We start from the raw sequence: 141,036 nt of genomic DNA on the forward strand, positions 1-141,036 counted from the left end.
CAGGGGTATGGATGGATGAAAGGATGGACGGTTGAGTGGGTGGAAGGGTGGATGGATGAGTGGGTGGATTGAGGCATGGATGGATAGATGGGCCCGTGGATGGGTGGGTGGATGGATAGGTGGGTGGGTAAATGGAAGCATGGATGAGGGATGGAGGAGTGGATAGGCAGTTAGATGGATGGGTGAGGGAATAGCTGGCTGAGTGGGTGGGTGAATTGAGGCATAGATGGATGGATGGGTGGATTGAGAGATGGATGGATGGATGGATGGATGGATGGATGGATGGATGGATGGATGGATGGATGGGCTGATGAACAGAGGGAAGGGACAGGTGGGTGATGGCTGGTGCCTGAGCATGAGTGTCTGCACAGGGACAACTGGACAGACAGACACAGATGGCTGCTGCTGGTCTGTGCACAGAAGAGTGGCTGTTGGGATCTAGCACAGCCCTAGGACACCCATCACAGCCCTGGACACCCACTCATGGCTCATGTCACGCCCAATGTCCCGTGCCACCCCTCATGTGCCGTGTCACCCACCTATGGCCCATGTCACCCCCAATGTTCCATGTCATCCCCTATGTCCTGTGTCACCCTCCATGGCCCATGTCACCCCCAATGTCCCGTGTCACCCCCATGTCCCGTGTTACCCCCATGTCCAGTGTCACCCCCAATGTCCCGGCTCACCCCGTGTCCTGTCTCATCCCCATGTCCCGTGTCACCCCCATGTCCCGTGTTACCCCCAATGTCCCGTGTTACCCCCATGTCCCGTCTCACCCCCCATGTCCCGTCTCACCCCGTGTCCTTTCTCACCCTCAATGTCCCGTCTCACCCCCACTCTCCCGTGTCACCCCCATGTCCCGTGTCACCCCCAATGTCCCGTCTCACCCCCACTCTCCCGTGTCACCCCCATGTCCCGTGTCACCCCCATGTCCTGTCTCACCCCCACTCTCCCGTCTCACCCCATGTCCCGTGTCACCCCCATGTCCCGTGTCACCCCCCGGCCGGTGGTCGCGGGTCCCACCACGCCCCCCACTCGGGGCGCTGTCGCTCCCGACCGCCAGGGGGCGCCAACGGCGGGAGAGGGCGGGGCTACCGCGGGCCCCGCGCGCCCCGGCAACAAGTGCCGAGCGCTGATTGGCCGAGGCCCCACTGAAGGCCGTCGCGATTGGTCGCTATGTCCCGACTCGGACCTCCCCCCGCCGGGGCTGCCCGGAGGGCGCCGCGCGCACGGCGGCCAATCAGAGAGGCGTGCGCCACGGCAACAGTAGGTGAGAGCCAATCAGCGCGCTCCGCGCCGGGCCAGGCCCCGCCCTCCTCGCGGAAACCGCGAAAACGCTCTGGGAGGCGGGAACGCGGCGGGGTGGGCGGGGCCTGGGGGCGCCCAGCCAATAGGGAGCGAGGGCGCGCGGCACGTTCGGTTCCGGTGCCGTCCCGGTCTGGTCCCGGTGCGATCCCGGTTCGATCCTGGTCTGATCCCGGTTCGATCCTGGTCTGATCCCGGTTCTAACCCACCCGCCCGGCTCCCCCGCCCCCGCCGCCATGGAGCCGGCCGAGGTGGAGTTCCTGGCCGAAAAGGAGCTGGTGACGATCGTGCCCAACTTCAGCCTCGACCGGATTCACCTCATCGGGGTCGGCGGGGACCGGGTGGGGGGCTCGGGGACACAGCCTGGGGGTCGGGGGTGGGAGGCTGGGGGACAGAGCCTGGGCAGGCAGAGCAGGGGCTGGAGGGCTTGGGGGACAAGGACTGGAGGGAGGGGCTGGGAGTGTTTGGGGAACAGCCTGGGGACACTGGGAGCAGGTCTGGGGGGGCTTGGGGTCAGGCCCTGGGGAACTGAGGGGGTTGTGGGTCATGGTTTGGAGATCAGGGTATAGGAGGGACAGGGGGAGGGAGTTTGGGGACAGGGCCAGGGGACATTGAGTGCAGGGTCTGGGTGGGTCTTGGAGGCAGGGATGGAGGGATTAGGTCTGGGGGAATTGGGTTTAGAGGACTGGGATTGGAAGGCAGGAGCTGGGGGGATTGGGATGGGGATGATTTGTGGTGTTAGGGAACTGGAGAAGGGGATGGGGAAGGATCTGGATGGATTGGAGGTGGTGGTTTGTTTTCCAGGGAGATCTGGGTCCTTTCAATCCTGGTTTGCCGGTGGAAGTGCCTGTCTGGTTGGCCATTAATCTGAAGCAGAGGCAGAAGTGTCGGCTGATTCCTCCAGAATGGATGGATGTTGGTAGGGATGGCAGCTCTGGCCTTCAGTGGGTGCAGTCGAAACATGAAATTAAGAGAAAAGTGTCTTTTTCATCATTAGTGGGGGACATAATTCAAAAATGCAAAGCAACTGAGGGAGAAGGATCTAATGTTCCAGCCCTGGAACTCTTTGTACTTACTGGGAGGGTGGGCAGGCCCTGGCACAGGTGCCCAGAGAAGCTGTGGCTGCTCCATCCCTGGAAGTGTCCAAGGCCAGGTTGGACAGGACTTGGAGCAACCTGGGATAGTGGAAGGTGTCCCTTCCTATCGCAGGGGTTGGGATGAGATGAGCTTTAAGGTCCCTTCACACCCAAACTAGTCCATGATTCCATGGTACGGGAGATGTCATCTTCCCTGTTAAGCCAGGTATTTAAATCCTGCTCCTCTGGAGAGGAGGAATAACAGGGCTTAGACTTGATCCCCACTCCTGACACCTTCAGCAGTGGTCGCTGGTCTTGCTTGGATCTTCCACAAGGCTTGTTCAGAAGGGGACCTTGGACCACAGAATTCCAGAACCATTTAGGCTGGAAAAGACCTCCAGATCATGAAGTCCACCCTGTGCCAGATCTCCACCTTGTCACCCAGCCCAGAGCACTGAGTGCCACATCCAGTCGTTCCTTAGACACCTCCTGGGATGGGAACTCCACCACCTCCCTGGGCAGCCCCTTCCAATATTTAACAGCCCTTTCTGTAAAGAAATTTCTCCTGATGTGCAGCCTGAACATCCCCTGGTGCAGCTTGAGGCCATTTCCTCTCATCCTGTCCCTTTTTCCCTTGGAGAAACTGGATGACACTCTATGAGGAGGGAGATCTTGGAGGCCTCAGAGTCCCTGTCAGCATCCTTGTGTGATTCCTCCCTGACAGGAGCCTTTTCCTGTCCTCACATCTGAATATTGGACACAGGGTTGATCCTACAGAAATAACACCTGTATTTCCTTGGGTGGTTAAAGATTTGCCTGGAGCACTGAAGGCCTGACCATCCCTGCTTGTATTTTAGGAAAACTGGAGGAAATCCGCGACCAGGAGCGGAAAGAGGACACGTTCACTCCCATGCCCAGTCCCTACTACATGGAACTCACCAAGCTGCTGTTGAACTAGTGAGTAGGAGCTGTGCTGTGGCATTTGCCACCCAGTACGTGCTCACATGGCCGATTTGTCAAGCCTGGGCTGGCACAGCCCCGAGGGCGGTGGGAGAGCGGGAGTTAACGGAGGGTTGTTCCACAGCGTGCCAAGATTTCACAGCAGCACTTTCCTCTTGGTAACTTTGCGTTTCAGTAACTTGGGGATTGCTTGTTCTGTGGCCTCGTAATTGGGGCTCTGCCGCTTTATTGAGCAGCAGCTCAGCGTGGAGGCCTGGAGGATCTGCAACACGTTCCACGGCTGCAATCTGTTCAGCAGCCTAAACCCTCCAGGCTTCTTCCTTGGCTCTCCTTCAGGAGGAAAGCTCCTCTTTCCTCAGCCTGAGAAGCAGGAGACCGGGGATATTCCGAGCCTAAGCTCCTGCCTGCTGAGGCATTTCACTTGTAAAATGTGCTGGCTGGTATTTTGCTCAGCACAGGCTCTGGTGACTTTAAGCCCTCGATTAAGCAGGGTGGTCATTCCAGCTCTGGCTTTTCCTCTGGAGATGAGGCTCTTGGCGTGCAGCTCCTTCCCTCCCACTACAACAGCCCTGACAGCTCTGTCCTTGCGAATCGATCGGATCTCTCAAGGTCCTTATGGCAGCGCTGAACAGCCTTAATGGGACGATGTGGCACATCTCACACAGCCCTTTCAGCTTAATTCTCCCTGATGGAGCCCCAGGAGCCCCGAGCCGGGGCATTAATCGTGGCCGAGCCCTTTGATTCCCCTGCTGCCCATGACTTTGGCCGGGTTATTGGCCCTCCGTGCACCTTGTACCAGCTGGGCAATTACAGAGCAGAAGGATTCTAGCGAGAACCAGATGCTGCATCAGAGCTGAGCATTCCGTGGTAAATAAACCATCCCAGAAATCCCAGCAGCACAAGTACCAGACTGGATTTTAATGTGGAGTTGCAGGTTTTTTCCCTCCGTAGCAAACTGTTCCACGAGTCCCTCAGAGGGATGAGGCGCTGCCAACGTGACTTACACCATTGACACAACACAACACGTCCCTTGCAGCCTGCTCTGATCCTCTCTTTCCTTTCCTTTCCTAGTGCCTCAGACAACATTCCCAAAGCTGACGAGATCCGGACGCTGGTGAAGGATACGTGGGACACACGGATGGCCAAGCTCCGGCTGTCCGCGGACAGCTTTGTGCGGCAGCAGGAGGCTCATGCCAAGGTGTGCTGGGGATGTGCTGGGATGGCCCTGGCACAGCCAGCCTGGGAGGGCTCCAGCTGCTGTGTGGGATGGTGATGGATAGGGAATGGGCTGCTGGGAAAAGGCTGGTTGAGGCATGTTTTTCCTGGGTTGTCAGTGTGTAAGTTGGGAGGTAAAGCCATATGTTGAACCCTCACTTTAGAGGGGCTGGTGGCAGCTCCCTGTGCCTTATGGAAACCAGAGGATCATGGAATGGCTGGGTTGGAAGGCATATTAAAGGTGTGGTTCCAGCCTCCTGCCATGGGGAGGGACACCTTCCACTCGACCAGGTTGCTCCAAGCCCCATCTAGACTGGCTCTGAACACTTCCAGGGAGGTGGAATGCCCTTGAAATGGTGCTCTGGGTGCTTGGGTGCATCTCTTAACCAAGGGTGGCAGCTGGGTGGGTCTGCTGAGGTATCACTGAAAGGAACTGTGGGCTCTGAGCTGCTTCCCATGTGCCTTGTCCTCCCCTGCTTCCCAAGATTCTGTTATTTCCCCTTTTAGCTGGATAACTTAACCTTGATGGAGATCAACACGACCGGGACTTTCCTTACTCAAGCCTTGGATCACATGTACAAGCTCCGGACTAACCTCCAGCCTGGCGAGAGTGCCCACTCCCAGGATTTCTGAGAGGAAACTGAAAGGAGCAGAGCTCTGCTCCTCACCCCTGGACCTTCATCTGTCCCCCAACCCTCACCAGCGACTGCACAGCCTCATGGCTGGATGGGAATGGCTCCAATGGCACTGGAGCATCCCCGGGAGCCTCTCTGGGGCTCGGTGCAGGAGGTGCCTTGCAGAGCTCTCATGAGACTGGGCGGGATCTCTCTCCTGTGGTTGTACTTCAGCGAGGGAACTTCTGAGGGCAGCACAGGCCACACACTGCCTTGAAAGCCATAAATTTCGAGGCGGTGCTTCGCCATGGATTTTCTCAGAGCCTTGGGAAAAAAAAAAAAAGGGGAAGATGTGCCGGCAATGAGGTGTCTGCTGGGGAGATCAGCTGGGAAGCAGATCCATCTGCTCTTTGGAGGACAAAAGAAAATGGTTTTCCCTCTCCAGTGCCAGGCTGTCGGGAAATATCATATATCTCTTTTTTTAAAAAATATTTCGGGTTTTAATGTGAAATACTAATAAAAAATAATAAAAATAAATGGAGCTGGGTGAACGGCATCAAATTAATCCCTGTTTGGTGTCACACACACGGGTTACACAATGCTTGGAAAAACCTGCAGCTTTCCTTTGGCTCCAGCCCCAATCCCCTGCAGCAGAGAGACAGGCAAGGGCAGGAGCCAGGGCAGGAGCCAGGCAGGATCCTGGCCGGAGCCAGGCTGTGCTGATGGCAGATGTAATTATTCCTCGAGCCCGAGGGTGCCAGGCTGCGAGTGCTGCCCTTCCCTGAGCATCTGGGCCAGGCTCCTGCTGCCATCTGTGCCCTGCCTGCCTCTGCTGCATCCCCAGAGGGCTGGGACAACGGGAATGATGGCAGGAGCTGCTGGGAATGCTCGGAGCAGGGCTGGGAATGCTCGGAGCAGGGCTGTGTTCCCATCGCCGGCGGCGGAGAAAGAATCCGTTGCCGTCATTGTGGAAGAGTTTATTTTGGTTTTTGGATGTTTTCAGAAATTACAGCAATATATTCATAAATACCTAATTACTACATTCAACAAATAATATATTACATTACAATTAATTCCAACAAGTACACTTTGAACATGTTTAGGGTCGGGTTTTCTCCTTTTTTGGGTTTTTTTGTTGTTTTCTTTCACGGCATCTAACCTGCCCCCAGCGAGCTCTGCCTTCCTCTCCCTCCTCCCAGCCATCCCAGGCTCTGGCACAGCTGCTCCAGCAATTCTGCACGGGGTGTGTATGGACATGACTGCTCACCATGGCCCCAAGGTGGGGAAAAATGCTGAGAAATTGGTCCAAAAACCCGGATTCTGGGCTGGTGAGGAGGGAAAGCCAGGACAGGAGGTGCTACAAAGCAAGGCTACATCCCAGCCAGGCTCCTCATTGTGGTGAGGGATAAACTGCCAATGATTTTCCATGCCTGGCTCCTTCCCCCCCTTCACCACAGCACATAGGAAGGGAAAAGAGTGGAGCAATGAGCGCATTTTGCTGTGTTAAAATTCCCTGTGAAGCCCAGAGTTGGCAGCGGGGAGGCCAGAGGCTGGCGAGGCAATTGGGGATTTAAAAAAGATTAAACTAATTTCTGTCACAAGGGCATTTTGCTTTTTAATCTTGCACAGCTTTTTTATTTGGTGAAGCCAATGGGAGAGCGAGGAGCAGAGGGGGACTCGGGGGGTTAATGCTTTCTTTGCAAGTGCAACAAGGGAATTTAAAGCAGGAAGCAGAGGTCACCTTTTCCTGGAGATGTGAGCTGGTCTCGTGGCGAATTAAAAACAATTTATAATAAATAATTTTAAAATAATAATAAAAACGGCTCCCCCAGGGGAGTTGGGGCACACAATGGTTAGAGAGGCTAAAACTGGCACCAAGCCTGACCCTGTCACCCCATCCTGGTGGCACCAGGACATCCCTGCCCGCCAGCAGGCACAGCTCAACCTGGAATGTCCCCATGGTACCACCAACACAACCCCAGGGACCCTCTTTCCCCCTGCCCAAACTGCCTTGGCACCACTCTGATTGTCTTGGTATTTTGGGAAGAGGGACAAGGACACCCCAGTGCCACCCACCCTCAAACCATCCAGCCCTCTTGGCGCAATTCCTTTGGATTTTTAATTTGGCAGATGGAGCCTGTGCAAGGCTGAGACACCACTCAGCACCGTGACACCCACAACGACCCAGCTGGAGCAGAAAACGCCCCAGAAAGCAAAGAAAAAGGGTAAAAATAAAAAAATAAATGAACAGGAAAGTGGAAAGGCTCAGCTTCCCAAAGGACTGGGGAGGTGGGACATCACCTGCCCCATGGAAAAGGGGATTTATTTTTCCTGGGTTTAAATTCTTTTTAAAACACTTCAATATCTTTTCTGGCCTGACCAGCAGCAGCACAAACACTAAAAGCGAGTTAATCCTTTAGCCAAAAAAAAAAACACCAAACCCAAAACATAAAGAAAATAAAATGGGGGGAAGGGGAAACAAAAAATGGGAAAAAAAAAGCAGAAACATATTAAAAAAAGGCAAGCTTTTTATAACAATAATTAAAGGAATAAAAACATACAAAACTTTGTTGTTTTTTAATATATATACACAGTACAAGGCTGAAGCACCTTTTTTTTTTTGACTTCTCAATCCCAAAGCCAGGGTGACAAGGTGACCCCACCCATGTCCCTGCCCCTTTCCCGCCAACCAGGAACAAAAAGGGACCTTCAACCAGTTTATTGACTTTATTTTTTGATAGCGAAGTGCATTTCCAGTGGAAACCCCGGGCTGGGGGTGCCGTGCCAGGAGCTGGGGGGGCTCGGCGGCACCCGGCCCCGGGGGGCTCCGCTGGCTTTAGTGTTGTTGGTGGAGACTTTTATTGTCTTTTTTTCTTTTTTTTAGAAAAAAACCAAAAGAACCAACAAAAAATGAGCGTTATAAAGTGTGGGTGGGTGGAGGGGGGGGCTGCAGCGCTGTGGCCCCCCTGGAGGAGGGGACAGGAGGGGACAGACCGGGGGCTGCTGGCCGTGGGATGCACTCCCGGCTCCCGTGCTCCTTTGCTTCATGCATGGCACATTCTCCGTTTTATTTATTTCTCTCTTTTTTTTTTCTTCTTTTTTATTAATTTTTTTTAATTTTATTTTTTTAGCTTCAAACCTCCCAGTGAAAAATATTAAATATTCAAGGTAATAAAATAGATTATTATTTCTAGACTATATGTTCAGCCTGGCCCAAGGAGCGTCACCTGGGATACCCCTTGAAATAACCCCTAGACCACTGCATTGCAGGCAAGGCAAGGCACTTCCGCAGGTGATCCAGCTCGGCTTGCAGGCGTTCCCGCTCCGACACCATCTTCTGCTTCTGGGTCCTCAGCTCCTGTGGGCAGCCAGGGACAGGGAATGGTCAGCGGGCAGCAGGGAGGGAGTGCTCATGGAGCAGGGAATGTGAGGTGCCTGGGGGATAGGGGTGGAGTACAGTGGGAGGCACTGCAGGGAATGGGAGTGTGGGGTTTGGGATATAGCAGGGAATGGGCACTGCAGGGAATGGGCACTGAAGGAGATGGGTACAAAAGGGGATGGGGCACTGCAGGGAATGGGATCCTTCATGGGGTGCTGAGCTTACCTGGATGCACCACAGGAAATGAGGGGGTGCCTGTGGCAAAGGTGGGGGAAGCTGCAGGGATGGGCACTACAGGGTTTGGACACTGCAGGAATGGGCACTGGAGGAGATGGGGGCACTGCAGGGAATGGGCACTACAGGGTTTGGACACTGCAGGAATGGGCAGTACAGGAATGGGCACCGCAGAGAATGGGCCCCACAGGGAATGGGGGAACTGCAGGGAATGGGAACTGCAGGGTATAGGGCAGTGCAGGGAATGAGTGTGCTTGAGAAGGACTGGGTGCCCTTCAGGTGACCAGGAGGATTTGGTGCCCCACAGATGCCCAGGAGAATTGGGTGCCCTTCAGGTGCCCAGGAGGATTTGGTGCCCCATAGGTGCCCAGCAGAACTGGGTGCCCCTCAGTGCTCAGGACTGGGTGCCCCACAGGTGCCCAGGGGGACTGGGTGCCCCACAGACACCGAGTTCCCCAGGACAGGGTGCCCTGTGCCCACTCACCGCCATGCTGTGCGACAGCTGCTCCGCTGTCAGGCTCAGGCTGTAGTGCTGGGCCTCCAGCCGCCGGCACTGCGTCTGCAGCACTTGGCGCTCCAGGTTTTGTTCTGCAGGATCCAAAGAAGGGTGGGGTGAGCACTGGCTCCTCTGGCTCCATGCATGGCACAGAGGGTGCCAGTCCCACTCGAGGCTCTGTCCAGCCAGTCATGATTGCCCCCAGCATCCCAGAGCATCCCCAGCCCCATCACTGCCCACAGGGAACAACCTCCAGGTCCCACTGGGAAGACACTAAGCAGCTGTGAATACACTATTTTTTCATGTATATAACAATTTTCACCAGTGCCTGTTGCTTTCATGCTGCTCCTGCAATGTTGGAGATCCACCAGTGCTTTTCCAGCCCATCACAGTGGGAAACAGAGATCCCTCCCAGGTGAGGCACAAAGTGGGGGGGGTTACCATCCCCTACCTTCTATATGTTCCTGGTAAGCTTCGAAAATTGCCTCGATCCCTTGCCACTTGGGCCTGGGGTAGTCTTCCTCCTCTTCCTCCTCCTCCTCCTCCTCGTCCTCTTCCTCGGAGGCCGAGTCTCGGGGCAGCGGGGGCAGTGGTCGGTGGGGCAGAGGCCCCTCAGCTGTGCCGTTGTGGGGGGGCCCAGCCAGGCGGGTGGACGCCTGGAGCTCCGGGATGTTGTAGTGGATGGAGGCGTCAAGCTTGTGGTTCTGTTCCGCCGTCAGTGCCGCCGTTCCCCCTGTGGGCACCCAGAGTCAGCCCCCTGCCCACTCCCTGCATCCCCCCAGCGCTGCCCCCCGCATGGGAGGATCCCCCCAGGGCATTAGTTCCACACTCCTGGGACTTTTTTGGGGGGCTACAGCATTTTTTGTAGGTTTTCATCACTCCCCATGCACTGGAGTTGATTTATTTATCTCACTCATTGAATTGGATGAGTTTGGGGGGGTTGGAGCTGTTTTATCCCTGTACCTTATTTTTAGCTTCATAAATGAGCTCCTGGAATGCTCCAGCCATAAAGTTGCTGGTGACAAACTCCAGCAAAGGGACAAGGGAGTGCTATCCCAGTGGTACCCAGCCAGCTTCCCATATCCCTATTTTCTGGACACAGGAGGAATTTCTTCACTGAAAGGGTTGTGAAATATTGGAAGGGGCTGCCCGGGATGATGGTGGAGTCCCCATGCCAGGAGGCGTGCAAGGAACAACTGGATGAGGTATTCTTTACTCTGGGCTGGTTGACAAGGTGAAGATCAGGTTGGACTCAACAATCTTGGAGGTCTTTTCCAACATCAGTGATTCTGGGATTTTGGGATTTGTGCTTCCCTTTACCTTTGTGCTTCTGCAGCGCCTTCTGCGTGGACTGCAGCACCGACTCGTGGAATTGATGGGCAAACTCCTCGGCAATGAAGGGCTCCCAGGGCTTGCTCTTGCCATTCATGCTGTGGGACAGTGGCACCGGGATGTCCTTGGGCAGGGGGCCCCTGACGTAGCTGAGGATGCTCAGTGCCTTCTTCCCAGGGTGCCCATCGCTCAGCCGGGGTTTCTCCGCCGGCACGGTGCCCGATTCCTTGGCTCTCGGCAGCTCCTGAGGTCTCAGCTGGTCTAACCTGCTGGGTTCTGCCGTCTTTGGCACCTCTGGCACAGAAACGGCGATGCCCACGGGTTTATCTGGATCCAGCAGGAGCGGTGGCATCGGTGGCTCTTTGGGAAGAGGAGCAGCAACAGCTGCAGTCAGGGCTCTGTCTGCCCATCCAGGCAAAGCCGTGCCCCTCATCCCACCGGGCAGGGAATGCTCCCAGCCAGCCGAGAGCCAGGGAAGGACCTGGGGTGCTTACCAGAGGTGGGGGCACTGGGGCTGTCCCGTGGGGAGCTCTTCACCACCACGGCGGCCGGCGTAGTCTTCTGCTTCATGGCCTGGAGCATCTCCACCAGCTTTTCCTTGTCTGTGGCATGGGAAGCTGAGGTTTAGTGTAGCCTCTGCTCAGCGAGCAAGCTCATGGGCCCAGGCAGGGCCCCTCCATGGCACCCCCAAACCAGGGAGCAGGGCCCGGCCCCGGGCGTACACGGGGCATGGCTGTTACCTTTCCTCTTCTCAGCGCTGATGTGCGTGAGGTTGAAGATGGTGAGGAAGCGCTTCTTCTCCTCGAAGTTGGGGCTGTTGTTCATCTCGTCGGGGCTGTAGCGGGTGGAGAGCGGGAGGCGCGGGGAGGGTGTGCGGCGCTTGTTCTGCACCGTGGGCGGTGACGGGCTCCGCTCCCGCAGCATCCGCCGGCGTTTGCGCCGCTTCTGGCTCAACAGTTCCTCCTTCTGCTGCTGCGTGGTGAGGCCAAAGAGCTGCAAGAACTCCAGCTTCTGGGGTGATGAGGGGGAGAGCAGAGCAGGGTCATACCCGGAACAGTCCCCATCCTCCTCTCCATCCTCATCGACATTTCCATCCTCATTGTCATTCCTGTTCCCATCCCCATCCTCATTCCCACCCTCATCCCCATTCCCATTCTCATCCCTGTTCCAATCCCCATCCTCACCTCCATTCCCCACCTCCATCATCTCCATACCCATCCTCATGTCTTCATTCCTGCCTGTCTCCATCCTCATCCCCATCTCCATCCCCCATCTCCATTCCCATCCCCATCCTCATCCCATGCCCATCCCCACCCTCATCATCCCCAACCCCATTCCCATTCCCATCTCCATCCCCATCTCCCCAGTGCCTCTGCAGCCAGCTGGAGATGGTGGCTGAAGCACAGCACAGGGAGCTGGTGCTGAGAAGGGGCTGCTCCTCCAGAGAACAGGGAGGGGTGGCAGGGACAGGGTGGGGACAGGGGACAGCAAGTGCCATCAGTACCTCAGACGACGTGTCCAGCTTCAGTGGGGGTTGCTCGGCCACGCAGCGGAGATGGGCCCGCACCTCCTCCTCGTCACTGTCGTCGCAGGAGTCGTCCAGGTCATAATAGTACCCTGGGGATGGGGAGAGGCTACTGTGAGACTGAGGACACCATAGGGACCTGCTGGGATCCCGGAAAATCTTCTGGAACCCAGGGGAAACCACTGGCACTCCACTAGGGATGGGGGTGGTGCAGGGTACTGGTGCAGTGGGGTGAGATGCCAAGGGAAAGCAAAGGAGGTCCAGTGTGGGGCCCAGCAGGGCAGGGGGTGCAACCCTATGGAGCTCTGTCCCACCTCCACAAGCTGTGGGACCCTGGAAAGCATTGCCTGCCCCTCTGTCCCCACTTGGCATCGCTATGGGATGGGTGGTGGGGGGTCAATGGGGCAGGACTGGGGTGAGGCTGCGGCTGAGCCCTCATCCCACTGGAGGAGGGACAGCAACACCAGCTCCTCCCAAGCGCTCCATCTCCTCCTCACCACCGTTCTCCTTGCTTGCATAGTCCCATTAATATTTAAAACCTGCTTATTAGCCTCAGTTCATCATTTATTAATTGGGCATGTCTGGAGCAGAGAGTTTACCAAGCCACTCAGATGTGGGAGCGGTGGCATCCCTGGGAGACCCCCAGCTGCTCCCCCACCACCAGATCCTGGTGCCAGTGCAGGGGTCCTGATCCCTCACCTTTCTCACGAGCCTCCCGCCGCCGGCGCTCCTCCAGGTCCAGTTTGCTGACCAGCCTGCGGTGCTGCTGCACGAACTCGTCGTAGATGTACATGGGGTCCTGGGTGCGGGGCTGGGGGGGCCGGTAGGGTGAGCTGGGCTTGGTGGCCTCAGGGAAAGGGGGGGCTGGGGGTCTCTGCTGGCTCAGGATGCTCTGAGTGGACTTTTCCAGCTCAGCTAGGAAAGGGGTATGAGTGAAGCCCCCATGCTCTGGGGCGCCAGGCTCCCGTCCCGGGGGGTATTTCTCCAGAGCATCCCTCTTTCTTGCCCCCTCCTCCAGCTTCTCGGGGCAGAAGACCCTCTCCACCTTCACCAGTGGGATGCCCTGACGGCTGGGCTCGAAGGGGGCCGGGTGGCTGTGGAGGGCATGGGGCTCAGGGAGGCGCCGGGGGGGATCAGGGGGGTTCTCCATCAACGACACAGGGTTCCAGAGGGATGTGGTAACAGGGTGGTGCTGGGGTTTGGGGGAGATGAGCGGTGGGGGCCCACCAAAGTGCTGCCCTGGCTCGCGGCTACTTGGCTCGTGGCGGCTTGATCCTGACCTGCAGGGAGAGGAAAGGACCAGAGAGGTGAGGAGCCAGCGCCACCAAGCTGGCAGCATGCCAGCACCAAGGGATTTTTGGGGGAGAAATGGCTAGGGCCACCCAGAAGGGTTTGTGCTGGGGGTGTGCCACACTTGTCCCCTCCTGTGCTACCAGCCTGAGGGATGGGGGCAGCATTAAGGCTGTGCCTGGGAGTGGGTTGGGCAGGGATGCAGATGCATCCCCAGGGCGCCAGGCAGGAGATCCCAAGCTTGACCCCCACACGGGGACAAGGGAGCCAGTAGTCCTGGTACAGCCCCGGCAGGCAGGGCAGTGCCCTGGTGCAGCCCATCTCTGACAGCCGGAGCTGGAGCCAACCCGTTAGAGGGATAAATATTTTATGTGCCCAAGCTGTGCATTTAACGCTTTTCCGCTCCAGTGCCCTGGAGCTCCGCACACGGAGCAGCGGGTTCAGCTCAGCCACCATCGTGTCACCACCGCCATCGTGTCACCGCTGCCATCGTGCCACTGCCTGCCCTCTGGGATCCATCCCCCCTTCCTCCACACTGGATGTGACATAAGGATGAGGATGGAGCCTTCCCGGCTGCAGGTGTTTCGTGGTGACCTTGCTGCCCTTGCTGCCTCCTCTCTGCTTTGGGGTGGGAGGAGCGGGTGGGGAAGGGAGCCTGTGGCGGGCACTCGCCTTTGTGCCGCCCCGTGATCCACTCCTTATTATCCTCGATGAGCCGCGTTAATCCCCTGGATACCCAAAAATAACAAAGGGAGCAGGCGGCAGAGCTGGCTGGATGCGCCTGCACCGCTTAAGTGCTCAGCAACGGAGGCGAGCCAGTCCCTGTCAATCAATCGGGGTGCAGGCATGCTCTGCTGCCCCCCCAAACCGCCGGGGCTCGGCACAGTGCCCCCCAAAATGAGGCATCCCAGTGTCTGGCTCTGCTTCATGGGAAGGGGAGAGCTGCAATTAGTGGTGCTGGTGGCTGGGCAGCACCTGGCCACTCGCCGCTGGCCCCCAGCCACCTCCCGGGCTTGTTGCCTGCCGCCACACAGATGTCGGGCACCGGGAACGCCGGGCACTGCCAGCACAGCCGGCCTGGCTGGCACTGCCTGGCAGGGACCTGCTGGTGCCAGCCAGGCACTGTGGCTTTGGCTCACAGGGATATGTGAGGAGTGAGGGGCACAGCCGTGGGGTGATGAATAGATGGATACCTGGGAAGGGGGTAGAGCTACCTACAACTCTGTGGGCACAGTCATGGCTTGGAGGGCAAAAACCTAGAGATCATCATATCATTGCATCATGGAATGGTTTGGTGGTTTGGCACGAAGAGACTTCCAATCTCATCTTGTTCCAATTCCCTGCCATGGGCAGGGACACCATACACTAGACCAGGTTGCTCCAGTCTGGCCATGAACACTTGCAGGGTTGAGGCAGCCACATTTCTCTGGCCAACCTGTGTCAGGGCCTCACCACTCTCAGAAGGAAAAATTTTTCCCAGTATCTAATCTAAACCTGACCTTTTTCCACTTAAAGCCATTCCCCCTTGTCCTATCATTCTATGCCCTTGTTCAAAGTCCCTCCCCGGTTTAAGATATGGATATTACAGCAAGGAAAGCTGCAACATGGGAAAACACAGCTCAGTTTTAGGGGGAATGTCCATCCCTAATGGCATCATCCCTACCTGGGATGCTCAGGCCGGTGTTCAGGCTCAGGTTGGCTTGGGGCACGCCCCATGTCCAGGTGCTGCTCCAGCACTTGCTGCCGAAACTCCGAGACCTGGGACTGCCGATCCTCCTTCTCCTGGCGCAGCCGGCGCTGCCGGGCCAGCCACTTCTCCTCCTCATTGGTGCGGTGGATGAGCAGCGCTGTGGCCGCGCTGCTCCCCGGCAGCGGGAACACACTGTGATTGGGGATGAGGCTGGGAACGGGGTGGTGGGAGCCAGGTGGTGGATGCAGCGGGTGTTGGATGGGCTTTGGCGTTGGCAGCACCGAGTCCTTGAGTTTGTCTGGGTTGGAGAAGAGGTGGTGGAGAGTCAGGGCATGGAAAGAGGAGGGTATCCATGGTTGGCTATCAGGGTATCTTGGGGCGACTATCCCGGCAGGTGGGAGGGACCCGGAGCTGTGGGGCTGGAACAGCTCAGCATGGGGGGCTGCCCTCTCACTGCCAGCCCAGCTGCCCAGCATGCATGGCACTGGGCATGGTGCCGTCCCGGACCGAATCAGATGGCACAGGCACCGCGCTGCTGCTCTGAGACACTGCAGCTGGGCTCTTGGCAAAGCAAGCTGGCAGCCAGGAGAGCCCAGCTCCATCCCCAGCCACCTCCCAAGGCCACTGACCCCCATGGCTTTGCCATCTGGAAGGAAGAGGGGACTTAAGGCAAACTGTGCCCAAGGCAGCAACCACTCTAGTGCCACCCACAGGGAGATTACCTGGTCTGCCAGGTGCCAGCGGCTCCACCGGCTTGCCCCGCTCCTCGGCCGGGAGCGCCCGCAGCCCGTGCAGCTCCGCCACAGGGAGGAAGGGCCCCTCCATGGCTTTCACCATGCTCAGCTCCTTCTCCCGGGCACGCTCCCGTTGCCTCTCCAGCTCCCGCTCCCGCTCCTTTTCCCGCTCGCGTTCCAGCTCCTTCTCGCGTTCCCGCTCCCGTTCCCGCTCCTTCTCCCGCTCCCGGTCGGCTTCTCGCTCCCGCTCCTTCTCCCGCTCCCGTTCCCTCTCCCGCTCCCGTTGCCGCAGCTCTTCATCCATTTGCAGCCTGCAAAGAAAAGCCAAAAAGAAAAGCACCAACCCTAAACATCCCCTGGAGTGCCCAACAACCACCCCCAGATGCCTGTTGTGATCCCCCAGAACACCCTCAAAACCCTGGATGTCTGTCAACATCCCCTGGAGCACTCCCAAACACACACACACACCCAGAGCACTCCCAAAAAACCCTCAGGTGCCTGTCAGCATCCCTTGGAGCACCCCAAAACCACCTGTAAGCATCCCCTGGACACCCCAACCATATCAGCCACGATCCGCTGGCCCCTCCGTACCTCTCGGCAGCGAGGCTGGAGATGCGCTCGGACTGGAGGGCGGAGAGGGAGGAGTGGGAGAGCTCGGGGGGGTACCGTACCCCCGAGAGGTGCAGGTGCATTGCTGAGGGGTGCAGGGGTGGCAGCGAGCCCGGTGCTGGCAACGGGTAGAAGGGGGACCGCAGTGCCGACAGGCAGTACGACTCGTCCATCCTGGGAACACAAGGATGCTCAGGGGGACAAAGAAACCCCCAATTCCCCACCTGGGAGCTGGATGGGGGCTGCCTTCCACTGGGAGGGGGTGTTGAAGACCCCCAAAATACCCTCAGCGCAGCCCAACCATCCTCCCCGGATCACGCTCCCACCTTCCCAGCCCACAGGGTTCACCCTCTGGCATCTCCTGAGGATCCCAAGGTTCAGAGGTGCCCACCTGAAGGCAGGATGTGGGAAGGGGTGATGTGTCAGGTAGCTGGGGTGGTAGTAGGCAGCGGCGGTGGCCGGGTCAAGGCCGAGGGGCGGCAGGGAGGACATGCGGAGGTCCTCGGCCGTGTGGTAGGGACGGAAGCTCCGCAGGTAATCCTCGGTGACCGCGCTGGGAGGCACCACGTGGTGGACTGGCCGCTGCAGGCTGGGAGGGCAGGGAGATGGTCACCATCCCACCCTGTCCCCCTGGGGAGATCTGACCCCCCCAGGATGGGACCAGAGCTTGCAGGAGACACTCACATCCTGCAACTCCCCCCATCCATTCTGACCAGACTTACTTGAGTGGCGGGAAGCGGGAGTCCTGGACCACGGAGCTGGGGGGCAGCCCGAAGGAGTAGGGTGTCCCCAGGAGGTGGGAAGGGACAGTGGGACCCCCTGCTTTCTCCTGTGTGAGGGGGGGCTCCGAGATGAGGCGCTCGCGGCCGGCGCTGCTGCTGCTGCCTCGTGACCCTGCTTCCTGCTGGAAGGCAAAGGGGCAGGAATGCCAAGATGGGCATTAGAGGATGGCAGAGACCCACAAATGATGGGGTGTACCTCCTGTGTCCCTACCCAGGGACCCCCAGTGAGGCCACAGTGTGCCCACAGGGATCCCTGGCTGGCACCACTGCCCAGGGGAGTATGTATCTGCCAGAGCATTCTCCTGCATCCAGGTTTTGGAATTGCAGTTGGAGGGGTGTGAGGGTCTGGGGATCTACACTGAGGGAGCACCAGTGGGAAAGGGGGTGCTGAAGCCCAGGAGGAGCTGAGGGCAGGACACCCATTACCTGCCTGAAGATTTTTGGGCCTCTTTGTTCTCCAGAGCTATTAATCATCTGGGGAGGACACAGGTGGTGGAAATCCAGAGGGGCTTTGATAACAGCCATAACCCAGGGGTCAGCCTGGAATCCTCCCAGCTCCCCTCTGGCATCAGCACTCCCACACTGCCACAGGGCCTCAGCTGTCTTCCATCAGCTCCCATCCCTAGTGCTGGGATGGCCTCTCCCTCCAGCTAGGGAGGGATCCCCCAGCAACAGGGATCACTTGGGGTGACAAGAGACCCCGCAGGGTCTGACAATTACAGGGGTGAGCCCCCCAGCAAGGCAAGCTTGGGTTTAAAATTGATCATTTTTCATTGCACCTTCTCTGTTTAGCAGCTCAGCAGGAATATGGCAACACCCACAGCATCTCCCACCTCATCCATCCCTCTCCATCCCAACCCGCTGCCCAGACCCTCCAAGGCAAGTCGCAGGTCCCCAGCCATTAGGGACAGTCCCAAGGTCACCATGGCCAGCACAAAGGGCGCCGTGTGCCCCCCTCCCCTCTGCCTCTGCCGCCGGCACGGAGGAGGCTCATTGTGCGTGCCAGGCTCTGCTCTAATTACCTCCCATCTCGGGGCGTCACGCTGCGAGCGCAGCTCTGCCACACAATAACCACGCTCGGTTAACCCCCGTGCCAGGGAGAGGCGGCACAGGGGGCACACGGGGGTGGGGAGCACCCGGACACCCCACACACCCCTCCGAGCACCCAGGGATCGGGTTCCATGTGTTTTCCTCCCCCGCCCTCAGCGTTTCTCATCCCGTACCCTTGCCTCTCCGCTTTGTGGTTTAATTAGTCTTTCCAAGTGGCATAATCCCCCCGGGAATCTGCTTGTAGCATGCGGAGGAGAGGAGAACCACTAACGATGCTTCTTAATTAGCCGCTCTCCCCCCCCTCCTTCTTCTTCCCCCCCTCCTTCTTCCTCAAGCTCCCCTCCGGATGGCAGCCCAGGGATGATGGCAGCCCAGGGATGATGGCAGCCCAGGGATGATGGCAGTCCCGGTGACAACGGCAGCTCAGGGACACCAAGGGCAGGAGAAGGGACATAGTGGGGGGCAGCCTTGGGAGCAGTGTGGCAGTGCAGACCACAATCACACCCTTCATACTTTGGAGGGGCTGGGCACCCCCCAAACACAGCCATACCTGTCTGCCCTCGCTCCTCCAGACCCCGTTGACCGTCTTGGTGGGGGCGATGGTGACGACAGGCGGCGTGCTGGGCACGCTGTGCCCCCCTGGGGGCACAATGATGGGGCCCATGGGGCCACGTTTGGGGGTGCTGGCAGGGGAGCTGTGGTTGGTGGCTGGAGAGGAGACGGGGGATGACTCACTGCTTAGTGAGGACCCTGAAAATAAATCAAAAATAAAAATGAATTGGGAAGACATAGCAGTTAGCAAGATGAAACTGCCCTCCAAACAAGCTGGAGCCAATCCCGACAGGATGCTCCACTGCAGGGACCAGGGATGGAGCACAGGGATGCTCACAGGGTGGTTATCATCCCACCAGCCCCACCAAGCTGAACTCTCATGCTCCCATCCCAGGGGTTTCAGGGAGCCTTATCCCAGGGCAGCTTCCCTCTGGTGCTAAAGAGCTTCACCCCACACAGTGTGATGGGCACCCTTTTTCTCCCTGATAGGGACTCTCAGTTCCCCTACTCCCATAAAGCCCCTTGGCACAGGTGACACCAATGTGATGCCAGCCCTGGATGGCCATATGTTTCCAAGCTGAACCCTGAGGCTACTTAATCCAGCTTCAAAAGTTGCCATGCACAAGCCAGGGTACTCAGAGACACTGGGATGGAGGGACTCCCCAAAACCCTTGAGCAAAGCTTTTGCCTTATTTGCATAATAGATCTGCACTTTATATTATCCTCACCCCAGGGATGCTGGCCATATTTTCAAATGCTGGCCATATTTCCAAAGGAAAAATAAAAATGGAGTTAAAGCAGAAAGTGGGAAAAGCAGAGCTGGAGCTGAAATACAAATTCTACATTAACCAGGGCACACACTGCCTGGCACCTGCTTCATGGAATGCTGCCCATTCCTCAAACCCAACCAGGCAGCCTGGTGGGCTCTGATCCCCCAAACTCTGCTTCCTCCAGCCCACAGTCTGGGTCAGGGGGAGGGTTCTGACATGACAGCGGGGATCAGCTATTGGAGACTGAGGGGTGGCCCATAGTCACCACAGGATGCCAATGGAGAGGTGACGACCATGCTCCCTGTTCTGGCACTGAGCCTGGCACCGAGAGGGGTCTTGGCTCCCCTAAGTATGCAAAGTGTCTCTTCACTTTCAAAGTGTGTAATCCCACTGCTCTGAGTGTGCAAACCCATTTCCTTGAGTGGGCAAGCCACCTCCTTGCCCTGTGAGCACACCAGCCAGTTTCTCTGAGACTGCCAGCAGCTCCTCACCCTGCAACCCACCTCCATCCCCTCGCAATGCTTGTGCCAGCAAAACACCAGGAGAGAGGGGAGTCAGGAATGCCACGGGGAGGCATAAACATTCCCAGGCAGCTGGAAGGATGCTGGGTGGGAAGGATGCTCCAGAAGGATGGTCGGCGGAGCAGAGGCCAGGTGGAGCATCTCGCTGCCGGTTGCCCTCCCGTATTAATTATTCCCGAGTCGCTCCGAATCACTTTCATTTGAAGAGCAGCAAGGCTGGGGGAAGGAGAAAGGCTGTCCCCGACAAAGGAGGCCGCTGCACAGATTTGACACCCACTGAAGTCTATCTTGTCAGCGCAAGGCCAACAACAATTAGCAGCCTAATCCCCTCTGAGCTGGGAAGCCATTACTCACCACGCGATAGCGTTAACAATCAATACCATCACAATGAGCCCGGCAATTAATGAAGCTAAAGTCTTACTTCAGAACCTTAATTCTCGCTGTGTGGCTTTAAACGGGAGGGTTTGTGATCGTTATAATTAACTGGTGGTATTCAGCCAGGAGTTAGTCAATGAAACTAATCTGGATTGGAGATGACAAGAGGCACAGTGTGATGGTGTCACCTTTGTTTTCTGACCTCCCGCTTCCCGCTCGGCGATAGCAGATTAGCAGCCTGGGCTGACAGGCAAATGTAATTAACAGCTGAGACCCTGACGGAGAACAGGGGGGAAAGAAAAGGAAGGGAGGGTGGAATAAAACCCACCCTGCGGACAGCCTGGGGCAGGACAAGAGGCTGGAGCCCCCGGGCAGGCAGTGGCTTCCTAGGGCTTTGCTGGAAGGAGCCCCTGGGCAGGTGGTGACTTCGTGGGGCTTTGCTGGGATGGGGTCAGCTAGGATGAGCCCTATCAATTTCAGACAGTGGGACATCCCTACAGAAGCCCCAGCACAACTGTGAGTCTATAAAGATGGAAAAAAGATGTTGATCTTGGGTGGATCCAGTTGGCATCACCCCATAGCTGGCAACTGCCACAGCAAAGCATCTCCCATGGTGGGAGGGAAAGAGGGGGAAGAATCTCCTGTTCTGGGAAGAGGGTAAGGATTTGGGGGCAAAGCAATTCATTTCCTGGCGCTAAAAGTCATGGCATGGGAAAAAACCTCCTTCCCAACACACACAAACACACAACAATTAAGAATCTCCAGGATGAGCCACTTGGGACACCCAGATGGGCGAGGGCAGGATCTTTTGCAAACAAACTGTGCAGGTGTTAAGAGGAAATCCAAAGGGAATGTGGCTGCTTCTCCCCAGTGAAATCCATGCCTAAACCTGATGATGTGCCTTGGGATGGGCTGAGCAGCATTGGAAGGGCATAAACTGCAGGTTGTGGGACGAAGAATAGGGAAAATAATCCCCCAAATCCAAGTGATTGCCCCAAAAGAAGCAGATGGATTCCAGAGGAGGCAGCTGGGGAGAACCAGGAGCTCCTAGTGAGGATGAAACATCACCAAGACCTGGTCCCCTCGGTGTCACAGGGACCTGGTGCCCCCACACGCTTCCTTGGGAGTAGCTGATGTTTCAAGTCACAGCTGGGATGGGGCCCTTGTGGGCTGGTGGGAGGCTGTGAGGAGGGTCTTGTAGATGGTGCTTTTAAAGAAGTGTTTCCCAAATAAAGCTCTGCAAAAGCGGTCTTGGAAAAAAGGATTGTCCCAAAAGGGCCTTGTTAAATGGCTCTTTTAAAGGAGGTCTTCCAAAAAATAGCTTCCAAAGGGGTCAGGTGTCTTCTCCAGATAGCAAAGTGCCCAGGTGGTGGGCAGTGACCCAAAGGGAGCACCCACCAATCCAAATACCAGGGATAAATGCTACTCCATCCCAAACTGATGATGCCAGCAGTCTCCTGTTGAAACACTTCACAGCCTGGGGATTGGCTGCCTCCCCATCTGCACATGGCACAGCACCCCTGGTGATCCCCATGGGACACACTCCCTGTGGCAGTGGGGACCTCGGGGTGCTCCAGAAGCAGCTCACACCCCATCACCCCACAACTGAGCAGAGAGGGGGTGTGAGAGAATGTGGGTGACAAGGCACAGGGACCTCCAGGGGAGCCCAAATTTGCTATTTAGTCAGGGAATTTATCTGAGGAAGGGGCAAATTTCAGGAACCTCTGAAAAAATCCCAGCATTTGGATAAAGCATGGTGGGAGGGAGCAGGGCTGGTCCCCCACACACCACACTGTCCCAGACTTTCTCCCAGGATATTGTGAGTGATACAACATTGGGATTACTCCAGCTGAATTGAATTTCTAAACTACCCCCTCGAGACACAACGCCAGGGAAAGACATTAGTTGGGAAATGGTGAGAAAACACCAGCTCTGGCTCCTGGGCGGCAGCAGGGGGGAAAGGCACTGGTGTTTGTCACCCCCTGTCCCCGTCCCTACCTCGGGGCTCCTCGGCTTGCTTGGCGAGCTTGCGGAGAGCGGCGGCGAAGCTGGAGGAAGGTGCTGCCTGGACGGACAAAGTGCTGCTGGCTGCAGGGCTGCCATTGGGGACGATGGAGCCATTGAGGGGGGACGGGGTGAGGGGGCTGACGGTGGCAGTGGTGCGGGTGGCAGTGGAGAGCATTCCTAGGGACGGCGACTTCGGCTCATGGCTCATGCCTGTGAATGAGAGCCCAGGTTAGACAGGGACGCATGGAGAGTGGAGCCTCAAATCCCCTCCAGGAGCTGGAACAACCAGTGGGACAAGCAAGACTTTCCCACTGGTTCACTACCCCACCCCAAAATGTACCCCTTGAGTTCAGGCAATAGGGGAGAACATGCCTGACATGCTGTCATCCCAAGGCCACACTGAAACCCTGGGTAATCGAGCAGGTGGGCTCAGTGGGACTCCATGGAAAAGGAGAGGGTGTTTTGGGGGACACAAGGACTTCAGAATCCTGGTGAAGGTGATGGGAGAGAGGCAGTCCCCTGACTCGTATGGTGCTGCCAAAACCCAAAGCACCACTGCTGCACCCCTAATTGCCACCACTGCACCTTCAAATACCAGCCACTGCACCCCCCAATTCCCACCACTGCATGCCTGGACCCACAATATTGCATTTCTGTGTCTACAGCACTGCTCCCCCCAAATCCCCACAACTGCATCCCTGGATCCCCAGCACAGAATCCCCAAATCCCCAGTACTGCATCCCTGGATCCCCAATATTGCACCTCAAAAATTCCCATCACTGCATCCCTGCATTACCAATATTTCATCCTTGGGACTTCAGCATTGCACCCCCAAATCCTCAGTATTTAATCTCTGGATCCCCAGCACTGTACCCCAGAACTCCAGCACTGCACCCCACAAATGCCCACCACAGCACCCCCAGGTCCCCACAAAGCACCTTCAAATCCTCACCACAGCCCCCCAAAATCCATATCATTGCACCCCAAAGCACCAAGGTGCTACAGGGCACAGTGACCCCCAAAATTGGGGATTCAGGAGCTGAGCAGGAGGGTGCAGCCCACCTCGTGTCTCCCCAGCTGTCACACCAGTTGCTGCAGGACTCTCCACCTCCCAAAACAGCAACTGCTGATGTCAGGGCCCTTAAAATAGACTTCACCGAGCAGCTTCATTAACACCAGCCTAAAATTAGCCCTGCTCCCAGGTGGGCAGGCGGATGAGCTGGGTCGTGGGGCAGCCCCCCAACTCCCAGGGGGACTGGAGGCAGCTGGAGGCATCGACAACGCCAGAACACCTGGAGCATCTCACGGCAGAGAGTGGGTGGGTGAAGCATCACCCACGGAGATCCCGGAGCATCCCATGGCAGTGGCTGGCTGGGTAGAGCGCCAGGCGCTGCGGGAGCCGGCGGGGGGGCACGAGTGGCACTCAGCGTTGATTAATCTTTGCCCCCCGGCCCCAGGAGAGGCGGCCGGCGCGGCGGCGCGTTCCCCTCTGCCCTCATTATACAAGCATTTATTAACTCCGGTGCTCTCAGCCATTGACTGCCGCCTTGTCGACACGCTCGGCTCATGTAAATTCATTACCAGAACAGCTGGGAAGCCAACCCGCCACGCCAGCCTGGCCCCGGCACCCCCGGGCTCTGCACCGGCACCCCCAGGCTCTGCTCCAGCCTGTGGACCCCCGGATGAGGCCTTGGTGCCCCCACAAGAGCAGGGCACCAAGACCTGCCTGCAGCACCAGGCAACCATGCACCATCCAAAGAGGATGCAGCACCCCCAGGCACAGCCTGGAACTCCCTGGGCACTGTCCTGCACCCCCTGTGCACAGCCCTACATCCCCCAGGCACAATCCTGCATCATTCAGGCACTGCTTGGCATCCCCTTGGCACAGCCCTGCACTTCCTGGGCACTGCCCCACATCCCTCAGGCACAATCCTGCACTCCCCACCAGGCACAGCCTTGCACCTCCAGAGACTGCCTGGCATTCTCTTGGCGTAGTCCTGAATACCCCAGTCGCTGTCCCACATCTCCCAGGCATTGCCCCACACCCTTGGGCACAGCCCTGCACCCCTGGGCACTGCCTCACATTCCATGGGCACTGCCTCACATCCCCCAGGCACAGTCCTGCATCCTCCAGGCACTGCCTGGCATTCCCCAGGCACATTCCTGCATTCTCCCAGCGCTGCCCAAAGCCTCTGGGCACAGCCCTGCAATCCCCAAGGACTTTCATGTGCCCTCCAGTTTCTCCCCACCTATTAACCCCGGCATAATCCCCCTATTCCAGCCCCAGTCCATGTTTGGAGACACTCTGCCAACCATCCGGTGGGATCAGCTCGCTGGCACACTCTCGCCGGGCACGGGGCTGGTGGTAGGGCATCACCCGTGTGATGCTCAGCTGATCTCCGCGGCCCCAAACGCCTCCCGGCAAACTCATGATCCCACTGGGATTTGCCAGGCGAGCGCAGGGCTGCTGGGAGCGGGCAGCTCGCCGGGAAGCGTGCGGGGAGCTGGCGTGCCCCCCGGGCTGAGCTGTTCCGCTGCCCCAGCCGGGCTCCAAACCAGTTCTGCCGCTCCCTCCCGGTGATAAAATCGGCGCCTCCGCCCCGGCTGGGGCCCGAGCAGCGCCGCTCACCCGCCGTGCCCCGACGGTGCTGGCGTCCGTCTGTCCAGGCGTCCCTGGGCTGCTCCATGGGACTGCTGCCAGCTGGGGAAACTGAGGCATGAGGAGCTGGCTGGGCGGGGGCATCTATGTGGGGATAGGATGTGGGGCCACGCTCTATCCCCTCCATCCCTCCAGTATTGCGGTTGGGTGTTTGTGCCACTCAGCCCTGCGGTTGGCTGGGGATGCCGTGATGCCCCATGGTGGGGTGGGAGTGGGTCCCCCCTCCAGCTCAGCTCTTCCGCATCTGCTTTTCTCAGCAGGCAGATCCACGCGAAAAACCAGGTCAAGTTCTGCGTCTGGAGCAACCAGGGTCAAGCCAGCAGTTGCCTCACCAGAGTGGGGAGATGAACCACAAAACGGGACAAGCTTTCCCTTCACTGCCCCCAGCCCTGTGGGGTTCAGGGCTGGCACCTCCATATACCTGCCCCAGGGGCAGTTGCTGCCTGTGACCCCCCCAAAAATGCTAAGGCAGAGGGGCTGCGGGGCCGCAGGATGTCTGGGTCCCTGCTGAGGCCATGGGGGAGGTTAGGGACTGGGAAGCAGGTGATGTGTCACCCTGTCCCCATCCCTCCCACAGCATGTGCCCAGGCACAGCAGCATAGGGAGTGTCTGGCATTCCCGGTGCCCGCTGGCTGCCTGCCACGGGAACAGGCAGCTCCCTGCCCGGCAGGAGGAGGAGAGAGGATGGCAGGGTCACTGCCGTGTTCCCCTCATCCTTCCCTGTGCCACTCCTTCCCACAGTGCCACACATGGCACCCGCCATGGGGTTGGCATCTCTGGCAGTGCAGGACCCCAAGCCCCTGGCTCCTGGAGTGGTGTCCCTGCCCCCCCGCATCCCTGGCACAGGGCTGAGAGCCGGGAGCTGGGAGCATGCCATGTTCTCTCCATCTGCTCCTGATGATGCTGGCGGGTTTTTTGGCAGCGGGAGCCTCCTCCGGCAGCGAGAGCAGAACCAGTCTGGCTGCCTGGTGGGGCTGGAGACAAATAAAACCCGCCGGCAGCCACTGCGGGCAGGCAGGAGCGGGCAGCAAGGGGCAGGGATGGGCTCCCAGAACCCCCAAATCCCTGGGAAGGGGATACTGCTGTCAGGAAACGGGAAGTGGGCAGGTTTAGCACCTTGGCCCCAGATTGCCCCCTTCCCAGCACCTTGAAAGGCCCCTGATGAGCATGGAGTGCCCTTGGGAGCAGATTGCCATTGAACTCGACCTGCACCAGCCGCCCGCTCTTACAGCAGCTATTTTGAGCTCCCGGGCTCCCGAGTGCTGGAACTAATAATTTATTACCAAATACGATCAGGCAGCAGCTTCAGCCCCTGGCAAATGGAGCGGAAAAAAACCCAGCGCGGCGGGAGGCCGAGGGAGCGGGGAGAGAAGAGCATCCTGCATCCTCCTCCCTCGGGATGGATCCGCACCCACCCCACAACACTGTGGCTGGAATGGAGCCCACTTGGCCCAGCCCTCTGGAAGGCTCCTCCAGGCTCACTCTGGATGGTTCCCCAAGGGATTTGAGGTGATGAGGTGCCCCCACAGCCTTTTCCCCCTTTCTCAGCGCCTCGGCTCCCACTCCAGAGCCGCATCCAGCTGCACGCTCCGAGCGGGAACAGCTGCTCTGCATGGATTTTCAATGCTAATGGCCTCGCATTGTCAGCCCCCCTCCCTGCTGTCTGAATGCAGCAGGCAGAGCCCCAGGATAGAGGGCAGGCAGCCAGGGCCAGCGTGTGCCCATCGTCCCTGCCCATCATTCCCCTGCCACACACCCTGTCGCCCCTGTGGGAGCCCACAGGCAGGGGACAAGCAGCAGGGGCCACCTCTTCTCCCAGTGATGTCCTGCCAAGCTGACACACATTTTCCACTCCTCATTAAAGTAGCTCTGCTGCTGCACCTCCAACATGCTCCATTAATTAATTAATTGATCAATCAGAGCCCACGTTCCTGCTCTCCCTCCTCACCTCCCAGAATGCAGCCAAAATGAAGGAAGGTGGCCAGGCTTGCTGTCCCCAGGTGTCCCCAGGTGCAGCCTCTGTCCAATTTCAGCAGCTCAGGGCAGAGCCCAGGACCCATCCCAGGAGCACCCTCCCTCCCCTTGAAGGGGTCTGGATGGGTCCCCTGTTGCAAGGAGCACCTTGCTGGCCAGGGATGGGATTCAGGGCTCCCTGTGGAGCCCAGCCCAGCTCCAAGCATCCGGGCACACGGTGCTATTATCCAGCTGGGACTCCATCGATCACTCCTCCATGGACCATTGATCTGGCAAACGACAACAAGCAAACTAATAAGAGCTCGTTTGGAGGGCGTAGCATTGGGAGAGGCCAGGGATGGAGCGATGCCGGATGGTTTCTCTCCCTTTCTGGCCTTTGCCAGCCCAGGCCAACCAGCCTTGGGAGCCTTTCCAGCCCACAGGAAATCCAGACAGTGAAAGATTTACTTCAAAGCAACTTTCTGCTCCATTTTTGCCCCACTTTGAAGCTGGGGGCTTCCAAAATCGCGTGCCTGTGCTCCAAGGATGCTACTGGTCCCTGAGCTTCACTGCAGCTCCCAGGCTGGATTGGCAGCTCCACTTGGCTCCTGATACCTGGATCCAGGTGCCAGCCATCTCCCAAGGTTCCCTCTGAAGTGGGGTACAGCCCTCACCCCTTTGCATTAGCTGCTGCTGGGGCTGAATGGGTTCATGGGTTGCTGGGTGCTCCATGGGACTGCTGGGCATCACGTGGGAGAGAGCTGGGCACTGAATTGGGATGCTGGGCATCATGTGGGGGGGAGCTGGGCACTGCACAGGGCTGTGAGGCACTTTATGGTGCTGCCAGGCATCAATGCTGTCACTGGACAGTCGGTGGTGCCATTAGGCATTCCATGGTGCCACTGAGCATTACAAGGTGCTTTGGGGCATTCCATGGTGCTGCAGGGCGTTTCCTAGTGCCACTGAGTATTGCACAGTGCTGTTGGGCCTTCCACGGTGGCACTGGGGATTCCAAGATGCTGTAGGGCACTGCACAGTGGCACTGGACATTCCACAGTGCTGTTGGGCAACACATGGGTCGCAGCCAGGCACCTCACAGTGCTGCCAAACCTTGCAGAGAGCTACTGGGCATGGCACAGTCTGAAAGTGGGCAATGCCCAGCACAGCCAGGCTGCCCTCCCATCCCCAAATTCCCATGTCCCCACATCCCCAGCCCAGCACAGGCGTGTGGCAGCAGTGCATTGTTTTGGGCGCAGGAGCCCTTGCCCAGCAGATGGCAGGTATAACAAAGCAGCTTGCTGCGGCCAAGCCAATTATTTATCTAATTATGATTTACCACTTAACCACATGATCTTTCTGCAGAGTTGTAGGCAATTAAAACCAGGGTGATTATGTGGATTATGCAAATCGGCTGGAGCCGAGCGAATAAAATTGGAGATTAGAGTTTCACGCAGGCTGGATCTTGCACAGGGCAGGTCCTGGCAGGGCAGGAGGAGGCAGGGGCAGGGCAGGGGGCTGCAGAGAGAGACAGGGGGCTGCAGGCAGGGCTACAGGCAGGGAGAGGCAGGGGCAGGAGGCTACAGGCAGGAGTAGGGGGCTGCAGGCAGAGTGAGGGGCCAGGACTCAGCCAAGGGAAGGGGCTGCAGGGCAGAGTCAGAAAGTGCTAGGACAAGGTGAGAGGATTCTCCCTGCCACCCCTCTGCCTTCCAGGTGCTGCAATCCCTCTCCATCAGAGCCAAGGAGGTCCATAGCCAAAAACTGCCCCCATTATGGAGGTGAGTGCCCGTAAGGAACCCCCACTGCTGGTGGGTGACTCTGCTGGCACCAAGGATTTCCCAGCACCCACCCTGGCTGCACCCCAAAAAGGCAGAGAGGGGCTACACGACACAGCCCCAACCCCTCATCCCATCCATGGGTGGCTCCAGGGGCAACGAGTATTAATAATGAGTACTAATAACAAGTATTAATAACAAGTATTAATAACAGGCATTAATAACAGGTATTAATAACATCTCCTAGCAGATTACACCGCCCGCCTGACTTGATATGAGATTTATGGATGGCATGAACTCCGGAAATACAGAAGTATTAATGGTAATACCTCATGTCCCAGCAAAGGTCACGGGCAATCTCCATCAATCCCACTGCGCCACCAGCAAAGCTGCAGGTCCAGGTGGGACGGGTGGATCCCCCACACTCCTGGGATCCCCCCACATGCACCACGGTTTATGACAGTGCAGATGGCCCAGCACAGGCCAGAGGGAAGGTTTTACCTTGGGATAAGGAATTAACGCTGGCAAACAGCAAATTTACTGTGTGTATTTTCATTTTCCCAATACCAGCGCCATCTGCTACCAATCAGTGCCCCACGTCCCTGGCTCTGAGCTACAAGATGCCATGGAGTCTTGGAAAGGCCTTGACCTTCTCCAAACCCAGGAGCCCTGGGATCTCTGGCAGTGTCCCACTGGGGTGCCCTGGGCTACCTCGATGGGTCTCTCACTTTACATGAAGCCCCCCAAGAACGGGCACCAGTGAGGAGGGTGTGAAGCAGCAGAGATGTCCATGGAGCCAGACGGTGCTGGGGATGGAGACAACGCTGCCAGCACTGGTGGGACAGATCCAGCATGTTCCTTTTCGCAGGGGAAGACCAACAAAAAGCCCAGCAAGGGGAGTAGACCCATCTTCTCTTCCCACGCTGGGATTTAGGGTGATTAGCGCCGGCGATCCCACGTGCCGGGGCTGGGAAGGCCGGCTGGTGCCCCCGTGTGCACAGCATCCTCCCTTTTCGCCTACAGTAATCCTCAGCCTTTCGAGCAAATTATTAAAATTCACTTATATTTAATCTGCCTGCTGGAATCAATTGAATTTTTACGCTTGGCAAATGTCAGTGGGTGCACGCTGCCTCCCAACGGGGCCCTGGCTGCAGGTGCAGTGGGCACAGCTCCCAGTTTTCACCCATTTCCCAGGATAAAACCCACCCTGGAGCGTGGGATAGGGTGCCTACAGCACCCTCAGCCCCTATCAGCAATGGGTGGTAGGATGCATGGATGCCAGCACCCTCCTAGCCCTGCAGTGACACCGGGAGCACTTCCAAACCTGCCTCCCTCCACAGGGAGACCCCCCCAGATCCCATGGTATTCCCACTGTGGTACCTCAATGGCTTTGGAGGGGACATGAGGAGCCCCTTGCTTCCCTCCCAAAACCTGTGCTGGACAGTGCCAGCACCCTGCCTGGCACTGGGGCTGTGTGCTGGGTGATGGGAGCCCTCCTCCCCTCCCCATCATCCTTCTCCAAAATTGCCAAAGCGTCTAATTTGCCCGCTGGGAAGGCCGAGGGAAAAGAGCCTCTATTTTGCCGGTAATAAGCCCTCCAGACAAAGGCGGGATGAGCCATTCAGTGGTGGGAAGGGGGAAGGGTTCAGCCCCATGCAGGAGCAGTGCCAGACAATTGGGAAGGGAGAGATTCCCTCCCTCCTGGGGGAGCCAGTACCCAGACACACACAGCATCCATCCTGGCATCACCCTGGGATGTCCTCAAGCCCACACATCCATGGGATCCTGAGCTCCTGGATGGGTGATGGGATGGGCAACACCAGCAACCCTGCTGGAGACACTCAGTGAGACCAATTTCCAACCCCACGTGGCCCCACTACCTGCTCAGGGACTTTCTCCCCACCCACCAGGATGGAGAAGTTCATGGTCGACAGAGGAGTTCACGGTCAGCGTGAGCCACGGGGGACCCCAGGCCCCGGCGGGCAACTTCCAAACTTGACTGGCGCTTGCCCCCCTCCACTGCCTGCCCAGGATTATCATAAATTAAGACGTAATTACTCCATGGAAATTTACAGCACAAAGCTGCGGCGCTAACAAGTGTGTTTGGCGGCACTGGAGGGAGATACAAAGCGCTATTGTCTAGCGGGCGCCAAAAAAGCTGCTCTGGCCCCAAACCCACACATCCTGGGGATAGGGATAAGGATGGGGTGGAGTGACCCATCGCAGCTGTCTGAGCAGTGCAGGGAGCCACGTGCGTGTCCCGTGTGAGAGGGGATGGAGAGGGACACGGTGCCTCAAAAGGAGGGTCCCAGCATGGAGGGGTGGGTGAGGGTGGGTAAGGGATTCCCAGAGCGATGGGTGCCCTCCAAGCAGGTGTCACTGCTCTGCTCCTCAACAAAGACACCTCCTTTATTCCCTCAGCTCCCACCCATGGGAGCTCCCACCCACCCATGGGTGCTGCACCCAGCAATCCCCTCTCTGAGCCCCCTTTCCCTGATTCCAGCACGCAGGGGGTTAAAACTAAACCTCCCCCCCCCACCCCAGTGCTGCCACATTCCCCCAGCTGTCACACGTATTAAAAAATAATAATAATCAACGTTGAAGAAAAAAAAACAAAAACAAAACCAACAACACAGCGCGAAAAAATTCAGGCGGCTAAAACAAATCCAGCAATAAAGGAGCAGGGATCCTCGGAAAGCTGGCTGTGCAATTAAGCAGTTTTCTGCTGTACGCCGATAATCACCTAATTATACTATTAATGACAGTTCAACCTGCTCAGAAATAAAAGGACATTCTTCCATAACAGGATGCCAGCTGTTTGTTACAGATGTCAAACATCTTTAAAGCATTATTATTAAAAGAAGGGGGGAAGGAGGAAGCTTGGAGATGCTGAAGCACTGCTGTTTTTCACCCCCAAAGCATTTTGCAGGGGATGGGGAGGGTTTTGGGGTGTCATCCTCACTCTTTATCCATGTGGAATAATTTGTCAGAGGGGGGTTTCCGTGGGGGTTGATGTTTGGTGTCACAAATACCCCACGTTCGGCTCGCAGCAAGAGGCGGCTGGGTTTAATTAAGTGCAGCATTCAGGAAATAAAGCTAAAAATTAGTAATAAAATTAGAGGGGGGATGCATCCCGCTGCCAGGCTCAGGGCAAGGCTGGCCCTGCTCCCCTCATCCCTCTTGCTGCCACTGGCAGTGCCTCGAGCGTGGCTGCCGCCGGCGGTGCCCGCGCACGTGCCGCGGTGCCGTGCCAAGGAGCATCCTGGCAGGTGCTGACAGCCGGTGCCAAGGAGAGGGAAAAGGGGGGGACATGCTGTAAAGAAAGGAAGCACCTGCTCCCTCTTGAAACTCCAGGGTGGGTTTAGAGGTGAGCGATGCCCGCCTCACCCCAGGGATTGGGGTGCAGTAGCAGCAGGAGGCAGGATGCCAGGGGGACAGTGGCAGGGTGGCAGTGGTACCCCAAACCACCAGCCAAAAATCCCACTAGGGTAATTCCATCTCTCCCCTTGGCAGCGCTGTGGCTCCATGCTGGTGTAGTCATTCCTGGGGGCAGTTGGGTGCCCACCCATCACAGGGTGATGCCAGTGCTGGCTTTATGCACCCACACACACAGACACCCCGTCCTATATAGCTACAGGCACACCTGACTGTAAAGCCATTGGGAACTGGCTTAGCCTGGGAATAAAGAGATTATGGGGGGGTGGGAAGAAAAGAGGAAGGAAAAAAGGGGTGTCTGGGAATAATTCACCCCCTTCCAAGCCATGTGGCTACTGATGCTCTGGGTATCAGCAGGGCCCTGACATGAGCAGGATGGCTGCAGAGAGCATTCGATTTTGGGGGCGCCCACCCACTCAGAGCTGAGGGGGCTGTGATGGAGTCCCCTCCTTAGGCCAGGACCTCCAGTCCTGACCTCTTAGCACGTGCTAAACTGGCACTGACCCCCACTTGCCAGGCAGGACCCAGCTGGAAAAAAACATCTGGGAAGCGTCCCCTTGAGCCCTGAGCGATGCCCCCAGTCCCCTCCTTCCCCTGGCTCCCCTCTTCCCCCCTCCCCTCCTCAAACCATCACGGGGAAGCTGGAAAGTGGTTGACATGGTTGCCATGGTGACCGAATTTAGGACTGGCAAGAGGAGGAGGAGGAGGAGGACGAGGAGGAGGAGGAGGATGGTGGGGTGGGCAAGGAAGGAAGGCAGGAGGGGTTTCCTGCCACCCCAACATATCCAGGACCTCTCTGGCATCACCCAGTTCCCACTTAGCACCCCACAAACACCATCCTCACACACCCCTGACCACACACCTGGCAAGGATGAGGAAGGACAACCCTCAACCCAGCACTGAGACGGGGGGCTGCCAGGAGTGGGGTTCAGCCCTGAGCACCCCAAACCAAGCCCGGGGGTGGCTGTCCCCGCCCGGTGCTGCCGAAAGCCGCTGGTGACTCACACCTCGCGCCAGCGGCACCCGCCGAGCGGGTGTTTACGCGGCATCACCCAGCTCCTTCCATCTGCTTTGATCTAGGGGCTAAATATTCCCGGCCCCAGCATAAAAATAGGAACCATTTGGGAAGGTCCTGAGTCAGCAGCATCCGCTGTCGGCACCCACTGCCATCCTCCCCAGCACGCCAGGCACCCGCTGGGAAGTTCCAGGGCCCCTCCAGCTGGGGGCTGCCAGATTTGGGGACACCCACAGGGAGACGGGGGACCCTAAAAGGCTGCGTGTATTTGGGTGCCACCCCTGTGCCTGCTGGAGCACAGAGTCAGGCCCTCCAGGGATGCTCTGTGTCCCCAAGGGGTGCCACTGTCCCCAGAGGAGGGTGCTGGCCCCAAGGGATGCTGGCACTGGCTGAAAGGTGACAACTGAACCCACGTTATCTCGGGCAAATACAGCCTGAGGCTGCTTCCCATACGGACCAGGAGGGAATAGGGTCCCCTTCCTGTCCCCTCGCTGTCAATGATGCTTTGAAGGCGGGTCCCCATCATCCCTGGTGGCCCCTTGCAGTCGGCTGAGCCCCACTGCTCAATCTCCAGCCCCATGACTAGAGGGACTGAGGGGACAGAAGCACTGGTGACCAGAGGGACACAGGAAGCAGAGGAGCAGTCTGGGTCCCGTGCCAGCCAAGCTGGGAGAACAAGCCACCGAGGAGCGAGGAGTGTGTGACACGGGCCACAGCCAGGCAGTCCCTGAGGCGGTGACAGTGCCCAGCAGGACTCGCGCCGCTGAGTCACCGCCACCAGCCCCGCGCTGATGAAACCCCCGCGAGCCCAGGGCGGGGGAAGGTTCCCATCTCCATCTGCTCCCACCCGACCTGGCCCACCGGCATCCCCCAGCGCCCGGCAGCTGCCGCCGGCGATCCCCCTGCGTGCCAGCGCCTCCAGCATCATTCCCCCTAATTGCCTTAAATCTCACAGCCTGACACTTCCATGTTCCTCTCCGTCTTGCTTTTCTCCTCCGATTTTATTACTCCCCCTCCGAGGCGGTGGGGAAGCGAGGAGCCGGCTGGAGCAGGGTTTTCCAGGGCGCAGGAATTAGTGCATTAGCAACAACGGCAAAGCCAGAAGTTTCACGCAACAGGAGATGCCGCCGGGAACCCCGGCTCGACCGGCGCGTGCTAAATATGGAATTTAAGGGGAAAAAAGCCAACCCCCAACCCGTCTCCCTGCACCTGCAGCCTTTGGAGGGGTGTCTCCACCGTAAGGGATGGCACAGAGGCCAAGCAGGAATCACCCACGGTTGCTGCAGGCAGTGGAGAACAGCAAGGAGCAAGGGGGTGGTGTCTGGGGGCAAGATGGGGAGCGGGACCCCCACAGCCGGCACAGAGGAGTGCGGAGGGTCGGATCATGCTGGCAGTGAGCAGGGTGCCACGGGCAAGCACGTCACCCATGTCCCCAGCGTCGCACAGCGCTGGGAGGGGATGTCACACCGCAACCCGTTCCAAAGCCGGGGACCCCCCAGGTCAACCCAGCGCCCCTCGGCCGCCCTTCCCGGTTCGCCTTCGTGCGTCCCGGCGCAGGCGCCTTGGGCAGAGCCGCTCGCTCCGGTAACAACCACATGCCAAAGCCATTTCCTGAAACAAACAACCATCCGCGGGGGAATGGCCACGCGGGGGCACGGACCCCCGGAGAGGGACCCTTCCACCGCACCCCCGCTCTGAGAGAGCACCTCTGAGCTCGCACTCCGAGCCTGCACCCCAGAAGCACCTCCAGTGCACAAGCCAGAGCTCCCAGCCTGAGGCTGCATCCGGAGGGTGCACCCCAAAAGCACCTCGAGTTCGCACCCTGAGCTCACAGCCTGAGTCTGCTGAGTCTACACCCGCAGTGTGCACCCCAAACACGCGCCCTGAGCCTGCACCTCAAGAGAACCTCCAGCTCCCACCCCGAGTTTACATCCCCACATCGTATCCTCGAACCCCAAACACCCACCCTGAGCACACACCCTTCACCCTCAGAGCGCGTGCCTGATCTCGCCCCCCAGACCCCGCTATGCTCTCAAAACACCCCAGACCGCCCCGGGGGAGTCCCCTCCCTTGCTGGATGCTGCGGTGGCCGGTGCTGCCGGCTAGGGTGGCACAGCAAACTTTGGTGCTCCAAATACCCCACGCCCTCGCAGTGGTGGGGCTGCCAGCAGGGATCCCCACCCCAAAACAGCGCATCCCGCATCTCCCCCCGTCCCGCCTCGGACAGAATCCCCCCGGACCCCTCGGGGAGCGGAGAAATCCCCGGGGTGAGGGAGTGGCAGCAGCAGACGAGAGGGGATCCATGCACCCCAAAACCCTGGAGTGCCGTGCCGAGGCTGTCTGCTTCCCCCTCTCCAATCCCAGAACCTCCATGAGGTGCTGGAAGAAAGTAACTTCACCCCCAAATCGCCCTCGGCTGCTGCTGGACACGGTGGACAAAGGGGTGTCCCCGGGTTGGGGGGGACCCCGCGGGGAGACCCCGGGGTGGGGGGAGAGGGAGTGCGGAGGGCTGGCGGCAGCGTCGCTCGGTGCCTTACCTGGTAAGTAATAGAGAGGTGGTTTCAACCCAAACATGATTTATGTTACAGTTCCATTGCGGCCAGGAAAAAAAATTAAAAATAAAAATAAAAGAGCCAAGGTGAGGAGGATGTGTCAGGAAGCAAGGAAAAAAAAAAAGGAAAAAACCCCAAAAATTAGCACCAAGCCACACGGAGGGGGTTGGAAAAATAAACCAGAGGCGAAAAAATACGGTGGAGCGGGGAGGAGGAGGAGAAGGAGGAGGAGGAGGAGGAGGAGCGGGGGGAATCAAGTGCGTGGGGGGAGGAGGAAAAATAAAAATTGAAATAGCAGCGAGCCCAGGGCGCCGGCGGAGGGTGGCGGTGGCGGCTGTCACCGGCGGGGCCAGGGCAGGAGCCTGGCTGCCACGCGTGACGCCTTCCCGGGGGTTTTCCTGCCGCTGAGCCCCCAGCTGCCAACCGCAGGCACACAAAAAGCCAGCGAGGAGGAGGAGGAGGAGGATGAAGAGGCGGTGGGACCCTCGGCTGGGGGAAAACGCACCCCCTGAGCAGTGCAGTGGGGTCCCCCCAACCCTGGAGAGGGTACTGGTGGCGTGGGGTGGGTGACCCACGCGGGGCTGCGAGCCAGTGTCCGTCCGTCTGTCCGTCCGTCCGTCCGGAAAGCCCCGTCTCCGCGGGCTGCGCCAAGGCGGGCGGGCGAGAGGCGGCAGACTTGCCCCTCGATCAATTTTCATGCAAGAATCATTATCGGTAAATTGGAAATCTGGCTCCTTGACAGCAGATTTGTCTCCCCTAATGACGGGGAGCGGGCAGGAGGGCGGCCGGCAGCTGCTCGCCCCGGCACCCTCCGCCCACCGCCCGCGTCCCCGGGGCTCCAGCCCTTGGCCCCGGCGGTTTCGGGGAGGCGAACCCCCGGGGCGCCCCGGGAGAAGCCGTCTTCCCCCCTTGCACCCCGCTCCTCCTCCTCGCCTACAGACAGAATAATTTTAATTTTTCTTTCTTGCCTTTTTCTGTTTTCAAACAGCTGCCGATGCGGGGTGGGGGGGTGTTGGGGTGGGGTGTGAGGGGGATATATACAAAATAGAAATAGAAACCCAAGCCCCCCAGTCGCTTCAGCAGGAAAATTAGGAAATAAAACAATAAATAACCCAACTTTCCTGCCTGCCGGGAGCTGCCTGCTGCTTCACAAAAGGCAGGCGAGGAAGGCTGCCTGCCCCAACCCCGGCACGGGGGGCTGGGGGTGAGCTCCTGCTGCCCGCCCCAAATCCCCTCTATGCTCCCAAATCCCCTCTGCGCCTCTAAATCCCCCCTTCCCGACCTCGCTGGCCGTCGGGGGCTGTAATCAGCCTCCCGATAGGATCTTCCCCATTCCCTCTCCGCTGATGCATTAGCAGATCCGGGAAGACATGCTTGCAGGCAAATAGGGCTAATAAATGCTATTACGGGAGCGCGAGGGAGGCTGGAGATCCTGGCTGCACCATAGTAACGAGGGCCCGGCTTAATTTGCTTTAAGCAAACGATCAGCCAAGGCGGGGTGGAAAGGGGAGGGGGGGGGGGGGAAGCGTCGCTGGCTCCAGGCACGCATGGACGCGCTTCCACGGGCACGCGCTTCCAGGGGCGCACAATTCCAGGTGCGCGCGCTTCCATGGGGACACGCTCATGAGAACCTGCCCGTGTGTGCGTGTGTGTGTGTGTGTGTGTGTGTGTGTGTGTGTGTTTGCCCCCACCCCCCGCCCAGCTCCGTCCTTCTCTTCCCAAACTGGTTTTAACACCAAAGTTCACAAGGGCGACGTGTGATATCTCGCCCCTGCAAGAGAAGCCACATCCTGTATGATAATGACCAGCCCTTCAAACAGCTTAAAGATACAGAGGCCATTCCCAGGCGCCCGCTGCCTGCCCCTGCCTGCTTTGGAGTGTGGAGCCGGGGGGATGGGGCATGGGGGTCACGGTGTCACCCCAATCCTATCCAGCCATTCCCAGCTGGCCCCTGCCTGTGCCAGAGAGCAAGGACAGGGGAGTGTGGTGGGGCATGGGGGTCACAGTGTCACCCCAAACCCATCCAGCCATTCCCAGGTGGCCCTGCCTGTGCCAGGGCATGGGGATGGGGGCATAGGGGGACATGGGGGTCACAGTGTCACCCCAAACCTATCCAGCCATTCCCAGGTGCCCACTGCCTTACCCTGATTGCTCCAGAGCCCAGGGACATGGGGGCATGGGGGTCCCAGTGTCATCCCAAACCCATCTGGCTCTGTGGCTGGGCATGGATTGTTGGGAGGGTGTTGGTGAAAGGTCCTCTGGCTGTAAATTCTCACATGTCCCCCCCAAAACCCCTTATGGCAAACACGGAACTGGTGAAAACCTGCACTCTCCTCCTCCTCCTCCCCCTCCCAGTTAAACATTGCTTTCCTGATTCCAGGTCGGAGGATTATTATTATGTCTTTTCTTCCTTCCTAACCTACATCTGTCAAGATTGGCGCTGGGAGTATTTCTGGCCCATCCCCTGAGTCATCGTCGCTCTCGTCCCGCTCCCTCCCAGGCAGCTCCCCTTGTGCTGCCATGCTCTGCACCATGGGGTGCTGGGTGCTGCTGCTCCCACCCGTGGGGTGCTGCTCCACCATCTCCCTCCATATCAGCCAGACACCCCCCCCCACCTCACTGGTTGCACTATACAATGTCACCTATGGGGTGAACACAGCTGTGCACGTCCCCCTAGTCCGGGTGAAATTGGGACCCCCCACCCTGTGCTAGAAAAGCTTTGGGGTCACCATGTCACCCATTTCCCTCACTCCCATCTTGCTTTTATAGAGTTGGATTTGCTGGGCTCAGGCAAGCACCGGGGGACCCCTCCTCTGCTCCCCCACCATGGCATGAGCCGTAAAAATTAATTTGCAAACATGTCATTACACAATAGCTGTGCAGGCAATAAACCTGTAATTACAGGCGGCTGGGGGAGTGGGCAGGCAGGGAGAGGAGGCCAAGGAGGGGAGGGAGGGCAGACCTGCCTGCCAGCTTCGGTTTTGGGGTTTTGCCCCCCTCCTTGCTCCCTTTATTCATTATGCAAACGAGAATTGCTTCACTCCTGGAAGTTGGGCTCCACTTCAAAGGGGCGCCCTGCCTGCCCTGCCTGTGCTCCCCACCCTGCCAGCCAAGCCCCAATACCCCAAACCAGGAGCACCCGTTGCTTGGCCGGGATGGAGAAACCAAGGCACAGCGGCTGGGCTGCCCCGTTGGGAAACCCCAGTCCTTTGCAACATCAGCCCAACCGAATTATCCGCCACCCTCCTCCTCCTCCTCCTCCTCCTCGGCTCTCCCTGCTCTGCGGGCGATTGCCCTGCCTCAGTTTACCCACTTACCACCCCGCGGGAGACGGGACGCCGGGCACCGGCGTGAAACACCACCCGGCCACCCAGCAGCCGGCTCTGCTGTGCCGCGCCTCGCCCCTCGTTAGCGGGAGAGCTTGACGAGCCTGACCCAGTTCCCCGAGTGCCGGGAGGATTAATTGGTTCCTTGCTCGCGCGAAGCCGCCGGGAGCTGGGGCAGGTGCCAGGCGGGATTAGCAAAGCATGAGAGCGCAGCTCTCGGGGCCGGCCCTGCCCACACCGTGGCCATGGTGGATGGGCATGCGGCGCTCCCTGGATGGGGCCATGGGAATGGGCATGTGGCACCTCCCAGATGAGGCCCTGGGGATGGCCATGTGGCACTTCCCAGATCAGTGGACCCCCCACCGTGGTGACACCCATCCTTGGGGATGCTCAACCTTCCCATGGGTCTTCCCAAGGAATGGGACGCTGCCATGCTGGGGACATCCACCCTGCATTCCCCAGTGGGATGCCCAACCCAAGGGATGCCCACTCTAGGGAAACTGAGGCACAGGCTCCACCACATTCCCTGCAATCTGGCACCCTGGAAGCATCCACCAGTGGGATACACAATCAAGAGGAGTGAGCGGTTGCCTCCTGCCGTAAATAAGCAGCTCAGCGATGATTTCCTGCTCTTGTTGACCTTTGACTATGCAGAATAAAGACATAAATCCATATTTTAAACCCATCTGAGCGCCAGCCAGGCCCACAAAGCCATTTACAGCCTGCGATTTGGACGGGGCAGTGAGCAGGAAAGCGATGGTTTCTCGAGGTGACATTCCCCAGGAGGGAAATGAAGTGTTTTATTTGCAGATATATAGGGCACGGTCGTTCCTCTGCTTCCCCTTCCCTCCGCCCTCGGCTCATAAATAAAACATACGGCCGTGTAACCGGCTAATTACGGGAGGATGGCAAAACCCCGCCGGTCGCTGGGAAAAGAAATCAGCTTTTTAATCAGCCCACTTTCCTCCCCATCTAAGTTAAGGAGAAACGGGCATTTCGGGTGCCTGGATGGAGCCGAGACTCTCCGGCGGCTCATAGGCTCCCGCTGGGGCTGTGCACCCCAATCCCTCGAGGCAGGTTTGGGTTTGGTTTGGTTGGGGAGGGTTCAAACTGTTTTGTTTTTTTTTTTTTCCCTGGCTGGGAAAAGGATGTCTTTGAAAAGTCTAATTGTTCCTTACACATTAGATACATTAATGAGGTCTCTGATCAAGCGGCTGGCTCTCCGGCAAGGAGGCTTCAAGTAGCAATTTTCCATTTGTGTTTCAAATTTTAATGAATGTTCCTGTCTCCGGCTGCGATGCGCGGTGATAATCCGCACGGCTCGGGTCAGCACCGGAGCAGGGGCTGCCGCACGGGAGGGCTTGTACAAGGGTTTGATTTCTTTGGGGAATAGTTCATACAAAAAATGGTAATGGCAGAAGACAGTCTTCCTTCCCCCTCAGCTGCCAGAGCCTGAGAGCTACAAATCAGAGGGTTATTATTTCTTTCCGATGTCCCTAAAGTATCTTATATCTTTAGCGGAGAGTAAAGTTCAGCCTGATAAGATTGCGGCGCTGGGTGAGAGGCGCTTTCCTTTCCTCCTGCCTTGTTTTTTTTTCTCCCTCCACCTCCACCTCCATCTCCCTCTCCCTCCATCCCTGCAGAGGTCAGAGGGGTGTCCCCAGGGCCACCAGCCCACCCCAGGGCCACCTGAGAACCCCAGTGCCCCACATCCAGGGGCCAGATCCGGAACCCACCCTGCCAGGACAAGATTTGTATAACCTTGTTTTGGCATGCCTGCCATTAACTTAATTTAACATCCATATTGCCGCTACTTAATTAAATAGATGAACTCATTTTACATTTGCAAGTCTTAATTCATCCTGAACAAAATTGGCCGTGTTTCGTTCTTTCTACACTACCAGCTCCCCGGAACAAATGACTGCCTTTTGTAGTTAACTGCTAGTACAGGTTAAAAGCTAATTAGCAGCCCGGGTTGGGTGTTAACTTCCTTATTTATCACTCGGCGCCACTTGTTAAGCGAGGGGGCGAGGGCTGGCACTTCCCGCTCCCTGCGTGGGCCCTGGTTCCGCAGGGCTGGGGCCTGGGCTCCCCGGGCAGCGGTGCTGGATGCGTGCGGGATGTGTGGAGTGTGGGGCTTGGCACACCATGCATGATCCATGGTGCTCAGTGTATGGTGCACAACACATGGCGCTTGGGGCATGAGGTCCCTTTGTGGTGCTTGACACGATGCAGGACTTGGGTTGGTGTATGTCCATCAAAATGGGGTTTGGTGCATGATGTATGATGCAAGGTGCTTGATGCATGGTCCTTGGCACATGATGCAGGACACCTGGAGCTCATTGCATGGTGCTTGTATCATGGTTGGCCCCATTGCATGGGGCTGGGCACATCATGCATGATGTATGATGCACAGTGCTCGGTGCATGGGATGCTCAGAGCATGTTGCATGACACACAGTGCTTGGCACATGGTTCATGAAGTTCTTGGTGCATTGTGCTCAGCACATGGTACATGATGTACAACATGTGGTGCTTGGGCACAATGCATGGTGCTCAGTGCATGGTGCTTGGCACATGATATGTGATGCATGGGACTCGGTTCCTGCTGCTTGGCACACAATACATACATGTGCATGATACATGGTGCCTGGCATGTGATGCATGGGGGTCAGTGCATGGTGCTCAGCACATGATGCACAACACATGGTGCTGGCACACAATGTATGGTACCCAGTGCATGGGGTTCAGCATGTGATGAACACGACACACGACATGGCACATGGCACATGATGCACGACACATAGTGCCCAGCACATGACACTTGGCACATGATGCCCAACACATGATGCTTGGCATGCAATGCATGCCAGTCTCAATGCATGCATGGTGCTCAGTGTATGGTGCTTGGCACCAGATGCAAGAGACATGGCACTTGTCACAGTGTGATGTGTGGTGCTCAGGGCATGATGCATGGTGCTCAGGGCATGGGGCTCAGGGCACCATGCAGCACACAGCAGCACCTCAGGGCAAGCCTGGCAGCACCCAACCATTGCCCAAGCACACCAGGAGAGCACCTCTCCAATTCACCATCTCACCACACCACCATGGGCTCTGCCATGCCCAGCACAACCTCCCTGTAGATACGTGGGGAGAGGCCTCAAAGCAAACACCACCCCGGTTTTCCAAGAACTCTCCCACCCAGGCGGCTCCTGGAGTGCCCACGCCAACTGACGATGCCTGGAAGCTGCTGAGGCTCCCCACATCCCACCCACGCGTGCTCTGGCACAGCACAGCGCAGCGCTGGGGGTACGGCAGAGCCGGGGGACATGGGGCACCCCGCTGGTGGGGCGGCTGGGCAATGCTGAGCCTGGCAGGAAGCCGCTCCGGGAAGGCTCATCTGGTTTGACTAACAAATCGCTAACTGCCTCCCCCGAGGCAGGTGGAAGGAAACAAGCGCTCCCTGGCTGTAAACAACCCCCTCCGGCCCCCTGCTTCCCACCCACGGCCCCCCACAATTCCCCCCCCCCCGAGCACTGGCCAGGGGCAGGTTGAGACAGAAAAGCGCTTGTGCAACACCCCCTTCAAGCTCTGACGCAAGCCCTGATGGAGGGACGGGTCCCCCGCAGCCCCTGCCTGGAGTCCAGGGACGCTGGCACACCGGGCAGGGCATGGGGTGACGCAGAGCTTGCGCCAGCCTCTGCTGGCCCCACGGGACAACACCACGCCAGCACCTGCCACAATGTCCTGGATGCTGATGTGACTCAAGGGCAATGCCTGATAGCAACGAGGGGCAGCAGGGGGCAAAGCCCACCAAGCCAGTGACGCTGCGAGCAAGAGCTGGTGCACCTCAAAGAGCAGTGTGCCTGGCAGACGAGACCTGGTGGCATTTGCCATCACTGGTGATGTCCAGACCCAGTAACAGGGACCTGGCAGAGGTGGCATGGGGACAAAGTGGCAGGAGGGGACTGATAGGCATCTACCTGGCCCAGTAAACCGATCTGCCCCCACCTGCTGAAATAACAGCGAGAGGAGGCAGCTCTGGTTACCAGCAGTGCCAGGGGCCGGCTGGGTGCCAGCGGCCTTGGCTGAGGGCCAGGTGGCTCCACAGGCACCGAGCGGGGACCCCTGTCCTCCTCCCTTCCCACAGGCACCACACGGAGCTGCTCGTCCCGCTCCCCGGCGTCACAACCCCGCTGAGCTCCCTCCCTGCCCGGTATTTCAGGTCTGGCACCCAAGCTGGCGCCTTCGGGAGCCAGCGGTCCTGCAGGGACATCACCCCTGCCCGGGGCCACCACCGTGAGGATGACACAAGGCTGTGCCGCGTAGGAGCAGGAATAATTCCCTGGGTTATCCCGAGCGGTTTTGGCTGCATCCACTTGGCACACAGGGGTCAGAGCCCAGGAGCACCAGGATTAGGAGCCACCATGGCCAAAAGCAAAGCCTGACGGCTGGATCCAACCCCTTGGGGAGGAGGAATAAGCACTTGCTCCCCCCAGACCCCATCAGAACCCCATCCCAAATCCCTGCCATCAGCAGAAGCGAAGGAGCGGGGCCGCACGGAGCAAGGGTGATAGATAACAGCCCTCTGTGCCGGCGAGATAAATAGCCCCAGCAGCGCCAAGCTGTACTCGGCCAGAAGCTAATAGGGGCTGTCAGGGCGGTTTAGAGGAGCAGAGCATCGTTTCGGGGCCCGGCTGGGAGGACGCCGAGGGGAAGTGACAAGGAAGCTGAGCAGAAAGCGACAGGCAGTACACAAAGAGCATGTCCTCTGTAAGTGGCGATAAACCTTGGAAAAAAAAAGAAAAGCTAAATCAGTTGTTTAGCCGATGTACCACATGCTGACAGGGCAAATGTGAAGGCTTTTATGGCCACATGGGTTTTCATTTGCAGTTATTCATAGCGGAGCTGGGCGCTTTATCTCACTTTACATTATGTGCAACCACAATGCAGACACTTGCACCGCAACGCATTGCCTCCCTGGAAAATATTAATATGTAAATGTCAGGCTCGGAGGGCAGCAAGGGAACAGTGAGGGAATGGTGAGGGAATGGCGAGCAGAGAGCAGGCTGGGAGATAAAAAACCTGCCCTGGAAGGAAGGGGGGCAAGCAGGACTCCCTGCCTGCACCCACGGGTGTGCAGGAGAAGGAGAGGCAGGGGCACAGACCTGCACACACACATGTTCACCTGGGATGGAAGCGTGCAGTGGGGAGCTTGGCGTGCACACAGTGTGTGCACAGCGGGTGTGTATGTGTGTGTGCACACATGTGTGCACAGTGCACACCCTCAGCACAATGGGACGTGTGTGTGTATGTGTGCACAAACGTGTGCACCACATACAACCTCTGCAGAGAGGGCTGCATGTGTGCACACAAGTGTGCACAACGTGCATCACCAGCACCTCTGCAGGACAGACAACCTCAGTGCACTGATGTGTGTGTCACACACCCATGTAACACCCCTACAACACATACTTGTGCACCCTCATGCCCACCCAACAGTCTTTGCAGTGTGGGGACCCCCACACTCCATGATGGCCCCAATCCTCACTCCCTGGAGAGCCACGTGTGTTCCAGGAGAGCCATGCCCATTCTGAGAGACACATGGTGAGGCCATGGGCCACGCTGGGTTGGGAGGAAGCCCTGGCCGGGTGAAGCGCGCCGGCGCGGTGTGCCAGTGCCTGCACAGCCCCATTGGGCAGCGCTCCAGCCATGCCTGCTGTTCCCGGGCTCCGTTCCTCTCCGAGAGCCTCCAGCCCCGGGGTAGTGCCAGACTGACAGCCTGGAGGCTATTTATTCGCAGGCAAAGGCAGCGGGAGCTGCTGGCGGATGCAGCCGCCTTTGTCCTACAGGGGAGTTTGCTCCCTGCCTCCTGCCTGCCCCCTACCCCCCCACATTTTTCCACCTCCACACCCCAATGCACCATTCAAACCCAGGGAGGCACTTGGGAGCAGAGGGCGGGTCACAGCCCAGAGCTCACAGCCCTGAATGCCCACTGTGCCACAACAGGACTTGCCACAAGGCCTGGACACACAGGGATGCCACACAGATGCTTACACTCACCCGATCTCCAGCACCCCTTGGCATCACTGACTCAAGCCAAGGGGTTGGAGGTGACACCCCCAATGCTGGTGGGGGCAGGAGGAGGGCGGGCACCCAACCCCAGGCTTTGCTCCCTGGCACTGTGCCAGCCAGGGTGGGGCGCACCTCCGAAATGTGACCCCCCTTGGCCGTTACCAGGAGAAGCACTGGCAGCCAGCGCTGGCACCGGGACAAGCCTGGGAGCGAGGTGGCCCCCCAGCACCTCAGGGAAGGGAACAATCCCTGGGCATTTCTTTTTTGGCAGGCCCCGGGTGCCCCCCTCTGTACCCCCCCCCCCCCCCCCGTCCTCCTCCCGCGCTCGGGCGCGGGGATACAATTAAATCAGTGTTCTGCTAACAATCTGCCAGCTAATAAGACATTTTCCTCCCTCTCCCTCCTCCCCCCCACTCCACCCCAATCCGTGTGTGATGGGAGCGCTTTGATATGAGAGTGGACTCTAATGGGTTCGGTGTAAGGGAGCCTTAATTTATTACGTGCCTGTAATTGATGTTTGTATAAAGTAGCTCTTACAGCTCCTCAGAGCGGGAGATGAAAAGCAATCAGTCAGCCATTTGCCTCGAAAGGAAGGAGAGAGGAGAAGACAGACAGCGAGAAAGAACCAGACATACTCATCAAGCCTGGAGAAAAACCCAGAAAACGAGGGAACAAACAAAATCACCGCTGTGCAGCCTCACCAGCGGCTCTGCCACCACTGGGTATCACCACCAGCATCCCTGGGTATCACTGCCAACATCCCTGGGTACTGCTGTCAGCATCCCTGGATAGTGCTGCCAGCATCCCTGCATAACACTGTCAGCACCCTTGGGTATTACTGCAAGCATCTCTGTGCACCACTATCAGCATCCCTTGGTACCACCACCAGCATCCCTGGTACCACTGACAGCATCCCTGGGTACCACTGACAGCATCCCTGGGTACCACCCTTAGGTACCAATACCCCCACCCCTGGGTACCCCTGCCACCCCCTCATCTCAAGGGCCAGATCCAGCAGGGATCCTGTGGGTGTGCAGCCTTGTGGAGCCGCGCCAGGGCAGGATGTGGCCCCCTCCTGCGCTGGCCACACGCGCAGGGCTGATTAGGCTGCAGCAGCCGGTGCTGAGCTGCTCTAATGACGGCGGGCGCTGGGGAGTCACGTGCCGCCCAGCGCTGGCTGGGGAGCCGTACGTCACCGGCCCCGGCAAAAAATCGGTGCTAAATTGAATCAATCCATCTTGGAAATGGCTCTTGTCAGCCAGTGTCAGGGAGAGCGTCTGCAGGAGAGGGATCAGGCGGGGGCAGGCCGGCAAGGGCCAGGCGGTCGGCACTGCTGCCGCGGCATTGCTGGGTCTCTCCTGACCCCCCTCTGTATGGTGGGTATGGGGGTCTTCCTGCTCTCATGGGGGGCAGAGCATGGCATCCTCATCCATCCAGTGGGAAAAACAGAGCCTGGACTGCATTGCACTGTGCCATGCCTCAGTTTCCCACACAGGGCATGCTGTACTCCCCACCTGGTGAAGGAGGGCAGCTCCACATCAGGAAAAATCTCAGGAGGGCTGAAGATGCCACAGAGCCCATCTGCACCCCAACACCGTGCCCAGGGCAGAGTATGCCAAGCTGGGAAGGATGTTTCTGTGCCAGGGAGACAAAGACACTGGCACTTGACACAAATATAGATGGATCCTCTGTGTAAGGACCCTGCAGCCTGGCAAATTAAAACGTAGCGCAAAAGGGGGCACGGAAACAGCCCCTGTGATTGATTTTCCATCCAGACATTCAAACCAACTGAATATGTCACCCAGACAAGCCCTCAGAAAGCAGCAGCAAGACCAGATTTATCCTCCACTTGGACCGGAGTGCATCAATCCCTACCCATTGCTGGGAAATGGCTTAACGTCCCCATCTTCCCACCATGGTGCCCATCCCAATGCCGGGACAGCGGGTGGGATGGGCACCATGATGGGAAGATGGGGAGCAGGAGCCATCACCATGCCAAGAAAGAGGATCCAGAAGAAGGGACACATACTCAGGCTGCTAACGAAGGCAATTAGAGGGGAAAGCATCCCTCGCGCCGCTTCTCCTAATTAAGAACCATCCAATTCCCCAACCCGCCTGTTCCCCGGCTCCGGTACAGCCTGTTATTTACCTGCAGCTAATAGGTTGGGCGCAGCTAATGATAGTCTTGTATCAAATGGCTGGATCTTGGCTTCTGACAGCTTTAAAGACCCGTCTCGGGGACACGAGGGTTTCTAATTACGGGGTTCGTCACGGGAAGGCTGGGTTCAACGCCAGTCACTCTCCCCGGGTGACATTTCTGCCCGGATTGGAAATCTAAACACAGCCCAGCCAGTTAAGGTTAAAAATACGGTGCTTGACAAGACAAGGGATCATAATTTGGGTCACCGCCGGGTTTAATTAATTGGAATGGAGCAATCAAAGCACGCCGTGCAGTAATTACAGCCTGGGTTGGGGCAGGGCTGGGGGAGGTGGCTGAAGGGATGCGAGGGGATGGTCCCCACTGCGGGGATGGGCAGGGAGGGCATTGCCCTCACCCTGGGGTGCAGGCAGGCATCGCGTGCAAGGAGCTGGCAGGGCAGGGAGGGAGATGCAAAGGAAGTGCGCTGGGAGCTTCCAAGCACGCCATTCCCAGAGGATCACACACTGGCCCCAGATAAATCCTGACCAGGCAAAGGGGGGTCCATCCCCAGTGCTCCCATTCCCACAGTGCCACACGGATGCAAGCCCAGGTTCCCAGCCACCACCGCGGCTCTGCTGGGGCTGCGACAAGTGATTTATTTTCACCAATTACCAGGGCACTTTTCCCTTCGCCAGGACCATGCTTAATTGATTGGAACTTATTGAAAACAAATTAACCAGCACCAGGGCACAGAGACCTGTTTATGGCTCCTCCGTGGGGCAGCAGGGAGGACACATGAGTGGCTGCAGCATGCAGGTGATGAGCAGTGGGATCAGGAGGAGGAAGGTGGGACAACACAAAAATCCCCCAAATATCCCCTTTTGCTGCCCACTGGCTCCTCAGTGATGGTTTTTGCTGATGGAAGGGGAACTGAGGCACAGAGCAGCACGGAGCACAAGTGAAACCACATCTTGGCACTTCTTAGCTGGGAAAACTCTCCATGGCATGGACAGGACAGAAATGTTCATGCCCACACCACCGCCCCGGAGGAGGGATGCTCACGACGGTGACCCCATTAAGCGAACCCAGCTAGCATTAATTTGACCCCATCCGCTGCGCGCTAATCAGCTGTAACCGTGGCACCCAGCTCAATCCAAATTGATTTACCGAGGCTGGAAATGGATACAAATGTGATTAAAGGCTTTTTATTTTCCATAGGTCCTCTCTAAAATGATTTAAATCAATTGCTACGTGCAGGGTCCTCTTCCTCCTCCCTGGCTGACCCCATGGCGCCGTGGAGGAGCAAAGCAAAGCCCCTCTGTGGCGTCGCAGGGGCGGACGTGGAAAAAGCAACACCCCACTTTCCACACCTACCCCACAAAACCCACAAAGAGGGGAGCAGCACCCCAATTCCCCCCACTGACCCACCCACACCCCTGGCTGCACCCCTCACACCCCTCAGCGGCGGGATGCCGGCGCGCCGGGCGGCCCTGGCGAGCGATCAAAGCCCATTAGGCTGAGCGCCGATGCGCGCCCGTTGTTCGTCAATTATTCAAACAATAATTGCACCCTTATTTAAAGTCTAGTCTTGCGTGCGCGGCACTGCAGGCTGCCAAGGCCCACGTTAGATTTACACCCCCGGCGCGCTCCCGTCGCCAATTAATTAAGCAAACACATTCCTCTGCACGCTCTCAGGTGTACAACCTGCCCGGTTCAGGTTCATCCCGGCATCACCTGTGTGGCCCCACCTGGGCGAGGGGTCACAGCCATATTAGGGCTCCCCGTTATTAGGATTTCCCTGGGGAAGAGGATGGCTGCTCTCGCCCTGCTCCAAAGCTGATTAAATATTAAGCAATCCCCTCATCTACACTTCCCTACAAATTTCCCCTTTTGAAAGAAAATGGAAAGATGGGGAGGAGGGGGCTGACACCAGCATGTGTTATTAAGGGCCCCCCTCATCTCCCCCCCAGTACCTAACGAGGGGGGAGGCTGGGAGTGACAGTCACCAAGAGGTCAATTCATTCATCTGGCCATGTTATTACAAGTCCAAATTTATTGTCACCGGGCCACATTAGCACTGGCACGGAGGACGCGAGGTTGCACCCCTACTGAATAAGCAGATAAATGAAAGACATCTGGAGAGCAGAATGAAGGGGCAGATTATTAATGCTGAAATTTAGAAGCCAAGGTCTAAGCCACGAATCCATCAGCGCAACCAGTTATGTCCAATAAATTAGGAGAGATAAGGATTGAAGGATGGTATATTAAAGGCAACATTCATTTCTGAACTGGCACAAGGGCTTGCAGGCGTCAGGGTTAACCCTTGGTGGACAGGGATGCGATGGAGCTGGGGAGGCAGTAGTGGGGGTACGGGGTGCCCTGGTGATGGGTCCCTGTGCAGAGCCCACCCTGCCACAGGCTGCCTAATTCAGGGTTGTGATCAGTGATCACAAGTGAGTGTGAAGAAGGGTGCACAACAATGGAACCTGCAGGATGATGGAGCCTTCAGGATGACAATGGCATGTGCACACATGTGGGAGAGGCTGGCATGGGAGAACACGGCATCCCCTGGCCACTGGACAAGGAGCACAGCAGGTCCCCAGCCCTTCCCACAGCCTGTCCATCCTCCCCAATTAAGGGAGGCCTGGAGGGTCTGCATGGCTCCTTGCAGCATCTGTGACCTCTGTCCCTGGGCTGGGGTTCAGCTGGCCCAGTTGGTTCTTGGGGGACTCATTGCCAAGGGGGACGGGTAAGGATTAAGGGGACAGAGCCTGTCCAGTCACCCTAGCTCCAGGCCGGAGAGATGTTACCAGGAACTGTCCCCTTGTTCCTCCTGCCTTCAGTATCTGTCTGTCTCCAACCAACAGCCCCCACCCCTGCCATCCCACCCCATGCTGAGGTCCCACCACACCTGCACCTCCCAGCTGTATCTGCCTCAGTTTCCCTTAGGTCATCACAATGGGATGGCAGGGTCTGGCTACAGAGGACAATTTGGTCCACATCCTGCTGGCCCTGGGGGTGATGCTGCAGCCTGGCACCCCCATACCTGTGAGCCAACCACATTGGGTATACCCCTGGGGAAAGCAAGGGGACACAGCGAGCCAGGGACTCATGACCTGCTCAGTAACACAGCCCTTAGCATGGCCCTGGAGGCATCTCCAAGGCATGATGCCTAGACGGGGAAAACTCAGGATTGTTTTGCACCCAAGCAAGCAGTTTGTGGGGGTGACTGCACAGCAGTGTGGACACCCACTTGTGTCTCCCACTGGCACCCCACAACTGGCATTTGGGAGGAGAGACGTGGCTAAAATGGGGAAATGATGGTGAAATGGGGGGTTCCCTGATGCTGGTCACTCCTGGCCTAGCAGCAAAGGGGTGTAGGGCAGGAAGGCACACAGGGACCCCAAAAATGACCTGGCCCCCATAACACCAACCAAGCCCATTGTCCAGCCCCAAGGCCACCCAGAACTCACACAGCTCCAGCCTTCCCAGTGCTCTCACCCATTTGGGCCTTCCCAGCGTTCCCACTGGTTTCAGCGTCTCTCCCCTCCCCACGGCGGCTCCCAAGCAAATTTCGAACAGCCTCATCTGGCATCTGAGGGATTTGGGATTTGTTTAAGCTCTTTTCACCCGCCAGACTTTAATCGGCGCATTTGCCTGACCTCCAGCCCTGGTGAAACCACGTCTGTGCCGGCAGTGCCGCCGGAGGGTCCCGGCTCGGGGCGATTCCCAGCGCCAAAGCCCAGGGCTGCCCCCAGGATAGCTGGGATTAGCTATCAAATAACTTTGCATTTAAACCCTTTTTAACAGGGCTCGAGGTCGGGAGGGTAAGGGCAGAGGTTAAGCCTGGCCGTGGCCGGGCACTGACCCCACAGAGGGGGACGCCAGGGAGGGGACAGGGCGGCACGCGGGGTCACGGGGTGCGGGACCCTCACCCCAGCCATGCCACCCACCCGCTTCCCCTTGCATGGTGGGTTCAGGGAGGGGGCGGCTTGCAGGGACCCCATGGTGGGGTGTCCCCACAGGAGGGGGTGTGCCCACAGCCCCCAGCCTTGCCACCCCCATCACTTACTGAGGCTCTGCAGCAAAGATGACCAGCTCTTCATCTCCAGCATGGTGGGGGTCCTGCAGCCCCCTCCCCAGGCTGGCACTCAGGCTGCCAGGGGGGGCGGGCACCAGTCACACAGCCCAGCAGTGGGATGCACAGCCCCGGCGCTGAGCCGCCAGCGGGTGACAGCAACCATTTTATTCCCTTTTAACTCTGCCTGCGTGGCTCCAGCGCGCTCATCCTCCCCCTCCCTGCCGCCCAGGCTGGTCCGGAGTTGGGGAGCTTTGCTTTTCCCTCCCTTCCCTCCTCCTCCCTCCTTGCACTTGATAGCAGCCTTGTCAAGACCGCCGAGCTGTGCTGACCCCTGCCCCGGCGCTGCTAATTAAGGCGGCACAGTGACAGCCCCAGTGCCTGCCGCCGCTCCGTGGCATCGCTGCTCCTAATTGGAGACGCTTTTGAGTTCTCTCTCTATAACCGCCCGGCTGGGGCTGAAGGGTCCGAGGGGGGTCCTGCACCCATCCCAGGAGGTGGTGGTGCAGGGCAATGCAGCACCCAGCCCACATCTGTCATCACCCCAGACATTAAGATCTCAGAAATTATCACATAGGTGATGCAAAATTGTATAAAAAGACCCTGAAGTCTGCAGGAAAGTGAGACGGGAGGACAGAGGTGAACGATTCTCTTAGGAGTGTTCCTTGGCTGGGGGGCACCTCATGCTGGGGTCTCCCAATGTATTTTTGGATAGCAAGGAGTGAGGGCAGTGAGAAAGAGGAGGATGGAGGTGAGCAATTCCCTCAGGAATGTCCCCTGGATGAGGAGCACCTCATGCTGGGGCCTCCCAATATATTTTTGGATGGTGAGGAAGAGTGAGGGCAGCGGGCATGGCAGGGAGCCAAGACATGGGGTTATATCTCCCTGGGGCAGAGCAGGGGCTGGTGTGGGGTATCCACCAGGACACCTGGGTCCTGTGTCTGTCCCCATATCCCTGTAAGATCCTGTGCACACTGGGGAGCCCCAGCATGGCTGGGAGCCCCAGCACCCATCCAGCCCCAGGGCCGTGCCCCCCCAGGCTGTGCCAGCAGCCTGACGGACCTATTGTGTCGTGACAGACGAGCTGTTTTATCATGTCGAGGGAGCCAGCGCCAGCCATCAGCCTGACCCTGCCAGCAGGCTGAAGAGAAACAGAAGAGGGCTTGTATCATCCGGGGGGTCAGAGGGCAGGGAGGCAGCTGGCCCCCCTGCACTCCCAAATTCCTGGGATGCACGCCCGGGCAGGCAGCTGTGCATGGCCCCTGGACCACAGGTGGGGGGCTGGCAGGGTGTGGGGGCAGACACCCCCCAGCACTCAAGAGTCCCTGCACTGCCAACCCAGCCTCCCCTTGTCCCTCCTGCACCATGGGGACTGCACCTTGAAATGGTGTCAACCACCTGTAGCACCTCTGGTGTCCCCAGTCTGTCCTGTCCCACAGCACCTCTGAAAAAATGTCCCCAACCTGCCCTGTCCCACAGCAGAAGCTGCCACTGCAGGAGGACACAGACAGGGACAAGGATGCTCACAATCACACCAGCGTCTCCCAGCCCAAACCAGTGAGCAGCGGGGTCACTGCTTTTCCCATGCCAGCCCGAAATCCAGTGTCACCTCTGTGTCGGGGCTCCAGTGGGGCAGGCAGGGTGGGATGGCAAATGCGGACTTGGCTCACATGGAATTCACTGGAAAACACATCCCCAAGGCTGGAGTGATGTCCCAGCATGGTGAGACAGGGATGCTCAGTATGAGCCTTCCCCTTGCTCCCAGCAGCAGGAGTTTTGGGCAGGCACCAGGCAATGCTGTCCCCCCAAACCTCTCTCCAAAATGCACATCCCTCTGGCACCAATCCCACTGGGCTAACATCCCTGGCATTTGGCATGGCCAAGCTATAGGAGCGTGACGGTGATAACCACATGTGTCAGAGTCCATCTCTGCCACTTCACCCGAACACCAGGGGTCTATGCAGAACAGCGGGGAGCAAATCCCCCCCAGAGCCTTGTTGAGCCCCCCATCCCTTCCTCCCCTCCCCTCCCGGCAGCCTTTGTGCTGCCGCCGAGCCGGCACCTCCGGGGTGGATGCATTAAGGCAACACAAAGCAGCGCCAAGAGGCATTTCAGCTGCAATTTTCTCTGCTCCATTATTGACAAACAAGCTGCTTCACACAGGTGATGGCAAGGCCAGCGTGGCAGCTGGGACACCATGCCATGCCATACTGAGCCATGCCAGCTGGATGGTCCTACTCCTGCCCCCCAGAATGGTGACAGCCACGATGCCCTCTCATCCACCACATTCCCTGTCCCAGGGTTACATGAATCCAGACATGTCACCCCTGAAAAACAAGGGGGAAAGAGGCAGTGGGGAGTGCTCCAGGCTAAGCTGTGGTGCTGGTCCGTGTGCCGGCATCACCGCCGGGCAGCCCCTTTCCCCCGGCCAGGGCGGCCGGGCACAGCGTGCGGCGAGTCTGTCGTTAGCACCGTGCCAAACCCAAAGTGGCTGCTTCGGAACGGCAATCCAATAAAAGTGCTACTTGTCTATTTATCATCCTCAGGGCTTTTTATCACAGTGCAGATGGCTGCTACCTTCGCAAGGCACAGCAGTGTGCTGGCACGCGCCCGCCGCACAGAAGCTCGGGCGCCGCAGAGTCTGTGCGTACACCTGCGAGGAGCCGGCGGCCGCCTGCTCCAGCAAAGCCGGCCGGGAGCCGGGCAGCGCCGCCTGCCAGCACCATGACTCCATGGGACATGCCAGGTCCCAGCCTGGATGGTGTCTGCACCGGGCTCTGGCACCAGGGATAGTCATCGGGCATTGGAACGGGGCCTTTGCACTAGGGGTGTTCACCAGATGTTTGCACAGGGTGTTTGCACCCGGCATGTTAATGGAGCATTTGCACTAAGGATCTTCACCAGACATGGGGATGAGGCATTTGAACCAGAAATGTTCACCAGGCATCTGCATAGGGTGTTTGCACCAGGCACTTGCACCAGGCATTGGCATGGGGCACTTACACTGATCATTCCAATAAGGTGTTTGCATGGGGCATTCACACGAGGGATGTCCACCAGGTGTTTGCACTGGGCATTCCCCATCCTTGGAAGTGTTCAAGGCCAGGTTGGACAGCACCTGGAGCAACCTGGTCTAGTGGAAGGTATCCCTACCTATCGCAGAGGGTTGGGAATGAGATCATCTTTAAGGTCCCTTCCAATCCAAACCATTCTGTGATTCCACAATTCTACGATTTGCACCAGGGATGTTCCCCAGGCATTTGCACTGGGCATTTGCAGCGGGTCTGTTCACTGGGCATATGCATGGGGTGTTTGTTTGCACCAGGCACCTGCACCGGGTATTTGCACCGGGTGCCATTAGCGGGCAATAGCGGCGGGCGTTCCCACCAGGCACCCGCAGCCTGTCATTACCCAGCTGGGCGGTCTGTGGGCAGCGGCAGCAGCGGGCACAGGGCAGTGGGTGGGAGCCGCTGGAGCAGGTGATTAAAGCTGTATTAAGTGTCTGTCTGCACGCGGGAGAAAACACACCTAATTATCCACCGGAGTCGGCCGGGAGGGAGGAGCAGCCTCGATTGCAATCGCGTAATGAAGTGTAACGCGGGGCCAGGCCTGGCGCGGGCGGTAATTAAAAGGCAGCAAAGCCAGAATTGCAACGGTGGCAGGCAGCGGGCAGGGTCCCAAACCCGGAGCCTCTGACTTCCTTGGGAATTCCTCCTTAGGGAGCCCACTCACATCCCTGCACCACTTAAACCTCATCTGCTCGCTGCAAACCCCTTTGACCCCCCCTGCCACGGCACAACACCGGCGTGCTCCAGCAAAGCCACCCGGGTGCTGGCACACAGGGCCAGTACCTCCTCCCTGCCCGCAGGCACTGGGCAGGCACTGCCATGGCACCGTTGCATGGGCGTCAAACATGGCCCGCTGCGCAGAGGCGATGCCGGGACATGGAGGGCAGGCAGGCGCCACTGGAAAAGGCGACGGTGAGGCACCAGGGGAGGCCAGCCCCACCTCTTGCACCACAGCCAAAGCTGCCAACCCACGCCACCGCTCCCCAAGCGGGTCCGGCGGGTCAGGAGCGCCCCGGGGAGACGCTGCGTCGCCCTGCCTGCGCCCGGCGTCCGCAGCACCGCTGCAGGGACCCCACGCCTGCGCCTGCCCCCTGGTCTGGCTGCCCCAGCCGGTTGGGAAGCAGCTGGGCTTGCCTAGAAATGCCGCTTGCATCAGCCCTGACCCGGCTGGCAACGCTGGCAGGCAGGTACGTGCAGTGTCGGCAGGCAGCACGCCCAGGTCAGGCCCTGGAGAGATGCAGCAAGGATAAGGACATCCCTGGCAGCACCACAGGGATGCCCATGACCTGTGGGGATGGTGGAACATGGGATGCTCAGGGTGGGCAGAGACCGCACACGGACCCATCCCATCTCCCTGTCATTCCAACTCCAGCACGCTGTGGTGCCAGCACCCATGTCTCTGCCCCTAGCACGGTGACAGTTCCCCCTGCAATGTGTGGCACGGTGGCAGGCGGTGGGGACACAGGAAGACATCCCCTCCTTCTCCTCTCCCTGTCTTTTTCTCCTTCTCATTTTTTTCCTCCAAGCTCTCCAGAACAAAGTACACACTCTACCTCTTCAAACCCACCACCATCTGTCCATCCGTCTGAGCGCCGCAGCCCCGTCGCTCCGAGCGGCCGCCTCCGAGCAGATGGTGACAGGGGAAGGACAAGCCACCGCCACACAGGGCCTCGACGGCGGAGGGTCACGGCAGCTCCATCGGCCCTGACCTCCTCATCTTCCCCAGCACGGTAATTACCCTCCACACCCAGCAAACAGCCTGTACCGGGTCATTGTGCTGGACACCAACAAAGGGCGGCTGACGGCGGGACCTCTCGACCTCTGCCAGCCCCTGCCGACCCCTTCCTCCGCCAAAAGAGCAATAAATCAAAGGCATGGGACAGGAACAGCCTGGCAGGCTGGAGACTCCCTCCCCACCAGCCTGAGGGTGCACCCCCTGCACCCAGGTGATAAGCCCTGGCTGCTACGTAGCCCCCCTGGATTAGCAAGGCCATGAAAAGCATGGGGGACATCCTTCTCGTCGGCAGAGGGGACAAGTCCCTATTGCCGTTGGTGACAACAGCCCATGTGTGCTCCCAGGCTGAGTGCAGAGGAGTGAAGGATGGTTCCTCCCCCCAGCCTCCGGTCACAGCCAGTTAATGGGGAATTTCATGGGTGCGGCACGGCCGGGAACATGCTGGAGCCATCTGCTCGCAGGACCCGGGGCTGTCGAGCCGCCCTGACCTCAGCGAGGCAAACAATTTGCAGGAGCAGATGTCACACCCTCCCTCCCTCCGGGGCTGTGGGTGCGTCACCCCCAGGCTCAGCACCCCCACAAGCCCTCAGCACCTCGGGGTGGTCCCCTGAACCAAGATGGGGGCACAACCAGGCCAAGAGCAAAGGCACATCACAGAGACCTGGGAAATTCACTGCAGGAGTGACACCCCCAAGACAGGGCTCCTTTGGGAATTTCAGCATGGGGTGGCAGTGCAGAGGATCCCTGCTCCCTCCTGGCACTCTGGGCAACACAGCCGGGTGGGTGCCACCACACAGGCTGCCATCCCTATGTGCCTGTTGGCAAGGATCCAGAGGGATATGGAGTGCCGGCTGTGCCCATGGAGCTCATACCCTGCACCCCCTTTGCCCTGCAGGGAGCACACAAAGGTGCCTGGCTCTGCCACCACACACACATGGCACGGCACAGCACGGGGGCAAAGGTACAGGCGCGGTGGCTCCGGCAGCAGATCCCGGATGGATCCAGGCTGGTTTCCCGCAGGTCACCGGGAGTGGCTAGCACCGGTGTCTTTCGGACTGATTAAAATTCATTCTGCATGATTTAGGACCTAATCTTGGTGAAACTCCACAGCGCTTTATTAATAGCGCATTAGTGGATAATTCATGCGTTCCGATGAAAAATCAGCCTGTGTTATTCTCCGGGAGGGGGGACACGGTGGGGGGGGCACGGGCACAGGGAGGGGGGCACCTCACTCACCCAGCCTCCCGCACCTCCCCACCGCCACCACATCCCGGCGAGGCAGCAGCCCTTCTGACAACTGCCACCACTCATTAATCTTGACGAGTTTTCTGCTGAATATTCTTCCACAGGCTTTCAAACCGTTCACTAATTGCAATTAATCACTTACCGAAACAGATGTCAGGAACAATGGAATTGGGAAGTCTGGAGGCTTGATAAAGCTGTCAGAGGAGCGCGCTCGTGTGGCAGCGGGTGCCAAAAGGCGCTGGCAACACCTTCCCCCAGCCATGTGCTGGGGGGACCCGGTGACCCCATCCTGCCCGCATGGCATCTGTCCACCCAGAGAGGGAAAATGCACAGCAACGGGGCATGGGGGGCTCTGTGTCCCCACCACCTACCAGCAGATCAGATGGGGATGTGGGAACTGGTTTTTGGTGATGGGAGGTGATGGCAGTGGCACACCTGCAGGGAACACCATGAACCCCATCAACATGGCTTCACCCTGACTCCAGGACAGCTCAGTGTCTGCTCTCCATCAGAAAAGCCGCATGGAGCCCCAGCGGGGCGTCACGTCCGCCGTGCCTCGCACAGGCGACGGCACGTTCCCCATCCCTGCCAGACGCCGCTTTAGCACCAGCAGGGATCCAACAGCCTTCCCCGGCAGGCGCGCCACGCTGTTTACCCATCACACATGAAAGGTGCCGAGATGACAGCTCTGGAGACGGGAGAGAGCTCCCAGAGACACTGATGGGGCCAAAGCTCCAGAGTGCCTTCGCCTACTGCCCCTGGAGACCCCAAAGGCCAACCCATAGGTGACCCCAGAAAGGGGCAGCCCCTGGGCTTCTGCTCCCCTGCAGCTTCACCAGCTGTGACTCTGCCCACCCCTACATCTCAGATGCCCCTCCCAGCTTGGGGGCATCCTTTGGGAAGAAGGCCAGGGACAGGTTGAGAGAGGGAGGGCTTTCCCAGTCCCCCATGAGGCAGAGGATGATGCACAGCCCGAGGCCACCAAGCACAATTAGCACTGAGTCCCCCAGCCATGACGGGGACACTGCCACAGGGACATGCACACCTCCCCGGCAGGCAGAGCCCGGGGGACCGGAGCATCCTCTCGGAGCTGGTGCGGCGCGAGCCAAGCCTGGGGCTCGTGACCAGCGCGGCCCCGACACATGTTACAATAAATATTCCGCACAGACACCGTTCCATATGTATGATCCGGTGGGGTGATGATTTTTCTACTGATCACTGGAAGTGACAGCTGTGCAGAGAGCAGGAGAAACAAAGGCACCGACTGCTCTCCCCGTTACACTCCGATAGTGACATGATGGTGTGACACGGAGCGGCAGCATCTGGTGGCGCGGGGACTGGCAACCGGGATGGGATGCCTGTTAGCGCTGGGCACAAAGGGTGGCCATGGGGTGGGGATGGGTGGAAATGGGGACAAGGTGGAAATATGGATGGGGTGGCCATGGGGATGGGGGGGAAATATGGATGGGGTGGCAACAGTGTCAGAGCGGACTTAAGGATGGGATGGCAGTGGGATAGTCATGGGAATGGGGTGACCATAGGGACAGGGAGGCCATAAAGACAGAGTGGAAGTAAGGATGGAGTGGCAGTGGGGACAGGATGGCCATGGAGATGGGGTGGCAATAAGGATGGGGTAGCAGTGCGGACAGGGTGGCCATGGGGACAGGGTGGTCATAAGGATGGAGTGGCAATGGGGAAGTGGTGGACATGGAGACAGGATAGAAATATGGATGGGATACCCATGGGGACAGGGTGGCCATGGGGTGGCAAGGGGGATGGGGTGAAAAGAAGGGTAGGGTGGCAATGGGGTGACAATGGGAATAGGATGGCAAAGAGGGTGACAATGTGAATGGGGCGATAGGATGGAAATAAGGATGGAGCGGTAATGGCCACAGTGGCAATGGGGACAGGATGGCCATGGGAATGGGGTGGAAATATGGAAGGGTGGAAATAGGAATGGGATGGCAATGGGATAGGGTGGAAATAGGCATGGGGGGCCATGGGGGATGGCTCCCATCAGCCCTCACATGATGCACACAAGTCCCCAGCCCTTCCATCATGGCCTCTGCCCCCGAAGCAGCTGTGGGATGTGGTGCCCGGGAGCACCAGGCCACCACATCACCTGGCCCAGGCATGGTCAATATTTGCATTTGATTTGCAAGTGTTTCCTCCCCCCAGATAATGGCAGGGCCGCTGCACGTACAGGAGGGAGAAACTGCTGGGTTCAGTTAATTATTAGTGAACATGCAAATTCCCCCTCCATGAGATAACAATAAACACCGTGATTTCAGCGAGATAAACAGGGCTTTAAATTTCCAGCAGCCTTTACTGGTGTAAAAATAAGCGTCCCTTATTTATTTAGCTCCTTTGAGAAACCACATCAGTCCCCAAACACAGTCTTTTACTGTCAAGCTACAGTAGAAGCCTTTATAGGCGGCGAAGATCCTGACAGCTACCCCTAGCACAACCATCTTTTATTCATGCTCATAATATAAACTGTATTGCCTCGGAAACAAAAGGATTTAACTCACTGCTGGCCAGGTGGCAGCGGCCAAGCCGAGGTCTCTGTTGGGGGCACGTGGTTGGGATGGCTTTGCTGCAAATGGGGGCAATCAGGAACACCACCTCCTCCTAGGGACAGCACTGAGACAGACCTTTTCTCCAATGCAACAGCACATTCAGGGATAAAATAAGCCAAAATAACAATCCCCCCCCAACCTGGAGCCATTAGGCAAAGCCTCTGTGCTCTGTGGCTCTGAATCCCACCCTGCCTGCACAGACGCAAGAAGAGCAGCAGTTATAAGAGTGGTTCGTATTTAATAATGCAATTTATATTCCACTCTCAACATAAACTATTGTAAAGGCACACTAATGTAAAAATACATCTGGCTTGTCAATAGTTTATCTTCTGGATCTGCATCTAAATCCCTGGGCATTCTTGACTTATGGCTGCACCAGTGTCTAATGAATAAAAAGGTGCAAATTATAGGCCTTGCTTTAATGCTCATCATAAAATTAGATGATAGTTGCAAAAGCTGCATTCTCCTGCCCACAGTGCAGCAATGGTAAGCTATAAATAAAGTGTATTTAATGTATCCCAGTGCTGCGCAGAGCCAGGAAACAGTATGTTACTGCACAGCCTTCAATGGATCCGCCACAAGTTCAATGAAGTGATAACTGATCCATCATGTGAATTTATGTTAACTGTCTGCTCGCAAAGTCACGGCCCCAGCACTGTAAATAGCCGACAATCCTTCCAGCCCGGCCTGCCTGCCAATAAACCTGTCACCGGCAGGCTGGGAGCAGCCACCTTAGGACACCGCAGACAAACCATTACATCTTGGGTTTCCTCTTGGTTTTTCCATCCGTTTGTCCTCACGGAGCATTGCTGCCGTGCCTTGGTTTGCCTGCAGCCGAGCACCTCCCTCCTCAGGGCTTTCCGACCCCGTGCGATGCTTTTCCACCTCCCTGGAGCTGTCACATCAGGGACACGGGAAGCCCAGATGGGATCTGGGGGGCTGGCGGGTGCGTGGGTGGGGCGACTCTTGCTCTGGCAACAGGCAAACGCTGGGAGTGGAGGGAACAGGCTGGAAGCAGAGCCCCTCCCAGCTCCTGCACTCTGCTGGGATGCAGAGCCAGGAGGGCACGTGCATGGTGGGGCCACTTCACTGTGGGGGACAGAAATGCTACTGGCATCATGCCTGGAGAGCATCCTCTTCTGGCAGAGACATGCCTCAGAGCAGGCATCTGGGAAAGAGACATCCCTAGGAAGAAGATATCCCTGGGAAGATGTGGTCACCAGGAAGATTTGCCTGGGAAGATGTCCCTGGGAAGATGTGGTCCCCCAGGAAGGAGAAATTCCCAGGAAGATGTTTCCAGGAAGCAGATGTGTTTGGGAAGACGTCCTGGGAAAATGTCATGCTCTGGAAGGACACATCCATAGCAAGGACATCTCTGGTAAAGTGCCATCCACAGGGAGGTGTCGCTGGGAAGAAGCTGTCCCAGAGAAGGAGACATGCCAGGGCAGAGGATGTCCTTGAGAAGATGTGGTCCCCTGGATGATGTCCCCAGGAAGCAGATGTCTTTGTGAAGGAGATGTGTTCAGGAAAGAGATGTGCTCAGGAAGAAGACATCCCTGGAAGGAGATATCTCCAGCAAGGAGACATTGCTGGGAAGGTGTCATCTGCAGGGACCTGTCCCTGGGAAGATGTCTCTGGGAAGATGTCATCTCCTGTAAGGAGATATTCTCATCAAGAATGTCCCTGGGAAGGTGTAATCCACAGGGAGGTGTCCTTGGAGAAGGGACATACCCAGGAAGAGGGTGTCCCTGGAAAGATGTGATACTCAGGAAGGGTATGTGCCTGAGATGTCTCCAGGAAGATGCAGTCCCCAGGAAGACATTCCCAGAAAGCAGATGTGTTTGGGAAGGAGATGTCCCCAGGAAGGAGCCATGTTTGGAAAGATGTCATGCCCTGTAAAGAGATATCCTCAGCAAAGATGTCCTTGGAGAGGTGTCATCCACAGGGAGGAAGATGTCCCAGGGAGGAACACATCCCTTAGGAAGGAGACATCCCCTTTGAAGCAGCCCAAACCCGTGGAGCTCCAGCAGTGACAGACAGGGGACACAGTGATCCTTGGGGAGCAAGGTGGCACCCAGGAGGACACAGGGGACACAGAGCCCGTGAGAAGCAGAGTTCACCATCACCAGGCTCTCATTAACGCAGTGCTGAGCAGCCCCTAATAATAGCAACAGTAAATTTTCCTACCCAATTCGGGTCCATTTCTATAAATAATGTAGAATCTTTTTATTTACTGACAGGTTGTAAAAGTATCAGTGAGAATAATGTGAAATCAGGCGCTGCTGAATAATTCATGGCAGCGGCTCCGCTCTCCCCGTCCCCACACTGCCCTGGCCCCGGCGTTTACACGACAGCACCTTGTGCCCGGGTTTATCTCATAAAAACCAGGACTAACGACCTGGCACTAATTCTTTATCAACCGGGACTTTTACAGCAAAGGGAGGAGGGAGGAAATAGAAAGAAATAAAAATAACCCTGGGTGCACCCTATGAAAAATGCATGGGCCCGTGTGCCCGCCTCCGCATGGAGATGGTGATCCCTGGCACCTCCCACCTGCAATTCCCCCCAGTCCCCACCGCCTCTTCAAAAATTAGTATTAATTAGCAGTGCCCACAGTTCCACACTGGCATCCCGAGGCAGTGAGAGCAGGAAGAGTGGGATGATCCTGATGGAACATGATGATGCCAGGAGGATCCGTGGGGAAATCAGCAGGACCCATGGGAACAAGGGCAGGACACACAGGGACACCAGCAGGACCCAGGGGATGATGGTAGGACCCACAGGGACACAGGCAGGACCTATGGGGATGCCGGTGGGACCCCTGGAGACACTGGCAAAACACACAAGGATAATCACAGGACCCATGGAGATACCAACAGGACTCGTAGGGATAATGGCAGCACCAGCAAGACCCACAGGGATGATGGCAGGACCCAGAGGAACACTAGCAGGACTCATGGGAATGGTGGCAGGACCCCTGGGAACACCCATAGGGTCCACAGGGATGATGGCAGGATCCCCAGGAACATTGGCAGGATGCTCTGTGTCTCCATGCCACCCACAGGGATGTCAGCCGGGGGCAGCAGATCCCTGCTGGGGGCAGATGGGTTAAATTTGGGCAGAAAATCTGATCACTGGGGCAACTAATCCCTGTAACAACATGATCCAGTGTCCCTCATTCCTCCCACCACCACTGAGGGCAATGGCGACAGCAGAGACCCCCCCTGCAGCCGCCCCCATCCCCTCCCCAGAACAATACCTACCCGCTGCTGTTTTGATGTGCGGCACAAAGCCGGGAGAGCTTTCCATGTAACATGATAAAAGCAAGTCCCCAGCCAGCACAATTATTTGATAATTCTCCCTTAACACCCATCAAATTAAAGCAATGTCCAAGGGCTGCCTGAAGTGGCACTGATAGGTATTAAACTTTAATGAGATTTAATGGCACTGCCCTACTTTTTAAGCGCTCGGGCCTACGTTTATGAACATTTAATTTCCCGGGCCCTGACCTCTTTTTTTTTTTTCCCCTTGCCCACAGCCCCCCCTGCCCGGCCGCCGGCACAGCTGGATTCTGTTAGCGCTGGCGGCCGCCCCGACCCGGGATGCTCGGGATGCTCGGCCAGCCCCGGGCCGATGGAAATCTCCAGGCGCTGCAGGGTGAGATGTTGACTCTAGCAGGGAGCCGAGACAGAGTGGGGAGGGGGAGCCCAGGGAAAGGCTGGGGGGGATGCAGATGTGATTCACCGGCAGCGAACGCAGCCAAATTTGTGGAATGACTTAATTAATTTGCTCCCTGGATGACACGACACCACGGGTCGGACCGGTTGGAGGGCCCTCATCCTGCTGCTCCACTGCACTGGGGTTTGCTATGGGTTTAAGCACCCCTGAAAATTAAGCAGCTTCCCCACTACCAACTCACCATGCTGGGACAAATTTAGGGGGGGCCTCAGACCCCTCAACACCTCCAGGCACAAAACACAGCCCACTGATCGAGTTTATTGCTGCCCTCTAGTGTATAGGGACAGTTCAGACCCTGCTGTCATTTGTCCCCCTCCCCACATGTCTTCCTGGCCACTCAGCCAACCAGGATGCTGCACTTCGAGTCAGGACAGCTGCTGGGATGCTCAGGGCCCAGATCTCTGGGGTACTGGAGAGCATCACCCCAGCCTGGAGCCCTGCCAGCTCCCCAAAAACCCACCAATGAGGCTGCAGGATGGGCACTGACTGGCACCAGTGACACCAGGCATCACCTCCTGCCCCTCCAACATGGCAAGGCCAGGTTAGATGGGGCTTGGAGCAGCCTGGTCTAGTGGAAGGTGTCCACAGCAGGGGGATTGAAACGAGATGAGCTTCAAGGTCCCTTCCAACCCAAACCATTCCATAATTCTATGATTCTGTGGTCCTGGTGGGGATACAGGATACAGTATTTTCCCACACCAGGATACCCTGGTTGGCACCAGCATCCTCTAAAAAGAGGGGCTGCTGGCATGAGTGCCCATCCGTGGAATGAGAATTAGGGAAACTGAAGCACACACCAGTCCAGCACTGGGAATAACCCTCTCCCATCTCCCCAGCACCCACCCCAACTGCAGGAAGCCCAGCAGCAGGAATGCAAAGGCAGGGCAATAAAAGGGAGCGTTATCAAGACCCAGCACAGCTCAGGGAGGAGAGCAGGAGGGAGGGAAAGGAACAGAAAGGAAAAAAAACCCCACCCTTAACCCCAAGATCACTTATCATTCAGGCTGCATCACACATCTCGAAAGTGCAGACACAAAAATGTAATGTCATAACATTCGCAGTTCAATAACCTTTGCTTCACGAGACGGCTTGAACTGTCAGAGGAGCTGGAAGGTAAATATTTCAGCGCCCAGGCACTGAATGCAAAGGCGTGGGGAGGGGGTCGGCCTCGGCTTCCCCGGCTCGCCTCGACACGTTCAAATATCCCCCGCCGTAAATCCCGGCCGGCGCTGGGGAAAGGCCGTGGTGCGGATAAAATACGAGCAGATATAAAGCCAGACACCTTTATTGTTCGGCAAAGTCTTCCAACAAGTTATGAACCCGCAGCTTGACCCTAACCCATCATCTTGTTATACGGCGGAAACAAAGGCAGCACCAGGAGCCGGGGCTGGAGTGGGGCAGGATGTGGGTGGGAAGGAGGAAAACCCTGCCTGCATCCTCCATGGGGGATATTTGGGTGCAACTCACCCCTGAACCCCCACATTTACCATGCTCTGGTCTTCCTACTGGAAGCAGACCCCAGGTTAGCTCCTTATAATGAGCCTTCCTGCCAGGTTCAGGGATTCCTGTGGCTGGGGTTAAGAGGAGCAGGACCTTCCAAACACACCGGTTAACCAGGATGGCCCACTGTGCCATGTGGGCAGGAGGAAGGAGATTGCACAGCCAGGGAACAGGCAGGGAACAATGGCCAGGGCGGGTGGCAAACCAGTGAGGGATCCAGAGGATATTTCGGGAGCAGAGAGATCCCCCAACAAGGTAAATCCCCCCAGCAGAACTGGTAAGGTGCTGCCACCAGGGCTGTGTGTCCAAAGGTGCTGCATGGCACAGCATAGCACAGGGAAGTGTCCTGTCCATCCAAGCAAACTGCATGGCACAGCATGGCACAGTGGGAAGTGTCCTGTCCATCCAAGCAAACTGCATGGCATGGGGCACAGTGGGAATTGCCCTCTGCATCCAAGGGGGCTTCATGGCATAGCAAAGCATGGCAGACAACAGAAGTACCAAGCAGCTTACACAGCCCGTGTGTGGCACATGTTGCACAGACCCCCCGATCCAACTGTGCGGCACAGCTGGGGACAACCGGAGACACCTGCCTGCAGCTGGGTGGCTCTGCCACAGGGCACCACACCAGCACCTCAAACGCTGGGGGAGCAGCACCAAGGCTCCGAGGGGAGCAGAACACCACAGTGCCAACCCTGCCACCACCGCTACGTCCCGTGGGAGGCAGGGAGGGCGTCGCAGGGGGCACGGCCGCGGTGAGGAACAGTTAAACGGCCTCCACCCGCACAGGGCATGTGGCAACAGGCACCATCGCACCCTCCCCGAAACACCTGCTACCCCGCGCTGGCACGGGGCGAGCGCCTGGGGCTGGCGCGGGAGCGGCGGCAGCGGGGAGCACGCCAGGGCCCGCAGCAAGAAGCGGCATGTCTGCACTTGGCAGCACAACAGAGAGCAGGTGACAAGCGCGCCGGCGGTCGCTTTATTACAGGAAGCGAGCACGCAAGCATCTGACGCTGCACTGCCCGGAGAAAAAATAAAACACCCCCACCACCACCACCTCTGCCATTAACAATCCCTCCTTGGGCACAGGAGAGGGGTTCCTGTGTGCTGAGGGTGCCATGCTGCCAAATAACACCCCAGTGGCATCACAGCTTGCCCGTCCCCCCCACGCATCGCTCCCAAGGCCAAGCAAATCCCAAGGGAGGAAAATTATGTGTGTGCTGTGCACAAACATTTTTCTTCAGCAAACACTCCCCGAGACAACAAAATCAGCCGCCCCTGCACCCGTTCCCGCACCGCCCCACTCCTCTGACCCAGCAATTAGAGGCATGCATTAATATTTAAATATTGCCAGCTTGGGGAGAAGGGAAATCAAATAAAACACGCCGGCGCGCCACCAGCGTGTCAAGTCCCACTCTAGCAGCCTCAAACCAGGTGCAAGGAGGCAGTGGTAGGTGCTGTGCCACACTGTTGGGGACCCAGGTATCGATGCCACAGGGGGAACCCCCTTTCTGGACCAAGTCAGGGTGCGCAAGGAGGTTAGGGCAAGTAATGGTGAGCAAGCAGCTGCAAGATGCTCCTGCCAGCTCAGCAAGATCCCTTCAAAAGGACTCCAACCCCATGCTGGACATGCTTTGGGGGTACAGGGGGCACCCCAGTCTCTCCAAGCCATAAAGAAGCCGCCTGCAGGGTTCTATAGGGGGGACACACATTCAGGCTGTGCCCCCCCGAGAGTCACCCTCCTGTCCTGCAAGTGCTCGGAGGCAGCATTGGCCCAGCAAAGAGGATTTACTGCTCAACGCAAGGGGCTTTAGAGGCAATAACTTTCCCTCCTCTTGACTTAAATGGATTTGAAACTTCAAAAAGGATCGAGGGGGCAGGCTGCCAAGCGGCTGCCCCCAGGGTCTGACCCCACGGGTGCTGGGGGGGGAACAAGGGGGGGCTGCGAGCCGAGCCAGGGCCAACGGCCATGGCAGATAAGGGGTGAGGGGGCCCAGGAGGCCCCACGATAAGGCAGCCACCGTTAACAGGCGCGGGAGGGCTGCGGCACTTCCTCCCACCCCGTGCTGCAACTGCTGGCGGGCACCAGGGTGCCAGGGCAAGGGGACAGGGGTGGCCCCACAGCCGGGCAGCCGAGGCACGAGGCACAACAAGGGCTACTTCAAGGGCAATTCCCCTGGCATCCTGCCCAGGCAGCCGCTGCATGCCAAGCTCTGTCCCAGCTGCCCCTTCCTGGGAGGGGCTTGGCAGGGCTGCCCCGTGGCTCCCGGGACCCCTTGGGGGCACCCAGCACCTGAGCATTGCTGTCACATGGGGGTCCAGGTTGGGTGTCCCCCACTGGGATGGGATGGCAAGAGGCCACCTGCCCCTGCCCACGGTGAGGCCAAACCTCACACCCGGGGCTGGCATCAGTGCCAAAGTTCAGGGACAGAGATGGGACCCATAGCACTGTGCCCCTGATGTGGTGTGGGAAGCACCACCGCCTCCCACACACAGGCTCAAATCCCCAGGAACATCCTCCCCCTCAGGCCTCAACCACCCACGGGCCAGACACCAGGGTAAGGGGCAGCACCTGGGGGAGAGGGCTGAGAGCCCAGAGGAACAACCAGCAGAGCAGAGATTAGAACTAATGCCCGCTGCTCAAGCTGCCCCCCAGACTGCAGCACTGTCCCAGCTGCTGGCATGTCAAGAAGCGATAAACTGTACTGCGTCCTTCGGCACCCCCTCTGCACCTCCCGGCAGCCTGGCCCCCCGCCAAAGCCACTGTCTCCTCCGCTGAGCTCCCTGCCCTGCAGCCAACACATGCACACACTCACACTCGCACCCAAAAAAGGCCCCATGAGCTCCACACTCATGCATGCCCACGAGCACAGGCACAGCGGGATGTGCACACACACGTACACCCAGTGTGAACCCAGCAAGGGGGGTGAGCACACTCAGCACGCCCCGTTTGACACCCTTGGGTTGTGCAACACACACACACATGTGCACAGCCAGCCCTCCCCACGCACACTGACCCCCCCAGCCCTGCAGGAGCTGCTGGCCTTGGCTGGCCAGCCCTGCCATGCCGCCGTCACCGTCACACCCAACACCTCCCCAGTAGGTTACACAAACAGGCTGCCAGGCACACACGCAGCCGGGAGCACGCTCCCCTTGCTCACACCCACAAACCACACGGGCTCACCCCGGTGCTCGCACGCGCACGCGCGCCCTTGCAGGAAGAGGCACCGGCTTCCCGCTGCCTTTTCCCTCCATTAACTCCCTCCCTGGATCCTGCTCGTGGCCCAAAGGGCACCCACGCAGCACCCACCCCAGCTCCCTGTCCCCTGCCCTGGCTCAGAGCTGGAGGAAGAAGATGAGGAGGAAGAGAGCATGGCACTTGCTCTGCTGCTCCAGGGGCTGACAGTGGGCACTTGTGGACAGATGCCACTGATGGGGCATCTGAATGACAGATGCCACCAACTGGGGACTGGCACCGATGCCATCATGCAAAGCAGTTGCTTGGACGCAGCACAACGCAGGGTGCGGGTGCTGGCACGGTATGGTGAGCCGGCAGGCCCCAGGGCGAAGGGCACAGCAGGTGGCACAGGCAGGGCTGGAAGAGCCAGGATGGAGCAGGGTAATAAACATGGCAGCAGGAGAGACGCCGGGGCTGCAGCATCACCCTGATACAGGGTGCGGTGCCCAGGCTCCTCGCATCAGGCTGCAGGGCTCAATCAGCAATGTGGTCCCTCCCCAGCTCCGGCGGTCCTGAGTGTCCAGAAACACAGAGTGGTGCATGGGTAAACTGAGGCACAGCTCCACACAGCAGCCTGTGTGCCAGGATTGAGAGGTACAGGCAGCCAGGCACAAAGAGCCAAGGTTGGTGCCACCAGCTACGGCCCTGCACAATCCCATGCCCTGCCAGCTGTGGGAAATGACCCCAAGGGTGTCTGTGCCAGTGTGGGTCACAGGGACAGAACACCTCAGCTGACACTGGACCCTGAACCCGCAGCACTCAGTGGGTCTCATCTCCCCCCGGTATCCCCCAGCTGGATCCCCAGCTGCAGGGCCACCTCCATCTTCTACACTGTGGGGTTCCCCAAGGCCAGGGCAACCTCTGTCCACCACACCATGGGGTGTCTGAAGCTCAGGGTGACCTCTGTCCCCCACAGGATGGGGTACCCCAATCCCACGGCGATCTCCATCCCCTCCACCACAGCGTCCTCAGCTTAGGGTAACCTCCATCCCCCAAACAAGTGTTACCTCAAGCCCAGGGTGACTGACATCCTCTGTGTCATGGGGTACCCCAGCTCTGGGGTGACCTCAGTCCCCATAGAAGGGGGTCCTCCAGCTCCAGGGTGACCTCAATGCCCCACATCACAGTGGCCCCCAACCCCAGGCAACCTCTGTCCTCCACACCACGGGGTCTCCACCCAGGGTGACCTTGGTCTTCCACACCATGAGTTCCTCCACACCCAGGGTGACCTCTATTTCTCGCACAACGGGGTTCCCCAACTCCAGGGTGACCTCTGCCTCCCACACCATGGGTGCTCCTATACCCAAGGCAACTTCTGGCTCTCATAAAACAGGGTCCCCCAACTGCAGGGTGACCTCCATTCACCCGACAACAGCAACCCCAAATCCCAGAGCAACCTCCACCCTCTGTACCATGGGGTCCCCCAACTCCAGGGTGACCTCCATCCCCCACAACACGGTTTCTCTCAGCCCCGAGGTGACCCGTGTCCCCCATGCCGCTGGGTCCCCTGACCCCAGAGTGACCTCCATCCCCCGCACCGGACCCCTGACGGAGGGGCTGGCAGAGGGGTCTGCGGGTGGCAGGGTCACACCAAACCCATTCCACCCCTCCAGCAAAACCCCCGCCCGGGTGGGAGGTCCCCGTTCCTCCCCTCCCCACGGCGCTGCTGGGGGGGCGCCGGGGAGGGGGTGTCACTCACCCGCGGGCCGCGCCGTCCAGCGGGGGCTGCGCTCCTCCATGGGCAGCAGCGGAGGGAGCGGAGCCGAGCCGTGCCGAGCCGAGCCGTGCCGAGCCGAGCCTTCCCCCGCCGCTTCCTGCTTCCCTCGGCGCCCGCCCGCCGCCCCGGGAGCCGCACGGCTGGAGCGTGACTCACCGGGGGCCGGGCCGGGCAGGGCAGGGCGGCGGGGGCGGGGGCGGCGGGCACCGCGAGCGGGGCACCGGGGCACCCGGACAGGGATGCTGCAGGGAGGGATAGCCCACCCCGGACCCCGCCTGGGGTCACCCCCCAATGCACTGGGGAAGGGAGATCCCCCGGGGAAAGGCGGGGGGGGGAACCAGGGATTCCCCTCCCTCCTTAGGGTGATGGGGGGGTGACAGCCCTGATCCCAAAGCACAGGGGACCCCTCCCAGAATGCAGAGATCAATGGGGGCAAGAGGTTGGGTGGCACCCTGCCCTCTGCCCCCCACCTCAAAACTACTTGGAACACCAAACAGGCTGTGGGACCCCGTGAAGCTCAGGGGTGCCAGCACAACCCATCACAGTGAGCACCCAGGGTGGTCCTGAATCCAGACCCTATAGAGATAAGGGGTTGTTCCCGTGGCAGCCCTCTTGGTGCAGCCTTGTTCATCCCCTGCCCTGGGTGCGGGAATGGGGACAGCACTGTCCCCGCCTTGGTGGCGAAGGTGGTGGTCACCCCCGTGCCATCCCACTGTCACCCTGAGGGCTCTGCCCACACCTGGGCTTGGGGACAGCAGTGACACGAGCAGGGTGGGGCTCAGCCCACTCGCACATGGAGGAAGTTGCCCATCATTCACCAGCCACTCTGGTTGGCTGCATATGCCAGGCAGGCTCGGCTGGTTCAGACAGGCTGGACCCCCACCTTCCCCAGGCAGGAGGGAGGATTCAGCAAGGAATCTCATCCTGGCACTGCCAGCCATGAAATGGCATCTCTGCAGGGGGAGATGCAGTCCACAACAGGGACACCCAGCTGTCCCCAGACAAACTGCCACAGCACCAGCACACCCACCCAAACACCTTCCAAGCTCACCCTCACCTCTTCGTCCCCTCCATCCTCCTCCTCCTCTTCCTCCAACAGGCCCCACTGCCCGCCACACTGGTGCTGCCGCAGCACCAGCACTGCCCGACACCCTCACCAGCCCTCCTCGTGCTTTCCCACCCCCTCTGTCTCCCTTTTCCCGTTCTATTTTAAATTTTTATTGCATTCTTTTTAAAGAATACAGAGGAACAAATGCCCTTATCAGCAATTCTCACAAGGTATAAAGAGCTGCTTTTATCTCCTGCCTTTACTAATCTAGAGCGAGCCAATGCCTGTTAATTTTTTAATTTTCCTAGTGAATGCATTTGTGGCTCTGTCAGCATCCATCCGGACGCACACGCAGGATCCCCTCCACATCCCAGCCCAACCACCCTGACGTTAGATTGCCACCCTGCTGGCAGAGTGGTGGCTCATGGTTTGGGAACCACCAAGGGGTTTTGTGCACTGGGAAGTCCTGTGTGTCACACAAAGCTCACGGGGACACCCTGGGATGTGTCACCACCCCCAAGACACGGTGGTACTCCCAGGCATGCCAGCTGGACTATGCCTGGCCACAGGGAATGCTGACAGAAGGGGTCTCCATGCTTGGCACAGGGGTGGATTCCATGCCAAGCTGTCCAACTTGTCATTGTCACCTGCTCTGGGCAAGGTCCTGTGGGGGCACGGGGGGGTTTGTCCCCGTCTCCCCCCCCGGGAAGGGACGCAGGCTGCCCGCACGCCGGGGTGGGAGCACAGCAGCCGGGCCGCGGTGCACAGATGAGATGTGGCAGGCGTGTAACAAGCCATTAGTCACTGTCACCTTTGCCCGGCAGCCACTGGCAGGGTAATAAATCCCGGGCTGACTCCAGCGGGCCCGTTCCAGGCCACGGCTCCCAGCTTGCATCCACACCACTGCTGGCTGGGCTGTGAGCGGCTTGTAAATGCATCCTGACTCCCACCCTCGGGGAATACAGCGCCTTGCAGGGTCCCAAAGCGGGGCCAAATCCCTATGGGGTTGATTGATGGGTGACACGGGCCACCGCCTTTCTGGGAAGTGCACCTCCTTGGGGATGTGGGAGGGTCACAAACCCCTCACCAAGCACCCTCCTGGCCCCTAGGCTCCCTGTCCGCCCCGGCTTCCTGCCCGCTGCACCTTGCGGTTCCCAGCTCTTCCCAGCCCAACACCAGGAACCGGCACTGGCGGTTGTTACCGGATCAAAGGAGCCTGGCGTGGCACAGCACAACATGGCACGGCGCGCCCGCCGGGAAGGGCTGGCAAACAAGCCGGTCCAGGGAGGCGGCGGGCGGGAAGCACGCGTGATGCCTCTCCTAAAAATGCTGCTGCTCCTGATGGACAGGGCGGCTGAGTCCCGGGAGCTGTGGCCCATCCCAGCCCCGGGGGCCCCCCCGACTCCCCAGCACATCCAGCCCAACACCACGGCTCTCCCTGGCGCCCACGGTCTGACTCACAGCCCCGGGGACAGCGGGCAGGGACTGCGGTACCATCGGGGTCACCTTCCTGGTGGGGCTGTGGGTTTTGGATCCCAAACCCAGACCTCTGGGTGTGAGCCTTCACCAGGAGATCCAAGCGGCACGTTGGGCTGACAGCGCACCCCACAGTGGGGCAGGGGATAGCCCTTGGGAATGACAGCTTTGTACCCCGTGGTACCACCCGACATCACCTACTTGTGGCTCCAGCGTCCGCGCCCTCCACATCCAAAGCCGTCCGCTGGCCGATGTCCGGGGCAGCGCTGCCCGTCCCCGGGCTCTCCCCAGCGCCGGCCGCCCGGGGCTCGCCGGCCACAGGCTTGGTGGCGACTGTCTCCAGGGACAAAGAGGACGCCTGGAAGAGAAGCAGGACAGAGACTCAGCGCCTTTCCCTTTCCCGGTCGGAGCACAGCCGTGCGGGGTGGGGGGCACGGGTTTGGGGGTGTTCGGGGCGCACAGACACAAGATGCTTTTGTTTTCCTGCCGGCCGGTGCACGTGGCCGGCGCGGGAGCCGCACGCCAGCCCGAGCCGCGGGGCTACAGCTGGATCCGGCCGATGGCTCCCAGCACAGCCAGACAAGAAAGGCTGCAGGGGGGGCGAGGACATGAATCAAAGCGGCGTCCCCTCGCCCGCCGGCGGCAGCTGGCCGGTTAGGCAGCTCCCGATTACTCAACCGGGCAGTGTTTACTCGAGATCAACAACCCCTCATCGCCTTCCCTGCCAGGCGGGCGAGGAAAACGTGCTGCTGGGATGGGGATGGCATTCCTGCTGCGTCTTGTTTGGGGACAGACCCCCCCTCCTCGAACCCGGGTGTGCCCGGGTGCTGGTGTGGCCCTGAGTTTGATGTAGTTATCACTCTCCCATGTGAGGCGTGTCCAGGTACACCGTTTGGGCTGTCACCACTCCTGTTTAGCTTTAATCAAGCAACATCCAGCGACATCACACACATCCTGGCACCACCGTGCTGCTCTGAGATAGACATATGGTTCACCCAGACCAAGGTCTGAACTGGTCCCCAGGATGCTGTGCCCACCCTGGGCACAGTGGGATGCAGGTGACCTCCCTCCTGCCACAGGTGGCATCCAAAAGGGACACTGTGCTCCTGATTTTAGGACATTAGGGCCACGGCTGCGGCATGTTGAGGATTTTATGTCGATCCAGTTTTTCTCAGGATTACTCCCATAAATGTGGAGAGCTGAAGTGCGATGGTTGCTTTGCTGGGAAGCCCTCAGTCTCAATGAGCCACACACACGAGCGGACATATAAATTTACCGTTTGCTTCCTGGAAAGGTTTAATTTATGGAATCCATATGGCAGCACCGCACAACCACGAGTGCTTGGCACATCCCATGAGTCCTCGAGTGCCACCGAGTACCAGCTCCAACTGGCAGGGTGCCACCGGCTGCCCCAGTGATGGTGGGATGCTCTTCTCTTTCCCAACGATTAACAGAAGGTGACTTTCACAGCGGGCAGGAGACAAGCCCAGGGATCAGTCCCCATCCCTGAATGCTTGGTGTGGGATCCCTGGAGGTGGCAGGGATGTCTCATGGGGGATGCTCTGCCACCGCTCCTCTTCCTGGGGTAATGCCAGTGGCAGCAGCAGGCAGCAATCCCCAACCTGTGGGCATGGGAAAGGGCTGAGGTGCACTTTGATACCTGGAGCAACTAATCATTAATTAGCATTAATCACTCTCCATCCTGCGTCACAGAAGCATTGGGCAAGACACGACCAGGGCTGTGGTGGGGAAGGCGCATTTTGGCAGCTGGGGCAAGACTGGCACCTTCTTTTTGCTTCCTGGGGAGCCTGAGCAGCCCTGCAGGCTCCAACCTACACCTCAACCCATTTATCAGCCTTATGGCAGTGGCATCCCCCCCCCCGCCCTATTTTCCTGCCAAGAGATGCTGAGATACAAAAGCACAGGAGATGAGTCCCACCTGCCCAAGGGGCACCCAGGATCCGACCCCCCCTCACCACCCATGTCCCCTGGGACCCCCCAGGCTCCATCATGGAGCACCAGCCGCCTCCTTGCTTTAACTTCACCCGGCGCTATCTGTCAGCAAATCATCCCCGGTTACACAGATAAGGAATAATTGATGCAAAGGAGCCATCTGTTTGCGAACACGGAATATCTGCTCAATTAGGAGGGATCTGTCCACCCAGATAAAGCATGGCGGCAGCCCCTTGGAGGGGGGAGCTTTCCTCCCCAGCCACATCCTCAAAGACTCACCCCCAATTAGAGGCGAGCGGGTTGATTTGGGTGTTAATTTGCTAAGCAGCACCCTGAGGTGCTCAGGAAAAGGCTGGGAGGGAGGAGTGCTCTGCCACCACGTGTTGAAATTTGAGGGGAGAGCTGGCAGCCCCCCCCTATGTCTCCCTGTGGTGATGCTCAGCTCATTCTAGCTCTGAGAGATGCTTATCCTGCATCTTCTCAGGGATGGAGAAAGGGAACCAGGTGTCTGCACCTGCCAAATGGTGCTGAGCTGAGGTCAGCCTGCTCATGACATGCATCAAGAGAGTTTGCAGATGGACAGAATGGCTCAAGGACAAGCCTGCAACAGTTCACAGGACATCCACAGCAGGGATCAGGGACACAGGGCACAGCCCTGGGCAGCATCCAGGTCAGGGGTAGGTGTGCAGTGAGGCGACATCAATGTGATATCGTTATGATGTTATTAACACAGGAAAAATTGAGCTGGCATGCAGGGCTGCAAGCCATGGGAGATGGGCAGGGGTAGCACGGCAGCTCCACCAGTGACAGAACCATGGAGAAAAATCTCCAACCAGAGCTGGCAGGGAGAGATCCATGGCATGACACTCCTCAACCCACCCATGCGGCATCTGATCCCGTCTACCCCAGCAGGTCCTCAGTACAAAGGTCATGGAGAGTTTGAGTGGGGTCAAAACACAGCTAGAGACCTCAAGGGACAAGCATAGAGAGCCACTGCCTGACCCCGTGTCACGCATGTCACCTGTGCCCCCCACCACCAGCATGGTGCCCCCCATGCCCTTGGCTTGGTGCCTCAGGCAGGCAGCCTGGCAGCCAGGGGACATGATGGCACCAAGGGCAGGAAAAGGTGTCTGGTGTCCCCACATCTGTCCCTCCCAGACTTGGGCACACTCCTTCTGCTCCTGTCACCAGGTTAAATACCTTCAGGGGCACTCAGCTCTCCCCCTGGCTTTGGGATGGCAGTGATGGAGCAGGAAAGCAAAGGACTCCCTGGTGAGGGATCCAGCACACAGGAGGCCATGCCAGGGCATTTCCTGTGCCTTCAGGACATCCAAAAGAACAGCTTCCCCATTCCACCTCCCCTGTGCCTCGCCTGCCGCCAGGACGGGCTGCAGTGTGCGCAGCAGCGATGCCGCCCACGGGAACACCGCCCACAGGAACGCCACCCATGGGAATGCCGCGGGCACAGCAAAGCCCCTGCTGCATCGCCCCAACCTCCACCCTCCCAGGTGGCAGCACCCCGGAAAACCCCCACGCTGCCGGCAGCCAGAGCACTGGAGGTGGATGCAATCCTGGCACCTCAGCTCTTGGCTGGCATCACCCCAATAGGGCAGCGGGCATGGAGCCCGGCAAGCACCGGCACAGCTGCACCAGCAGTGGGGTTTGGCACAACCTGTTTGCCAGCTCCCGTGAGCGAGCAAGGGATGAGGTGAGGAGGATGCTTGGCGCAGGAGGGGCCACATCCTGCACCTCCCAGAATGCAGAGAGCACCAGCACCCAGCTGTAAGGTTTGGTGAGGGCAAACCAGGTTGTCTGCTGTATCCCCCAAGGCCTGTGAGGCGGCACTCAGGATAAAAGGTGGTTTTGGAGTGCTGAGGGCTGTGGGAGCGGGTTTCCCCTGGCTCCCTTTGTCGGGGAGGCCCTGGAGCCCCCTGGCTCCCGCTGGGGCTTTATCACGGCCATGGCAGGCATAGCCCCTGTCGTGTGTTCCCCCAGACGGTTCCAGCTGCTCTTCCCTCCAGGAAGCCTTTGCCCTCCTCATCTGCATCCCAGCAGCCTGAAAACAGAGGGTTTTCCCACAAAAGCAGGCTGAGGTCTCCCAGGAGAGCTGGGGTCCCTGCTGGCAGCACGGCTTGGCCCCGGTGGGTGCCCACAGCAGGGGTGGTGGCTGGATCTGTGCATCCCCACCGTGTTTAAAGTTTCTCAGCCATGTTTGCTGGTGGAAAGTTGGAACCTGCAATTACAGCTGTGCTAACCCCTCATTAAAACGGGGAGGGGGAGAGAAAATGGGAAAGAAACAAAAGGCTCCAGAGCGAGACACAGTGCCGTTAACCCTTTCCAAGACTGGGATGTGGACTCCCAGCAAATTAACACAGCTGGAGGGACGGGTTGCAGCAGTGGCAGGTGGGGTCAGCCCATGAGCATCACTGTCCACTCAGATCCCCCGCCCTGTGTCCTGGTGCAGTGGCGATGTTGGCTGTGCCGTGGCGCCCGCGTGGGCATGGCTGTGGCTGTGCCAGAGCCGTTTGTCACGGCGGGGCTGCGGTTCCCGCTCGCTCTCCTGCAGCGACACCGTGACGCCTGCTCCAGGAGCCCACACAATATGTTCGCACTCATCTCGCAGCTGCCCCCAGACAGCCTGAGGTGCCGTGCTCCTCCCCGGCGCGGGGGCCGGTGTGTGCCGGCAGAGCCGCGACATGCCGGCGAGCCCAGGCGGGAACCAGCAGGGATGGAAGGGGCTGGAGACTGTGGTCAGGCTGGTTGCCACATGGGGAGACGATGCTGGAAACAGCACCGGCATGGACAAGGGATGCACCAGTGGACCTCCCATGGCTGAGTATCCTGACCCAGGGGCCAGGCTGTGCTGCAAGGCCACGAACACCAGGCAAGGGAAAGGCCTGACCGTGACACCCACATGTCACCGCAGTCCACCCTGCACCGACCAGTGAAGCACCACACTGGGAGCATGTGGAGGGAAACACATTCCCCCTGGAAACCCCATCCGCAGTGAGGGTCTGACCCTGTGCCCACCTGAGTGCAACTACAGCCCCCCCAGCTTTCCCATCTCTGGGGAGCAGCAGGTCCCCGCGTCACCCTCCAGCCTCCCTGGCGACACCACCTCAGCGCCGCGGTCGCAGCGGCTCTGACAGCAGCTAACGAGCTGCAGGCAGCAATTTGGGTTATATATAGCCCCAAAGTGACTGCATCTAATTGCTCCAGCACGCACCGGCCCTGCCACAGGGTCCGGGTTCTGGGCACAGGGGTGGGCGGCATGTGCTCAGCCCCCTGCCCTCAGCTGTCACCCTGTGTGACCCCCTGGGCACCATGGGGCTGGCAGGGCAAGAGCATCACCCCATCCATGCCGGCCCCAGCGAGCTGGGCTGTTCCCAGCAGCTTTGTGGCCTGCCATAAGCGGCTTTGGCTAAAGCTGCCGTCCCAGCCCGTCCCAGCCAGAGACCCTAAGGAGCTTTTGTCCCCTCTCATTACGGGGTTTCAGCTGGGGGGCCACAGGGTGCAGCACCCAGCATCCCCTCTGCAGCCTGCGGGCTCCAGCCAGCTGCTCTGGCAACCCTGGGAGGGAGAGAGGGATGGAGGGAGGGAGGTGGTCCCTTTGTGGCAGCCCCCATCCCCTCGCAGCAGCTGCCAGGCGAGGCGACGGGCGCGCAGATGCGGCCGGGGGGGATGGTGCGTGTAGGGGGGTGCCCCGCAGAGGCTCCCCACGCCGGCGGGGCGAGCGGCGGCCCCCGCGTGCAGCCGCCGGCGGGGAGGGGGAGCTGGAGCCAAAATTGTTTGCCAGCTTCCTCGAGACGGCACAATGGAGGGCGCGCAGGCGGATCCGGGGTCAGGGGTGAGAGCAGCAATAAGTGGTTTATGCCTTTTGTGAAGAGGCTGAACTGACAGCTCGCTGGATTAACAAAGACGTCCTCTGTTCCCGGGCAGGTCATGTGGAAAGCGCTGCGCCGACCCCTGTCACTTCTTTTTTTTGCAAGAACAGACATTTGTTCGCCAGCGAACAGGGAGGTGATGAAGGGGGAGGCGGGGGGCACGCAGCCGCTCGCTCCCGGCTTTTCCTCGAGCTCCTCTGGGGCTCCGGGCATGGGGATTTGCGGCTGCTCGCTGCTTCAACAGCCCTGGCCGTGCTGTGCCACCTCCCGTGCCTCAGTTTCCCCAGGCTGTGGGATAATCCATGGCTGGTGGCAATTGCACAAGGCATCAGGAATGCCAGGACCCTGATGTTGAGCCCCATGTCACCCCAATTCCACAACGAGAGCCCCCCCATGTTCGCCCCCCATCACCCCAGGGCCAGGCTGGCGAGGCATGTGGGACCCACTCCCTGCCAGTGCCAGAGCAACCCCTGTCCTACCATGGGGACACACAGTTCTGGTTTACATCTGCCAGGCTGGGGAATGTTGCCTCCATCCTGCTCTCAAGGCAGGGAAACTGAGGCAGGGGGGGATGTGAGCATCTCCCCCATGCACAGACAGCAGGGCTGGCAGCATCATTGCCAGTCCTGCTCCTGGCCCTGCAGAGAACAATCAGCCTTTTCAAATCTGCATGGATTTCCTCAAGGCTGTGCAGCACAGAGTCTTTGCCATCATTAGACTCCAGAGATAACAGATAAAATAGTGCCATTTCACATTGAGACAAACCACCCTGACTGGAGCAGTGACTCTCTGGCCTTGGATGTCACTGCAGCTCCCACCTCCCACCACCCCCACTCCACAGCCTCGGCTCCAGGTCCCCGCATGACCACAGAGCCCCATACCAGGAAGGGAGGGAAGCAGCTTTCTGCCTGCCAAGACCCCATGGGACATGCTGTGCTCAGCCCCAGCCCCTGCTCCATGTCCCACACTCCCCATCCCCATCTCAGGAACACCATAGCCTGGCACAGCTGCCCAGCTCACCTACCTCCAGCTCCGGAGCTGCTGGACACTCTGCAATGAATGTCCCCTCCTTGCCACCCTAAATACCTGCCCTGGAGAGAGGTGGCTGCCCCAAGGGGCTTTTCACTCTGGAAAATCCCACTCACCCCACAGCGGCTCATGTTTTCGGGACATTCCCATATGTGCCACTCCCTGCGGCACACTTGGGGGTAAACTGAGGCAGGGAGGAGCACCCAGGTGGGTGCAAAGCTCTGCCAAGCTCACCATGTCGGGTGAGGGGACATGGCTGGGGGTCCCCACCCAGCTTGGGGCAGGGGCACATCACTGCAATCGTTCCAACGAGGGCCACACGCCGGCTGGGCAATCGGCTTGCAACGCAGCGGCATTAAAGCCTCAATCCGTGTCCCTCAATCCACCGTGTCCCCCTTCTCCATCCCGCGGGCAGCTTAGCGCCCGTTCCCGGCTCCCGCCTGCCATCTAAAGACGGACTTACCGCCAGGTCCGGCGCTGCGTTAAGCCGCAGATTAAATGTGAACCATCTGCAAGGGGAAACTTTAATGCAGGATAATACCTGCCACACACACTCTGCCGTGTCACTGCGCGCCCCGGGCACACAGGGCAGGTGGGCACAGAGTTCCATGGTGGCATCGGGTCCCTGAGCCCACCACAGCCCTCCACGGTGATTTTTGAGGGCTCTGCCCATGCAAGAGATGATGTTTCCATCCTCCTGCATGTCCCCATCCTCCCTGTTGTCCCCTCCTGGCACAGCCCTGCAAGGATCCACATCTGGGAGCTGCATGCCAGCTAGCCCCCTCCCCACCAGCCTATGTCCCCTCCCAAGGGAGCCACCTCTAGACGGGGGACACCTTGGGTCCAGCCATAGCCCCACCTAATTATTTTAAGTGATTAAAGTCTCCTCATCAGGACAGGAGATTAGACCCTGCAGCTGGGAGCTGTCCTTCCTCACATTCCTCCTCCTCCAGGGGACAACACTGGGGGTCCTCCCCTGTCCCTACTTGTAGGAGCAAATCCTACCTCTCCAGCCCCACAAAGGTGGCCCAGGTGCCTTCTCCTTCAATTCAGCAAAGCCCTCAGGAGTGCCCAGACCAGCAACATCACTCAGGGTACGGTGAGGACATGAGGTCCCCCAGGCTGCCCCTAATGATGGTGGGGGCAGAGGTGGGACTGAGTGTCATCCAGTCAGGAGGGATGCTCAGCAGGAATGAAGGATTTTGGGGTGGACAGTGCACCCCAAAGGTGGGTGGGGGAGGACAAGGCATCCTTCTGCTGACACAGCACCCTGAAGAATTACACAGGACCACAGGTCCCCACTCAGGTCAGCAGGGAAAGGAGCCAGGGATGCTTTCTGCTGCCCAGCCTGCTCCTGCCGGAGAATTTACAGCCAGGATCCAGGACGGGCTGAGTAATTAGTGTCAGGATGCTGAATCAGCACCCAGCCATCAGCACTGAAGGGACGGAGCTGGGGGAGCTGTGGTACCAATAGTGCCCCCCCCCCGGATGGATATGGGGCCAATGGGTGACCCAGCAGTGTCTGCCAGTGGGAGTTAGTCCCTGTGGTTTGGAGCACTGGGGAAAAGCTGGCTAGCTCAGCATCCCATCCCAATCTGCTGCTCTAGGACCAGCTTCAGCATCTCCAAGTGGAGATATCACTTTAGGAACACCCCTGGATGGCTGGTAGACACCTCCCATCCTGTTTGCCTAAGGATGAACATCACTCTGGTCCTCCCTTCACAGCCTGGATGCTGCATCCCAGGATGCTCAAGCCCTGGGATGCCCGAGCATCTGCCCAGCTGTGCCCGGGCAGCCCTCTGGCCTTCACGGCTGCCATCAATTTTCCAGGGTCAGGAATGGCAGGGCTGGCTCCCCAGCAGATCCAGCCTCTGCTCCTCAGCTGATTACAGCCATTTCCCTGCCCGTTCCCCCTCCCTGCTGTCTGCCTCCTGCCTCCGTCTGCTGCCTGGTTTTACGAGGGCCATTTCCAAGAGGTCGCTGGAAATAGATTTTTATCACCTCGTGATAAATATCGTTTATGGTGACATTACTGCTTGGAGCAGCCATGCAGGGGAGAGGAGGGAGGAGAGGCAGGCAGGCGGACACCCGCTTGCAGCCCCAGCACCAGGGGGCATCAGTTGGGCCCCTTCTCATCCCTGTCCCATTCCTGGAGGTTCAGACAGCGCCAAGCCCCAACACCATCCATCTATCCAGGCGGCACAAACAGAGGGAGCCGCATCATTAGCCCCGCGCGCCATTAAGCACTTAAAAAGCCATAGGAATAAGCTGCGCCATTAGCTGACAAGTGAGCTGAGAGGGGAGGGATGTACAGAACCGAGCGTGGACTGTGGGATGTCACCACCCTGGAGGTGCTCTGGGCCCCTGAGAGATCCAGTTAGTCCAGGAAGTGGCAGAACAGCCCCCTCCTGCACACAGCTCCGAGGTGGAAATCCAGGTGCTTTCAGAGCTGACACATCACTTCTACAGGGGTGACGCTGTTGGGCACCTCTCCAGAGGGACTTTTTGGCAGGGCAGGGAGAACTGGCTCCCCCCTCATCCTTTCTGAGCCTGCCCTGGAAAGGCTCTGCTTTAGGGAGGGAGCTGGTGTGAAGACCTGGGAGAAAAAGCCACTGCTGAGCTGAGAACTGCAAACTCATGACAGCTGTGGCCCCGGGTGTTGCAACCCTGTGCCGATGTGATCCGGTGGCCCAGGGCAGCAGGGGTCCTGCCCCGGCCGAGCCCACAGGCAGGATGGCTGCCAAGCCATGCCCACAGGCAGCTGCCTCTGGAAAAGGGCACGGCAGCAGGCAGGAGGCCAAGGCCAACTGGCTTTCCGTGACAGCCCTGCCACACACAGTGCCGAGCACAGCCAGCCCCAGGGGGAACAACTGCCCCCTTCAACAGCACCAAGGTGAGGGGGGTGTCACCTGCAGGGACAGAGCCACAGTCTGCAGGGTGCCAGAGCTGGGGAGCAGCACAGCAGCAAAACTGCACACCCGGCAAAGAGCAACCCTCGCCTGCGGGCAGAGCACAGCACTGCCAGCCCGTGCCAACAATCCTGTTTGTTCTCCCTAGCCCTGGCACTGGATCTCTCAGGCAAGCCGCCTCCTGCCCCACTGCCTCAGTTTCCCCAGCCGGCAGGGATGGTGGGGCATGGGCAAGGGGTGGGCAGCCATGGGGAGATCCCATATTCTGCCTCATATTTTGGCTCCTTCTTTTGACACACAGCACAAACCTGCTGTGACACAGAGCTGTGGTTACTCTCCTGGCAAGTGGCCCTGCAGCATGGGGCTGGAAGGGAGGGAGGAGCAGGGCTTTGTATGGGGACAGCCACACAGAGAGATGGCAGCAGTGACCACCTGCCATGAGCCACTAGGGTGACATGACCCCTCCTCAGCTCCTCACACCTGGTAAGAAGAAAACAATCCCAGAAAGAGCCAGCCCAGTCGTCCTGGTGGCACAAGGGGCTGCAGGGGGACAGCCACATGCAAACTCATGGGGTCTCCCTCTCTGCAGCAGGGATGTCACCTTGCTGCCAGGATACATGCATGGATCAGCCAGTGCCAGCCCAGTGCCAGCAGCTGGCATTGGTCCCCTGTTGCCACATCCCACCTTAGGATATGGCTTCCCTAAGCTGCTGCATCCCCTTGGGGACAAGGAGCCCCTTGTCCACCCTGAGAGTCCAGGATCCCTGGCAGCAGGATGCATGTGGAGCCAGCTGCCCCCTGTGCCCACCAAAGGAGGGCTGTTCACATGGCATGTGGCTCGGTGGCCACAGGTCCAGCCCCTGCCCCCACCTTGTGGCTCCTGGCACAAAGGAGCCAGCAAGCTCTGGCAGGGCCACCTCACCAGCGGTCATGGTGACCTTACATGTCGCTGTCGGGGCTCTCCAAGCCCAGCACTTGGCCTGGAACACAGATCCTGAGGCCAAGGCGGGCTGGTGACTTGGCAGCCACCCTTCCCACAGCTCTCACCATGCGGGAGGGCAGCTGCCCTCCTCACCCCAGGCTGGCAGGAACTGGGCAGCAGCTGCAAGCGGTGCAGACAGATGGACAGACAGCAAGCACAGACCTCTGTGCACTGCCCAAGCCCTGAGTTGGAGGTTTGGGCATCCCTTGCCCACAGCAAGACTGACAAAACCCAGGCAGGCAAGCCCACAGGGACTCCCAGGGTCATCTAGCCACCAGCATCCCTCACAGGGGGATGAATCCCACCTCAGCACCTCCAGCAGAGCACCCAGGGGTGCCCTCCATCAGCCACAGATGGAGTCTTGCACTGCCAGGGCCATATGCCCCAAATACCCCTCCCAATCACCACTGTCCCCCAGGAGCCAGACCTGAACCCCCCAAGTGTGGGTCAATGTGCTGCAGCCCCCAGGTTGGGGTGTCCACCCCATGCACCCCAATAGAGCTGCATTAAGGGCCTGCTGGGGTCATAAAAGACCCATTTTACTACTTTAAAAAAAAAAAGAACTGGAAGCACAGAGGAAACCTGGCAGCAGCTCACAAAGTTTGCAGCAAGTTCCACAGAGCCCCCCCCAAGTACCCATTGCAGGTTGAGCTGTGCCCCCTCCATGTCCTGATACCCACCCACAGCAGGGGCACCCCCAAGTAACACCCCAACCCACCAAAGCTGGGGGGCCACACGCATCAAGTCAGGGCAAGGGGTTACAGGAATATATACTTGGGGTTACACACACCTCACCAAAGAGGACCCCCTCAAGGCTGAGGGCATGCCCACCCAAGGATGAGGGGGGGCAGGAGGGGCATTACAGGGTGGGGGTACAGGCACAGGTTGGGGTTACAAGCAGGGGGGATGCAGACATGGGTAGGAGAGGTACAGATGGGAGGCAGGGGGCACAGGCAGGGGGTGGGGGTACGGGCAAGGTGGGGGGGTACAGGTAGTGGGTGGGGGGCGCAGGGGTGGGTGGGAGGGTACAGGAGAGGGTGGGGACATATAGGCAGGGGATAGGGGGTTACAGCCACGGAGTGTACAAGGAGGAGATGGGGGGTACAGCCAGGGGATGGGGGTACAGCCAGGGGGTGAGGGGCACAGGTAAGGGAAGGGGGCACAGTCGGAGGGGAGGGTACCGGCAGCTGCCTGTCCTGCACGTACCTGCGCGGCGCGGTGCGGGGCGCGGGCGGCGCGGTGACCCCGGCGGCAGCAGCGGGAGGAGGCAGCGCCGCGCACACGCACACGCGCGATCACATCCCGAGCCGCCGGCGAGAGGCGGGAGGGGGGGACACACACTGTTGGAGGGGGCTGTGTGATGGGCTGGGGGGGTCGGGGAAATTAATAACCGAGAAAAAGGCACTTACCCCCTCGGCGGGGCTCGCCACCGTGCCGCGGGGGTGGCTGGAGGGTGGTGCTGGGGAGTGGGGGGGATCAAAGGCTGGGGGGGGGGGGGTCTCGCCAGCCCCCGCTGCCTGCCACAACAAAGAGCCAGACACAACAAAAGCAGCATATGGCCAGAGCCGCGCGGGGCTGTAAATTAAACATAAAGGGAAGATTAGATAATTAATGAGCGCTCCCGGGCCGGCCCCGGGGGAAGGGGAGGGGGGCGCTGCCTGCTGCGGGGAGCCCCCAACCCCCCGCCCAGCCCCGGCGGGGAGGGGGCCGGGGGGCACCTGTTGGGAGGGAGGATGGGCAGCGGCCGGGCCAGCCTCGCCAGCTGCTCCGGGGCGCAGCCTAAGAGGATTAGCGGGGACATCCCGCCCCCGGGAAAAGGGCTGGAAGCTGCAGGGCTGAGGGGCGTCCTTTGAACACCCCCCCCCACCGCCACGTGGGGTCTCGCCTCTGCTCCAGCACCGAGCAACATCACCGGAGGGGTGGGGTTGCATCCTGCATCCCTCCCCGGGAAGCATCCCTGGGGGGTGTGTTCCCATCCTGCATCTCTGCACCTCTCCTCGGGCAGCATCTCTACATCCCTCTCCGGGCAGCAGCTCCAGCGGGGTGGCCTCGCATCCCTCGCCGAGCAGCATCCCGAGGGGCTGGGCTCACATCCTGCATTCCTCCGCCTCGAGGACCAGGACCCACAGCCACGCACGGATTCAGGCACGGCTCAGCCGGTCCCCCCTGCTCCTGTCCCCACTCCCACGCAGGGAAAGCGGCTCCTGCACTGTCTGGAGCACAGAGTCCTTTGGAATGGCCAGAATGCACCCGGTTAGGCAGCAGGGGAAACTGAGGCAGGAGCGGGGGGGGGGGGGGGGGGGGGGGAACTGAGGTGGAAGGGGGACACTGAAGAGGGGGAAACTGATGCAGAGGGGACACGGAGGCAGGGCAGAGAAAGCTGAGGCAAGAGGAGGTGAGTCCGTGCTGGCAGCTCCGATCTGAGTGGGGGCAGATTGGAGCCGTCCCCATCCAGCCTTGGGACATCACTGCCCTGGGATACCACCACCGGCATGTCCTGGTGGGTTGGCTGCCCCTGGCAGGCAGGAGGAGGGAGTACCCCGGGAAGGGGGTGCCAGAAACGCCGTCAGGCTCAGCGCCGGCCAGGGGAAGGAGTTAATCCCATTATTGGCAGGCTCACAGATGGCGGCTGCACTATTCCCCTGCTTAGCAGATTGAACAGATCAGGCAGGAGGGAGGAAAGGCCGTGGGGGGATCCTCCCCTCCAAATACAAACAAAACACGGGGCATGGGGGGCAAGGAACACCCCACAAGAGCCTGTGAGCACCCAGGAGTGCTGCCCTGCTCCCCATTGCACCCCTTGCCAACACGAATCCATCCACCCTGCCCTAGACAAAGGGTGGCAGACACGGCAGGGGGCTTGGGGACACCCCTGCTGTCCCCACGCCAAACCTGCCACCCCCCGGGGTTCTCCAGGAGGTCAAGGGCCAGGTCCTGCTTCCCTGGTTTGTGGAGATTTAAGCAGCTGCTCTCAGCGCAGCAGCAGCCGCGCCTGGAGCCTGGGATTAGGGAGTGTGGGAAAGGGCTGGCAGGAAGCCAGGGACAGAGAGGCTGGAACATCCCGAGTGCAGAGGACATCTGAAAAGGGATAGAGGGAGGGAGGGAGGGGTGGAGGGATGACAAGAGGGAGGGAGGAAGGGAGGGATGAGGGAAGGAGGGAGGGAAAGATGGACAGGAGCCAGCAGCTCCTCACCCCTGCGATGCAAACATATACACAGGAGACTTCACCGAGCGCCTCCATCCCTGCCACAAGCTCAGCAGGGCTCAGCGACCTCCACCTTACAGTCAGTTCTCCCCCTGGAGCCCCTAGATAACCCCGGGTGCCAGGTCCTGGTGGCATACAGCCCAGCCCTGGCGGACAGGATGAGGCCAGCCAGTTCCAAAGCAAAGCTGCCCACTTGCCTTTTGAAAACACTTGGAAAACACTGTGCCTTTGATTCTGTGGGGTGAACAGCAGTACCCAGCCTGGCACCCTGCAAAATAACCCGTCTGGCCACCCACAGCAGCCCCCCACATCCTTCTCATCCTCCCCGGAGGTCACCCCGGGAAGGGGAGGGCATATGGCAAGACATCCCCTTGCAGAAGGCAACAAGCTGCCATGCTGGAGGTTGCCAAGGCAATGGGAAAAGTGGGAATCTGGGTGGAAAAGGTCCCACAATCCCACAGTGCTGGGGGCTGATGCAATCCAGCATAGTGTTGGGGACTCCCTCAAGCACACCAATATGCAGTGGGAGATGGGTTGAGGTGCCATGGCACCCCTCATCTTCTGCCCCAGGCAGGGAATAGGGATGTACCCACCCTCTGGACCCACTGCTCATGGCTGGGTGCTTCCATGCCAGCCCCTACCCACTGGAATCTCTCCTTCAGGTGTCACTGCAGCTTTAGGAGTTCAGGAATGTGGACACCTGAGTGAGCATGGCCCCAGCATCCCAAAACAGCACATCTCCATGGCAGTGACACCAGTGTCTGACCCCCACCAAGAGGGGACAACCCCAGAGACCTGGGGACACCAAGAGGTACAGGGGAAAGCAGAAAAGCCCTGGTGCTCCCCTGTCCATGCTACAGCACAGGATGGGGCCCAGGGCAAGATCCCCACAGGGTGAGAGCTGGCAGGCTGCTCCTCAGCCCTGCTGTGCCTCAGTTTCCCATTCCATTATGGCCTTAGAGCTGCAGGCAGGAACAGTACAGGCAGTTCCACCAGCAGCCACACAGTCCCACAGCTCACCTGACCAGCTGGGAGCACAGCACCAGCACTGCTTCTGAACCTGCCCATCCAGGGGCTCCAGCACAGCTCCTGGGGACCCACCCCACCCACTGGCACAGGGCAGAGGGAGCTTGGCGAATGGATGGAAAGCACCCCTCTCCAACTCCTGCTCCAGGCACCAGCCAGCTCAGGAGCACGTTTGTGTCTTGAGAGCCAGGTCAGCATACCTTGGGCAGCTCCAGCTTGGACATCTCCAGCTCCTGCCTCCATCCCACACCAACACAGGGCTCCCCATGCCAAAGCACCCTCCTTCTGGAGGTTCAGCCAAATCCCACTGCTCCCACAAACGGGTTGGGGGCTGAGCTATAGGGATGCTCGGCTATTCCCAGGCTCTTGGCAGGGGATGCCCCCAATTCCTGAGCAGCTATTCCCATCCATTAGAGATCTGAGGATCCATCAGCTAGGAGCAGACAGGTTGAGGCTGGGAGCTGCCTCCTGTGCCAGCCCAGACAGGCTCCCAGGGGACTAATACCGGCATGTAAATATTAGATACTTCTGTCTCCTCTGAGGCCAATTACACAAATCGTGGCAGCTCCCGCAGGACTCTCCGCTTCTACTTACTGTATCATCATTAACAGCTTATTAGAGAACAGCTGCTCCAAGAGGGGGAAACAAAAAAGGAGAAACCAGGAGGAGAGGCAGCAAGGAGACAGGCACGTAGGACAGGGAAGCGTGACCTCCACCCTGCCCCGGCACTCAGGGACATCCAGGGACACCCATCCCTGCAGTGCCACCAGCGTGCCCAGCCCTTTCTGCAATGCCAGCAGCAGGACCAGTCCAAAAACAATGCCAGAATCTGCTTTAGGTTTCCCTGGAGGTGCTGGGAAGCAGGTAGAGAGATGGTCCTTGTGGGTGTCAGACTGTGTGCTAGCTGGAGACAGGAGTGAGGACCTCCAGGGAAAGCAGGAGTTGGAGTGAAGCCACCAAAGCAGCCTGGCACCACATAACCAGCAGTATTTTGAGGCTGGAAGGTCCCCTTGTGCTGAGGGAGGATATTTCTCAGCCTTAGGGTCCCTGTTATGTGCCCAAGAGCAGCGAGTCCCCCCTGGATGGCAGTAGACAGATCTCACACTGGGGGACAGGTGGGGGATGCTGAGGAGGAGGCTGGAGGCTGTGGGATCAGCCCCTGCCTGTGGCAATGCTGTCCAGTGGATGTTCCTTCATCCCACTCCTCTGGGATACAGGGACATGAGGTTTGGGATGAGTCACCCAGCACAACGCAGCCTCCTCGAGGGGGGACACAATCCCTAAAGCAACTACAGCATCACTAAAAGGTGCAGCAAATCGGGAGCCGGACGCTCCTCGCCCTCCTCCCAGTCCCCCCGGGTTGACAGTAGCTGGGTTGGGCCAGCAGGGGCGTTTTTTGGGGCACCACATCCCTCCACCCCTCCCAGTCCCTCTGAGTGCAATTAGGCATCATCAATCACAGCCCTGACACCATTAACAACGTCCCCCGTGGCCGCCGAGGGCAGCCAGGGTCTCCTGCGGGGTGGCCGTGGGTGCCTCCGGGGTCACCCCGCTGTGGCCACGGGCAGGTGGCCGGGGCAGGTGGCCCTGCTGGGAGCCGTGTCCCCTGGAGGATGTCACGACATGCTTCTGGTGCGCTCTAGCGTCAGCCAGCATTAATGCATTGCTGGCATCAGGCACGAGCGGCACGGCTGGACGTGGGGACGGACACCTGGACATGCACAGGTGTGGAGACAGACTCTGGCACAGCCATCAGACCCCCTTGCACAGGGGGACACAGCCACCAGCTGCACCTCACCCCAGCTCGAGTGGCTTTCTGGGCTGATGTCCCATGCAGGGGGGGTAGGGGTCAGATGTCACATACTGGGGGGGACAACACCCCAGAGAGGGGCAGATGCTCTGCAGAGCAGGAGAGGGAGCAGGGCTCCCCGGGGCTTTCAGGGGACTGGGAGGTAGCAGCTTCCCGTCTGATTGCTAATTATCCTCGTTATTCCGTGTCAGACACTCTGTGAAGCACCGGAGTGATTTGCTCTTTCCCTGTAATTAGGCACGTCGCAATTATCATCTAATTCAAGTTCAAGCTCCGTGTCCTCACGACCTTCCCGGCCGCGACATGATGTCCCTGCTTGTCTCTCCGAAGGCCCCCACGATGCCCCCTCACCCCATGCCTGGCTCTTCAGAGAGGAGAGGGGCACCAAAGGACTTGTCCACCTGATGGGAGGACAACACACAGAGCAGCCCCACAGCCCCCCCAAAATCCCTCCAGCTAAAGGGGTGCCAAAAGCCTCAAGCCAGGTCTGGGGTCCCCCTCCAGGAGGGTGACAGTCCCCAACTCCTAAGCATCCCTGAGCCCTTTGAATTTTGGGGTGATGGTTGAGCCCCAGCACACAGCCAGCCTCTGCCCATGCACAGCTACTGGCCAGCTGCCACCTTGTCCCCTTTGGTGTCATTCTAAACCCCACAGGACATAGTTAACACATCCATATCCCACCCTCAGTTCCCATTCCAACAGGAACAACAGCACAGGAACAACCATGCAGCAAAAAAACCCCAAACCCCACAAGATTCTTTTGGGGGATAAAATAGAAAAGGACAGAGCAGGAGGCTGGGTGACTGATCAGCAGCTCTTGTAGCTTCCTAGCATGGCACCAGGGTTTCCTCTGCCCTCTTAGCTCATGGTATTTGCTCTGAGAAGAACCACAGCTCCCTTAGGAGCATCCTGAGCAAAAACACCGGCGGTGCTGCAGCGCTGGGCACTGTGCCGTGCCAGGCTCCGCCGCTGCGCCCAGTGGCACCGGAGCCACCACAGAAGGATCCCTCCTCCTCCCAGCAGCTAATTAATCCTTCTGCTCAGGCAGAGCTCATTAGTGCTGGTGCAGCTCAGGGCTGCTCTGGCTACCCAGCACAGCTGCCCTTCTCGGCACAGAGCAAGGTCAGTGCCAGGGGCCAGTGGGCACTGGCACTGCCACCACCACGCTCACCCCGGGCTCTGCTCCCTGTCCCCCTTGGTGGCCTTTCCTGCAGGCTGATGCTGTTTTTCCAAGCTTAGAGCATAGGAAAAAATAGGAAATAAAGAGGGAAAAAAAAAAAAGGAGGGGGAGTGAGGGGGTGGAGAAAAGGCCCCCCCGAGCGTGAGCATGAGGGAGAAGCAGCCAAGGAAAGCAGAGGAGTCAGCCAAGTGCCTCTCTCCGTGGCGGCAGGGCGCGAGTGGGCCGCCCTGCAAATGTTTTGAATTTCCAAAACAGAAGGGAGAAGCCAAGAGCTGCTGAGTTCCCCCACACGCCAAGAGGGACAAAGGGCATCCCTGTGCGGTGGAGGGGTGGGCAGGCGCCCGACGCCCCGGCTGCCCCCTCCCCAGGTCCCCCGGGATGTGGCACAGAGGACCCCCCCAGCTCAGCTCTAAGTATATCCAGGGAGAGGAAACATGGCAGTGTTGGGTGAGGGTGGACACTGGGCACAGGGCTGGTCCCACATGGGGATGTTGGGTGGCTGAGGGTGGGATGTGCACCCACTGGGACAATCTGGAGTAGAGCCTGGGGTGATTCAGCATGTGGCAAAGCCCCCAGCTCCCTGTTCTGGCACAGCAGGAGCCTCCCAGCTCACATCCTCTTGGGCACCCACACACTTCAAGGGCCAAATGTGCTGGAAAAGCCCCAAAGCCGACATGTTGGAGGCTCTCCTTACTGCAGGATGCTCCAACACTGACCCAGGAGGACATCCTGGTGCCCACCCCAGCTGCTGGCATGGACGTGAGGATGCTGCATGGGTGGTCCAGCCCCTCTGAGTGATCCCATCCCAAGGGTGATGCCACACCCCAAAAAGCAGTGCCTGCACCACAGGAAAGAAGGTCTGTGGGAGATGGGACAGCATCCATGGGAATGCTGGCAGCACAGCCCGCATGCTGAGGAAGGGCCACCATACCCCTCCCTCCCCTGCAGATTATAACCTCACACAGATTATAATCTTATATTATAATCTCCAGTAAATCCAAACCCCCATCTGCCTAATCCTGTCCCCTCCAGCATAAACCCCCTGCTGGGTTTTATACCCTGGGTGGGGGGAGCGGGGCCGCCTGGATGTCAACCCTGCTACTGGGGGGGTGGGAGAAGCCACGGGGTGAGCCCCCCCAGCCATTTACCACCAGGCTGGGAGCAGGCAGGGAGACAATATCGGGACTATGTGGCCCCCTCGCCGCCAGATGTGTGTTAATAAGGCAGCTGCCCCCTAAGCTAATAAGGTCACTTACTGGCTCCAGCAAGACGAGAAAACAAGCAGGGGCTTGGCTGCGGTACAGCCTGACTTGGCACTCACCACACGCCGGCTTCCTGAATTCTTGCCGCTTCCAGAACAGCACAACGGGGTGGAAAAAGCAGATATAAACCTCCCTCACCCCCCAAAAAACACCCCAACAGCCCCCCCTGCCTCCAGCACCCCCAGCACTGCCCTGCGCCCCTGGGCGCTGGCTCCTGCACCCTGCTGGTAGGGTGAACACCCCTCCACTGGGTTTATTCCTTAGGGAAAACCTCCTGGAAGGGTTTGGGGCCGGGGGGGGGGGATTCCTGCAGACTTTCCCAGCACGGCGAGCAGAGTAGCAGCTCCCCCGTCCCTGCTCCCTCCCTCGCCTGCCCCCGATCATGGCGCCTACAACTCCCTTTGTTTTAATATTATAAAGCGAGCCAGATGCCGGCTTTAATCCCCTCAGCTGGGGAGGATTTGCAAACACATTAGGAGGCAGAGCCAGCCCCTCCGCTCCGTGCCCCAGCCCCACGGCGGCACCGCGCCCCATCTGCCGCCTGGGGAAGGGGATCCCGGCCCCTAATTGCCTTCTCATGTCCGGATTAGGAGCTGACAAGGTGTCCGACAACAGAGACACGGCCATTCCTGCCACTTGTGTTTGGGGAGCACTGGGAGGGCCCTTCAGCTTCTCCTGCAAAGAGTTTGGGGGATTTGCCTCGGGTGACACGATGCCAGGGTGATGGAAAACATCATCAGGGTTGTGGGCCCTGCAGGGCAGCCTGGATGCTTCTGGGATACAGGCAGAGGTCGGACAGGCAGCTGTCCTGCAGGCAGGATGATGGATAGTGTGCCTGTCCCAGTGGTGTAATATCACAGCTGCTGGACCGGAACATGAGCTGACTCTCCTGCATCCCTGGTGGACATGGGATATTTTGGGCAAAGCTCTGTGGGTCCTTCCTGCAGCATTAATGTGGGAAGGGATTTCCATCCCGACCTCCATCGCTGCCAGCTCCTGCTGTGCTGCTGCATCCTCCCCCTGGGATTCAGCACACGAGACTGAGATTAAACAGGTACCAGCAGCAGGAGCGAGAGGAGTCACTCCAAAGTGTCACATCCCACAAGAGCAGCTCCAGGTGTGCATCCCATTTGGCTGACAGCATCCAGGCCAGCTCCCCTGCGCCACAATCCCAGCTCCCCCAGCACATACAGACCCTTCCCACAGTCAGGAAGGGGGAAGTGACCTCTGCAAAGCAGGGAGAGGCTGCTGCAGAGCCGCAGGAGCCGGATGGTGAGAGGAATGTGATGCCAGAGCAATGTTCCAACCCTGCAGCATCCCAGGAGGGGAAAAAGATGCCACCACACCCTCCTCACCCAAGAGCTGTCTCGCAGCACAACCTCAAAGCTTCCCAAAGGTTTGGGGTTCCCTCCAGCCACCCCAATCCAGGCTGGACTTTGAGGGGGGGACCAAACAGCCCACAGTCCTGCAGGAGCCAAGTACCCCTCCAGGATGCTGCTCACAGGGAATCTCCATGTCCTCCCCTGCCCATCCCAGCACTGCCTGGGAGGGATGAACCGTGTCCTGCTCTGCCTTTCCCAAGGAAACAGCTTCAGAAACACACACAAAATCTTTCTGAGTTGCCTCAGACCCCATATTTGCACTGCAGAGGCAACAGGGCTTTTTTTGAGGGTGGTTTGTGGTGTGTTCTTTTTTAAGACCAGGATCCCCTACATAACATTTAGCAGCCAGGAGTTCCGAGGGAGCAGAGCTCAGTACTTTAGAATGACGCCTCATTTGCCAAGAAATAATCCCAAGAAGCAAAAACAAAAACCAAAAAACACAAAAAACCCAGACTCAGATGATAATTAACTCCACAAAGCAGCAACCCCGAGCAGCTCAAATCTTTGCTGTAACTTCCCTGCCTCTTCTCCAAGGGCTTATTTCTTGTCTGCAACACAACAGCACCAGCACTCAGAGGCCTGCAGATTTTATAGGGGAGGGAGGGTGTACCCTAAACCCTGCTGAGAGATTTGCCCCCCAGCACACTCAGCTCACTGCCCTCAACCACGCATGGTGGGGGGCCCAGCCCCACATGAGACCCCATATCACTGAGCAAGGTTGTAGTGGGGTCACGCTCCATCCCTATGGAGGGCTGGAATAGGGATGTTGAGGATGCAGGGCTCCATCCTTGGGCGGACAGAGAGCAGAGGAAGGAGCTGGAGGTAGGGGGGGAACTGGATGATGCTGCCCCCAAACACCCACAAGCACCCCCTGGCAGGAAGGAGCTGCCTTTCAGGGTCCTCCCTGCAGACAAACAGCAAGACAAGGCAGGGCAGACCATCTGGGGGTGCAATTCAGCCTCCCATTCCCTCTCCCACCTTTAGGGCTGGCAGAAGGGATTCTCCACCAGGAGCTGGTCCAAGTGACCCTGACGGCCTCAAATCCCTGCCAGCATCATCCCTGCCAGCATCACCCCCTGCCCCTTCCTGCCCCTCACCAGGGAGGGGAATAGAAGAGAGAAGAGCTGAGAAAAAGCAGTGCAGAGCCAGCCCTTCCCGCTGCTGCTCCCCCCGGCATCCCCCTTCCCCTTCTGACCGCAAAAAGCCAACATCTCCCTGCGCCCCTCCAGCCAGGGGATGGGAATGTGGAAGCAATTGCACTTGGCAAGGCAGCAACAGTGAGTCAAAAACAGTTGTTTGGCTTGTCAGCCACCCAGGCCCTGCAGCACTCTTGTTTTCCTTTGCCTGCCTTAACCCCTTCCAGCCCCAGACACTTTATCCAGCAGGACCCACATCGCCCACTGTGGAAAGGGCACTGGTGCTGGGGAGAAGCCTCATCCCACCACCTGGCTGTTCTGCTCCTAAAAATGAGATAATGGGCAATCCCTCAGCATGAAAACCTGTGCAGACCTGTCATGGTGCTGTGAGGTACGCAGGGCTGGCATGGGACAGAGAGACACCCTGAGGCCAGCAAGGATGCCCAGTGGTCCTGGAGCATCCTACTTACTCACCGCAGGAGATGCAGAGAGGTCCCTGTCAATGCCACAGCAGTATCCAAGATAAGGAGACATGGATACATCTATTGGGGAGCCTGTGCCACCCCAAGGTGGTCAGATACCCCGGGCAGTGCCAACCTGTTGGCTCAGAGTGATTTAAAATCCTGAGCACAGCCCACCCCATCCCCTTTATGGCAGTTTAGCACATCCCAGGCTGCTTCCCACAGGCTCCTTCAGCTCCTTCCCTACCAGCCATATGGCAGCAAGGCCAGAATCACATTGAGAACCACCATGTGCTGCATCAAGGGCTTTTCTCCATCCCCAGGTCACCCCTCACAGCCCAAGATGGGGGTCTCACACAGCAACATCTCCCCATCCAGCAACATCACACACTCCATTCAAGCCATCACCAATTCAGGGCAGGGTGGGGGGACACCAGGATCCACCCAATCCCTCCCCACCATGAAGGGACAGCCATAGGGGTCAGGGTATCCCTCTGGGCACCCAGCTGGGACCTGCACCCCTCTATTTCCCCCAGCACTGAACCCCAAATGGGTCCCAGAGAAGACAGACATGAGGAGGGAGCCTGGGAATGGGGGTGCTCCCTCTGTCCATTGGGGGGACCCCCCACTGCACCCCTACAGTTCAAGGGAACCAGGTCAAGGAGGTGGATGGGGAAGAGTTAAACCCTCTGGAGCGTGTGGAAGGGGAGGAAAAGTGGAGGGCAAGGCTGCGCCCGCCAGGGAGAGACAAAGCGAGATGCAAGAGCCAAGAGATGAAGGCGAGGATGCGATAAGAGGGGGAGCGGGGTGTGTGCGCTGGAGCGAGGGAAGGGGAGGAGGAGGAGGAGAGGTGGGTGATGACCAAAGTCATTGAACATTTTTTGGCACGCCTACCCCCGAGTATCCTGGCCGTTGGCCCAGCTCGGAGCTGAACTTAAACAAACTCCTGTTGCAGCCATCTGCTTGATTTTAAAATAAATCAAACAATCTGTTGAGCCGTGGGTGATCAAATTTCCATCTGTGCGGACGCCTGCTCGCCTCCTCGGAGCCTCCGCTTGCCTCTACCAGCCAAACACTCCTGGCAGCATGTGGCCTCCCTAATTCCTCCAGGAAAGGGAGAAACCGGACCTCCCCCTGCACCCCGGCCCCCTCCCAGCCCTTCCCTGCCACCCTCCTAACTCAAACCAAGTGCTATTTTTACAGCCGCCCACCAGCCAGAGATGTATCCCGGGTTTAAACGGGAGGAAAACAGGGCTGGAGGGAATATCCCAAGAGGTATCGAGCTGCTCCACTGCTGCCCACGCTGCGGGGATTCCTCATCCTGTCTCCATCCATCCCACGGGTCTGAGGGAATGGGAAGGAAAAGGGCAGCAGCTGCCAGCCCCAGAGCTGGTGACTGTGAAGCTGAGACCACGGACTGGTCAGAAATAGCAGCTGTGAAGCCAGTGCAGTGTGGCTGTTTCCAGGGCAGGGACATCAGACACGCATCACCTCCAGGTGCCCGGGGGTGCCACCCAGCCCAGCCACCTCCCCCAGGCAGCCCTTGAGGCTACACAAAATCACCCCAGGCTAAGTGTTCTCCCTTCCTTCAGTAGCAGGCAACCCAAGGGGATGCAGTGCCACTTCCATATTGTCCCAAGGTCCCCAAAGTGCCAAAAGAGGAGTGGCATCTCCCTTTTCCATGGTCTCTTTGCATCCTGCAAGACCCCTGCTCACCCTGGGCTGCCACCTGGCCACCAGCTCCGCACATGGGGACCCCTGAGGAGAATGGCACCCATGACACCTGTGGCCTCAAACACCCTCTGATGGGTCAGTCCCTTCTCCAAGCCAGGGACAAACCTCTGCTGGCATCACCCAGCCTTTGCTCCCCTTCCCCAGAGCCCTTCCTTCCGCTCCAAGCAGAGGGCACCGGGCACAGGGCCAGCACAGCCAGAACTAGGGCAGCAAGGGGTGGGGAAACACGGCAAAAGGACTAAAAGACAAGCAAAGAGGGAGGAAATAATTTGTGAATGAAGGAGGAGAGGGGATGCATAAAGGAGGGAGTGAGTTTCAGGCTTGCTGGACCCCAGCAGCTCCAGTGTGGAAGATCAGAGTGAGAGCAGGAGCTGCTGCGCACAGGGAGGGGAGGAAGGACACGACACAGCAGGATTTACTCCTTCTTGAAGGCTACAAATATTAGGGTGACACTTTGCCGAGGGTCCCCATGGCACGGTGAAAGCAACAGCGAGGAAGAGGAGGTGCCCAAGGTGCCCAGCACCCACCACAGCCCTGCCAAGAGCCCGAGCCAGCGGCCACAGAACAAACCTCACCCACACGGGACGCTGCCAAACCAAGAGCAGTCCCGGCCAGCCCAGGACCAGGCTGGCCAAGCCACTCTCTGCTGGAAATAACGGGGAGCCAGGGCGGGTTTGGGAGCAGGGTGGCCCCCACCCTGCTGCAGCCTCGAATGCTTCCCAGTGCCAGCTTTTGGGAGGGAGTGCGGGCAGTGGAGGGGTTGAACAGCCCAGAGCACACCACATGCAGCACCTGGGCTCCAGGATGCAGGATCATCATGATTAGGATGAGGGTGGGGGGGATCAGAACGGAAAAAAATGCTGGAATAAATTATAAAGAAGCTTGTGTGACCCCAGTGAATCCCTGTGCCACCAGGCACCCACCGTGGGAACAGCCCCAGTGGAAAAACTGCTCCTGGGGATCCACATTCCTGAGCAGCTGCTCAGGGGGTGGCTGAGATTTAGGGGGGGGTCCCCCAAAATCTGCTCATGGAGTTAAATCCAAGCACAGCCCTGACAGGATGCACAGCAGGGAGCAGGTTACACAGCACAAGCAACAGCGGAAAGGAATAAAAAAAAAACACCAAGCCCCTTTTTGGAAGAGGAAAGGGCTGACAGGACCTGGCTGAGAAGCAGGAGAAAGCCCAGATTTCCCAGTTACTGTGCAGATGTTCTGGACTGAAAACAGAAGACGGCAGGAGCGAATTCATCTCCCCCTCCAGAGACGCCTTTGCCAGGGCATCTGGACTGTGTCTACAGGCAGGAGAGCCGGCTTCCCGCTGCTTCCCAGGGAGCCCCAGCACCGGGAATGGCCCGGGGTGCCCACCCGCACCCAAGAGCTGAGACTCCAGCAACAACCTGGCCCTATCCTCACACCGGTTGACCTTGGCACTGGTGCCTCCCGGGAAAACTGAAGAGCCTTGTCTTTGCTGTGTTTTCACTTTGGGATAACTCAGTGCTGCCTGCCCTGAAGAGCCCGGGGGGGTGACAAGGAGAAGAAAATGCAGCTGTTCTAGAAGTGAGGACAAGGAGAGAGGGTGGGAGACATACATACATACACATATATATCTATATATATATATATGCACACACACTTATTCCTGGCCAGGGTAATAACTGGAATCACCAGCACTTGATCATCACTCAATGAAAAGCTTCACAGCTGACCAAAGTCAGCCCATTCCCAGAAACACACTGCAAGCAGATGGAAGGTAACAGTGGCAATTTGCTGTTTGCCCCACACCCCACACACGGGTGCTCAGCTGTCTGTGTGTCCGTCCATCCCTCCCTCCTGGGTCTGTCTGTCCCACCATGACTGCAAACCACCGAGCAAGAGCCTGATGCTTTGGCTGTCAGCAAAATGTTCCCAGCTCCAAGGAACCTGCCAGCAACTGTGGTGTCTGGCTCCCCAGGGACAGAGGCAGCTGCTGGTGGCCCCTCAGAGCCACCAGATGATAAACTCCCTGTTTCCAAGGGGGGCAAAGCTGGGGGGGACAATTAAAACCATTTTGGAGGGTCAGCTGGGAGAACTCCCCCTGTACAGGGTTGCAGCAGAGCCCAAGGCTGTGCCATGGGATGCACATCCTGCAGGGATGGGCAGCCAGCCCAGCGGGGGCTCAATCCCCCCATGACAGTAATCCCCAGCCCAAAAAGCAGCAGGTGTTGGGGACACAGCAGGTGACAGCATAACAGGACACAGCCTCGAGGGGGTCACAGAGCTCTGGGAACAGTCCAGGCTCTTGCCCTCCAGTTAAGGTAGGCAGCTGCCCATCCCACAGGAAAGGGGGTGATGCTCCTGGCTGCAGGGTCACCACCATCCCTCTCCCCTAATGACCCTCCCCCTCATCCCAGCTGGGTCTCAGCCTTGTTTCAGCTCTAAACTAGAAGGCAAAAATTCACCAGGAGGAGTTGGAAGAGCAAACCAGTTCCTGAGAGCCTTCCTGCCCTTTCCACATCCCTCAAAGGGGGTGCCAGGACCCTTGCCATGCATTCCTGATCAGAGCTAACCCCCAAACCAAGCCACTCACCCCCACCAACATCCAGCTCTCCCACGGTACCAGGATGGGTGATGCCATGGTCAGGTCTGCTGGAAGCCAGCAGGAAGAGGCAGCACCAGAGCAGACAGTGATTTCCTGAGTTTGTCTGCAAGGGCTGGAATAACCCTTGGGAAATCCTGTGGCAGGTCCCTCTGCCACCGGGAATGGCCCATCCAGCACCAGTGCCTGTACATACCCAGGAAAACACAGTGCTCTGGAAGTTCTCCTACACCTGTGGTATGACAGCAGGGACACCCCAGGCCCATTTTGCATGTTTCAATGGGATGGGATGGGATGTAAGGCAGCCTGAGGCAGCCACAGTGCTCACCCTGCCCTGGCACAGGTCTTGGCATGCTCAGCACCAGCACCTCGCCGTGGGCCGGCAGGTTGAAGAGGGAAAGCTGGGGCAGCTGCTGCTCTGAGTGCGCCAGATCCGTGGGTAAACAGATGACTTCAGCCTCCTGAGAGCTACTAAAGCCCAGCAGCACTTGTACTAACGTGGAAGAGGGGTGGAAAATAAGGAAAATAAAGAGGGAGAATCAACATCATACTCATGCCAGGCCACAAAGCACACCCAGGTAACATCCTCCTCCTCCCACCCAGCCAAAACTCTCTCACAGAGCTGTCCCCTTCATCCCTGCTCTGCTACTGAAGATCCAGGGGGGAAAACAAGTCACACAGCAGCCAGACCAGCTGTATGAGGCTGTTTATCCATCCATGGCACAGTTTGGCTTGCATGTGCCAGGGTGGCTGGGGAGCAGGGAGAGGCTGGCACAGCTGCCAGCACCACGCCAGAACTGCTGCTCACCTGGCAGTGAGAGCAAACCACGACCTGCCTGCAGCAGCCTGGGCTGGCACAAGGGCCCCAGAACCCTCCACATCGCTCAGGGAGAGCAACTAGGGGGCAATGCCTTTGGCAATGGAGCAGCACCGCATCCCTGAAAGCCCGTCTGGCACGCGCCGCTCCACAGCACCGGCTCTGCAAGGAGCCAAGGCACGCTCGAGGCACCACTGCCACCCGCCTTGGCCATGGGGGACCTGGGGCTGTCACAGCCCTGGGACGGGGCCCGGGAAGATCACGCCGCTGGAAGGTCTCCCATCTCCAGCTGCTCACAGCGTAAGAGAGCCTGGAGCAGCTGGAAGCCTGCCACCAGGTTCCAGTGGCTGTTTCCAGCTCCCAGGGATGTTCCTGCCCCACCACCTTCACAGATTTTCCCCATGTCCCCATCCTGGCAGTCCCCAAGAAGGGCAGTGTCCCCTCAACACACCAGAGGGGTATTTCATTGCCTCCCCTTCAAGCCCAGGATGCCAGCATGTGGCACAAGCCTTTTGCTACAGAGAGGAAGGGCAACATCTGGCCAGATGCTGCCCAGCAGTACAGGACCAGAGGGAGCTGTCAGGCTGATGGCCCACCCTGGGAAGCCAGAGATGCTCAGGGAGCACCCTGTTCCAAGCAGCACATGTCAAAGGTTCTGGCAGGGAGCAAAGAGAGCCCTCCCCACCCCAAAAATCAGCACAGGAACAGACTGAGGGTACAGCAGACACCCACCACAGCCAGCAAGGTGCAAACAGGCAAACCAGCTGTGCCCTGTGCCCAGACAGTTCCCACACCACCATGGGTCCCCAAAACCTGCTCTGGAGATAGAGATGGCTCCCTGGCACTAACTCAGCCCCTGAGGACAATGATGGGAGGTGTCAACCCAGGACTCAACTGGCATGTTGGGGGGCACAGGAGGGCAAAAAGCCAACTCCTGACAACACTGATGTAGTTGGAAAACCAGGCACCCACACTGCTGTGCAGGGAAGTCCCTCCTCACTGGGAAGCAGCCAAAGAGCATCCCAGGCTGCCCTCTGCGACCGTGCTTCCCGGATGGCTGAGAAAGGCCAAGTGTCTGGACAAAACATCTGTCTGGCCACAACAGCCAGAGCCGTCCGTCCGTCCCTCTGCCCCATCTCCCGACTTGGCTGCGACTCCAGAGGCTGCTGCAGATGCTCTGGTGGTTGTGAAAGCATTTTCACTGCCTGGGGTGAGAGTGGAGCCTGTCCCTCTCCCCAGGGGGCCACGTGGGATATTTTGGGGGGGTGCAGCACAGTTTCAGGCCAGTATTTTTGGCAGGTGCCTGCAGAAGGGAGGCAATGCTCGAGCTGCCAGTCCTTTGCTGCTGCTGCTTTTGGGAAAGGCAGCGAGAAGTCAAGGAGCAGGGAGGGGAGGGTGAAAAATAAATATATAGCAGCCAGCTGGTGAGCTGTGGAGTCAGCACAAGGTCTGGAGGACACGGTGCTGGCAGCGGCACAGGAGCCCTGGTATTTTGGACAGCTGGTACAGCAAGGTCAGCCCGGCCAAAGCAAAGACCCCTGTGCTGTTCCCCCTGCTATGGCTGAAGGACAGACACCCCTGGCTGGAAATCCTGATGGGAGAAGCCACTAACCCATGGAGTGACTCTGAAACAAGGTAAGTGGCGGGTGAGGATGAGGAGGGACAGATGGCTGCGAGTTCCCAGCCCGGCTGGGTACACACCAAACCCACCCTGACCTCATGGGCAGGAAAAAGCATGTGGCACATTTTCCTCATGTTATTTCTTTGTTTGCCATCTGGGAACATGATCCCACAGGAGGCCGTGCTCCGAGACATGAAGTCATATCATGATTATATTGCCACCTCCGTGCCGGGATTGAGATCTCATCCCAAAATGCCAGGTCGGGTCAGTGTTGGCCATAGCAGCGCTGCAGAGGAAGCTGCTTTGCTGAAAGGCAATGTGGGCCTCACTCAAAACATCTTCACACAGAAACATGCTGCAAACAAAACAGCTTTACCCCAATAAAGTTGGCTTAAAACACCTTGGCCTGGTTTTGCTCTGTATTCCCAAAACCAACCCAACCTGGGAGGCAAAAGATTGAAATGAATGAGACCAACTCTGCTTCTTCTTTACATTTAAGGGATGAGCAGAAGCCTGTGCCACCCCTTTGGAGCCCACACACGAAGCCTGAGGTGGGGACACACCAAAGTGCCACCAGCTCGGCCAAAAATCACCCAAAATGCCGCCAGTTGCCAGAAGGACTTTGGTTTCCTTCAACATTCATAAACGACGCAAAGAAAGCAGAGGAGCTGCCTGCCTGGCCGTGACCTGGGACACTTCCTGCACAGGTCTCATTTCTCATGCTCAGACACACCCAAATATTTGGGAATTCAGCCCAGTGCAATGCAGGAGGAGGGTAAGGCATCACCCTCCATCTCCCAAGTTTACTTTTGTGGTATCCAGGAGCTTCAGCTGCTGCTCAGCATCAAGTGGGACAAGGTTTAGTTGAGAACACAAGAGCTCTTTGATGTTTGCCCAAAATCTTTTCAAAAGCCAAAAGGAAAATGCCCACCAACAGCTGTCAGTTCAACGTAGTGATTTGGAAATGCAGCGTGACCTTTGGAGCTCAGAACCTGCAAGAGGGGCCAAATTCCCAGCTGAGCCAACAGCACCACTGCTGATTAGTAAATACAGTGAACTCAGCCCCAGGAGTCTGACTGTGCCCTGTCAGTCATAGCACCACACAACCAGAGCCAGGAGTCCCCTGCAAAGTGGGAATGGGATATGGAAAGCACCAGGTGATGCTCAGAAATCAGCCTGAGGCAGTGAGCTCCAAATGCTCTCAAAGAGCAGGATGGCAACACCTGTATGAGCAACAAAGCAAACTTGAACATAGAATCACAGACTCATTTAGGTTGGAAAAGCCCTCCATGATCAAGTCCAACCATTCCCCCAGTATTGCCAAGGTCACCACTAAACCATGTCCCCAAGTGCCACATCTACAGAGCTTTTCATTCCCTCCAGGGGTGGTGACTCCACCACTGAAGCTTTTCCTGATGAATACAGGACACCAAAAATGCCAGATGGGCAAAACACAAGAAGCCCTTGGGCTGGAAACATTGGCAGCCTCTGGGCACCAACCAAATCTGGGCACTTTATAGTTTATTCACAGCCCTCAGTCTCAACACTGGTCCACTCACAGCAGCTTCCCATCCCACAGAACCCAAGGAGCCAGGTCCTCCCGGGAAGGATGCACATAACAGTGGGATGCACAGGCAGTTTATTCAGATCAGGAAGATTGTAGGTTGTAGCAGCACCCCTAAACCCACAGTCCCACAGAGAAGGATGCAAACATCTGCACAGTTCCCCTTGCAAGGGGCACAGCTGGGAAGAAGATGCATCCTCACAGCACACATCTGGACAGTTCAGAGTGACAAGCCAAGGGATGCCCATCCTGGGCAACCTTTTCACACTCAGCATTGCCATTTTTTCTTGGGCAGAAAGCCTAAACTCACCCACCATGCCAGCAACAGCAGGACCCTGCAGCAGCCTCTCTGCAGGCAGAGCTCACCTCCAGGAGAGCTTCCTGCAGCAGGCAGGACCACAGGCACCATCACAGCTTCACAGAGCATCACCTGTCCCACTGCTCCACACCACCAAACCAGAGCAGAGATGTCTCCAACCCCCTGAAGAGCCTCAGATGTGGAGGTCCCTCATCAGCACCTCCACGCTGTTACAGATACGACCTGAGCTCCATCTGGTTTTGCTGCCCTGCTAAGACAGAGGGATGTGGAGGTGTCTGGTAGCTTTTGGAGTATTGACCTCAGGCTTTGAGCCATCTGTATCAACCAAATGCAGGCAGGACAGCAGCAAACCACAGCTCCATGTGCAGGGGTGTGTGAAAAAGCGTGTGCAGTCAAAACCCTCCTGCCTGGTCCCATTGGAATGGGGACCCGGCTGTCACCCCAGAGTGAAAGGCTCATCTGGGGAGTAAGGCAGTAAGTGTGGCTGAACAAGGGTACAGCTAAATTAGTCAAGTGCCCTGCCCAAGTATTAAGCCATGTTTTAAATAACCTTGACATCTGTGAAGTCTCAGCCTGTTGGGAAGCATGTGGAGACAGGGAGGGAAAAGGCGACAGGGCCTTCTGGCCAGCCAGAGTCCCCCCCAGGACACAGCAGAGCCTGGCCCTGCCATCCCCAGGCAGCTCTGCTGTGCCTCCTGCCACTCAGCCCCTTGCAGCAGCCCCTTAATTTGCTCATTAGCAAATGCAGGAACAGGAGGGAGGAACTGAATAGTGTCCCTTCCCCTGGACACACTCTGTGTCCTCGTGGGAGTTTGGGATTGGGGCCAACAGGAACGAGGACTGGCATGTCTGAAAAATGTTGGGTTCTGGGTGGGTCACTTAAGGAATCCTACGGGAAGCACCCAGAGCACCAATCACCAATATCCATGCCAGGACAGGCCCACAAGTGGCCTGGGGACATTATGGGCAGAGGCATGGAATAGCAGCTGGGGGCATGCGGATGATGCCCCCCTCACCAGCTGCACCCACACGGGCTCTGCTGGGGCAGCACTGCAGCATCACCCTTAGGACAGCACCATGGGATGCTCACCTGACTTCTGAGACCTTCCACAGCCACCAGACACCTCCACTGGCCAAGGGCTCCAGCACCTTGCAAATGCCACCAGACCAGGGGACCCACAGATGGGCACACGGGCATCGTGACTACACAGGCATTGCAAACCACTCAACAACTGTGAAAATAAAACATCTGCAGCCACAAATAACCAGAAATTATGTTGGGACCATCCAGCTCAGGCCAATGAAGCCTGGGGGAAAACACATTAAACACTCTGGCTTCCTGAGGATTCCCATCTTCAGTGCCAACCAAACCTCCCATACCAACCTGGCACTCTCCAGGTGTGTGCAGCTCCTGCTTGGTGGCTTTCCAAGCAGTGTCCCCCCCCCAGCTCAGCAGCCAGCACAGCTGAATGGAAAATTATATTTGTAAGCAGCCAAGGGAGAGCAACCAGAGAGAAAAGGAGCACTGTCTTGGAAGGGCTGGTTTACATTTCTAAAGAAAATGCCAGCGCCTCAGAGAGCCGCAGGGTTCTGGCTATGGAGCAGAGAGGCTTTGAAAATGACCTCAGGGATTTAGGATGTTGGCATTTTAGGGAGCCCAGCCTGGGGCCTGTTTGCAGATACAGAGCAGCAGCTCTGGAGAGCTCCTGCAAGGTGGAAATTCAGCAGTAAAAGCTGGTATTTCCCCATCCCATGGGAAAGACAAGCTTGGGAGTAATAAACTTTTGCTCTGCCATGTCCTTTCTAGGTGATGCCCCCAAAGTATCCTGTGTAATCCTGGTGGGAGGCACAGAAAAGAACAACTGGGGAAACTGGCAGCACCTGGGTGATGACATCTGTCAGGGCTGCAGGACTTTGGGAGGGCACAGAGGGACACTGCCTGGGGGTCCCTCACAGCAGGATAATCAGAGCAGCACAGGTGGGGGAAATCCAGCCCTGTGCCCACACATCAGCACTCCAGCTGAGGGAATGGCTGGGATTCTCCAAGGGAAACCCCGTGATTAAGGCACCTTGTAAAACTGGAGATAACTTGGGAAGTTTCTCTACAGAGCTCTTTCAAGCTTCCCAAGGATGGTTCTGCAGAGGGCAGGTCAGGCAGCACTCCTGCCCCTCTGGCACCTCTGAGTACCCTTGATGGCAAGTGGGACAGGATTGGGATTTCTTCTTTCCTGGCTCCCACCTCCCTCACGCAGGGCTGCAAGCGAGTGGGTGCCAATAACACACATACACACTTCTGGAACGGGACAAGTCTTGGCTGTTCCCACCTCCTGGAAGGATTTTTATCTGTTCCTTCACAGCTTGACAGCTCCAAAACTTCATTGCTAAAGGCACCCCATCCATTAGCGTTCACCCTCAGGGACCAGACCCAAAAGAAGAGCATCCATCTCCATCCGCTCCAACTCCTCCTTGATTCCAGAGATGGGAAGTGCTGGGAAAAGAGGGATGGGGTCCGGGCCAACTGTCTTACCTTGGGGAGGAGAGCTGGGGGTGCCACTGCCAGGAGCTCTGGCGGGGTCATGCTCTTGCCAGCCAGGACCACGGCACCACACTCGGCACAAGCGCCGATGGTCAGCTGCTTCCCGTCATCCACCAGCAGGCTGTTGGCCACGCGGAGGGTGTAGAGGAAGACGGGAAGTCTGGCCACTTGAACCGCTTTTAATCCAAGGCATCGCTTCTTCTCCTGCCGGCAGAAGAAGCAGACGAAGGTCTCCACTTTGTACTGTCGGGACCAGGCACTGCTGGGGTGGTGGGAGTTCCTGCCCTCGTGCTGCAGCCACTGTCCCAGCAGGTCATGGTAGCACAAGACACAGGTGGCCACCAGCCCAGTGGAGTCGGCTGGTCTGGCCCGTGGGGCCGGCGGGTAGACTGTCAAGAAGGGGAAAAAGGGCTCCTTCTCCCCAAACCGTCCCGGAGGGTTGACATTGAGCTGGAACTCTTTGCCAGCTCCCAACTCAGCCCCACAGATGTAGCAGAAGGAGGTTGGACCAGGCTTGATGACAGCAGGGTGGCCGGTCAGGTCCCCAGCAGAGAAGACCTGGTGGTACCTCCCTAGGAAGCTCTGCACTGAGGAGATGAGCTCCTCGTTGTGACAGGCCCTGTACATGGCCCACAGGTCCTGCAGCACCCCGAAACACTTGCGGCAGCTGCTGACCTCCCAGTGCTTGTTCAGCCCCTTGGCACCGGGCGGGCAGGGCAAGAGGCTGAGGAAGGGGAAATGCATGGTGCTCTTGGCATTGCCATTGGTGATTTTGGCCGCCACCGGCCTCGCCTCCTTGCCGCACTCCTCCCCGCAGAGGTAGCAAGCCTCAGGCACCGGCGGGATGCCCATCCCGTCCTCCTTCATCCCTCGCTGGCCCTTGGCAGGCATGGCACCGGCGCTGAGGGGCACCACGTAAAGCCGCTGCAGCACAGGCACGTTGGCCAGCTCGAAGCTTTGCCACTGCTGCATGAGTGAGGCAAAGCAGCAGGGACACACCAGGGTGCTGCCGGTGGGAGAGAGGGGCTGGGCGCCCGGTGGGGGGTTGTGCAGCCAGAGGAAGGGGAAAAAGGGTCCCGGCGAGGTCTTCTCCTGTTTCTGCACGTGGACGCGGTGCTGGGCAGTGGGTGCCAAGGGGCTGCCGCAGATGTAGCAGGCAGTGCCCGGTGCCCAAGCGGGCCGCTCGCTGCCTTCGTACTCCTCCTCCTCCTCCTCGCTGGTGATGTTGATCTCGCTGTCCGAGGAGCAGCACGGGGGACCCCGCTCGCCCCCTGTCGCCGTCGGGGGGGGCCGCGCCGCGCCGCCCACCCCCTCGGGCTCCGAGAGGGGCTCGGCGTCGGAGAGCTCGGAGAGCTCGGAGCCGGCTGCCGGCCCGTCCTCCTCCTCTTCTTCCTCCTCCTCCTCCTCCTGGTGGCCGGCGGCGCGGCGCGGAGGCGCGGCGGGGTCCCAGCCCGTAGCCCCCCGCCGCAGCCCGGCTCCCCCCGCCGCCGCCGCCTCGCACTGATGGGGCCGCTTGAGCCAGTACATGCGCTTCTCCACCGGCGTGCGGCTGCGCTCGAAGGAGTCCCACTGCTCGCCCAGGAAGCAGCGGCAGACAGCGCAGACCAGGGCGCAGCCCTCCGCCGAGACGGCGCGGGCGCCGGGCGCCGGCTCCTGGTGCTGCAGGAAGGGGAAGAAGGGCCGGTGGTCGCGGGGGGGTCGCACTTGAAGCTTGAGCTCTTTGCCGCGGCTGATGCCGCCGCCGCAGATGAAGCAGCAGAGCGGGGGCGCCGGGGGTTGCGGAGCCCCGGGGCCGCCCCCACCCGCCGCTGCCGCCGCCTCGCCGGCCGCCAGCGCGGCCATCAGCCGCTGCTTGCGGGAAAGCGGCGCCGCCGCTGCCCCCGGCCCCGCCGCCGCCCCCGGCCCCGCCGCGCTCATCGCCGCCCCCGGCTCATCCCGCGGCTCCGCCGGACACGCAGGCTCGGGGGGCGGGTTTGCGGAGCGCTCCCCCCTCACCACCCCCCCTCCGCCCGCCTCCTCCCGCCGGGGGAAGGCAGCGAGAAAGGAAAAAAAAAATAAAAATAATGAAACAACACACACACCACACACACACACAAAAAGCTCCCTACAGCAACAAAATATCCCCGCACGGCAACAAAAATAAACCCGGGATAAAAGTTTGGTGCGAAAGTTTGGGTCCCGCCGGCGGCGCGGAGGAAGGGCGGCTGCCGGCCGCCTCCCGGCCCCGGCGCCCCCGGCCCGGCTCCTCCCCGGCCGCCCCGCCGCGACCTGCCCGCCCGGGGGGGCCCGAGGGGAGGAACGAGCCGCTGCCGTCCCCCCCTGCCCGCTCGGGGGAGGAACGAGCCGCTGCCGCCCCCCCCCCCCGCCCGCCCGCCCACCGCCACTCCGGCGCGGAGCGAGTGGACCCCACGAGGGAGGGACGTGGGGATTTACAAACCCGCCCCACCGAGGGGGTTTATAACAGGCCCCACGCGGGGCGGTCCGCACGCGTTGTCCCCTCCGCTTCCATCACCAGTGTTCCACCCGCGACCCCCTCCCCAGGCCACAACGTTTGGTGCAGTTCCCGTTTCCCAAAGCAGCGTGGAAAGGCATCGTGTCCAGCCTTACACCGACAGGACGGATCCCACTGAAACCACCAGCCCTTTCCTGCCCTTTCCAGCCATTAACTCAGTGTCCCGACCACCCCAGTAATTTATTTCCCATTTTAAAACTCCTGCCGCTGTTCCAGTTCAATACCAGATTCTATTTCCCGCTCAGTCCTAAAATGCTGCATCGCTTTGCCACTCACTGGTAAATAGCTGATGTGTTCCCAGCCGGAGCTGGCGGCGTTTCAGCGGCGCATGCAATAATCCCGGTATATCCTTACCTGCCTCGCAGCCTGCGATAAGATTTAATGCTTGTAAAGCACTTTGCTGTCCTTGGACAATAGGCACCGCGGGAAGCGCAACTGCACCCAGGGCCAGCCACAATTAAACCTGACTTATTAACCACCCGAGCAGCGAGTCAGCATGCCCACCAGCTCGGCACGGCTCTGCCGATTAAATAAATATATTAGGAGCTGTAAGGATATTTTTCAAGCAGTCATTTTAGGAGGAAACATGCTCCTGGCAGTACTGTTGGGTTTGAGTTCATGGCAAGTCACTGCAACATCCCCAGTGCTGTCCTTGCAAATCCCTGAGCTTGGAGGGTGCAGGAACAAACCCAAACAGGCAAGGTTAGTGGTTGGATAGGACACAGGGATAGAGAGACAGGAGGGACGGCGGGATGAACGCCTTGAACCACGTGCTAGCACACTCAGATGATGTGGAGAAGCCACATTGTCCACGCTCCTCATCCTTTCATTATGGGTACAATCCTCAGGGCATCCCATGTCCATTCCCCTTGGACTGACCAACCCTTCGTGTCACCTCCCACCCGGATTGCGAGTGATGGCGTCCGGTGCTCCCCAGCAACTGGCTGTGAGATCAAACAGATTGTGTGACATCAGCTGGAGCGCGGGCAGGGGCAGGAGGGCTCTTCAGGGACCCGGATCCAGTTTCCACGCAGATGGCTCCAGCAGTAAAGAAACAGGGGGTGGGAGGTGACACACAAAGCGGGAACACGATACCTTGGGAGAACTGGCTCTACGGGGCTTTTTCAGGGGTTTCCAGAAGACTGCAAGGCCTCGTTATATTTTATTTATTTATAGGTCTGATGTGGTGGCTGATCTATGCACTGAGGGCTCTGGGAACGCCGCGCGTGTCAAGATGGACATGACTCAGATGTTCTTTAAAGGTTCACATGGTCTGTCAGTGTCACCCTTTATCCCTGATGGCCAGGAGGCACCGGGCAGGATGGGGTCACTGACCCCAGGCGGCAGCACTGGATCTGGGAACGCTTCACGCTGGTTGTCCAGCCAGAGCTCCCCGGGGAGCCGCGGCCACCAGCTCAGCCCACCCTTCGAGCACAGCCGACAGATGCTGTCCCGCCTGCTTCACAGATGGGCGAGAAAACAACGCGCTGCATTCAAGGTCCAGAGCTCAGCAGGGCCAGACCCCCCCTCCCCACCCTGCCCTGAAACACCAACCCTCCGTGCCCCTCTCCGGAGGCGCCACGAGCCCTCGGCTCCCCCCGCGCCCCACCGGGACAGCCTCTGAGCAGCTTCCCGGGCCTTGGCTGCGCCCGGACAGAGCAGCTCATTTATCATCCTGTGCTGCCCCGGCCCTGCGGTTGCTGTTTGCAACAGAGAAGCTGGGAGGGAGAGAAAATTTCTCAAGTCAGCCTCGTCAAGAACTGAAAACATATGCCCTGGCGGCAAACGCGTCCCCTGGGGCGCGCGGGGATCAAGGCAAGACTAGCACAGGATTTTCCACCGTGGCTCCCGCCGGCGCGCAGCCCCTCCTGCCAGAGCTGGCGTTTTAAAGCGACCCGAGGGCTGGGGTTGGTGACAGCCAGGTCTGCTCCTTGGAGCCCAGCACTGTGGGGATAGTGGGATGCAATGCAAATGGAGCAGGATGGCTGCTTACTCGCCTTGGAGAAATGCAGTCCAGTTTCAGGAGACAAAATATCCCACTGTGCTTACCTTAGACATTCCTGCTGCATCTTGTGATGCAGAGATGTCCTCTTGCACAAAGACAAGTTCCCCCAGCTTGTATTGGGCAGGGATTCAGCATGGATGCAGGAGCAATCTGCCCAGTGCTGGGGCCATCCTCATACTCATATGCATCCCCATCCCTGTCCCCATTCCTGTCTCCATCCCTATTTCTGCCTCCATTCCTCTGCCCATCCCCATTGCCACCCCAGTCCTTATCTTTATCCTCATCCCCAGTCCTGTCTCCATCCACATCCTTATCTTCATCCCCATACCCATTCCTGTTTCTATTCCTATGCCTGTCCCCATTGCCATCCTTATTCCCGTTCCTTTCTCCATTCCTGTTCCTGTTGGCATCCTCATCCTCACCCTCATTCCCATCCCCTTCCCCATCTGCATCCTCAGCCCCATTTCTAAACCCACCCCTGTCCTCATCCTTAACTTTGACCCCATTCTTATCCCATCGTCATCCCCATTTCCATTCCTGTCTCCATTCCCATCCCTGTACCAATCCCAATCTCTGTCCCTATTCCTACCTCTATTCCTATACTTTTCCCAGTCCCAATCCCCACCCATATTGCTGTGCCTGTCGCTATCCCCATCCCTTGGGGCACTGCAGGATAGTGCCCAGCAGCACCCACTCCATGGCACCCTAAGGAGCAGCCACACACTGCAGATCCCTCGTTCCCGGGTCCGGGAGGTTAATATGGAAATTACCAACTGCTTATTCCTTCCAGCTGTTGCTGTGAGTCATCAAGTGCCTTAAAGAGCATTTCAAACAACACAGTGCCTTCGAGACAGCGTGACTGTTCCCCCAGCCACCCCCTCCGGATAATCCTCGGCAGGGTCTGGTGTTTGAAAAGGGAATATTTCTCCAAGGAGGCAATTCCCAGCCGTGCGTGGCTGGGGAGGCAGAACAGCCGCTGCCTCGTCGCGGCGCCTCTCCAGGCTCCCACCTCCGCCCGTGGGCTCCCGGCGTCCTGCCAGAGAGCAAACCCGGCGGGGAAGGGCACCGGGAAGGGCAGCCCAGTCCTGCCACCATTCCTGCCCAAAATCCAGCAGGGACATCTGAATGCCACCACATGTCAGGAGGGGTGACAATCCCTGCTATGCCCCCTGGGGAAACTGAGGCACGTGGCGGCCAACCTGATCAGCACAGTGTCACCTGCCCAGGGCGAAGGTGGCAGAGTGGCCTCTGTGGGACGCTGGGACACTGGCCTGGGGTTCAGCAACCTTGAACTCTGCACTCAATGGCTGTATTTTTCTCTGCAAGCTTTTTCCCCCCCCTTTATTTTCAAAAGGCTGATCTCTGCACTCAGTTGGTGCTGATTTTTCAGATGCAAAAGATAGGGCTGGTTCATGGAAATAGTCAGGATATATCCCTTATCTGCTGCTTCAACCTGTCTTTGAACTTCTGGACTTTTTTAATTATTTTTTTGTACTGTTTCTTTTGCTGGAAACGCCCAGGCAGTTTTTCACCTCCTTGTACACTATTTCCCCTGGCCCTTTGTGTGGCCATGCAGGTGAGTCAAGGATGCTCTCAGCCAAGAGCCCAGCTGGTGTGAGCAGGAACATCTGCCTCTGCACAGTGTGGAGCCTGAAATAAAAATATAATGACCCAAGAAAAGCTGTGCACAGGTGAGAGGGAGCTGTGGGGTGAGCCAAGCAGAAGGGGACATGGTCATCCTATGCTGGAATCACAGCCATGGACCGAGAAAGGATGCAAGGTGGTCCATGCCTGGGCGGGAGGGATGCTACTGGGATGGTCCCCACTAGAATATGCCCCACGTCCTGCTCTCCCCTACTGGGACCAGACCCCAATTCCCTCAATGTCCCCATGCCCTGCAAGGCAGGAGGGAGCCACATCCCCTGTGAGGCACAAGGGTCCAGTTGCTGGTTGTGTTTTTTTCTTTAAAAGATTTTTTTTAAGTTTTTTTTTCCTTTCCTTTCCAGAGCAAGCAGCTCTGCAAATGCCAAGTGCTGGTGCCAAAGGGCCATGTCAACAAAGAAGAATGAGTGTGGCTGTTAGAGGCTGCTATTAAAAAAGGGTGGAGAGGAGAGGGAGGGTGGGGAGGGGAAAGGAAGAAAAGGTTTGTCAATGCAAATAATAACAGTTTGCAGAGCAGTAAAAAAATCAGGAGCAGCAGCCAGCCCCCTGCAGTGCCCTTGGGTGCTTGCACCGAGCAGAGACTCTTCATTTGCCAGAACACAAATCCATCCCAGCTACTTGGCATCCCCTGTGGGTAGCACAAAGTGCTTTCCAAGCTCCGAGTATTTTCCAAACCCACTGTGCTCCTGCTCAGCCTCCCAGGCCTGTGGCAGGGCTGTGCATGGCATCGGCTCCCTGGCACGCGGTGGGGCAGGTCGAGGTCCTGCCCCGTGAGTGCCAGGAGCTATTTCTAGGCAAGCCCTGGCTGCTGCTGAGTGGGATGGGAGGGAAGGAGCCTCTCACATGACGCTGAAGATGCAATGGGAAGACGTAGTCTCTGGTTTCAGCTTTCTATTCCCAGCCCGTTATTCACCAGTCGAAGATGCATCTGCCCTGCTGGGCAGTCACGGGGAGCTGGGGCCGGATCCACAGCTGGTGGAGCTCCAAAAGAGCCCAAGGGAGTTAGGTGTTCTCATCTCCCAGGGAAGCAGGCAGAGGTTGCAGCTTCTCTCCAGTCAAAAATCCCCCGTGGCATTACCTCTCCCCCCTGCTGATATCTGGTACCCAGGATGTCAGATCCAGGGGGATGCAGTGATGGAATGCCCAAGTAGCACTGCACAGGGAAAGACAAACCAAACAGAGAGAGAGAGATAAACAAAGACAGAGACTTACTCCAAAATCCAACTTTAAAGTCTTTTTGAGGATAATCCACCAGTATACTCCATTATGACTTTTTAAAATATATTCTTCCTTACCATTTTTGAAGCACACCATGGTCTGTCCTTAGCCACAATTTTATTCCCGCATCAGCACGTACCTTTCACATGCCACAACCCACCCTCTGTGCTCATCTCAAAAACAATGGTAGGAGGAAGGAAAACCCCTGGAAAGGCCAAGTTTTTAAGTATTCTCCCTCTCAGAAAAAAAACAGAACAACTTTGGTCAAAATTGAGATGTTCCCACAGAAATTGGTATTTCCCGATGGAAAAACATTCCATCAGCAAAACGCTGACCTGCTCCGGTTACAGCCTGGTCATGGCGATGAGGCAAAGCAGCTGGGAAAGGAATTAGAGGGGAGCTGGAGAGTTGCATGGCTTCACCACATCCCACAGCCCCGGCGGTGAGCCAGCAGCATGGACCCTGCTACTCCCCCGCTCCTCCCTGGTGCTTCCCGATGGTGGGATGTGGATGGGCAGGGGGGAGCCAAGCTGTCAGCACAGCACCCAGCCAGCAGCACCCCGAGATCCCAGAACCAGTGGCTGTCACTCCATTGTCACCCCAACCTTGTGGCACCTCATGACAGCTCATAAGGGTGTGACCACCCGCAGTTCCTGCTCCCCCAAAGCCGACTGGAGCTCAGGAGAGCCAAGGGTACCAGATGTTCCCAAGGATGAAGCTCTGCAAACAAACCCAGCCTGGCCTGCACTCCTTATTGGGAACATCTTTCTGGATTTAATGAGCAGCAGGAGGAGATTAGCAGACCAAGGGCTGGGAGCTCAGCAGGTTCACCACCAGGGCTGGAGATCAAGGGCTGCCGCCAGTGTCTTCACTCTAAGAATTGGTGGAAGTGCTTGTCTGGGAGGTTCTCCTGTGCCTTCGAGTGGCCAAGCGATGGACAGATGGGGTTTGTTTTCATTCCTTTGTGAAGACAGGTTGGTAAATGCAGGCTGGAGCAGATCAGGAATCAATTTTCCCTTCTGCATCCAAAGGGTGAGAAGAGAAACTCCTGTGTCAGATTTTTGTTGGCAATACCAGGGCAGAAGTCCATGGCCACGCAGCAGCAAGTGCAGACCATGCAGGGTCCTGCCCCATCCAGCCATGGATGCCTGGAAAAGGTGCTGTCATGCAGGTGAAACAGACACTCACACCTGTTGCTGTGGATTGAACTTTCCCACATGGCACTGGATCCCATCATCCATGATGGACACATTCCTGGAGCTGTAACACAGAGCTGTCATACCAGAGGAAACTGAGGCAAAGGGCTAATCTGGAAATCTGTGGAAATGTGAGCCCAGACCTCCAAAATTCCCATAACCACCAGCTCATCACTTCCGTGTGCCAAGCCCTGCTCTCCATGTGCCTTTCAAGGGGCATCACCAGTCCCCAGAGCCCCCTCCCCACCTTGACAGGGACCTCTGTGGCCACAAAGCCTTCCCACATCATGCAGCTTCCATGTGGGCCAGGCATCATCTCCTTTGCCATCTCCTCTCTGGTTGAAGTGCATCTCTGGGTCCTGCTAATCACCTTCCAGCCCAAATCCAAGTTTCCAGCAGGGATTTGCCTCCTCCAGCCATGCAGATGCTCTCAGAGCCCAGCAATCCCTGCCCTGGGGACCTCCCCACACCTCCAGCCATGCTGTGGGACACAGGGTAGGGACACTGGATCTCTTGACCTGTGCCCAGGTTGTCTCACAGGCAAGCAACATCCCCTTCCCATAAGGAATTGTGCCTGCATGTCTCCTTTGACCTCTGCTAAACAGATCCATCCCAAGGGATGCACTCACCCCGCTGGAGGCAGAGGAGATAAAACCTGATCCCACTGGGAAAATATCCCTTCATCCAAGGGGATTCCACACACACCTGACCTCAAATCAGGGTGCACCCCAACCCCAGCATCTCCCCATTCCTCCCCACTCCTGCCCCTGCCCTAAATCAATACCAGCAGCGTGAACTAAAAGCAAATTTATCTTAAAAACTTTTCAAAATGCATATAAAAATTACAGCTTCATCGGAAAGGCTTTTTTCCCCCCTTTTTTTGGGGGGAAAGGTTTATGCCTCCTTGGAGACCTCTTCAATAAAACGCATTCTGGCTCTCCGAGCGTCTGACTGCAAATCAGGTTCCAGCCGTTCCCTTCCTGTGCCGACCTGCTGGAGTCGGCTGTTATTCTTGGCAGGGTGCCCTGAAGGAAGAAAAAAATTCCCCCCCCAAGCTCCCAGCGGCTGGGAAATGCTGATGACATGACACCTTCCAGCATTCTTCAAGGTCAAGAGGGGAGGGAGGGAAATGAAAGGGGAGAGGGTTTTTTTTTCTGTTGTTAGCGTGGATTATTGCTTCGCTCAGGCATTTCCCTTTGATGCTCGCTCCTTGTTACACAAGATGTTGCAGGCTCCCCATGCCCAGGGTATGAGCTCAGCCCCTTCCCTGCTCCCCAGCAGCAGGGATCTGCACTCCCAAAGGCGTTTTGGGACCAGCACTGTGTGAACTCAGCTTAAACCCAAGCTGGTGTTAACCTGCACATCTCAAGCAGCATCATATTTGCTCCATCTTGTGCTGCCCCACAGAGCTCCATCCTCCAGGCTGCCAGCACATGGACACCCCCATAGCCCCACCAGCCAGGAGCCTGTGGGATCTATCCCAAAACAAAAGCTGCCTCCATGGCATCTTCCCACCCATATAGAAAAGACTGGTCCCCCTTGGCTGGACCCGGGTGCTGCAGCCAACTGGTAGGGACACACTGCACCCACAGGGGTCCCCTGCCCACAGACCTTCTCCTCTGACAAATAAAACTTGGCACCTCCCTCCTTGAGATCCAACAAATCTCTGCTAATCCCCCTGCTCCCGGCTGCCAAATCCTCCTCCTCCTCCCCACAGCCAAGGTGCAGAGCTCTTCAAGGCAAGTTGTGTGCAACCATTAATCCTCACAACAAGGAACTGCCCTTCTTGGAGCAGAGGGAGTGGGCACAGAGGATGAGTGCAAATGTCCTCCCATTGATAGGGAGGATGCTGCACCCCTCAGGATGTTTTGGCTGAGCCCCAACTCTGGGTTGATGTGCTGCTAGAGCAGACAGCTCTGCCCACTCTGTCCCCAAGGATGGATGCTTTAGCTGTCCTGTTTTCCCAGACCACATTAGAAGGAAGATCCAAAATGATCCAAGAACTGTGTTGAGTGGAAGTGAAGCAGAGCCCTGCAGTGGTGGCCAGAAACAAGGGAACAAGGCAGGGACAGCACTCCCTGTGTGTGCAGGCAGGTTTGGAACTGGGTGACATCCCTGTTCCCATGGGAGCCCCAGCACATTGCTCACATCCTCACAAGCTGCATCACCACTCCTGCGGTTTGGGATCTTCCTCAGGGGACTGTGCTCCTCCTACTCTGTCCAGCTGAGCTCTTGCTGGCACATCATTCCCTGAGGCTGCCAGGGATGCTTGAGGATCATATTTAGGAGCAGATATGAGCTAAACCACCTGCACTGGGCATCCTGCTGCCTTCTTTACACAGCATTTTTTTGGGGACACGGTGGTGAATGAGCCTGTTGGCTGAGCTGGATCACATCCTTGATGGTTCTCAGCCCTCACTTGTGCCATGGGAACCAACCCTGAGATTACCAGGACTGCAGTACCTGGGCTTGCCCTGGGGCTTGCTTGGAAAGGGGCAGTGAAGAGTCCCCAGGACACCTCAGCACCCCTGAAGGCTGCAGGTTCCCCTGGAAGCCGGTGCACGGACACATCCTGCTCCGAGGGCTGCAGGAGGAAATCCTGGAAGGCCATCTTACAATGCAGCCCTTCCTGTCCCCGAAGGACCGCCGAGCACGGAAAAGGCACCATGGGCTGACGGCACCGGCAGGCCCCAGGGGGACACGGTCCTACCCCCTGGCACCTTGCTGTCCAGCCCACCTGGGGCCTGCTTCCCCCTGGGCTCTCAGCCAGCACCACTGCTTTGTCTGCAAAATCCAGAAATACAATGGGAGCAGCGGGTGGATTGCCCAGGAACCCACCAGAGCAGAGACAAGGGCACAGCCAGGGCAAGATGGGGGAGATGCTGTCACTGGGGATGCTCCTCTGCATGCCCCAGCTCCTGACACTGATCCCTCTGCTCTCTGTCCTGGTGACATCCCACCTGCACAAGAAAGGGAAATGTCTCACTAAGGTCCCCAAGCTGCCCTTTTGCTCCTTCCAGCCCCGTGATGCCCCCGGGGTCCCTCAGCCCCGTGTTTGGGCCAGGGAGGTGGGGTGGCAGCAGGTCACGTCCCAGCGCCGCGGTGACAGCTCGGCGCGGGGCTCCCGTGTTATTGTTCCCGGTTGTTTTCCAGTGGGGAGGCCGCGGGGCCAGCTGGCTGCCGCCAGCCTGGAACAGCGTGGCCTATTTTAAACCGCTTGCACAAGGAGTCAGCAGCTCCAGCTCGGATTTTTTCCGAACTTTATTTGTCCAAACGCTCTGCGGGAAAGGGAGGGAGGGAGAGCAGGAGGTGGGGGAGCAGCTCCCGGCTTGTCCTGCTGCCAGAAGCTCACCTGCACTGTGGTGGTCCAGGATGCCATGGCAAGGATGCTGCCTGCAGCACCCCAGCATGGAAGAGTCCCCAAATGCCACAGGGTCATTGGAAAAGCTGGAGGTGAGGGGGTCAGAGCATCAGAGCCAGCATCCTGCCTTTAAAAGGCTGCAGATACCTGTTTGGGGGCCCAATTCTGGCTCTTGGGAGCCTCCCAAGGGCAGGCAGCTCTGGAAAGACCCAGTGGGAGCCAGGATGAAATCCCAGCCCAGCATTGCTGTGAGCACCAGCAGGGCTCAGAGACACCCAGAAAAGGGGGCTGGAAAACCCTCCCTCTCCCATGACAGTCCCAGTGCCATTGTGTCCCCTGTGCCATGGCCATCCTGCTGAGGATGCTGAGACCTGTGGATGAAACACTGACTGTGCAATGATTAAAGACTGACAAGTTTAAATCCTCAGTTTTCTCTTTTCCACAAAGAACTGCAGCTGCTACAAACTTTTTGGGAGGGCAACCCTTCCCTGAAGGACTCAGAAACACTGAGCAAGGAAGTACCTTCTTCCCAGCAGAAGACTTAATATTCCACAGTGCAACCAGGGTATCCATCACCCAGGATGGTTTTTTCCATGCCATTTTCTTTAGACCAAACTTCTTACTATACCTCATTGTGAAACAACTCCTCCTGCCTGGGCTGAGGTGAGTTCAGAAGATCCTGTCTGAAATCCAGCATCTCTCATAAGGGTCAGCAGCCAAAGTGATGTAAAACATGATTTCCTAACCCTGCCAGTGGGAAACCCCTGGAGAACAGAGGGAATGACTATGGTTTAAAAAATTTAATTGTGCACAAAGATTTTTAATTTTTTTTTAACTTCTTCCCCAAGGAAGTGGTAGATGCTGGGGCCAGTAGAAATAAATTACCTTTTCCAGAGTTACCAGACCCTTTGCTCACTGGGGAGGGACTGAGCTTCTTCTTGGGAGGGACCTGGCCTGTGATGGAGGTCCCGAAGCAACCTGAGCACCAACACACGTGTTTTGTAACCGCTAAACCACCCAGCTCACAAAATCTACATCCTGGGTTTTAAGCTCTTGGCTGGAGGCCCTTCCGAGCTTTTGAGTTTGAAGAACAGCTCGACTCTTGGAAGAAAAGGCAGGGGGAAAAAGTTATCAGCTGTTGAGTGCTAGCTGGATGGGATAGAGCCGCTGAGCCTCACGCCGGCCGGGTGGATGGCCAGGGAGCTCCACGGATGTCATGTTGGCCCAAGGCAAGATGTTTATGGCCCTGGCTGGAAGCCCTTCTGAGAAACCCATCGCAGTGATTTACAGCGCTTCCGACGTACACGGAGCCATTCCTCTTCCACTGACCAGTCTGAAAAGCAAACATCTGCAATATGTCAAAGTCAGCGAGGGGGATGGAGGCGTAAATAAGTGTGTGTGCTGCAGGGCAGGGCGACACCAGTGCCGGCACGTCCCCGCGCCCGGCGCCGGGGCAGGACAGCAGCCAGGCCCACTCGAGGACACACGGATCCTGCCCACTGCCCTTCCCAGGGTTTTCCCTCCAGCAGCAGAGCTGAGTGGTGCTAAAACACAGTTTAAGTAAACAGGCTGCATTTCACACCAGACCTGGCTGGGGAGGATGGAGCCCAGCGCTGTTTAATGATGGATTTACCCCGGCAAGTCCAGTGTGGTGGGTGTGTACACAGCAGTCCCTGGTTCTGCTGAGCCACATCAAACACCCACAGCAGCATCCCAGGTGTTGAAAGCTGCACCCACACCCTCCTGGTGCTGTCCCCAGGCAGGTGCTGCCAGCAGAGGGGTCTGACCCACAGGCAGCCCCCCAGGGACCAGCTGGGGTACCCTACCTTGGTTGCATGGCTTTGCCATCCATCACAGTCACCACAGACTGGGATGTGGGAAACAAATGTGGCCTTGATGGCTGATTTCCCTGAGTTTCACTCCAGCAATTTGGGGGGCAGCAGGGGGAGGGGGGAGGATTTAAGTCTATTTCTGGACACTGTAAGTAGTTCCCCTTTTCCCAGCGTAGAGGAGAGACCACAAACCCTCCAGCACACCACACTGCACCCACTGAGTCAGCCTACCAGGCTCAAAAGGAGAAGAAGGGGTGATGCTGCCCTTCCTGGGACCCCAAAATCCACCTTCACACCCCCCACCCCCACCACTACTCAGCAGAGCAGCCAAACAGCATCACAACACAAGACCCCCATCCCTTGCTGTGGATCAGCAGGATGTGGCAGCCACCGGCTGCAATTGCAGCTGAGCATGACACTGCCCTGGGGCTGCTAAGTTGGATTTTTTTGCTTTTATAAGGCTAATTTCATATGAAGGAAAGAGCTCCAGTGCAAGTGGGTGAATGGCAGCTGGCCCCTGGGAATGCTGGGCTGGGGGCTGCCAAGAAGGAGTTTGGGGGGGGCCTCTGTGACCCCCTGCTAGACACATTCACTCATCTCTATCCCATCCCAACTGTTTCCCAGCACTGGATGGATTAAATCCTCGCTGCAAATACAAACAGCCCCTGGGTGATGCATGCCAGCAAGAAAACAGGGATCACTCCCTGCTCCAGGGGACTGACCTACACAACCCCAGCCTCACAGCCCTCAGGTGGGATCCAGGCAGGTGGGTGTGTCCCCGCATATGATTTCAGTCACATATAGGCCATCAAATGAGGGACTGGGAGAGGGAGGAAGGCTCCCAGGGCCCATCGAGTGGCCTCTAGAGCAGCCTTTGAGCAGTAAATGGATTTATTCTTTCCCCAGCACTCCCCTCACTAAACACGTCATGTTTCTGCCACTGCTTTAAGACAGTGATAATTCAGATTTGGGAGGGTGAAGGGGACATGTAAAAAAAGCACCCCCAGGCATGAAATGCCAGCAAGCCACTTCTCCCCCCTCCCAGGATTTATGAATGAAAACACCCTTTGCCTTGGCATTGCAAGTTTCCTCGATGCACGCGGGCAAGGAGGGGGGGAAATCCTGGAATTATGAGGCTCCAGCACCAATTAGGGCTGTTTACATTGACGTAAAGTCTGGGTGAAGTCCCCACCCCTCCTCCCAGCATATTTATGGAATTACTCCTGCTGACAGTGACAAATCTGGGAGGGAAAGTCCCAGAGAACACAGATCCAGCCTGGCAGTCCGTGGGGCTTTTTGCAAGTCCTATAAATATCAGCCCAGGCCCCCTCACCCCAACCAGGACAGAGGGAAACCCCAGACCTCAAGATAGTTTGAGGAACCATCAGCATTTCTCCCCAGGGCCAGGACTCCTGGAGGGGGAGGAGGAGGCAGCAGCACACCCTCTGAGGGAGGCTGGGATGCACAGGCAAACCTTTGACATTTTGGAAACTCCTGGATAAACATGGTCCGGGCTTCCCATCCCCAATTTAGGGACCTCAGGCCACTGTCACCAGCTGGGAGAAGCTTCAGAAAGGGAGATGGCTCTTCCCCACTCTCTCATTGCTGCTGTACCAGAGCAGGATGTCCCAGGCTCCATCTGTGCTGGAGAGCCCATGGAAAAGAAACAGCAGCTTTATGGCTGAAAAATCCCCGGGAAAGCCTTTTCTTCCCCCCATAAAGGGAAACCATCTGAACCTGCTCCCCACCACCCACACAGCAGCACAGACTCAGTGCTGGGCGCCAGCATGGGCGTGTTGGATGCAAACCTTCAAATTAGGGAGCCTGGCCAAGCCAAGATATTCCCACTAACGGCTCCTGGCACGGGAGTTTGCCAGGGGCTGAACAGGATTCGTGCATGGAGGGAGACACTGCAGCCGGTGCATGGCAGGGGGCACAGGGGGCGGGAGGTGGAGGATGCAGAGCACTGCCAGATGCTGCCACAGCCTCCGTGGAGGTCAGCAACGTTGGGAAGGCTGCAAACAGCTCCAGAGGGAAGGAATCAAGGCTTGATGCAGCCGGAGCGCATGGGAGGGGGTTGCGGGGCTGGCGCCGAGCACGTTCGGGGGGTTTGGGGAAGGGCCTGGGGCGAGCCAGTAGCAGCTGAGTTTCGGGAGAGAGGAAGGCACGTGAAGGATGGAGTGAGTGAATCCCACACGCTGCCAGGCTGGAAATCCCTCGGGAAGGAGATCTGAGCGTGGCAGCAGACGGATCAATGCAAACCGCTCGGCTCGCTGAGCGCCAGCACAGAGAGGTACAGCCAGAGGAAGCAAAGGCGATGGAGGAGGAAGAGGAGGAGGAGGAGGGGCTGGAGCAGGCAGGGCAGGCAGCTCTGCTGCCCAACACTGCCTTCCTGCAGGGAAGCCAGTTGCAGAAATGCAGGAGCAGAAAGGGAAAGGAGGAGAAAGCCTTTGGCAGTGGGATGGAGAGGGACCAGGAGAGCTGCAAAGGAAGCATTAAGCAGGGGGAACCAGCCTGCAAAAAGACAATTACTTCCCCTTTGTCCCCAAATCAGAGCTCAGTGCTAACCTGGGGAACTCCTCACTGCTCCACAGTGGCAATGCTAGAAGCTCCACAGGATTAAACTTACAAATTAGTTCCTTTCCCAAGAAATAAATATCTATCAGGCCACTATATGGAGAGCAAGAGCATCTGTGGGTACATTGATGGTGATAAAAGCCATGGGCATAAGAGGAAATATCAGGCTGTAGAACCATAATCTAGTCAGTTCTGAAGGCAGATTTTCCCAGATGCCATCCTGATACCCAAACCACTGGAAAACCAGTGGTTTTGCTCAATTTAACAAGGAGAGAGGAGCCTCAGAGCTGGTTTGCACAGCCCACAGACACTCTGTGGTGGGAGAGCAGCACCCTGAGCATCATCTCACTCTACACCACGGAGCTTTTATTTGTTAATGGATTATAGATTTAAAATTATTTAACATAGGCTGCAAAACAACACATTTCCTGTCTGGAAAACCTGCTCCATTTAGCTCAGGCAGCTCCCCACGTGGTGTCTCCACCACACCAAAGCCAAGAGCCCACGCCGGGGGGAGCCAGGGGAACATCCCCCCCTTACAATGCCCTGATGACAAGCCAAAAAGCAGAACTTCCAGCAGTTCAACTAAAAATGGCAAATCCTCTTTCATCCCCCCAGCATTATTTTTACCCAGTGTCCCAGTGCAGGGACAGCGCTGCCATTTCAAAGCTTAGACTTGAGCTTAACAAGCTGGGAAAAGCTCAGCAGTGTCTGCTGAGTCTTGGGGTGAAAACAGAGCAGAGAGAGGAGTTGCTTTAATTTTATGATGAAATAACTCCCCGTGCTGGGCCATGGGCACCCTCCTGGGTGGACCTGCTGGGTTTGGAACAGCCAGAGCTCTTGCTGCAGGAAAGCTCTCAGGTGTGTCTTACACTGGATAAAATAATGCAGTTTTTTCAGCAGCAAAACAGCTTCTAGCAGGGGGAAAAAAAACCCTCTCTGCTTCCCTGGCTTATCCATGGAGATTCCTCCAGTGACTGCTCCAATTCAGGATAGCACAGGGAGGAGAAGCCCCATCCTCATCCCACAAACCAGGGCTAAACCTCCATCGTGGTAAGAGGAAGGAAGACCAGGGAAGAGTGAGAGGAAGATGAATGGGATTTCAGGAGCAGGATTTTCAGGCTGACAACATCTGCCTGAGATGGCTTTGAGCCGGGGCACTGGATATTCCCACAACAATAAAGCCATGGGGGGAGGAAAAAAAATCCCTTTTGTTTCCCAGGCCAGCGGCTGGAGGAATTCCTGTTCCAGCCATGGCATTAATGGGTTTGTTGTAACACTAATTATGCAGCAGTGGTGATGGGGGAGGGCTCAGCTCTGGTTTTACTTCTTTTTCCCCTTAAATAACTCAAAGTAAATAAGGAAGGTGCAGCACTGGAGCAGGGAAGTCGGGGCACACTTGCCCCATTAGCTCCTGGTAATGACATTATTTGTATTAAAGCCTGTAATAAACACAGCCAGGCTGACCTTGGCTAGGACCTGGAGGGGAGGTGGGATGGGGACCCTCTTGGCCAGGAGGGTGTTGGAAGCTGTCTGTGCAAATGTGGCAGGGAAGGGGAGAAATGCAGACTCCTTCTTTCACATTCCTCTGTAGGCACTGGAAAATGGGACTCTTATCACTCTGCAGGGGGACATAATCTCCTTCCTTCTTCCCTGAATGCAGTAGTGGGGTCTCCTCCAACTCAGGAGCTCTTTGAATGGTGCAAAACTGCACTTGGATCTGACCACAATATCCAAAGCCAAACTTGATCACTCCGAGCTGTCAGAGCAGTCTGGGGAGAAAAGTGCCTTTAGGGGGCTTCCACCCACCCCCAAAAGCTCTGAGCATCAGCTCTGCTCCCTCACCACCCACCGAAACAAGTGGGTGCTTTATTTTACCACCACAGCTCTCCATATCCAGCCTGGCAGCCAAAACATTGGAACACAGAGGAGAAAATATTTGCTATTTTGGGATGGGGGAAAACCCACACCACTAAGGGAAGCATCCCAAGCCTCTCTCTCCCAGCAGCAGGGTTGTGCCATCCCAGGGGCTGCTGCTCCTTGCCACACAAACAAAACATGGATAATTTGGCTGCTGAGCCCAGATTTTGCCTCCAGTTCCCCCGGGAAGGGGATGCCTGGCAGCCTGAATGTGCAGCAACAAACTCTGTAGCTTTAACACCATTCCTGTTAAGTGGAACAAGATTTGCTGTTGCAAACACCATGGAAAAAAATCAAGAAAGCCACTTGTCCTGTCTCCCAGCTGAAGGGAAGGAAAATGAACCATGAAAAGGATAAATCAGAGAGTTGAAATAAGTGTCAGCAACCCAGACTGACTCTGGGCAAGTCGGCACCACCCAGGATGCCCTGGGTCATTTCACACTGTATAGGGAGGGGAGAAAGGATGGGGCTGGAAAGGCTCTGCCTCCAGCCATGGGCCTGATCTCACTCCATCCTGGCATGGAAAACAAACCCCAAAAGCTCCCTCATCTCCATCAAGGCAGCCCCAGCTCTGGTTTTCATGCCTGGCTGGAGTTTGCAATAGCAAAGAGCCAATAACTGGGTCAGAGCATCCATCCGTGCAGGCAGAGCTGGCAAGGCTGGGGCAGGAGGCTCAGACCTGCCCCAGCCCACCAGCCTGGGCATGGACATCCAGCCCAGCTCACATGGGGAGGGCGGATGGAGCCGTTCACAGACACACAAACAGCGTCTGCGGCCGAACTGCCCGCCCAGCACTCGGTGCCAGAGCCACACAGGGACTCCTTGTTCTGCCAGGGGCTGGGAGACGAATCCACACCCAGGTCCTTCACTTTGTACCACTCCAACACCCCTTCTCCCCCTGACCCACGTCTGCTGATGCTGCCAGGTCTGGGGACACCCACGGATACTCCAGCACGGAGCCAGGACACGCACGGCTCCCTCTGAGCATCCTCAGGCAGCACTGCCATGGCATTCTGGCATGACCATGGTGTGCTGGGGGCATCTGTCCTCTCCTGGTCCCCAAAGCCCTGCAACGGCTCCAGCCGGCTTTCCCAGCACGGAGCAGATGGCACAGCATGGGAAGGCGGCACAGGCATCACCAGTTCCATCTCAAGCTTCCCTGTCAGAGGCATTTCACCCCCGGAGAAGGGATACACTTTGCCCCATGACTGAAAGGATGGCAGTGAGGGGATGGAGCGCTCCCCCTCCCTTTTTGAGGGGGTTTCCCCGTCTAGGCGGGGTTTGATGGCTCCTTCTCTCCTCCCCTCTTCCAGGACCTGGGATGCATTTGTGAATGGGCTATTGTAAGTGGATCGCGGGGAGAGAATTGAACAGATGGGGACTCGGCTCCTCCCGTCGCGAGCCGGTGGCCCGAGCCCTGAGCGAAGCGACCAGGTGCTAAAGGCCAGCCTTGCTTGAAGGTTACCCAGATCTGAGAAACCCGAGATGCAAAAGACCTTGCAAAAGGGCAGACCCATCCTTACGGCCCCTCTGGGAGAGCAGACCTCCCTTCCAGCTTGCACCCCTTCTTTGCCACCCACGTTGCCAGAGGGGGTGTACCCAGGGGGCAGGCCCTGCTCTCTCTGCTTTCTAGGGCAGAAGCAGCCCGGACCATCCTCCTCCTTGGGCATTTGTTCAGTTTTGGCTGTGCTCCTCACAAACCCCGAGCCAAGCCCTGAGCCCAAATAAGGAGACACTTTGGCCCCTGTCCCTGCCCTGGGAGCACCTCTGAGCCTGCCCTCGCCCTGCGGGTCTCAATTCAGCACCAAAAGCAGCCGGGGGGGAGATGAGGGCAGGGGCAGCCTGGCATCCCAGCAGTCCCATTGCAGACACAGCTGCGTGGGCACACACACCCCCGGGGGCACCACCACCTCCCTCCTCCTGCCTCTTGCTGCTCCCCTGCTCTCAAACAGGGGATGTGGGGGACACCCCGAGGGGGACAGAGCAGAAGCCCCACCCGACACACACACATTCCAGCGGCTTTACCCTTCGGAGTCGTGGCGGCTGGAGAATTCCAGCTATTCCAGCATCTTTATCTTTTTTGGCTACCATTTCTCTTTCGGCCACGTTATAAATTAAAAGCTGCTTTGCTTTTAACCTCCTCCAAGCTGCACCTTTTAACCTCCCTCCCCCGACTGCTGGCAGGGAGGGGGCTGCTCCTTGCCGGGGCTGATGCTCTCGCCTTGGAGGTCTGTTGAGAGCCAGCGAGCCCGCTCTTCCCCCCTTCCTTGGCTCGACACCGGGTGCCAACAAAGACTCCTTGCAAAAGGAGCTTGTCATCGCTGATGGATGACGTGGTTGTGCGGCGGCTGGAGCCAGGGAGCCGGGATGTGTCTGTGCGGGGGCTCAGCCAGCCACCTGGCTGGCACTAACAGGCTGCCCGCCAGCAACGCGGCGGCTGCCGGGTCTCCGCGGTGCTTCCCGGGCAGGGGGACAACTCGGGGGGGTTGGCACTGGGAAAAGTAAGGCCACCCTCGCTCGCAGCAGAAAGCACGGCTGAGGTCCCAGAGACACATCACCTGGGCCATCCCAAAGCCCATCCCGGCTGTGCTGGTGACCGACGGGTTCGGAGGGGCCGCCCGGCGGCCGAGGGATGACAGACAGGCAGCTCTGAGAAATAATTTCCTCCATCCTATGTGACTTCCTACATAAGGTATCAGTGCTGCTCTTGATTAGAGAAAAGCTTCCCATATTACAGGCTTTTGGCTCCGGGGAGGAACGAGTTGGCCAATTGCAATTATTAAGACATTTAAAGTGCATTTAACCCAGGAGCCCTTATTTTCCCCTTTCAGTGTAACCACTAATTCCTCCTAAATGGTCTGCTCTGCACTCCCAACCAGACAAAGGCTTTAATGTTCGCCTGGAAAGACTCATGGCACAGACACCGGGCACGGGAGAGGAGAGTGGAATAAAAGGCTGGTGCAGCCTCCAAGGGGGAATCAAAGCTGGAGGCTGAAGCTGAGCGCAGCTTCAAGGCCATGGAGGGTACAGGGTTCGGGTAAGGCTGCCCATGGGGCTGACCAGACTGGATTCCAGGGTCACCCCAGGGAGACAAAGCAGCCCAAGAGGACATAACCCCCTGTCCCCAACAGCTGGTGACATCATGAGGACACTCACCCTCCTACCCCCACCACATCTTGTTCAAATGAGCAACCAGCTGCCGTAACCAAGGGAGCTCATCCTGCTGCCTTGGAGGTCCCAGGCCACAACCAGCAATTCCCCGGGACACCAGTTCACCACTGCAGCTCAGGGACAGCCCCCGGCCACCTCCCAGTAATGCAAACCAGGGTGTGCCTGGAGCTTTGTGCTTTAATCCAGGGCCAAGGGTTATTTGCCTTGTTGCTCGCTGCTGTTGAATCCCCCTCAGGCAAACGCCGCGGCAGAGGCAGAGCCTGGAAGCGATGGATTTGTACCAGGATGAACCTGGGGCTGCAGCCTGCAGTAACTTCACCGTGTCCTCGCCAGCCAAGCAGCCTCGTGCCCACGCCAAGGGCTCCCCATCCCCTCCAAAAAAATGATGTTGTGGAAGGAGGCTGCAACAGGCAACCCTATCCCCTTCTCACTGCCTAAATCCCAGGTGAGATTTATCACCTCTGAAGGGGTCCAAGACCTGGTGGGACACCCAACCGCTCACACATCCCCACCTTTTTCACACTTAATTCCAGGGACTCCTGGAGGGAGGTTTCCCCCCCAGCCCTGGCTCACCGGTGGGTTCCCATTCCCAGCTGAAGTTATCGGCACACTCGGACCCGATGGGGAAAACAGATGCGGCAGCAGATGCGAAAGTCATCGGCTCCTTCGGGGCGGGAGAGAGATGGGCCAAAAAAAGCAGAGCAGGATGGGCAAAGGGAAAACAGATTTTTTTCTTGGCTCTGGGGTAACCAGGAGGCGGCACGGCAAGAGCCGGTGCAAGCCCGGCTGCTCCGGATCCAGACCTTTTCCCTGGGGTTTATTTCCCAAACAACAACAACAAATTGGTTGCAGATTCCAAGCCGGGTGGGGAAATAAAAGGAAATCAAACCAAAATCCTTTGACTGCAGAGATTAAAGGCGATCAGAGGCCAAACACACAGTCAGCACCCAGCTCCTACCCTCACATGATGGAGGCTGCTTTGCATGCAGGCTGTAATTAAACAGCTGTGTTTTCTTTAAAGTATGATTTCGAGTTTGTTCAAACACCATTTTTGCAGAGTATCACGGGATTTTGATTGAATAGACTTTTAAAAACATATTTGATGGGGTGGCCTTGGATTTGTGACCGGAGAAAGAGGCAGAATATCTGGAGGGCAGGGAAATTCAAGTAAAATAAAATAGCCTACAGAACAAACACCTCAGCAGCGAGGATGTGCAAACCAGGTTCAGGACTGCCATCCCTGGGAGAGGAAAGGCACACTCGCAGCAGCTGCCAGCAAACACAGGGTTAAGGCTCCAGCCAGCCCCTCTATTAAGAGCTGAGCACATTTAATGGTTTAATATTAACCCAAGCGTGACGGCAGGATTTCAGCCCAACTGTCTCGCCTTGGAGCGCGCAGGCTCACCGAAGGCTCCGGCTCCCCGGCGAGTGGGTACAGTGGACAGTGGAAAACCTCATCCCAAGGTGGTGCCTGCTCCAGCATCCTTGGAGCCACAACATGGGATGCCAGCAACCCCCTTGGCATGGCCAGGGCATCCAGCTCCTCCATAAGCACACAAGCGAGTGCACAGCCACGGGAAGCACGACCCAGCTTGCAGCAGGTAGTGCTGCTCGGCTCGGCAGATAGTCAATACCTCATTTGAGGTTTAGCCTTTCAAGCATTTCCCATTCATTTCAGCAAATGGATTGACTTCCACGTCCGCGGGAAGATCGAAGGGGCCCCTCTCTCTGGCTGGCCAGGGTGGCAGGGCTGCGGCTGCCAGACTGGCCTCTCAGCAGCCCCAGGGCATTAACAGGAGGTCGATCCGACCCTTAATGACCGCTCTGGGTCTGACCTTCGTGCAGGGCCAGAGACTGAGATATTCCATAAGGAGAATTGTGGCTTCAGCCTGCTGGCTAGTTCAGGAGGCTAATTGCACAGGGGCTGGCAACTGAGGATTGAGGGTGATGGTTCATATCTAGTCTGAGTTTCAGGTTCCTCAGTGCTCATCCTGCTTCAGCCTCCAACATACAGCTGACCTGGGTCTGGCTGTGCCCATCTCCCACATCCCAGCTCTCCTCCAGCACCTCTGGAAGGGCTGCTCCATCACCTACAGCAGCCACATCCCACTGCCCATCCCAGCATAGGTGGGCATCCATAAGTCACTCCCTCCCAAAGCACTAGGGTTGCTACTTGGGCTTCAACGGAGCATCCAACCATCTTTCATCACTACAGAGATCCTTACCTGAAACCGTGTCCATGGGGAGGATACACAGTCCAGGAAACAAAGCAGCTTTGCTGATGGGATCACCATCTCCCTCGGAGGCAGTGCCAGGAGCAGGGCCAGCCCCTGGCACCCCAAAATTCAGGCACAGAGCAGTTCTCCCTGCTTTCTAGCCCACTTTGGAGACCATCAACGGGATAACAATTCACATCTTGAAAATCATTGATGGGGTGACCTTGGAGCCCATTCATATGGTGGTGATTCCCACCTTGGAATGCAGTGATATAGTGGCGATTCCCACCTCAGGGTGCATTGATATGATGATGATTCCCACCTTGGAGTCCATCACTGAGATGACAATTCCCACCTTGGAGCACATGCATGGCCTGACTATTCCCTCCCATTGGTGGGGTCCAAGATGGGAATTGTCACTTGATGGAGTGACCACCTGAGGTCAAGCACAAACTGCACAGCAGATGCTGAGAAGAGTCCGTGTTCCCTGGGAAGGACCATGGGAAGGACCATGGGAACCCGCGGGACCCCTCTATCCCCTGGAGCCGGAATGCACCAGCCCAACCTCCCTGGTGCGGGGAGGGTGGTTATTTTGGGGACAAGCCGGTTGCAAAGGTCACTGTTGCCCTCTGCTGGTCCAGGGACAGGGAGAGCGGGGACAGCCTGGCTCTTACCCCGCAGGCTCCATCCCCGCTGGTGGAGACCCTTCTGCCCCTTCCTGCCATATGTGTGCTGAGTGTGCCCGTGCTCAGCCCGGCTCCCACCGCCTCGGCAAGATCCTGTGTGGCTGTTCCGTGCCCCTGGCTGGCAAAGAGCCTTTCTGGATCCAGGTCCCTGTTCTCTCTCACTTAGGGCTTTTCTTACAGCCACTGCTACGGGCTGAGCATGCAGAGATACTCAGCCAAGCCAGGCAACGTGTTCTATGCAGGAAATAAATCAAATCTCCAATAAATAAATCAAATCTCCAGGATATAAATCAAATCACCATCCCCAGAGGACTGCAACCTACTCTGGAGACACCCTGCTTCCCACCCCCCATCTCCATCCCCAGGCAGATGTCCATCCCAACAGGTAACTCCCTCCTCCTTCCCTTGCTCCCAAGCTCAGTAATTTTCCCTCTCCTAAGCAAATCCATAGGAGGTACGGGGAGGTGGTGGCATCCGGAAGGCAAAGTCTGCAGCTTGCTAAATTCAAAGCTGTCTTTGCAGTCCCAGAGCTGGCAGAGGGCCTGGCCAAAGCTGCCCTGCCTGCAGGTCCCCAGGCTTGGCACCAGGGATGCTGAGCCAGAGCCTGCCTGGCAATTCCTGCCCACGCCATGGCCTTGAAATCTCCAAAGTGCATGGAATGAGGGATGCTTTGTGAGCAGTGGGAAGGGAAGATGCCTCAGGAACCCCAGGGAAGGGGAATCTCATGGGACCCTGGTTATGCAGCAGAAAGGCTGGCAGCAGCATCAGGCATTGGGAATGGGAGATGTCTCAGGACTCTGGGGAAAGGGGAATCCCTTGAGACCCTGGTTATGCAATGCTGGCAACAGCATCAGCTGTAGGTACTGGGAGTGGGCACAGCTGAGGGCCTCAGGCAAGCTGAGGGGCTTGTGTGTGTGTGGCATCTCCTGCCACCCATCCCCTGGGTCTGTTTTGAGCCTTGGGAACCAGCCCCAGGATCAATCCTACAAGGAGATGCCCCAAATAGCCTTCCCTTCCCCAAGACAGGAGCACAGACCACCCCCAGTACCCTGTGTGTCCTATACCCGGGTCCTGTATCGTGCTCACAAACCCCTGTCAATAAGCATTAAGAAATCATCCAGCTCACTGGGGAAGGAAAAAATCTGTAGGGTTAAGATAAAGACATGATGACAGAGCAAGACAGGGTGTTATCTTGGGCACGGTAGAAGGAAACAAGAGCTTGGAGGGAGGGAGGGAGGGAGGGAGGGAGGTGGGGAGCAGGGCTGTCTTCTCTGCAGAACAGCAGCCCACCAGGCTGAAGGTCAGGAAAGGGCTGTAGCAAATCAGCTCTTAATTGAAAATGAGCACAGTGGTGACGCCTGGCCATGACTACCTGCGTGGGAATGCTGGAACTGGCTGCCACAGGGCTGTCCAATGGCTTCACTCCCCAAATACACAAGATTTTATTCTCCCACCAGCATAAGCAGCAGCACAGCCTCCCAAGGAAAGCCATGTGTTGGGAATCACAGCCCCTCCTGCATCCCTTTCAAGGGAGAGAAGCAGCCTGCTGTCCTGCTACCTCCCAGCAAGAGCTGGAGGTGGAGGAGGAGAAAGACCCTATTTGGATCCAGCATTTAGAGACACATGCAGAAACCACAATTTCCTCGAAACTTTGCATCTGCTGGAGCTCAAGGGCTGCTCTGACAAACACGGGTTGTGCTATATTGGATCCATACGTTGTGCCGTGCAATCAGAGCCAAGATCCCACTGTGGGATTTGCTGGGCCTCATCAGGAAAAAGCTTCAGAGCCCCAGAGGTTCCCAGGCAGCTACAGCCAGGCTGCATCCTCCTTCCTCCTCCAGGTGTTCCTCCCAGCAGAGAGGTCCTTTTCATCCCCACCACTCTGCTACTTGGCAGGTAGTAGTGGTGGGAACCTGCCTGGTCTGGCTGTGATGGTGGTCCCAAGAGGTCATGGCTTCAAGCCATGCATCCCACCAGAACCCAATCCACCAGCATCTTCCGAAACATCTCTCATCTCTGGAAACAGCAGCAGCCCCCAGACTTGCCCTCAAGCCCCCACAGCTTTTCCTTGCCCTTCACTTTCATTTCAACTCTTTCACTTCTCTCTTACTGGTCCCAGTTCCCTTCTCTTGCTGGTCCCCAGCTCATCCAGGTGAATGGGTGTGACCCCATATTTCTTAGGGAACTACGGCCCATCAGAGCACCAGTATGGCTTGGAAATGTTTCATTTTTGGCAGAGGACTGGGGAGCAGCTGTTCAACAGAGCACCAGAACTCAAGAAGTTCAGAGTTCTGCCAAGTCATCATCTCCGAGCCCACCAGCACCATGCAATGGGAAGGGCAGGAGCAATGGAGAGGCTGGAGGAGCAAGCACTGCTCCTGCCAGCCTTGGCCAGGTGTGGGTCTGCTGGATTCTTGGCCTCAAGGTCCATCTGATGGACAGAAGGTGCTCAAGGAGAATGTTAACTCAGCCATTGAGGAGGTGGGAAAGACTCTTGGCTTGTTGAGGGACATCATGGCTCAAATTCCCACCCCAGCCCAGTGTTGCTGTCAGTTCCAGCCATCTCCCCATGTGTGTCCCCTCAGGCACAGCCAGATGAAGTTCATGGAGAGTTTGATGGTTAATGCAGGGAGGTTCTTGGCCAGTTCAGCACCATGATGGCTTCCTACATGCAGAAGGTGGGCAGTCTTGGCAATGAGATCCTCCTGGTGAAGCAGCTTGCAGGCTATGCCAACACTGAGAGCCCCGTGCCATGCCAGGCTTTGCCAGGGAATTATCCAAAGTGCAGGATTACAGTCAGGCCAAGGCAAAGAGCAGCTGAGACCACAACCCCCTAACAAGGTCCTAAGCAAATAGGTCACAGATGTGGTCCTTCCCATCAGGAAGCAATAAACACACACCTGCAATTAAGGGAGCTGTGAGGGCTCTGCAGTGCTGTAGCTACTGCCTTTGCTGGGAGGGATATTCTCCCTCCTGCCCACACCATCCCCTGGGCTGAAATGGTCATTCCTGTGATGTCTGACTGGGTCCTTCTCCCCATTCTGAGGAGATCAAGCCAAGGGCTGGACCATGACTGAGATAATGACCATCTCTGCTTCTCAGAGTGTTTTGGAGTGGGAAAAGAGGAAATCATGCCCTCTCCTCTGTATCACATCGTGGTATGTGGAACCTGGAGGTAAGAGAGTCTTTTGGATGCTTTGATTGGCATTACCAGCTGGGAGACCCCGAGGTCTGTATCTGGTCCAGCCATGCTGGTTCTTGCAGCTGCTTGCTCTCTGTTTCTACCTGGCAGACCAACACCCCCTTTTCTTGTGGATGAAGGGGCTGGATGAGGTTGTTGCACCCCTGGAGCTCATCAGCACCTGTTTGAAGCAGACCCAGTGAAGCCAGCAAGGCTACTCCAGCCAGGACACAGCTCCATGTTGTGGAAAGCTGGTCTGGGAAAGCATGGATGAGACCAGGACAGAGGGGACAGCCCCAAAATGAGCTTTGTGCCTCAGCATCCTTGTGGATGTAGCCAGAAGGAAAACCACCACTCACACTGAACAGCTCCTGTACCTCAGTGGTGGTTACAGAGATGAATCCCTGCCTGAAAACACTTCCCCTGAATTAATATCCACTTTTTTCTCCATTAGCATTTCTGTCAAGACAGATCTGCTGCCCTCAGGCATTTGGAAACCAAAGTAAAGACCAAAAGGTAGGAATGAGGGTCTTGCCCATCTGTCCTAAGAACAGTACAGTTAAACAAAACCTGATTATTTCTATCAGTCCTGCTTTCCCACATGGAGCATTCATGTGACACAGTGATGGGATATGTTAACTTACCCCCACTGCCTCTAAGGGAGTTATTCCTGATTTAGACCAGGGCTAAGGATCAGCTCTGAGTGTCCCTAGCAAGCAGCAGGATGCTCAGGGATTAAGCCTGACGTGTATCGCCCCAGAGGGACAAGGAGAAGCTGTCCCTGCACTTTCCCATGGGAAGTGGGGGAGGAGTGGGAGAGCCATTACCGCAGCTCCTTGTCGAGGTGACAGTGTGTGTCTGGATCTCTTAAGGTCTGAAGTGATTGATGAGTGCATCTTTAAGGACCAGAGAGGCACCTGTAGAATGTGAGATGCCTTGTAACCAGTAGAATCTTTCCATGTCTGTGAGGTGAACTGCTGACCACCAGTGTGCTGGCATGGTGTCTACAGGAGTAGATAAAAGTGAAGCTGTTACTCCAAATCAAGTCCTTTGTCTTGGGTGAGCCTTCTGATCCCACCGCAGCCTGAGCTGTCTCTGCCTCCTCTGACCAGCACAAAGCTGATCTACCTGACCCTGGCAAAGGGTGACCCCAATGCCAGGCTGCAGTTCTGGGCTGTGGTTCCAGGCTGTCTGGATCTCTTAAGGTCTGAGGTGACTGACGAATGCATCCTTAAGGACCAGAGAGCCACCTGTATAATGTGGATGCCTTGTAGCCAGTAGAATCCCTTCATGTATGTGAGGTGAACTGCTGACCAACAGGGTGCTGGCATGTTGGATACAGGAGTAGATAAAAGTGAAGCTGTTACTAGAAGTAAAATCCATTGTCTTGGGTGAGCCTTCTGGTCCCACTGCAGCCTGAGTGTCTCTGCCTCCTCTGACTGCCACTAAGATAATCTACATTACCCCAATAAAGGGTGACCCCAATAGCTTCTTACCCTGGGAATAATTAATCTGCAAACCCCTCAAGAAGGGAACGGCTGCATTTCCCTCTCCGTGCTCCCCTGTCCAAGGGGGACACTCGAAAGCCAGATCCCATCTCATGGTGGGGAGGTCCCTGTTTGCTTTTTGCAGGGTCTTCAAGGGTGTGGAGGTCCCTGCTCACCTGGTACAGGGTCTTCAAAGGCATAGGGAGGACCACTGTGGCTCCCCAAAGCAAGACCTGGAGGCAAGCCAGGCCTGTGCCAGTGGGCAGCCGGAGCGTGCCGTGCCTTGGGAAGGCTGAGCTCCCCCAGCCTCTGGGCAGCCTTTGCAAGTTGGTGCATTTTTAATCTGGTGCTGTAGAAATTTGGGCAGCTCTCCAGCCCTTGGAGCTGTTCTGCATTTAGGCCTGGTTGGCTTTTAGCTACTGCATCCAGGGCAGAGGCAGGAGCAGGGCTGCCTGTGCCCCCTGGCTCTGCCCCACACAGAGGGCTCTGTGCCAGCACATCTCATCTTCCTGCTTTCCTGAGGGCTCTGGAACATGGATCAGTGAAGCAGGAGGCTACTGCCAGCCCTGCCATGGTCCATGGGCAGTCCCCACTGCACAGCATCCCCGGGGGCATATTTTGGTCTTGGAGGCAAACCCCAGGCCCACCCTTAGTGCTCAGGCAAAGCCCAGGAGGTGACATCCCAGTTCAGCGGGGTGGAGGATGATGGATTGGGAGGGAAGAGGTTTCTTTTTCCCTCTGAGACACCTTCCTAGGACAAAGCACTGGTCCAGAAAGTCACTGGTGAGCACAGCAGCTCCAGCCTGGCCTGGAGCTCTGTTGAAACAGGAGGACTTGGCGCAGTGGTGCCTTTGGGATGTGCTCAGCAGAGCCCTGCTCGCGCTGCCAGCACCTGCCACCTGTGGCAGCCCCTTCCCCAACCCCTGCCTTTGATCTGCCTCCAGCTCCTGGCTCTCCTTGGCATTTGTGCTCCTCTCCATAGGGATTTTCCAGACCACCTGGGTAGAAGTGTTTCTGCATTCCCCTCTCGTGGCCCGGTGCCGGCGTGGGAACACGCGGCAGCTCCTCAAGTCAGCCTTGTCTCTGCCTCCATCGCTGACTTGCTCTCCCTTGCCAAACCAGGCTCCTAAAATACTCTGAATTTCCAGAGCAATCGCTTTACCCCAGCTCTTCCAAGCCACCGGCTCCAGCGGGGCCCACAGTGAGGGTTTGCAAAAGCTTTTTATTTGGATGTGCAAACACCAGCAGGTCTAAAGCCGCTCTTTAAGCTGGGGCTGGCAGGGCTTAATCAACCCAGGGGCTCAGAAAGGTTCACGAGCTCGACCTGCCTTGTTTACTGGGAATACATTGCTCTCCTGTGCATGCACCAGACTGAGACATATGACAGCATCACTGCTGGGTTTCAATTCAGTCAGAACGGAGAGAGGCTCCACCAGTGTTTGCAGGGTTGCAGGATGGGGCCGTGGGGGCTGTGCTGGCACTGTGATCCCCACCACCCCACAATACCAGCCCCTGTGCCATGAAACTCCCTGCTTCACCATCAAAGCCAACCCTGGGGGTGTCTCTGATCTCCTCATCCCTGCCACTCATCACCTACCACTGACAGAGAGCTGAGCAGGGAGGACCCAGCCTGCAGGATACATCCCCCACTCCCCCCTCTGTGTCCAAGGAGAAACAGTCCCCCGTGGTTTCACCCCCCTCCTTCCCTTGCAGGCTGTTTTTCTCCCCCTCTCCTCCTTCCATCAAGCAGCAAATATGCTTTCAGAGCAATAAGACGGCTGTTCAGCCTTTGGAACAAATGTTCTCTGCCAGGCTTCGAGCACAGGGGCGGAGGGGGGACTCACACTGATTTAATGACAGTGATTTAAGCAATTTGATCCATTTTTATGGCGCATTTACAGTTAGGGGAAAGGAGGGAAAAAAAAAAAGAGGAGAGAGAGAGAAACACAGGAGTGGAACGGAGGCAGGAAAGGTTAGGGAACACACCCCAGCAGGCGCTTGGAGAGGGAGAGAGGCTGCTGCAAGCTGTTCCCTGGCTGCTCTGCCAAGGAGAGCCCTCGCCAGCCTCCTGTGCCCTGCTCCAAAATCTGGCTCATGTCAGCACCGGCTCCTGGGGGCTGTGGCTCATGGAGAGGTGCTGCAGAGTGTCCCTGTGCTGGATGGATCCAGGGGTGTGGGATCAGGATCAGGCAGCACCCTGTTTTCACTGGGAAATGGAGCAAGGGCAGAGCCCCAGCTCTCACTGCCCTCCCTCCATGTGGGGTTCTCCATGGAGGGAAATGGAAATCCCTCCATTATCTCATCCATTTCCCAATGCCAACAGCTATGGGGATACACTTTTGGGGTGCCAAAGAATGAGCTGCCCACAGAAATGCACTGAATCCACTTGCAGCAGAGTTGAAAACAGAGCTGTGAGCATGTCCAGCTCAGCAGAACCCCAGCCCCAGGCACCTTTCCCACTGCTGCACTGAGACCTGGCCCCCTCATTGCACGTGCTCTCACAGCTTCATCCCAGGCCCGTTCCCAGCATGGGGAGCACAGCTGCTCCCAGGCTCCAGGAGCTCTCCATGTATCCCAGCTGGCTCTCAGCCTCACAGAAATGCTGGACAGATGTGGGTCATGCCGACACATCCTGCAGTAGATGGTACCTTGTGTCCCATGGGGCTCTCTGCAGGGTGTGGGAATACTGCCAACCTCAGCTGACCTATCCTGCCCCCTCCACCTCCAGTGGGGAGCCACCCCCTGTCATTCCAGGATGCACCAGCTCAGACATCACAGAATAATAGAATTGATGGCCAAACACTGTTCCTCCCTCAAGAAAAGACCTTGGAGATGCCCACACTCAGCTTGACAACAACCAGCCAGCTTGGGTCTGTGGGAAAGGAAAGAAATTCCATGCAAAATCCTAAGGGATCTTTCCTGGGAATCCACTGGACAAAACCTCATGTCCTTGGCAGCACCTCAAGGACTTGCTATTGGGTAAAACACACCCAGACCTTACCCTGCACCCCAGCTGGAGAACAAAGCAAGGAAAACCAATGGGAACCATCAGCTGAGGGGAAAAAGTAATTCCAAGAGAGTAAACCTGGATTTTACATCAATAAACAGAGGAGAGCAGCCTCTGCCAACCCCACTCTGCAGCAAGCTGTGAACTGTGTCCTGCTTTGGCTGCAAGGAGAGCCTTGCTCCAGGGTCTACTCCAGCTCCTGGGGCATTTGGTCCTTCACTGCAACTGCTCCATTACTTGTACAGAGTGAGGGATGTCCCAAAACAGGGATCTCAGCTCCTAATATCTCCCTCCCTTTGCTCCAGCCTGCTGCAGGCACAGGGGTTGGGATGCTGCAGGGCCTTTGCACTGCCAGAGCTGTCACCACACCAGGATGCTGCACAACGCCCCATCATTTATGTCTGATTCATCCAGCTTGATGCCCTTTGCATCCCACAGGAATGCGAAGTGGCAGCTGGGGTCTCTCTGCAGGATGGAGGAAGCATCACCCTGGGACAGCAGAGCAAAGCAGGGGCTCCCATTCCAGGATTTGGCAGCCCCCACCTCCCCAGGGAAAATGGGGAAGGAAAAGGGTGTACAGAGAATCCACCTTCCTGCTACACTGGTCAGTCCCACAGTCAGGAAACTCTTTCCTGGAAGCCTGTGGAGTTTTTTCTGCTTGTTTTTTTAGGTTTTACTGCTTAATTTTTTTTATATCAAGGTTCATCTGGAGGATAAAAATGTCCTGCAGGTCTGTAAGGGATGGGCTCTGAATTCATCCCAAAAGGTTCTACTTCCAGTGCCATGACAGGAGCTGGTGGCACTGACACTTCTACAAACCCAGAGAGACATTCAGAAGAGCAGCAACCCCACCCTGGGCTCAGGGGGGTTGTGGGCTTTAAATGCCCCAAAGGAAGAGAAAAAAAAAACAAAAGAGAAGGGAAAAAAATCCAAACGGTAAACAAAATAAATCTTCCTCTCCGAGCCAAAACAGAGAGAAAATAGCCAGGGACCTTGGCCGGGAAGTTGTTTATTATAGTCATGGGACTCACTGCCAGTTTCAGCAGTTGGACAATTTTCCTTTTCCAGCCCATAAATAGCCACCCCTTTGCTCGGCAGTCCTGGACACCGTAGGGTGGGTTGCTCCCAAAAGCATCTCTGCTGCCTGGAAACATCCTGACCTGCCTGGAAACCCCCCGGCCAGGGAGAGGGGTTTGCTTTGGCCAAGGGATGGGCAGGAATCACCTGCAAAGCCGAGATGCAGCAAGTGAAACCCCAGCCCTGCCCGGGCGGGATGCGCTGCCGGGTGCAGCTGCCCTCTCTCTTTGTTTGCAGGGATTAAAAGGAGAAAAAAAAAATAAAAAAACTAAAGCTCGGGAGAGCAGGAGAGATGGCACACCTGCCTGCGGCATCACCTCGCAGCTGCTCCTCCTTCCCCCCAGGAAAGGGGCAGCTGGTGCTCGGTGTGATGTGGTGGTCCCATGGGAACAGGGGACACGGCCCCGGGGATGGGTCATGATCAGCCCAGGGACCGCCGTGAGCTCCCTTCACATCCTTCTCTTCATCCCTTGCAGGCACAGGACAAAGGGACAAAGGGAAAGGCAGGCCCTCAGCACGCGGCCTTTTGTCTTTCAATTAAAAACAAACACAAAATAAGATCCGAGAGGAACGCGCCTGCTGCGGCCGCGGCTCCCTCGCTCAGCGGCTCCGCGGGCTTTGCTCAGCCGAAAGGAATCCGTGCGCCGAGTAATCAAATCCACGTGCGGGGAGAGAAAACGCTCCCATGGGGCCACACGCCCCCCAGAAAACCCGTGCCCCTCGTGGGGAACACCCCACTTTCTCAGAGCCGGCAGTGACACAGCTCCAGCTCACACAGCATCTCTCCGCCAGGTTCCCTCTCCTCGCTTCCCTCTGTGCCTGACATCCCTCCATGCTGTGGTGTCAGAGTGTGGGCACGGGGATGGGAAGCTCCTGCTCCACACCTTCCATGGTGGATCCAGCCCTTTGCACCCCTCAGGGAGCCTTTGGGTGGCCCCAGCCCAGGAGCAGATGCTCATGATGATGTTTTATCTCTGGTACAATGCCAACATCATCACTGCCTTCTGCAGGTGACAACAGCAGCCAGCACAGGGCCCTCGGCCACCTGGTTGGTGGTGATGAAAAGCAGGGTGCCAAAGAGGATCAAGGACAGCTGGATGATGCAGAGAAGCACCTGGATTAAATATACCTGGAGTCTGGAAGCACCACTGAGCACTGGCTGAGCATCAGTGGATTCAGGCTGCTGAGCATCCTTGCAGGAGGGGTCTGAGCCTCACCGGTGACCCTCAAAGCCTGGAAGATGCTCAGTTCCCTCTCCTCAACCCATAAAACCATCAGGAGACCACATTGTTGCTACACAGCAGCTGAAATTCCATCTAGCCAAGACATGCTTCAGAAAGTCCTTCTCCTTCACTGCATGGCCTGTATGTCTGGGGCAGAGCTGGGGTTTGCTCCCCTCGCTGCTCCTGCAAGGCAAGGTCATGGCCAGCTTTTGGCCAGGGCCCCAGGAACTTGGTTCCCTGCTTTGAGGAGGAAAAATTAAATTTTCATTCAAATTTGCACTTCAGCAGCCAAGATATTGGCTCAATTTCCACCTGCTGCTTTGAAGCCTTCGCTTTGCATGGGAGAAGAACACAACTGAGAGTTTTCAATTATAGAGCACATGCATATAAAGGTAGGAACAGCCAGGAATATGGATTTTGAACCTTAAAAAAGAAAAGAAAAGAAAAGAAAAAAAA

At 57.7% G+C, this 141,036-nt stretch overlaps 2 protein-coding genes across 10 annotated transcripts; one reads left to right on the plus strand and one right to left on the minus strand.

Annotated features, from left to right (window-relative positions):
* Positions 1-1,405: 1,405 nt before the first annotated feature.
* Positions 1,406-5,726, plus strand: GINS2 (GINS complex subunit 2). Of its 2 annotated transcripts, none has more exons than XM_071567475.1 (5): positions 1,406-1,646; positions 2,110-2,224; positions 3,239-3,338; positions 4,413-4,539; positions 5,064-5,726. In XM_071567475.1, the coding sequence occupies exons 1-5, from the start codon at positions 1,542-1,544 to the stop codon at positions 5,187-5,189; spliced, it is 573 nt and encodes a 190-aa protein (XP_071423576.1). In that variant the 5' UTR covers positions 1,406-1,541; the 3' UTR covers positions 5,190-5,726. The 2 variants fall into 2 exon arrangements, with proteins under 2 accessions (XP_071423576.1, XP_071423577.1); XM_071567476.1 differs by having other exon boundaries at positions 1,407-1,631.
* Positions 5,727-6,143: 417 nt separating this feature from the next.
* Positions 6,144-108,166, minus strand: GSE1 (Gse1 coiled-coil protein). 8 transcript variants are annotated; one of them, XM_071567616.1, is made up of 17 exons: positions 106,241-108,166; positions 73,066-73,222; positions 22,508-22,726; positions 18,842-19,041; positions 17,182-17,363; positions 16,851-17,048; positions 16,442-16,633; positions 15,839-16,161; positions 15,090-15,414; positions 12,836-13,416; positions 12,116-12,228; positions 11,352-11,622; positions 11,106-11,228; positions 10,600-10,971; positions 9,731-10,012; positions 9,268-9,371; positions 6,144-8,528 (listed from the first exon to the last, which is right to left on the minus strand). In XM_071567616.1, exons 1-17 carry the CDS (start codon positions 108,164-108,166, stop codon positions 8,394-8,396), a joined length of 5,703 nt encoding a protein of 1,900 aa, XP_071423717.1. In that variant the 3' UTR covers positions 6,144-8,393. The 8 variants fall into 8 exon arrangements, with proteins under 8 accessions (XP_071423717.1, XP_071423720.1, XP_071423718.1 ...); XM_071567619.1 differs by having other exon boundaries at positions 11,106-11,213; positions 17,182-17,360; positions 106,241-106,352; XM_071567617.1 differs by having other exon boundaries at positions 17,182-17,360; positions 106,241-106,352.
* Positions 108,167-141,036: the final 32,870 nt, after the last annotated feature.

This window comes from Pithys albifrons, chromosome 12 (genome assembly GCF_047495875.1).
Source record: "Pithys albifrons albifrons isolate INPA30051 chromosome 12, PitAlb_v1, whole genome shotgun sequence".
In the NCBI taxonomy this organism is placed as follows: Eukaryota; Metazoa; Chordata; class Aves; order Passeriformes; family Thamnophilidae; genus Pithys; species Pithys albifrons.

What these genes read in the sequence shown, in the direction of transcription:
- GINS2 (XM_071567475.1), top strand. Translation starts at nt 1,542, where the DNA reads ATGGAGCCGGCCGAGGTGGAGTTCCTGGCCGAAAAGGAGCTGGTGACG. An exon ending in TCGGGGTCGGCGGGGACCGG is followed by an intron (nt 1,647 to 2,109) that starts GTGGGGGGCTCG and finishes TTTGTTTTCCAG; the next exon opens with GGAGATCTGGGTCCTTTCAA. An exon ending in ACCAAGCTGCTGTTGAACTA is followed by an intron (nt 3,339 to 4,412) that starts GTGAGTAGGAGC and finishes TTCCTTTCCTAG; the next exon opens with TGCCTCAGACAACATTCCCA.
- GSE1 (XM_071567616.1), bottom strand. Translation starts at nt 108,166, where the DNA reads ATGAGCGCGGCGGGGCCGGGGGCGGCGGCGGGGCCGGGGGCAGCGGCG. An exon ending in CGCGGACGCTGGAGCCACAA is followed by an intron (nt 22,727 to 73,065) that starts GTAGGTGATGTC and finishes TCTCATTCACAG; the next exon opens with GCATGAGCCATGAGCCGAAG. An exon ending in CACCGGCCTGAGCATCCCAG is followed by an intron (nt 13,417 to 15,089) that starts GTAGGGATGATG and finishes CTCTCCCTGCAG; the next exon opens with GTCAGGATCAAGCCGCCACG.